At 39.5% G+C, this 144,179-nt stretch overlaps 3 protein-coding genes across 3 annotated transcripts; 2 read left to right on the top strand and 1 right to left on the bottom strand.

Annotated features, from left to right (window-relative positions):
- Positions 1 to 29,575: 29,575 nt before the first annotated feature.
- On the top strand, positions 29,576 to 50,375 carry NME8 (NME/NM23 family member 8). Its single transcript, XM_067292441.1, has 16 exons — positions 29,576 to 29,602; positions 30,383 to 30,419; positions 30,509 to 30,566; positions 31,924 to 32,030; positions 33,165 to 33,236; positions 34,365 to 34,481; positions 36,907 to 36,973; positions 38,926 to 39,002; positions 39,882 to 39,974; positions 42,504 to 42,661; positions 43,988 to 44,166; positions 46,284 to 46,428; positions 47,138 to 47,245; positions 48,250 to 48,401; positions 49,372 to 49,516; positions 50,153 to 50,375. Exons 2-16 carry the CDS (start codon positions 30,387 to 30,389, stop codon positions 50,373 to 50,375), a joined length of 1,734 nt encoding a protein of 577 aa, XP_067148542.1. The 5' UTR covers positions 29,576 to 29,602; positions 30,383 to 30,386.
- Positions 50,376 to 57,895: 7,520 nt separating this feature from the next.
- Positions 57,896 to 68,038, bottom strand: SFRP4 (secreted frizzled related protein 4). Its single transcript, XM_067292443.1, has 6 exons — positions 67,597 to 68,038; positions 67,389 to 67,469; positions 67,233 to 67,298; positions 63,771 to 63,969; positions 60,523 to 60,586; positions 57,896 to 58,084 (listed from the first exon to the last, which is right to left on the bottom strand). Exons 1-6 carry the CDS (start codon positions 68,036 to 68,038, stop codon positions 57,896 to 57,898), a joined length of 1,041 nt encoding a protein of 346 aa, XP_067148544.1.
- A 759-nt stretch (positions 68,039 to 68,797) lies between these two features.
- Positions 68,798 to 105,109, top strand: EPDR1 (ependymin related 1). The gene is made up of 4 exons (XM_067292179.1): positions 68,798 to 68,966; positions 70,086 to 70,353; positions 99,223 to 99,431; positions 102,440 to 105,109. The coding sequence occupies exons 1-4, from the start codon at positions 68,798 to 68,800 to the stop codon at positions 102,628 to 102,630; spliced, it is 837 nt and encodes a 278-aa protein (XP_067148280.1). The 3' UTR covers positions 102,631 to 105,109.
- The last annotated feature ends 39,070 nt before the right edge of the window (positions 105,110 to 144,179 follow it).

Below are 144,179 nucleotides of genomic sequence, written 5' to 3'. Positions count from 1 at the left end.
ATGATATTCCCAGCCTGCAGAGGCTCTCCCACTCCATGTAGATATATATGATCATTTATGGAAAACCACATAGGAGCACCAGTGTACATGTGGAAACATAAAACCTGGCGAACCTGGCTTGTGAAGCACTGGACTTGCATAATGCAGAAGGGGAGAAAACTGGTTTCCAGCTGAAGTCATTTTTCTCTCTGCCAAGGAAAGATGTGATGGTGCTTTTCAGTGCTCTGCCTTAAAGCTAACAAGAAAGCAGCCGACTGCTTTTAGGTCCTGGCAAGCAAAGAGGAAGGTGATGAAGACTGCAGACAAAGGAAGGCTACAGGAGACAGACTAGGAGGCATTTGCTTTACACGCCAATTCATAATTTCTCTTGAACACTTGGGAAGGCTGAGTTATGTTACATAATCGCTGCATACTACACAGTGTATGTTCTAATACTCAGTGATGGCAAATTACATAATCTACTGAACAACAGAAAAATACAGAAGCCACTACAGTAATGTAGAGCCTCTACACATAATTAAATAATAGCATAAAAATACATGCTGTGTTCATGTCATACTCTGTTTGGTAGAAGCATCTTGGACTATTAACTCCAGTGACACCTTCTCTGTCAGTACCCCACTAACCTTTACTCAAAGATGGGATAAGCAGTCCTTCAGCCATATTTTTTTTAAACAAAAACCTCTTCTCATAGAGATTACTCCTCTTTCATCTTCATATCCTCTCTATGTGGAAACCCCCACCTGAATTTTTCAATATGAAAGCCAGGCAGTTTTATATAGAAAGGTCTACTCACTGAAGAAAAAAGCTTCCTTTGCCCAAAACTAGAAAAGGAACTGGAAGTAAAGGGGAATCTTCACATAAAATTGTTATGTTCTCTTCCCAACCAAAATATCTTTCTCTTCCCAGCTCTGCACCTTTCTGATAACTTTTCTGTGTATTTATAGGCTCTCTCAATGAATGCAAACGGAAATAGCAGGAAGCGAGTTTAAGGGCAGCCACCTCACTGAGATAACTGCATTTTCTACAAGCCATGTAAGATAAGTGGAATGAACTCAACCCTCTGATTCAAATGAGACAATCTTTGTGCCAAAACATGGGCTTTTTATTGAAATCTCTGAATGGCGTTGATGATGGCTTCCTCTGACAACACCATCTGTAAAAATATAAAGATCATTTACCAAATAATCTCACAATAGTGGTGCCTGCATGTTAAACATCAGAGCGAGATTAGAAACATTTAGAGGAAATGAAGAAACTCTGAAAAGTCTGCAAGAATGAGAAAACCAAGAAAATTGAAAAAGAATGTTAGGTTTTATAAAAGAGAAATAGCTCATTTATGAAACTCAGGGCATTACAAGTCAAGACAAAAAAAATGCAAGTGAAAATGAGAAGAGAAAAAAGCACATAAATCACTATGATTTGCCAATTTGCTATTAAAATGACAAAGAAGTTAAGAGAGTCCAAGAGAAAACAATTAAGCAAAGGCAAAAAAATGGAAGAAGCAGCCCCAAAAGCTATCTCTAAAATAAGGAAACCAAATTTGATGAGTCAAAGTAACCAACCATTACTGGTTGATAGTAAACAGAAGTGACTGAAATAAACAGGGACACAGAGTAATAGAAAGGATGAAAAGCTAGGAAAAAATGACAGGCATTTTCAGGAGAGTCTTAGTAGACCTAAACCAAGGATTACACTTGCAGAAGTGGAATTGCTCTCTGAAGTCACCCCAAATCAGAATATCTCTATTATTAAGTATAACAATGTCCAATTCCACTAGTTTTCTTCTAGAATTATTCTTTCGCTACTGCTCACCGAACTTGAAAAGGAATTCAGTTAAAAAGAATTCCTGTTCTATCATTATCAGACAGAATAAAATCTGTTTAATCAGATCCTGTCTGATCAGACAGCATAATGACCTAATAAGAAAGCAATCCATCCTCTACACTTATTTCTACAACAGCTTGTGCTTCAAATAATAGCTCCTGCGTAAAAGCTCTCAGTTCCCCTTCCGTTCACCCACCCTGCATAGGCCAGTGGGAGAATGATCAAAGCACCTTGCCTTACTATTCTGCTAACGGATAAAAGTCTCTCAGCCACTCAATTGCCTCCTCATGCCGATGTTTTCCTGAGCTGCTGTCATCAGAGAATGCTGCAGTTGTGCCAGTCAGCTCACCAACACAGTGATATAATGCTTTTTCACGTCCTTTAAGCAGCGTCATGAAGGCACTCCCGTCCAAGTGGGGTCACTTTATAACAGAGCCCCATGAAAATGAGCACAAGCTGCTGTACAGTGTAGCAATGTGCTTGGAATACCTCTGCCTGAGGGACTGCAGCATAGGAACAAAGTGAGGAACCAGAGCAGGGTAAAGCCCTTAGATAACAACCGAGCCAAACAGAAGTCACCTAAAATGCACAGGTTTCATCAGGCACCAGAGCATAGAGCCAAGGTCCTTGGACTTTAGAAACATTATGCAAGATACGTCAAAAACTGCAAGAGAGATGTGACAATGAACACAGTACTTTATGGCTATGCCTGCTCTGGGAGGCTGGCTCATGCCTGAGACTGTGCTTGCTTCGTAACTCATTGATCCTCCACACAATCAGGCTACAGGCTCAGTGCCCTCAATGCCTTCCTGGGGCTGTGAGAAAAGAGCCAGCATGTAGCTGGGTAAACTAGAGCTTGATGCTTTCTGCTGAATTTATAAGATAGAACAGAGTCCCACCTATAAAATTTGCACAGAACTGCAATTCAGCAATTCTTGATAATCAACTCTTCCTCCTCCTGCAAATCCACAATAGAATATAAATCACTCTTTGCTGCTACGAGCAAAGCCTGACCTTTGTTTTCTGGTAAGTAATGTCCCTGCAGTAAGAGGATTTCACAAGGGGCCGCCAGCTGGCCAGTGGAACGTAGCTGAGCACTTGTTCCTGGAAAGGAGGGCAGCGGAAGTATAAGTTTTCAAGCAGCTAGCAGAACTAACACAACTAACTGAGAGAGTTAAATGAGAAAGATAGTAGACAATCAGAAAAATAATTACATGAGTGCATTAAAAAAATTGTAGTAAGATTTCAAGCAGTCAAAATATGCCCTTAATCCATCTATTAAACTGAGAAACCTCTTCTACACAGATTTAGAAGAGGGTCTGGTAGAACATCTCAAACAGAGCTAACAGTGATCCCAGGACTCAGTTTTTCAAGCATTAAACAATCAGGTCAGTCACTCTGGGGATTGTCTTTTGAAACCTGTACTAGATTTCAGAGGAAAGAACTTGTTAACCTGTGTGAACTGATGGGTGATTGTGCCACACCGCAATAACACAAGAACATCCTGTCACTCTCTGATTCATTATTCTTAAACAGAGTCTTGTTATGCTATTACATGACCTCAGATAAACAGGTGGGCAGCATGGAAATGCACATAAAAAACAACCTTCAGGCATCTCTGTGGAACTAAAGGTGCAGAGTTCTTTACAGGATTAGCATCACCTGTCCCCATCCATCAGCGCTGTAGAGAACTTGCCCTCTTCTCTTGCTAAACTCTCGTGTCATGTATCAGCATAAGAGTAGCAGTATGATTCTAAATGATACTGAGGAAGACTGATACTGTTAGCCACAGATGTTACTGCTGTATGTGCAATACTAGCATCACATTCTGTTTTTCCCTGTGTCCCAGTACTGCCTTAGTATTTACCAAAACCTGGGCAGGTTTAGCTGCATGATCATTCTGTTCCAGCAATGCGAAGAAGGGACTTATCATGATCAATGTCTCATTTCCCTCCCCAATGCTAAGAGGTCTTTTTCCTTTCCATCAAAATATTGGGAGCCAAAAGAAGTCCTGTACATGTGAAGCTGGTGGGTCTTAGCAAGGAATGACCTAAGTCTTGAAAGAATTAAGGCAGAAGATGCCAATGAGTCACTTCGGTAGCACCTGTTCAGAAGTGGAGAGGTTCTCCCTGTGGTGTTCAAACACACGTACTTCTCCCTACTGATTGTTCTGGGAAGTTAGACATTTTGCAAGACTGTTTTGCTACATGTCTAAAATACAGATGCAAGCTGAGTGGATTGGATCTCATGGCCCAATGCCAGCTACATCAGGAAGGAAGCAATCAGCAGGAAGTGTACCTGGCAAGTGTGCTGGGTCAATAATGAGTAAACAGCACAAAGTATTAACAGGGCTTATTCCACTGACTCCCAAGAAACTACTCTAGAGTTTATTGGTCATCACAAAATACCAGTTTCCTCTGTGGAGAAATGAACATTTCAGTACTTTCTGAAAGCTACAGAGATATCAAATACCTAGTGGCAGATTCCTGCTGGGAACTAAACCCCAGAGTTTCCCACAGCAACCACATCAATCTTTAACTTTAAACTATTTTAGTGCTTTCACACAAAGTTTCCAGCAGACTATGGGATGACCTGTAGCAGTGAGTGTTGATTACTTTACTTGTTACAGGGAAAGCAGTGCTGCTGTTCAGGATGTATGGAACTGCTGCTCATCCCATGCAGCACTCCTGAACATCCCAGACCAGTGCAGATTACATGAGCAGACCACTTCAACAACCACTTCCAAGAGCACTTACAAAATTTTTTAAAAAAAGAGTTTCAGGGCTGTCTGTAGGTGGGCCTCTTGCTTTGGACAGATAAAAAATAGATAAAGCTACAGTTTAAGACTAAGAAACACTCTTGACTTTTCCCTACTCTTGAAAAATAAAGTGAGACTTGCAGAAGAAACACGCAGACTGATAGTGTTTCACGTTGTAATCTCTTTCTTGATGTGCCAATCAAAACAGGACTTAGATCAGCCCTGGGTGATTGTGTATTGAAACAACAGGTCGTGGTGATTGCAAGGTTTGATCACACTTGTCCTTTCCTTTAAAAATTAGCTAGGTTGAGCATAACCATTTTAACTACTGGTAACCGAGCAACATAACTGCTTCTTTTGACATGACTTTTGTTTTATCAGTTAACTTTTCCTGTAATGTCACATGAAAAAAATCTTCAGCTTTGCCACTCTAAGGAACATGCCTAGCTTTATTGTGCAGAATGTTGTATGTGCATAATAAATAGCTGTGACAGCATGAAGAGCACCCCATTATGAAGCTTTCATAACAATGCAATTATTACCTCAAGACATTCAGACACATTTTCCAATAACCACTTTATATCTTTGATATCATAATCAGTTATGCTAGATGACTCAAAATTTACCACCATTAGAAGCTTCTTTGTCATAATTCTTTTCAAATCTGTTTAATAGAATTGTGATACTTGGTGTTATTGTGACTTTTTTTGTTGTTTTTGGTGCCATGAAAGATTCAAGGGGGATTACTCATCAGCACTGTCTTTCCTTCCTTTTTCAGTGTTCTGAGATGTGTCTGCCCACTTGCCACCTCCTCAGAAAGCCTCTTTCATCTGTGTTTCCTCCCCTGCAGTAGCCTAGGCACTGTGTGGCATTCTTGAACTTATTTGGATAGTTTCTGTGTTTCCTATGTTTTAGTCCGTCTTAAATGCCCAGGTCTGTCAGGTTCCTCACCATGAGCTGAGCTGGCCTCTGAACAGATTGCCTATTGCTGCCCCTCACAGCCAGTTGTGTACTTTCTCAGACAAACAAACCACTAAAAAAACAAGAATTGAGAGTGCCTTATATATTAGTGGAGCTACTGTAAACCAGTTATGTCAGGTAATCTATTACTGGAAAAGCTCACACTGAAAAATGGAATGGTAGTACGTAATATTTAACACAGTGTTAAGAAATAAAAATTACAAAAGGTTAAAAAATATTTTTCTGTTTGGTTGTAATGAATCACTTTGTGGTTGGTGCTATCTCTCCTTGTCTTTCCACTGCTCAAACTTCCCGTTTGTCATACAGTCACTCAGAGTTCATCGCAGCTAACTGTGGCCACCCAGAATTTAGGGGTATAGTTTAAGCTAGTCATCTAAAAGAGACACATACCTTCAGCAGGCAATCCAACCCATTCTAAAATAGGTCTTTAAGATAAATAGAATGAATTACCATCTGAAGGCACCAGTCTATCTTTGCCAGCTACTGAGGGAGTTCAGACAACTGCCTTATACTGGATGCCTAACTTCTGGAACGCAGCATGAGGAAAATGCAAGTATAGCAGTACAAGGGAATCGACTCCCCCCACCCCCACTCAATCTCCTACCACCGTTAGCTCTAACAACTAAACTGTTATGCCCTTAAAAGCAATAGTCCTTACCTCTGACACTCCCAGATCAAACATACAAGCTTTCTGCACTTCCCATTACACATATTATCATCAAGTGGCTAACTGACCTCATTTCCAGTCTTAATGATTTAATTTTCACAACCTCATTAGATCTTTACGTTCTTTTGGGAATACTTGCAGTGAGTGAGCTATACTGGGCAGTAAAATGTTGATAAACATGTCAGGAACAATCTGAGTTACTAAAGATCACTGAAAGGAGCTATGCAAAATTTGTAATCAATATCAATCAAGTAACAGTGAAGCTGGTGGAGAGATGTAATTTAGTCTCAGGTTCTCCTACATTAATCACTAATCACAGCATACCACAAGTTGCTTAGCAGAGGCAGAGTATGCTTGAAACTAGTCTGCTAGTGACATCACTACATTTAAAAATAAAAACAAACATGAAACTCAAAGGAAATTAGAATCTCAGAAATGACTTGTAAATAATTCATCTGCTTCACATTTTATTTTCACCTGAAGAACTTATTCCATCCCTGTATCACCTCTCCTTCAAAAAGATGAGCTAATCAGCTAGAAAAGCACACTGCAGTCTCATGTATGTATCAGTCTTTCTAAGTACTGTTCTTTTCTGCAGTCTTCCTCACAGAAAGGTAGTCTTCCTTTCATGATTTTAAATTAACAAATGATGCATTTAGAGTAATACTTTGCACTATACATAATCTTCTCCTTTATGTACTTGTGTTTTCACTTGGGACTGAGTACTAAGCTGATCATGCATAAGACGTACATAAATATCCACTAACTAGGTTCTCCTCCTCCACTTTTCAGTTTGGCTGTGATAGATGATGTTTAAGTGCATCAGTGCTGACATTTATCTTATTAAAGCCCTGAGAACCAAATCAGTGTTATGCAATATTATCATTCTTTACATTTTTCCCTTCTGGCTGAACAGACAACATGATTGATGACAGAAAGCCTGCTTATGCAGAATTTAGTTATTAGTAAAGGAACATTTCTGAGAATCATGAATAAAGAATTAAATGAAAACCAGAACCTTTGGTTAAAAAAAGGTTATAGATGAATTTTCTTTAAAAAACATACAAACTCCTTTTTTCAGATATGACTTATTCTTCGCCTTGAAACACAATTTCAGAAAACAAGAAGTAGATGTCCATGCACTAAAACTAACCAGCTTGAAATCCAAAGAAGCAGCATGGTTTCTAGAACATTAAAGATGTCAAAAGATGATAAAAATACAATCCAAACTCAGAACACAAAGAGAAACAAGGAGGGAGAAAAGCAAAACATAATATGCACACAGAATTTAAAAAAGAATGGCAGAGAGGGAGAATAAGTGTTTTCCCCACAAAAAAGATTCTGCCACTCTGTGGCAACATTTTAAGCAACATTTGAAATTAAGCTGCTTCTGTGACAGTGCTTCAGAAAGAGGAAGTGTGGGAAATACATGGGTTTACCTAGCAGCAGTATTTTATTAATTTATTTTTATAGTTATTTTTGAAATTACTGTGTTCTTATCTGAAAAATAAGTATATCTGTTTCCTAGTATACAGAGAAAAGCAATTATGACTTTCTGTAAGTCTTACTATTAAGAGAAATAATGTATACAGGAGAGAAGATACACTTTCAACCCTAAGTGTCTTTCTTTTAAAGGATAATTTTAACTTTCACAGAATCACAGAATAGTTGGGGCTTGAGATAATTTGGTCCAATCCTCCTGCTCAAGCAGGGTCAGCTGGAGCAGGCTGCCCAGGACCATTTCCAGTCAGGTTTTGAATATCTCCACGGATGGAGAAGCCACAGCCTCTCTGGGCAGTCTGTTCCATGTTCAATCAATCATCCTCACAGTGAAGAAGTGTTTTCTTGTGTTCAGATGGACCTTCCTGTGTTTCAGTTTGTGTCCAGTGCCTCTTGTCCTGTCGCTGGGCACCAGTGAGAAGAGTCTGGCTCCATCTTCACACTGCTGAGAAGAGTTGGGTTCCAACCTCTTTATAACCTACCTTCAGATATTTATACATATTGATATGATCCCCCCTCAGTCTTCTCTTCTCCAGGCTGAACAGTTCCAGCTGTCTCAGCCTTTCCTCATGTGAGAGATGCTCCAGACCCTTAATCATCTTTGCCAGACTTGCTCCAGCAGGTCCATATCTTTCTTGTACCGGGGAGCCCAGCATTGGACCAAGCATTTCAGATGTGGCCTCACCAGTGCTGATTAGAGGGGTAAGATCACCTTTCTCAACCTGCTGGCAATGCTCTTCCTGATGCAGCGTATGATACTTTTGGCCTACTTTTCCACAGGGGCACACTGCTGGCCCATGTTCAACTTCTTGTCCACGAGGACCTCCAGGTCCTTCTCTGCAAAGCTGCTCTCCAGCTTGTTGGTCCCCAGCCTGTACTGGTGCATAGACTTATTCCTGCCCAGGTGTGGGACTTCTTTGTGCTTCCCTTGTTGAATTTCATGAGATTCCCCTCTCCCCATTTCTCCAGCCTGCCAAGGTTCCTCTGAATGGCAGCACAACCATCTAGTGTATCAGTCACTTCTCCCAATTTGGTGTTATCAGCAATCTTCCTGAGGGTTCATTCATTCTCGTCATCCAGGTCGTTAACAAAGATGTTGAACAGTATTGGCCCCAGTATCAACCCCTGGGGGACAGCACTAGTGGCTGGCCTCCAGCTGGACCATACCGCTGATCACAACCTTCTGAGCCCAGCAGCTCAGCCAGTTTTCAGTCCACCTCTCTGACCACTTATCTAGTCCATACTTTGCCAACTTGCCTATGAGGATGTTATGGGAGATGATGTTGAAAGCCTTACTAAAGTCAAGGTAAATAACATCTGCTGTTCTCGCCTCATCCATCAAGCCAGTCATCTCATCATAGAAGGCTGTCAGGTTGATTAGGTGTGATTTCCCCTTCATAAATCCATGCTGACTACTCCCGGTAACGTTCTGGTCCTTCATGTGTCTGGAAATGGTACCCAGGATTAGTTGCTCCCTCACGTTCTCAGGGATGGAGGTGAGGCTGACTGGCCTGTAGTTGTCTGGATCGTCTTTCTTGCCCTTCTTGAAGATAGGGGTGGCATTTGCTTTCTGCCAGTCCTCAGGCACCTCTCCCAGTCACCGTGACCTTTCAAAGATAATCAAGAGTGGCCTCACAATGACATCAGCCAGCTCCCTCAGCATTCATGGGTGCATCCTATCAAGTCCCTTCTTGGTTCCTATCTTGCCATAGAAGGGAGCAATTTCCTTGAAGTATGTATCAAAATACCACTACATTACCATGTATGACCTACAAGTTTATGCAAAATTCCATTGCAAGTTCCTAGAACTTCTGCCTGTGAGGAAGCACTGTCTGATATTCTCTTTCAACGCAACTAATGCCATCTGCTGGTTTACTGCTTCCAGTACAGGGTTCTGTACTGTATTCACTACTGTGGAATAAGCTCAGAAAATCCCACTCAAGTCAACAACAAATTCTGCAGTTAAGTTTACGATAAAACTGAAGCTCCAAAGAAACATGCTCTAACTTATAATTTAATTTTAAAATGCTGGTAATAGACAGCTTGTCAATAAAGATCTATACCACAGAGTAGTGACAAACTGCAAGTAGATTACAGTTTTACCTGCTTGGTAAACAGGTAAAAGTTCCCAGGTCCCAGGTCCCAAACAGGTCCCAGACTACCATTCTAACCAGTCGTTTAATGTTGTGTTAAATGTGTTAGTGCACATGTTGTATGAAAAGACTGTTGTATGAAAATGCCAGTATGACAAATGAAAGCATCACAGAACACAGAAATCCAAGAGGAAGTTCCATTAAGGAGGTTATTTCAAAGAGTACATTAATTACACACCAAGTAATAAAGGTTTTTAACAAGATGTCTGAAGTGTAAGATGGAGCAGGAGAATCTACCTAAACGGTATAAACTAAAAAAAAAGTATCTTGTTTCCTTTTTTCAGTTTGTTTTTATTTTAAGGACAAAACATCTCTAAAGAAAGAATCTGAGTGACTGCAGGAAGGGAGAAGCACTGATAACTGCTCTGCTGCTCAGCTGATGATCTGATACCACATATCTATCACTTCAGAACAGTATGAGAAAGTAAGTGTGAAGTTTTAGAACCAACTCATTACTGTTCTGTCAGCTGTCACCATTTCTACACTCCACTCCTCCACCATTCATATTTCTCTTCAGGATCCAGTTCTGCTGAGGTACTGACACAATTTACAAGCAGCTCAGGATAGACTGTATCCTTTTTTAGAAACTTCTGAAATGATTCATAACCACAAGACTTCGGTATTAACCACATCATGTTACTTCCTGATCTTACTGTTTCCTGTTTTTTAAAAAACAAAACAGAGTACGAATATTATTCAGGATGAGCTGGGGCAGCAAAGAGTGAAATATTTCCTTTTCTCTTGTGATTTTACATATATTGTACTTTTATTTAGAAATTCTCAGCACTCAGACTGAGTAAAAAGTAGAAATGTCCATCATCTTCCTCCCTTTGGAAGAAGAATTTGCAATGCCGGAGTACTCAATGCCGGGAAGGATGCACCAGGCCATAAGTCACCCTTTTAATGAGATAGCAGTGGAAACCCTCACAGGTGACTTGCTGTTTCTGTCACGTGTTGAGATGTTGATGGGAGTTCTACATTAATTCATTTTCACATAGTTGGCAACAGTGAAGCCTGGGCCACCGCTCCAGGTCAGGCAGTAGTCAGCAATTTCAGGTGCCCAATTTGAGTGCAGTTTCTGGGACTACAGTCTTCAGAACCAAGGGGACATATTTAGGGCAAAGCTGTCTCTATCTTAAACCAGAGAGGCTTTTCAATATAATATTGTATTTAACAACACACCATGTTTCACATACCATCAGGCAAACTTTTCTGCTTGCACAGTAGGATTTTTTGGGTGCACCACTTTATTGTTAAATCTGAGAGTTTTATGCAAGGACATGTGCACAGCATGAGCGTAGAGATGAAGCCTCACAGCATGACCAACAGATGATCATACAGAATTAAGATAAACAATCACCAGTTAAAAACACCAATATATGGAAATGTCTGAATTCAGTCAAGTATTAGTCAACATAAACCATACTGGGTAAAGCACTAATTCTTGCTACACAGAGAGTGAAGGTAGTGGAACTGAAGAATGTGTCTTTTAACTGATAAATCAACAGGAGTAAATTTGTCTTTCTGCCCTTCTGTAGTTTTCTGCTATATTTCTTTACCGAGAACGTATTATCTTCTTCGTATATGTTTTCCATGGTGGAAAAGTCTTATCTTCTATGATAATGTCACAGGGAGGCCAATGCTGGACACACACACAGAGTGTGAAAGATGATCATCCTTGGCTGAATCTTCAAGAGATCTCTAACTCAAAGGTTTATTTTTTTCTTTTTTCCTCCAGATTTCTGGTTAACAAGTCAATCTTGCTACTTTTGAGCTAGCACAGTGTCCTAACAAAAATCACGTTGAGAAGCAGGTTATGGCACAGTAATAGATGTCTGTTGTACTCCATTACAGCTGAGAACTAACTCCAGGAGTTGCAAAAGCACCACGTAACAGCCTTCAGACCACCCTCAGTGAGTAAAATCTCAGATTGGCTCGAAACTATTTTGAGGAGCTCAAGCAGGTCTGGATATATATCAGAGACAGAAACTGTTATTATTCAAAGGATGAGACTATCCTGTAAAAATGTCAGGCAACAAATCTCTAGGTGCAAAAACTTTCTTGCTGTGGTTGACAAAAACCTTTCATTAGCACATCATCTGCTTAATCAGTTTGATGCTTGTGTAACACTTTTGGGACTTCTGGATGACACTTCAGCAGTGAGGAAAAAAGGTGTTTCCAAGGCATGCCTGGGCTGTGTGATGAAAAGATGAAGATGGTTTTAATGGTGATAAATCTGAACTTTGTGATGAGCTTGCTATTATACTAACAAGAGTCCTCCCCATAAAGCTGTCCTCAAAGGACACCTTTACACATTTATGACAGACCTATCATTCACACATTATGCAGCTGATCTGTTGCATAGTACTCCAGGTATCTCTAACAATTCCGGCAACTGTTGTGGCAGTGGATAATCAAAACATATCTACCTTTCTTCTAAGATATCACAGGCTTATTTAGTTGGTTTAGCTACTTCGTCTGTTGAAAATGACATTGATGAAAATCTCAGTTATCCAAAAATGATTGATGGATTCAGTTCAGAGGAAACTTGCAAGTGACACTAAATATAATGCATCTAACAGCATTTTGAATTATTCCATTTCATTTATATAATAGAGTGCTCAAGGAAATTACTTCTGACATACAATATGCAGATATTGTTCATAACTTGAATACATGTTTTCCAGGGTAGTTGTTCTTTAGAGTATTTGCATATTGATCCAACATTATGAAATTTCAAATGATTTCTATTCAAGATTTGTTGGCATCAATTTATCTTTTTTGTATGAAAGAGGCAACATTGCAGTGGTTATTTTTCATAGAATCACGGAATCACAGAACAGTTGAGGTTGGAAGGGACCTTTAAAGATTATCTCATCCAACCCCCCTGCTCAAGCAGGGTCAGATAGATCACATTGCCCAGGACCCTATCCAGATGGCTTTTGAATATCTCCAAGGATGGAGACTCCACAATGTCTCTGGGTAACCTGATTGAGTGCTCAGTCACCCTCACAGTAAAAAAACTTTTTCTCAGACAGAACTTTCTGTGCCCAGTGCCTCTTGTCCTATCACTGGGCACCACTGAGAAGAGTCTGGCTCCATCTTCTTTACACCCTCCCATCAGATATTTATACACATTGATAAGCTCTCCCCTCAGTCTTCTCTTCTCCAGGCTGAACAGTCACAGCTCTCTCAGCCTCTCCTCAGGTGAGAGATGCTCCAGTCCCTTATCACCTTTGTGGCCCTTCACTGGACTTGCTCCAGTAGCTCCACATTTCTTTTGTACCGGGGAGCCCAGAACTGGACTGAGCATTTCAGATGTGGCTTCGCCAGTGCTGATTAGAGGGGTAAGATCTTCTCCCTCAACCTGCTGGCAACGCTCTTCCTAATGCAGCCCAGGATACCATTGGCCTTTTGTGACACAAGGTAGTTTCTAGAGGATGCACTCCATTTTCACCCCTTGCACCAATTTAAAAATTGAATTGAAAAAAGTTTTGCCATTTCTTTACAAGAAAAAAAAATCTTCCGTGCCAATAGCTTTCATTTATTTTGAGATTTGTGGACTCATCTAGCATTTAACACAACTGCTTATAGGAACACTAAGCATTAGTTATCTAAGAAGGCCTGGTCCTGAATATTATTCATGCTAAAGGTCTACATGCACATTTATCATTCATGCAAGAGTAAGATACATATTAGTAAGGTACTTATGGGACAGTACCCCATATTTTCATAATTTTGGGTCATAGTTAAATTGGCTTTCTTGTTTTGCAGTGAGAATGTTATTTCAAATAAATCAGTGAGTGTTTTTCAAGCTCTTATTTCAGATTCTCTTCCTTCTTCCCCCTTTAAATTCTTTGAAATTGCCTTTTATATTTATATAAATATGTATATATATATATAGCACCTCTAGAGTCAGAAACAACTGACTGACATGAAAGCACAGAACAAATAGTTACCACAGCATCCTGCTTCCAGATTAAATTGGGTAAAGACTGCTCTCTCAATTTATCAAACCGGGAATTTTATTGTTTGTGATGTTCAATTCTAGATATTTTTAGAGGCAAACATATTATCCACAATAAAATTATGAAAATAAAAGTATACAGCAAGTTTACCTCGGGAATGTCTCAAAAGACTGTTTAACAATTGCATGAATTGGCTGTGTACCAAGTTTTCCACATTTCCTGCCTAGTGTGTCAGCTTTTACCTTAATTTTTGCATTTGAAAACTCCAAAAAATGTTCCCATTTGGAAAAAAATCCACAATGGGATTTTTGTTTAAAAAAGTAAGAAAATTAATGAAACAAAAGTTTACTTTTATGCAATTTTGAAAAACAAATACCTAAGCCAAGACATGTAGTAAATTACAAACTAAAAATATAATGGAACCTTGACAGTCTTCAGTTTATAAACCACGTACTTTTTAAAAACTTATCATAACAAACAAACCATGTATAACAAATTGTCCCAATCGATTTAAGATGATGGAAAGCAGACCTCAAGAAAAAAAAGAGCAGTCTGTCCTCTGCACACTCATTCTTTTGTGGTTCAAATGGGGTATAAATTACGTCCTTTGGATTTTTTTGAACAGCCAGATGGATCATTAGACTCTTTTTCAAGACATTTCATTGATGCTGTAAGCTTCCACTGAACCTAAAGGAAGTTAGTTCCTAAAGCAAGCAGGAACATATCAGCAAATCTACAGATGGTACACACTAACAGATTTTTACACAATACTGCAAAAACCTGCCCAAAGTTCTTATCTTTGGCACAGAAGAACAGACAATTAATAAGTGCTAATTCACAACAAATTACTAATTAATAATTAACAGTTACAAAACCAATGAACAATTATTTAGAAAGAATTTCAGTTCTCGTGACATGCTGAGGAAGTCAAAAGTCCGATATACTGCTTCAAATTTGTACAGAAATGGTGTTTTCTGCTGTGCAGGATGAATGGGTAAGTTGCTCTGCTGCAGTTGCTAAGGTTTCTGTTGAATGATGGCGCTCTAAAGATACATTTCTTGCATACTGGTGAATCAGACAGTAAGTGACTGATCTGGAGGTACCTCCTGTTTCTGATCATGGAAGAAAGCGAAAAACTGACATTTCCCCAAGTGCTACATTTATTTTGTGCATTCTGTCATATCTGTCTTTCAGGAACTAACCTTTTTCCCTGAAAAGGATTCAAGGAATAACATAGAATTTTTTGATATCATGTCAAAATCAACCAACTGAAAGAAAAAAAAAAGATGAAATTCCTGGTTACCAAATGAAAAAGAGACCCAGAAAAGTTAAAAAAAATGATGCAAAGAATTCTAAACAAGCAACAGTGTTCCAGGAATGATTTTTCTTTCAGTCACTGAAATCATTTGCATGTTTAAATTTAGCTGCTTAATAAACTTTCTGGCCTTTTGAAATTGAATGTGGGTTAATATGACTCGTACAGTGAGTTTTGTGACTACTCCACTGGCTAGAAGGTAAGAAAATAATCTCACTGATCCACAGTAAGTGGCTTATTCTTCTCATGCCAGATGAAGTTTCCAATATCTTGCAGATCATTCTGTTATGTGCATTTGTGTCATGTGGTAATGCATTTGTTAAGTAAATTTCAGTTTAATGAGAATTTTTTTGGACTGATGAGATAAACCATCTTGCTTTTGGATTGACAGAAGTGAATTCTGCATAAAATGCAAACTCAGCTATTCCTGCCAGTAATTCCACAGGGTCACTATTAAAAACAAAAGTTTCCTGGATGCAGCAAGAAATATCAGCAAAAAAGATTCAAAAACTGAATTCAGAGATTATACACAAATTCAAAAATTTCAGTTCATGTTCACATATCATGTTCAAAATGCTCGAGAGCTCTTTGACAAGGAAAGCTGGAACCAAAACAAGCATCTTCTCCCTCGCTTCCAAATTCAAAATCTCCTTTCATAACATGTAAGAAAAGTCATTAAACAGTTCTTACCCTTGCTCCCTGCCCCTGGCCTACATACTGTGCAAAACTGGACTCTCCTGCCTTGTGGCAGGTGCCTTATTCAATTGCTCTTTTTTTTTTCTTTTCCCTCCCGCTTAGCTGACACTTCTTTTCCCGGTTATGCTTAAAGCAGTCTTTCCCCCCTCTCAAGGCTGTACTTCTTCAATGATCATTAACTGACCGTCAATTAATGGTTTATAGTTCTGGGGCCTCTGTTTTCAACCTGTGTCAATATTTTCAAGGCTTTTGCTCTTATTCCAAGCTCAAACTGTACATCATAACAAGGAACATTTGGTACCTAACTCTGGTTCACACAGCAAATTTTCATAATACTTTGATAACAAGCCTAATAGACCTGGACTGAAGCCTTGTGCAGCTAGCATAAGGCAGACTAACACCTGTTCCTAGTGATAGTAGTAGTATTTTTTACTGGGCCACTGGGTACAAAAATGCTTATAGGTTATTACCGATTATACTACATTAGTGTGCCTATATCTGAGTTCAAAACAAGATACTAATTAAATCCTGCTTAGGATGCTTCTACTTTTATGGGCGCAACAGGCCACTGCTTTGGCAGACTTTTTATATATAGCTCTTGCCTATGCGTAGACCTTTATCTGTCCCTCCTCTACCTGTGAACCTTTCTTCAGTGCTGCACATGAGAAATGGGCATTCACTAGGCAACCACTCCTTTCTCTGCAAATGAAGTCAGGCTGTATTCCTTACATTGCTACATCCCAGTCTATTTATGCCTTTTTGTTTGTGTCATCAAGGACGTGGTCTGGTGTAGGTGGCAGAGTATGGCAAAGATCTGGAAGCCTCACATGCAAAGGAAGAAAGGACAGGCTATGAAAGTTACTGCCTCTGGGGTAGTCATGGGCCTGGACTAAACAAGGGGATGAAATTACTACAAAGTTGTAGGTGGTGAGGGAAAAAGGCTGCTGCAATGTTTATTTTACTCAAGGGTGTCACATAAATCCAAAGTTTAGGCCTGTCAGCATTGCTTGTTGCATCCAGGAGAGTGCCAGAGGGACAGATGGCCTCTGTCTTTAAACCTTCTCAGGATTCAGTCTCCCTCTTGCCCATGAGGAAAATTAAGCCCCAATTTTCCCTTACCAGAGGAAGCCTTTGGGCCATATTCTGTTGCTGAGCTGGATGGTCTGGGAAGGATGTCAGCCCATGGGAGAATGGCCCCTCACCTGGGTTGCTCTTGTGGGTTGGCATGATGCCACTGGAGAATAGTGGCACACAGCCCATAATGGGACTGGAGACTGCATAATTGGACCCCCACCCCCAGTCCAGGCCATAGGGGCTTGACAGAAGCCTCAGACCTGAAGACTTGCTGCAGATCAGCACAGTGCATCTATGTATGCCAAGCTGCACTGGACTGACAGTTTCAATCCTGTGCCCTCATGAATGCCACCTTCGTCTTCTTCAGTGTGTTGAGAAAGCAGGTCATGGTACCTAGAACCCTATTCCTATGTTCCCTGAGGGGTCCCAGTCAGAGCTGAATTCCCCTCTCACTCTTGATTCAAATCCTCCTTGGCTAGGAGAAAGGCAGTCAATCATACAGGCCCACATTGTTCTTCAAGCCAAGGTCAAAAAAGAAAGGACTGCTTCACAAACCCCAGGTCTGGGTGCTTTATGGCATGTATGGCCAGCAGAAGCTAGAACATGGACTGAGGCCTACCAAGACACTGCCAGAACACGATGTCAAAGTGAGCCTGGCCACATCCATACTAGTAAGGGTGGTCCCTAGCACTCCCAATTTTCAAATCCTGCCCCGGAGTTACTTAGGGAAAGTGCTGGTTGAAGGGGATAACACACATTCCTGAGACCATTCATAGAATTTACTGATGATTCTAAGAGTTCACTGGTTGTGACCACAAGGTGGGCAAGAGAGGGTCGGATACCAGCGGAGAGAGACACTCAGGGTTCATAAGGGGTTAAACAGGATAGATTTAATAAAGAACTTACACTACAGACTGCGCAGGGAGCTGTGGGAACTGCAAGGAGGGGTCACCGATGGGATGCTGCTGGAGGTACAGGTCAGAGGCGCGGGTTGGACACATGGACGGGACTCAGCTTGTTGTTCCTAAGGGTCCCTTAAACCTACTAGAACCGTTTCCTTATCTCAGCTGTGCTAACCTTGAGAAACTACTGTCCAGGAAGCAGCTAGACGTTGTTGACAAAACGGAATATGCATGCCTGGCCCTGATGGGAATTTTTGGTCACTGTGTAGTTTCACACGCTGGGCCTGCTACCACGTACTCTGCCAGTCCCTGACTCCTCACCAGATTTTCCGCAGGTGTTCTCACCACACTGGTTTACTAGGTGAGCCCAGTGCTAGGCAATGTCTCTGCACATGGTTGTATTGACTAGTATAAATACAACCAAAATGTGACAATACAGAATTAACGCTGAACAGACATTTCAAGGAAAACAAGAAAATCTAAAAGCTTTGTCTTTGCTTGGACTACCTCTCTGTGTGTTTTTACTCTGTACTGCTGTAATTTGTTGCTATGACAGGGTTTTACTGCCAGTATTCCTTCACATATATGGCAAAAACTTCTTAAAACTAGTATGGAACATTTCAGTTTAACTACATGGCATAGTCACGGGGAAACCTTCAACAAAGAGAAATGTCCATAATTCAGAATCTTCTTTAGGCAGTTTTTAAGATCAAATATTCTCTCTTGAGCAACCTTCTGGGATTAAGAAGTGTTGAACTTATCAGATCAATGCCACCACTCCTCTCTGATGTGGATCAAACAAGACAAAGCTGAAAATGAATGATGTGATAGGACACTAAGCCTGGAGCCGAAGTTAAATGTCATTACTATTTTGGGATATAAAATACAAAGTTTATATTTAAACATGGAAATTATAAATGAGTCTGATAGAGAAAAAAAAAAGTTTTGCATCCAGAAAATGTGTTACTTAAAATACTAGGTATATTGATGCCTCTATTATGCTGTACGTACCACTTGACTTTCATTAAAAAGAAAAAGCTATCATAATTTTTATATAAGAGACAAATACACCTCTGCCATCTGCAACTAAAGTACCCATCTGCAGCTAAAATACCCATCTGCTTCTTTGTGTATTCCAGATGCTGAAACTAAGGGCAAAGTGGCAGAAATGGAATTAGCAGAAGACTCATGTGGAAAAGTCATTGAATTTGAAGTGTTAAACTTGAGTTAATGAAAACTTTAAAAAATAGCTATGAGATGTATTAACTGAATAGATGGAAATTATAATTGAGAACACTGAACAAAATTTAGGTGAAAAAGGTATGCATTTTTAGAGCACAGATCAGATTTTAAAACTCATTTTATACTTTTATGTACTAAAAGCTGAAGGAAAGAATTAGATTTGTAGTTGCTTGTATGAAAGGAATAGATCTGTTCTATTTAACATGTTGTTATAAACATGTTGTTACAAAATACTGAATTTAAACACACATACACAGAATAACACTACTATATTGGTTTACAGAGCAAAAAGATGAAACTACTATGTCATCTTCCAATACCTGGAAGATCATTTACTTATTTTTAATAGGATTACCATTTTTATAGCCTGTTTCATCACTTACATAAAGTTATAAACTCTCTCATATAAGAATCAAACAGCTGCCTGCAGCATGATACAGATTTTGTATACACAGTGATATACAAAAAATGTATCACTTCAGCAAAGCTCCAGCTCTCTTCAATACCACTGTGATAGCCTTCTAGAATGCCTATGCAGGAGAGGGAATAATTCACAAGAAATTATGAGCAAAACTCTCCCAGACAGATATGATAAGCTTATCATTGCATTATTATCAGCAGATCAATAACATATGGACTCTAGAACTAAGTGTTGAAAGAGAAAAGGTTAAACATTCAGTTGGGCTCAGATTGATATTCATCAGTTTTGATCTTGAAGTCTATTGAAATTGAAATTTGATCAGTGAGGATAACTCAGGAAGACTTGGGAACAACAGCTGACCTTTTAAAAAAAAAAAAGAAAATGAAAAAGCAGAGTGGGCAACAGAAACTAAAATGTTTAAAACAAAAAAATCAGGAAGCAATTAAAATAAGCACTCCTCAGTCTGTCTGAAATATCATGAATCTCCAGTTCTCCAGCGGATATCTAGTTATTCTATTTCACCATTGGACCATCTTACACCAGGGAATATTTTTTTAAGAAAAAAATGTTAGGACATGATACCATCTGCACTAAGAACACCATATGGGATGGCAGAGCTGTTAGCAATCTTTAAACAAGGAATTACTCCGTACATTTCCATGTACTGTGTTTGCAGAGGATCTATATGTGCTTTCTATCTGCCTCTGTGTTCAAGACCAGTATTGGGGAACTGTTTGGTGTTTGTTACCCCTCAAACCTCTGTGGTAAGTCCATGAGGCTGGGACGTTCATTTGCACTTGGGCTGCATATAATAGCGATCCTTGCAATCAGGAGCACCTCATACACACATGAAGTGTATGCACACGCTATGTGCCGAGATGACTTCAACAAAGCTCCAGCCTCTTTGATGCCACTGTGATGGCCTTCTAGTATGTCTGTGCAGAAAGATCTGCACTGAGAATTGCCACCTGTGGGCCCTGACACCAGCCAGAGCGCCAGAAGGAAACAATGACAACAGAGGCAAACCTGATTTTGAGATGACTCAGAGGTGATTTCTAATACTTTACCTCTAGCACATGTTGAGTGTTAGCAGAGGGTATTTTGGAAGCCCTGGGAGGAATCCAAGCTACAGCTTAGAAACAAACAGAATGAGTCATCCAGCCAAGGGCTTGCACCGTATCACCTGTTTTTCCTAGATCCTTCCTCTGTGGATAAAAATACAGCTCTAGCCACATAAAAGCTTACTGTTCCTGCTAAAAAGTGACTACTACCTTTTCCATGAGCCATCTCCCTCCAAAGGGCCACCCCATGTAATACATGCTAACTACATGATGAATCAGATTTCCTTTTCCTATCTACAGGAATCTTTGATGGGAGCGACCAGTCGTGGTTTATCTCATACTTCTGTCAGATACCGGGGAAGCACATGGCATATCCTCAGCAAAAAGTAACATGGCCTATGCCAGGTAAAAGGTTGATTACCACAGATCTGTGCAGTACTTTTATTTGCAGATACATGTGGCATACAAGCCAGAACTTGGCATCCATTAAACAAGTCGAACCAGCATAAAGCAGTAACTGCCTTGGACGATAGTGACATCTGAAACAGGATCTAACATTTAAAATGTTTTTGGGTATTACGCTGGCATTCACCATTTCTAACCAGCAGCTTTCTAAGGGCTGGAGTATGTTTTTGGAAGCCATGGTTGGCTAAATGTTATGAAGACAGCAGTCATTGTATCAGGTCCTGTAACCTGTCCCAAATAATTTTATTATCTCCCAACAGATGTGCAGCAAATTGTTTAGACACAGATAGTCTTTTTGCATGAATTGGAATAGAATCAGAAAAAGGCAATAAAGAGAATAGCTCAGTGTAAACTTTTTTCTAAGTAAGTTTGAATGGGTACAGCTTGGAAAAGTTTCAACTTCTTTGACATGTTCTTTAGACCCAGAGTGAATTAATGTGGTTTTGTTTAAAATTATCCTTCTTAATGTGATCTGTCCAACTCTCTTTGCTTTGTATGTTCTTCCCATTTAAAAACTACAACTGTCTTACTCTTTAATGACCACATAGTGCCAATTAACAGAATTTTAAAAAACAAACAAAAAAACCCAAACAAACTCTTACAACAGTGAATCTTGCTCCAACTACTCGACTATTTTATCCATTTCGGCCATAGAAAGATGCCTCTATTAGTCTCTGGAAAAGTTTTTAGTAGTGATTTTACTATGCTGTTTAACTTCCATTCCCCTCTTAACAAGGAACAGTATTTCCTAAGCTACAAAATTTTCCACCCAGTCCAGTCATGCAGACAATATCTCCATGACTAGGAAGAAACAGCATTTTCTGCTTGGGCTACATCACAATTCAAGTGTTGGTATAGATCTCCATAATATTTTCAGCTCTGGTAAACCTTTCCTCAAGTATATTTTTGTGCTCACCTTCATGTATCAAGATGTGATTGTTTGACTCCATATTTTTCCTCCCCTGCTGGGATTTACTACAAAGAATGTGCTAAAGTTTTCCACATAAATCTGTACAAGTCGCCTTCACTGATGAGGACTGCCCAGTCAAAAGAGGAATGCATGACAAGTTTCTACTAACTGAAACTCCCTTGAATATAAATAGGTCTGAGTTTAATCTGGCCATGTTAACTATTCTTTAAATCAGGATCTGAAAATTTTTAGATTAGACAGATTAGGAACCACCTCTAGTACTGTTGCCAGTTTGCCTTTATTTAAAATACTTATTTGAACCTTGCTTATAATCTGATCTTTGTTGCCTGGTCACACAGGGTTTGTTCTTCAATATAAAGGAAGCTACTTTGAGTCATCTTATCTTCTCTTACCTAAACTTTCCAGATCCATTTCCAAAGATAAGTCCATCCCTCTTTTAGTAGAATACTAACCAGGGCATATGAATAAGAGGGCAAACTACATATGGATCTAGTGGATCAGTGTATTTGAAACAACCAAAAAGCAAATTACTAGTCTGTTTTCAGCTGGCCTAGATATGATCCAGATCAGCTACCTGTTTCTTTGAGGAAGACTAATTTGGTATGACAAAAAGTGCATACAAACCTAATGTAAGTGGTATAGTGACCTGTGACAAATTAAGAACTTTTGAGACAGTTTTGTTTATAGCCTGGTTCAACAGAAAAAGAGGTATGGCTTAAAGAAAATAATCATTTTGTCATCTATTTCATATCTGTTTTCATAGGCGAAAGGGTGGCTGGTTTACTCCCTTAATTTAGCTACACAAGCCTTATCAATGACCAACAACACTCAACTGTCACCATATTAGCTACCAATGCTCATACTATGCATTCATCAAGTGCCTGAGATTTCTGTGAAATAGAAAAGGGTCTTAGTGTCACAAAGACAAAGGAAAGTGACCTCCTTCCCTTCCTGTATAACAGCACATTTAATAAATATATCTTTTCAAATTGTTTCCTTGGCATGCACAGTGAAACAATTACAGGAAACAAGACCCTTGCTTCAATATGTCCACCTCTCTTCCAGGCCTGCCTCCTACCTACATAAAAATACATGGCTTCTTTCTAATTTTTTTAACAGATTACAGAGATCCAGTTCTTAAAATTATGCTTCTGTAAACTGACAAAATGGCTAGGCAAGCTGAATAGACTACGAAGTGGCTAGCTAAGTGTGTTCCAATATGAAAGTATTGCAGTGCCTCATTACAGCACAAAATGTGAAAGAGGAGATTTAATTTACTTGAAAGCATCTCCCAGCCCTGAAAAACTAAAAATTCCTTCTAGAAGTACTTAATTATATCACCAGCTTGGTAAGGCGAGAAGAAATACGGATAAAATAGTGCAAGAGATTTTGGAGGATCAAGGGGATTTTTGGAGTACAGAGAAGAGGAAAAGAGACTAGTAAGGAAAACAAAGAGCAAGGAAATGGACTGAGCAAAAAGAGATCAGGAAGCGTGTTTGTTCTGAGTATATGCTCATACTCCTGGCCACTGGGCTCCACCTCCTGTTTCACCAACGTCACCTACAGACATAATGCATATTGCAGCCACTGGACAGGTCTGGCATTAGGCAACACACAAAGCTGTGAGTGACTTGTAAAGGACAGTTGCATCCTGATCCATAGTAAAAAACTAATCTGGACAAAACATTTTAGCAAAGACAGCGGAGCTGTGCAACCAGCTCATGTTCATTCCCACGTCCCATTTGGCTAGTAGGTGCTATGCTTATAGATACAAGCTTAGAGTTCACTTTGCTCTTTCCTAGGATGGCAACTATCCAAGATGCTAACTAACATAACTGAATTAACAGCTTGCTTTCCGAGAATGAATTGGGGCTGTCACTGGTAGGTACATCCCCTTCTGGGGGTCATATGGTCTCTAACCTTGAGAGCACGCATGCTGATATGTCACAATAAGTCCTCATATAAATTTTCTTAATTGTCCAATTATTTTATATTGTCTCATTGTTTATCAATATTGTTGTCTACCACACAGAACTACTGCACCAGAAATAGCCTGCGCAAGGGAGATCTGCACTTGCAGCAGCATCAGGTTCTTCAGTTTTGCGACTTTTTCCTGAACCCTTCCCTGTCACAACAGCCATTTTTGTTTTCCAGAAATGGACGTGTCCATCATTTCACATAGTTTCTTTCTTTATTCCACAACAATACCACAAATATGTGCTCAGAAAGCTTTTGCACTGCTGTCAGATGTATGGTCTGCATACGGCTGACATACTTTGTATGTATGAGTAAAAAGCTTTCAGGATACACGACCTGATATGCTGGCAGACTAAGAGAAATTTTGCACAGGAGCTAGGAAGGTCAGAAGTTCTCCCATCGTGAGAAATCCTAGAACAATTTCAGGTGGAGAACCAGGAGGAACATCAGGACTCATCCAGGAAATCTAGCACCCAAAAGACACTGACTAAGTTGCACTGCCAGCATGCTTGCTACCTATAAAGCTACAGAAGAGATCACAAGAGATTATACAATGCAAATATGTGATTAAGGCCTCCAATCTGTTTACTAACAGGTAGTCATCACAGCTACCTAGATATTGCACATGAGCATGTACTAGGACAGATAAAAAGGTTTACTTGAAAGGGAAGCCTATCTCTAGCTTTGCCTCAAAGGTTACCAGTCTCAGCAATGTTTACAACTGGTTTTCATTACTTTGTAAAAGAATGTCAGTCACCTGAAAGTAAGTCGCTGCAGCCATTAACACTGCATGACAAAGAGCAGACCTGAAATCAATGGTATGCACAAAATGGAATAAAAGAGTTCCAGAGTTACTCAGAAGAATTATGCAGTCATTCATCATGAACCCATTTTGGTTTATTCCTTGCATAATTTCAGTGCTTTTTGATTCAGAAAAAAGACAATAAACTCCTAACCCCTATTTTCTGAAGATTTTTATAGTAACTATCCAAAACTACGGTCTGGATAAGCTTTCGAAGTATGTCATCATTAAGAACTTTACCAAACCATAAGCTCTGAAAAGGCATCTCTTTATTAAAACTGCAAATCTGCACTTTTGGTGGGACAAGTATAATAGTGCTTGTTGTGGAATAGCACTATATAAGCTGAGCAAGCTGCATGAAACTGCATAAATTGGCAGTTCAAAAACTTTCTTCTGTCAGAGTGTTTTGTTTGGGGGGAAAAAAAAATCACACACAAATCAGTTACAGCTGCCAACCAAGGTCTTGCTTTGGTGTCTAAGTAGATACAATGTTTCAGGCCAGGGATCAACAGAAGAAACAGTCATTGACTATTACTCCTAAAATAAGCATGCACTAATATGACATGATCCAGTGTATAGGAAATGAAATGTTAAAGATAAAACCATGGAGAAAGTATTTTTTCCTGTTCAAGTCCCATGCTATTTGATCCCCTTCACCTCAAAAATCATGTATGCACCTCTAACCAGCAATTATTACATAGTAACATATAGACACAATTCCTCATTAAAATGAGGAAGAATAGAAAAAAGTACAGCATGAGACCCAAGAAGAAGAGCTTTATACTAGATTCAGCCACAGATTAGCAAACAGATGGCATAGCCATTATCTTCATTTACTACTTGCTTCTAAATTTTGCAAATATACTGATGGGGATGGACGCAGCACAGAGTGACCTCTTCTTCTGAGGTAAATGTTCAAAAATATCAAATCAGTGAATGTGGTCCCTTTACATTATATATCCTGTGATATCCAAAGCACACACATATCCATTCTAGCAGAGTGGTTAAAGAACAGGCTGCATCAGCCTTTCAACATTTGGTACATGAGTATTACTGCATTCTAGCATTTCTCTTCAAGACTAAAATATAAAAAAAAATATATAAAAAGTGGGTGTTCATGAAGAAAGCAGTCTGGAGAAAGAAGCTGGCAGTTCATGAAGGAAACCCAAAAACCATAGCCTATGTATAGGCGCTTAATCTTCCACATAGAGAATGGGTCAAAAGTCTCAGCTTTCATACTTTACAGTCTAATTTTGTAAGCTTATTATGGTTTTGAAAGCTGTTTTCCCAGTTCATGCAGCAAAAGAAAGATTATTTAAGGGAACTCCCCCAAGCAGGCCAATGGATGGTTTGCAGTAGTTCCAGCACTGGAACTTTTCAGTAAGAAAACCTAAGTGGTGAAAGGCAATGATTTAGTGTTGGTTATAGAAATGTATTATTTCTGACTTGAATATGAAATCTGTCTTGTTACCTAATTTGATCTAATCCAAGCTTTTAGGGCAGAGACAATCTTGCAAGTGAAAAATTCTGCAGCTCTACTGATATGTTGCCATTTCACATTACTGCAGAGTGGACAATTCAGCTTGGGATAACTAAACTAAGAACATCTTCACTCTTTAAGAGATTTAATCCTATTTTTTTCTTAATATGACTTTCAGGAAAAAAAATGAAGTCTTCAGTAAGGGTTTCTGCAAGTCATGCTTTGGTGACTACTCCTGGAAGGTTTAAGAAAAGTGACAAGTCAGTCATTAAAAACAGATTTTCTTAAGATGCTACAAATACACATAACAGCAGTAAGTGTAGCTCAGAACAGAGATTCAGAAGTAAACTGGAATCACTACTGAGTTTAAAAATCAGGAAGAACATGCACATGTGAAGAATGAATAGTTCAGAGGTACCTGTATTTGATTTGTGACTATTATTAAACCCATACCTCCAAAAAGAAACTCTCACTAACAGGGCTACCTTGTTCAAGAGATTGAGTTATGAAAATAGTCACAACATACTCTAGAACAACACTATTTTCTGTTCATATATAAATGAACTTAGGCTTTATCTTCCATGCATTTTTAGGGCTGTTGAAATATAAGTTTACATTTGAAAAGTGATACTCTATTCTGAACCAGTAGATACATCTGCATTCATAGCTTTGATCAGCATAAACAGTCACCATTACACGGTTTTCAAGGGGAAGCAGGATCACATCAACTTCTAAGAACAACTCCCTACTTCAGCCCACATTGTTTCACAACTTGCAAGTAGCACAGTGAAGGTAGAGCGCCAGCCAGGCCTCCAAACAAATTTTTCTAATATTTTAAAGGCTAAGATTAGATTTTATCTAAAGATAAGATTTTTCCCAGCATTGTGGGTCACATTCAGTTACTGAATAACTTCAAGGAAAATTATCTACAACCCCAGATGTTATTACATGCCTTGACACAGGCTTTAAGGGCTGTTTTCTCTTGGCTAAGAAGTGAATGAAGTGCAACGTGTAATCTTCAGTGTTACACAGCAGGCACTGTAATACTGACTCCCCTAACACTTCAAAAAGGCCTAAGGCTCCTGCAGCACTCCAGTAACTGAGCCTTGCAACATGGACCAGAAAGAGCCCTCCAAAGCATTTCAGCAGCAGCAAGGACCCTGCTTGAGACACATCAAGAAAGGCATTTCCCATGGGGAAAGGAGCAGAGGAGAAACAATGCCCAAAATTGTACTGGTTCCTCACGCTTTCAAAGCCAGCTTCCCCTTCCCCATCCTGCTCGCCTGGAGCTCAGCACCAGTCAAGCCCCCCAGTGATACACAAACCTGAGAAGACTGAAAGAGAAAAGGGGGGGAGGGGAGATGCTTGAAGACAAAAGAGCAAAGATAACCCTTTTCTACAGCCACAGCACAGCGAGGGAAGACAGAGACACCACCACACCCATGAGAAGACCACCCCACCCCACCGCCCATGCGCCTGATATTGCCTGGCCGAGCCCCGCCCCCGGCGGAGAGCGCGCGAACGCCACTGACGGGTCGGCGCCCTGAGGCGGGGGGCGGGGCTAACGGCTCTGGAACGCTGCCGCCCGCGGCGGTTAGGGCCGTTAGGAGGCCGTTGGCGGCGCGACAGGTGAGCGGCCGCGCAGCTGCCCGCGCGTCCTGTGCCGGTCCCAGGCTCGCGGCTGGGCTGGGCGCTGCGGGTGGGCGAGGTGTGCATATGGGCGGGGTGCCCACCTCTTCCTGGGGTGGGCCTGCAGGGGCGTGCGATGAAGACGCAGGCACCTGCTTACTTCGTACCAGGGTGTGCTGGTGCCTGGGGGTTGTGTTTCGAAGCACTGGGTGAACGAACACCTAAGCATTGTGGTTATGTGAACCCGGGCAGCATGCTGTCCCCGGGGCGGCATGTGTCCATGTATTTGCTCACATGTCCGTATCTGTGAGGGTGTGTGCATGGGGGCTTCTGTGGAAGAGTGTGTCTGTATGCACCCGGGTGTTTTCATGGAGTGGGTTTGCACCAGTTGGTATGTACCTGTTTAGTAGGTGCATGTGCTTACATGCTTGGATGAATATATTTATGAAAGCACATGAGTCTTTGCATTTACTTGTGTAAGCATGCAGGTGTGCATGTGTGTGCAAGTTGAAGTGTTGTGTACATGGATGAGTATTTTCTACTTGTAATTTTCTGGTATTTTATGCCATTTCATAGAATCTAAGGATAGGGTGCAGATAGTCTATCTGTCAGAGTGCTGACCATGAGGTGCATGAATCCATTGCTATACACAAGAGCTTATGTACAGAGAACTATGTATGGGTTTGTATGTATGTATGCACAGATGCATATCAAAATTGCACAAGTGTATGATTGTTTGGATATTTTCATGTTTATATGTGTACAAAAGATTGTATTAAAATATTGAATGTGTATATGCAAAGATTATGCATATTTGAATGTCAGTTTGACTGTGTATCTCAATGTGCATCCATGTCTTTTCATATGCAAATTTGTCAGTGAAAGCAATTTTGGTTATAATATGTGTTGTAAGTGGTGTAGTGCTTGCACATCGTTGATGGAGCGTGGATAACAAATTGCTTTGTATCAAGGGTAGAGAGCATGCTGCCTGTATCACTGATAAAGGGGAAAATGTGCTTGTCTACATGTTTTATCAGTATAGTACTGATTGTATTACTGTGAAAACGTTATGTGAACAATTTGTGAAAAGGTATAGATGTGTCAAATGTATTTTCACATGTCTGTCTCACTCAGCTGTTGTGCCAGATTAACATGTAATTTGTGTATTTGAGTATAGTAGCATGTGTCTATTCTATAGTATTTTCATTTGCCATCTGAGAATGTATGACTGCACGTTTTTAGTTGGGGTGTATGCATGTATGCCAGTTGGGAAGTATAGCCCCTTGTGGCATATGTGGTATATATTTTGTAGATCCGGTCTTGCAGTGGAGAGACTCTTATGATTGCTCAGTGATGGTAGCTAACAACAAAAGAAATGTTCTGTTGCGAATACTTCCTATTAATATGGCATATCTTGATGTCAGTCAGATGTCAGTTTCCTATAGTTTGGATAGTAAGCAGCATATCCCCAGAGATTTTAAAGGATTAAATTTATTGCCATATACAAATGACTGTGTCTCATCACCTGGTTTAAATGATTTGAAGAAAGCCTGTATTTTACTCCTTAATAATATTTTTAATAATATATTCTTTTACTCCTTAATAATATTTTCAGATGAAAAGTGAAATGAGCATCAGGGCAAAAGTTCTCACATTGGCCCCTATGCCTCACCCTTTGATCTGAAGGGAGCAACTCCAGGGGGAATGACCGGATAGTTCAACCTCTAGACATATATGCTGCGTGACTTGTCAGGTAACAATGCCAATGGAGCTGATGCTCACGTTTCCTTTTCCCCATGAGAAAGACTACCATTTTCTTAACTAGGAACTTTAGAAACCTCCATTTATGCGGCTGATCCAATGATACATTTATTCTTCAACCAAGCTTCATTTGGAAGCTGAAGTCAACTTCATCCTAGTATATAATTTAATTGGCCCAGTTCCTAGCTTAATATCTATTAAAAAACAAGCCAAAAAAGGTGAAGGACCTGTTTTCTTAATGACAGAATGATGAATACACCAGAATTTGATAGTTTGGGAGATTAGTTGTGGGACATTGGTAAGTCATTGGTTTGCATATATCCCAAAGACAGAGAATCTGATTTGGTGTCATTTTGAGTTGAAGTTCTTTTATCATTACTTTTGAAATGCATCACTGTCACAGCAGCTGTCTTCCCATCCAAGATCCTTATAGCCATTCTTGACAGAGCAATATAAGTCTGAACAAGGCTTGAGGGCAAAAGATTCTGATGACCTTAATAGATTAAGGAGCTGAATTTTATTCTGCTTCCTGTGGTATATTGGTTCTGTAAAGAATTTGTATAGTACTCCACAAAATTCTGATGTGAAATGGGTGTTAGCTGCCATTTTTACAGTGGCTTCAGTGGAACTAATTTTTAAGGGAATTAGAAGACAGTACTGTGTTGAAAAAATACCGTGTATAAGTCAGTTCTGCATGTCACAGATATGCATCATTCTCCTTTTAAAAACTATAACTATACTTCATATTTTGTTGTGTTTCATATAATCATAGGGAAATGGCAGGCAAGAAGAAAGAAATCCAGCTTCAGGTATAAATCTTAACATCTTAAAAGGCAAAAAATTCTATTCATCTCTAGAATTGTTCAAGTAATTAAAATGTCAACCCATTTTCTTTCAGGTCACGGTAACCAATCAAAGCCAATGGGATGAAATGTTGCTGGCAAAAGGTGTATTAGGTATTAGCTATTATTATTTTCTTGTTAATCTCAAATGGTGACATGTACTGTATGCATTATTTTAAGTTTTATTGTTGTGATCATCTCTTCCGACTAAGATGCTTTTCACTGTTGTAATCTGGTAAATAAGCAACCAGTGCTGTGGCTCTTCTGTGAGTGAAAAATTGTAAAAACCTGCATAAAACCTATGCACTGAATTAGGAATACGCTCTGCAAACCTAATCTGCTTCAGTGACAAGCTTGGTGTGAGAAGTCAAGGGAGTAATGAGTGGCACAGTCTCCTCATCAGGCCTGTTGGCTCCTGTCTCTAGGTATAGTCAACTGAGGATAGTGGTCACAACAGTGTGAATACAGCTATGGTGTGTGAAGGCTTGGACACTTTTGAATGAACATCTTTTATGTGTTGGCAAAACTTGGGATTTTTTTGTGGAACCACTCCACAGTCTCTACACCACACTTGTAGCTGCATCTGTGATTACTATTATTTGTAAATCATATATCATATAACCTATGATAGATCTCATCATACTTCTATGATAAATACTACTGCAATATTACCTGTTAAATAATGTTATATTAATATGTTTATAAATGTATATATTGTGTTTGGAGATAAAACATGTCTTATTATCTGTGATAAATACATACTTGTCACAAATCATATTATCTAGTATTTTATCCACTTTTATATGCTGATGTTTAGAAAATACCATTCCAGTATGGTATTCTGTATGGGAGGGAATAGGCCATTTCTGTGAAAGTTGTTCCCTAAAATCTTATGCAGACTGGATTAATACTATACAGATATGCTTAGCAGTTATCAATCACCATTCTTGAAAGTGCATGTTCTACAGCGTGTATTTCCTCCACAGTTTTCAGTTCACTGAGGCATTCTCGTTTATGCCATTAGCAACATCTCCAGTGTCTCCTGGGAATGGTATTTGGGTAAAGGGAACAAATGTGTAATGGGATCATATGTGCAGAGGAGCAGTAATAGGAAAGAAATGTTCTGCATGGCCTCAGGGAGATAAAAAACCTGTAAAATAAAGATGTAGAGAAGAATGAAAACCAAGAGTGGGAACAGAAAAAGAAAAACAATAGAAAGGAAAAGGAATGTAGTAGAGAAATGTAGTTGTTTGGCTTCATCATCTCAAATAGTATTGTGAAGTAGGTTACTGATGCTGAAAGTAATTGAAATAAAAGAGAAAACCATGATGTATTCATTGTCTCAAAGAGGATTGAAAGATGCATGGTAATGCCTTCCCAGGACTATTCCTTATATATTCCACTCATATATGTGTTTCATTTTAAAAGTTCCACGTCAGCTGTGTCTAATTACAAAATACTGTATTTTAAGTAATAGATGTACATCAAGCTTGGTGTGGTCCTTGCAAAGCTGTGGTAAATTTATTCAGAAAACTGAAGAATGAGTTTAGTGAAGATGATCTGTTGCATTTTGCAGTGGTAAGGATGAAAATTCTGTATGAAACTTCAATTATATTTTATTTCAAATGTATCCTTTTATCCATCTGCAATACGGAGCTCTCATTTTACTGTCCTTATAGCAGTTAGGTCATTATAATTTTGGCTTGCTTGCCTCTTCTTCTGCATATCTCCTTATGAGACTTCATTTAGAGGGAGATTAGAAATAGTAATAAATATGGAAGGAACTATAATATAAAGGGAGGTAATATCCCGTCAATTTCATATTCCTTGATGAGAATTGCAGAAACTCTTGAAAACCAGGCTATATATTTCTTTAATATTAAGGCTGTACATTATTGATTATCACATTTAAAATTCTTACATCCCTGAAAACTATTGTTATAATTTTTCTCCAAATGTTTCCTTGTATTTCATTTTTAAAGGAGCAAAAATTAATTGAAAAATAAATGATTTCAAAATTATAATAATAAAAATGTTCCACTACACTAGAAGGATAAAATAGGAGGTGTATATCGTATTTAAAGTAGATTCTTTTGTTTCACAGACTAAGTTCCTCTACACTAGAAGGATTAAATTGGAGGTATATATTGTATTTAAAGTAGATAAATTTGTTTCACAGACTCAGTTCCTCCCAGATGTTGATCAAGCTTATTCTTCCTCATTTTATTGAAAAATTTCCATTGTTTGATCAAACATTCTTGAACTTGTGCAGAATGTATATATATCAAATATATAGAAAAGCAACCAGTTGTATTCAGAGGTGATCTCAATGCTTTCATAGAATTGACCATATATTACAAAGAGCTTTATACAGTGGATCATTTCTTTTGACGAGGCTACATGGATTACTTCCTCCTTTATTTATAATCAGACATTTTTATCATTACCTACATGGAAAAACAGGATAATGTATTTGTAATGTGATTAACTTCTGTAAAAGGAAGGGAGGCCAATCCTGCATTACAAAACCAGTTCTTCCTTAACCACCAGCAAGTGCCATAAGGACTGCTAACTGTATGTAAGAATATGTTTTGAGTATGTTAGACTACAGTGTATAAGACTGTAGTTTTCTGTTTGGCAAAATTTTTTTATACATACATACATACATATACACACCTATATAGGTAAATAATTTTCTTCATCTGACTACAGGCAGAGGCTGACAGCATTGCGACTCTGCAACCAATTAGGAATAAATGTGAACCTGTGTTTCTCTTTTGTGTTGTAAGTATATCAAATCACTTGCTATTAATGTATTGTGTATTTTTGCATTAATTTTTCAATAGATTAAAAAAAATATGAAGCTATGTAAGTTGTATCTTTAAATTTTACAGTACATAGGATTGTACATCAGACATTGTTTAGCTGTGGCTGTTGTTTTCCACAATCTGTGGTTCTCCAACACATTTTTATTGTGGCTGCATGTACAGCCACAGCAGATTTGTGGTAGCCACAGTTCTGGTAGTTAGTGAGAAATCAGAGTAAGTTTTTTCAATGTTGCCTCACATAAGGTTCCAAGTGCCTACAGGCGGCTACTCTGAAATCATTATTTTGTGTACACTTTCCTTCAGGGAAAAAGAGTTTACATTTCCTGCCACTTCAGTTTTTCTAAGATAAGCAAATAAAATTGCATTTTTCACACCTCAACAATTGTAATAATAAATCACATATTTATTATATCTCACTGATGGTTACAGAAAGATTATGTTTTTAGGACTCTATTTTAGAACACTCTTATCTTTGTAAGCATTGTTCTTTCTTCAACTTGGAAGTGGTGGATTCCAGGAATTAGAGGCCAAGAACAAAGATGCTTTAAGGAGACTTTCAGGTTTGAATATGAATGCTGCAAAGTGATATTAATAGTATCTTTGATCACCAGTAGTTAGCTTCACTATGGTACTCCTGTATGTGGTAGAGCAGGCACTGAAGCATAGTGCAGACGGTAGTGAAAGAAAGAACGGAGAAAGGAAGGACCAGAACCATGAGACAAGGAGATCAGTGATGGTGTGGCAATTTCATCTGGTAGTGTTCTGAACTGAAAAGATGGCAAACTCCATGTTACAGAAATTAAGGGCTGGTAAATTCCATATTTGTATTTACTTCTGACTGCACTCTTAATGTTGAGGCTAGAAATAGACATAAAAATTAGGTAGAAAAGGAAGAAAGGAAATAAAAGCAAGAAAGGTTCGTTCTGAACCAGCAGAGGCAGTGGTAGCTTTGATTTTAACATTAGTGGGCAGAGGAAGTGATTCTATTAGTGGAAAAATTGCAAAATAGCATATTCTAAAACTCAAATAAATGTGTAAACTAAATGAGCAGAGGTTACTGAGAGTGTTATTTTCTCTTCTACAGAATGGAAAAATAATTGCAATAATGAGAGGTGCAAATGATCCTCTTATAAGTAAGAAGATAACAGAACTAGTAGAAGAAGAGAGGAAAATTTTGACTGGAGAGAAGGAACGTCCTGAGGTATTCACAAAATAGATATTTAAATATATATAAGTATTTTTATTACATGTTTTTTTTTCTCACCTGTGATAGTGTTTTCTGTAATGTAATGTTTATTTTTTTTGTAGTTGTTTTCTTCACAGTAAAGTGAAATATATGAGGATATTTTATAGAAATTTCCATTAAATGATGCTTTATGTTGATTGTTTCAGAAACTTGAAAAATTTACAGATTAGTCTATTAATGCAAGAAATGGAGGGATGGTTTGCTAACAAAATGTCACTAACAATAAACCCATTTTAGTCATTATCTTTTTATCTTTTAGCACTGAATATTTTTTCATGTATATTTTAGTAAGAATTCACTGTAAAAAAAACAAACAAATGGAGACATGCAAAATAGTCATGCCTCATTGCTTGTTTTGGTTGAAATGGAGATCAAAGAACTCCACTTTAATTATAAAGGCAATTTTTAACAAACTGCAGCTCAATTAAGGATAACCAGGCTAGCTCAAGGTCTCTCTTAGAACTGCTGGCTTTCCTGCATAGCAAATGTATTATTACATTAAGTTAAAACTGTTGTAAAGATCTGGGAGCTGAGTTTGGTGACTTGAGACAAGTGGGTTTTTTTCACAATATTGGCATCAATCCTGTTTGTTACATTTAATGTCAAAAAATTGAGTGGGCTTTGTAATGGTGAGTTGCTAGCTTCATTATTTTTATAGTCTATGTTTGTCAGAGAAATAGAAGTACTTACAATGTAGAGTATCTTTAATGTGATGTGGGAGTTTTTCATATTGTGCACATAAAAAATGACTTTTTCATTTTTTGTACATAATTGTTAATGGAAATGATGACAAACCCAGATACGTATTGACTACTAATGACAATACCTTTGCATTTCGAATGTTAGAAAATGATCAAATGCATTAGGTTTACTCTTTTTCCCCTGCATGACTGAATGACTTCTTCTTAATTTAGTATTCTATACCTGTGCAATTTCTTCAACTACAGTCTGTATCTTTTGCAAACCGCTAATCACACCATCACAGTTGTCTATTTCTTTTGAGTTATTGAAGTGTGAGTGACCGTAATTTCTTCCAGAATAATATTTCTTTCAGTAAAGATGTCTTGGAATGTGATACAACCTCATAGGATCTGCTTCCCTTCTTTGTGACTAGTGCTGTTTTTTGAAATACTTAATATGAAGTTTAGTCTTATTCTAAGTTTCCAGTGATTTCTAGCCTTACACTGCTTCAGTGCACTCTTGATCCAGTAACATGAGTTCCTCTCTTCGCTATGAAATGACCTCCAGAATTGTCTATGACACAGAAGAAAGTAACCTTTGTCTTATACACCTACCCCAGACCATATATTTTTGTTCCTAAAAAAGGAAAAGCACTAAAGTATCCAATAAAAATAATGGGTTTTTATGCCAGTGAGTTTTTTCCATATTGTTTTTCTCTGAATTCCATATCATCAACAGATCAGTAGCTAAATATCTACAGCTGAGGAGGAAACTTGAGAGAAATAAATAGTAGATATTCCTAAGTCATGTCTGTATTACATATGATTTATGATATGTAGAATGAGAAATAGAATAAACTTATTAAATGCTTTCAAGTTTCCTAAGTACTGGGGTAGTAAGTGTATTTTAGATTGTCACATTTTCGTGACAGATACTCAAATTTGTGGTAAGTCTACATACTTACATACTATATGTGTACATACACACATTGAGAAGGAAAAGGGAAAAAGAAAAATTACCTAAAATTATTTTTAAGTCCTTTTGCAGACTTAATATCTCACTAGAAGAGTCTTGAATTGGTTTTATTGTAAGGTAGATAAGATTAAGTTTATAAGGGTAATCAGTCTTTTTTTCTTACTATGCTGTATGTTTCTGTCTAGAGTGGTAAGGCTTTGGCCACCATTTTAAAAGCAAGTGGCCAAAACATAGGGCAAAGATTTATATTTATGTGTTTAAAATTACTGTCTTTTGGAAAGTACCACATAGATCCCATTCAGTGTAACTTCCATCTCTCATTTCTGAAAATCATGTTCTTTATTTTCTTTTTAAATAGCTGTGGGAATCAAAACTAAGAAGCGAAGTATGACAAAATGGGAAAATTCTGTAGAGCAGTTTTAAAATGTAGCATTTTTGATGTCTCGACAAATGCATTATTTCCATAAAATCTGCAAAAACTTAGAAGCAGGAGTAGCAGGCATCTTAAATGTGTGGGTAGATATTTTCTTTCTTACCAAGCTCAAATTGTGTGGAGGTTTTCAGAAGAGGGGCAGAAAAAAGGGGGAGAAAATTCCTTTTCCAGTATTACTCAGTAGGCCTGTAGTGGAATTAGTACTATATCAGAAGTACTCTCTGCCTCTATATTAACTTCATAGTGGTGGTATACTTACTGGTATTCTTACTATATTTGCAATTACCTTAGGTAGAAGAACTTGTTTTCCTAGAAGAGAAATCATCAGAAGATGCTATTAAGGAGACTGTACTTGAGGGTAAATATATCTGATTTATTTTAATAATGTTAACAGAAAGGAAAAAAACAAATGTCTTTTTAGTTATTTGATTAAGAATTGTTCATGTCCAGTTCCAATACACATTCCTTTGATTCAGTTAATAACATGACAGATTAAGGGAATCAAACTGAGGGGAAGTTTTTTTCTGTAAGGAACTAGGATACTGGACTGTCATTAGTGTTTTCAACACCCTTTGGGGACCTTCAGAATTCAGGTATTCTTACAACTCTCCTGCTATGTTCCAGGGAATTTTCCTGTGTACTACACAGCCCCTGTTTTAGCTGTGTACTTTTGTTGAAGTGATGCTTGTTAGCCTTTGGATGTTCTGCAGAAAAAACAAGATGCTGGGCAAGCTGTGAGGATTAAAGGTATAAATCTATGAAGGAATGGCATACCTTCTACATCAGGTTATTTTTAATTAACTTTATCAGCAGACAAGATTTAAGAACTAAAGAGCAGGCCTACATAAAAGCATAAATTCACAGTGGTGGGAGAAAGTTCCAAAAAGATTGAAAAATATACACCCTTCTGCTTGTGAGGCTGGCTTCTATGATTTATTTCAGGCTTTGTATGAACTGGGACCTACATCTTTTCTATTTTTGTTATCTGTGGCTACTGAGGCTTTCCGAAGTTTTTGCTTCATAAATGCGTAGAATGCCATTTTGCAAGGTTGAGATGGAATAAACTCTCCTCTTCTTTACCTTCTCTTTTTTTCCTGTGCTAAGACACTAGATGACTGTCAGGGATTAAGTCATCTCCTCTTTCCTTCCTCTTCATGTTTTCTTTATTGTGTAGTTCAAGTGTTATGTTCCTGACTTCAGCTTTAATCTATTTTTTTCTTATACACCCTTTGAGACCTAGTAATACAATGTGATAAATCCTTCAGCAATTGTGCGCAGGCTTCTCTCAAAACTACAAAATCTAAATGCGCTACAAAATCACAAAATCATGGAGCAAAGTTTTCATCTTGAGTGACCTCTGCATACATCCTGCTAGATTAGGGAATCCTTAAGAAACCATAATGCACTAACACTTTATAGTGATATATTCCTTACCACATTCAGGTGCCTTTGAATGTTGTCTATTATTGGAAAACGGGAATGTTGTCTATTATTGGAAAACGGGTAGTAGTCTTGTGTTTACATTAGAGCTATTATTAAGTGTTTCTTTAGTGTCTGAGATCTGATTGAATTACATTCTAACACTTAACTGTAAACCTCAGATTCTGTAGAGAAAGACATATATTGGTTAATTTTTCTCTAACCACTTTCTACCATTTTGCAGAGGTGTATACATTACAGATACTGTAATAGTATGTCTATGACTGGGAACAGTTTTTAACTGTTGTTTTAAAAGTTGTTTTAATCTTATTTTAAATGTTAGACTGTGTTAGCAAGTGTGTGTTACTTCAAAAATTATTTCTTGTAAATGATTTCAGGATCCACAAAACTATGGAAGAAAAGATATATTTACTATTACAAGAAATGTCTGCTTTACTGGAAATCTCTAATATTCATACAGAATTTCACTTGGTGATTTTTCCTTAAAAATATTAATTCCTTTCACATTTCCAGTCCTGTACAAAGAGGGCTTCCTAGAGAAAGCATCATCTTAAATTGTAACTTTTCTACCACACCTGCCTGCATGTGAACCATTTCTCCACTGTATGACCCAAAACACCAGTGGTTCACCAGGGACATAGATTCCAGGGATGACCAAGGAGTGTTCTGCTCTCCAAGACATGCTTTAAGTGCTTGAGTCACTTATTTTTTGGAACCACTGTTTGGCCATCTCAGTATTAAAATGGAGAAGTATTTAGAGAAACCCACTTATAAGTAACAGAACATTTAGTTGTGTACTTATTTCAATATTGTGTACATATTTCAATAAATATGTTCAACAACACAACTTTTTTTTTCTTTTTCCAGCAGAAGGAGTCAGATATTCTGTTGCAATTATAAAACCTGATGCTGTCTTAGAGGGACATGTAGAAGAAATTAAACAGAAGGTGACAAAACTTGATTCTTTCATCCTGTTTAGTTAAGTGGCAGAGTAGTTACATGGAAAGTGAAATAGATCCTAATTTAAACAGACTTTATAACAAGACCTGTAAATGCTTCTCTCCTAAGCATGACAAAAGTAAGTAGGTTTTGACCTGAAATAATGTGGTATTCAGGTTGACACTATTTCTTTAATATTTTATGTCACTGGGTGAGGTGTGACATTGATTTGTACTGTGGAGATTCCTGACATATGAAATTTACAGACAGAAAACTCTCTTTTTCTCATCATACTGTAGTGGAGATAAGAACTAGAAACTCCTCATCAGGCAGGGCAAAGACAGGGCCAACTAACAGCTGCTCAGCTCCATTAAAATTGCTTTCAAACATTGCCTGTTTTTTTCACCTTTATTGAACCTCCTTTTCTTCTGGCCAAGATGGAGTAATTGCAGAAACAAGCTACATAACACTCGGATTTCTTTTCTGCACAGGTCACTGACCTTGTCGTAATGCTTTTTTAAATTGGCATAGTTTTATCTTGATATATAGCGTTATGAGATCTTTTTCTGTATCAGGAATAGTGAGAAATTTCTATAACTTAAATGAGCATTACTGTAGTATTATATTCTGGATGTAGAGATGATTTCCCTTTCACTGTTTAATGGCTTAAACAAACACTGAATCCCTCTATGCACTGAGATTGTTATTAGTGCATAGTCTCTGATGGCACTTTACTCGCACACATAAATTACCTGCTCCATCTACAAACATACGTTAAATCATCTGCATGTGCACGCATACAAACATCAATCTTTAGATTTATGGTAATGTGTGATTTTGTATATATCATTTTCAAATGCCACTGAATAATAACTGAACAATTGCAGATTACAGATGCAGGCTTTAGCATTGCAGCAACAGAAGAAAAACTGCTAACTGAAGAGCAAATCAGAGTATTCTATGCTCAGAATATAGAACAGGTAGAAACAAACAAAAATAGAAACAGATAAAAAAACACAGTTTGGCTATAGGTCTTTCTAAATCTCTGGCTCATAAATTTTTAATATGTTGAAGAACTGAATTAATAGAGCTTCTGTACATAGGAAAAAATATTCTCTTATTTTTCTTCCTTACCAACTCTTACAAATCCTATACAGGTATGGGGTGGTAGCATTCTAATGTTCCCATTAAATGCTAAGAGATTTTTATTAGTTCTTTCTGTTATCAGAGTGTCTATGACCCTTAGTCGTGGCCCTAAACAGACTCAGTTAGCTGCTGAAATCTAGAACAAAAATAAAATCTATGTCATCCATTTGACAGTATGTATCTATTTGACATGTACTGTTCTGGCCAGGACATGGGTGAAAGTATATTTTTCTTCTCTCTACTCTCTTCTCTTTTTTTTCCTTCCCTCTCCCCCATCCTGCTTTTATCACTGAGTAGTACTGGGGAGGAAGAGAGATGAGAAAGCTTCTTCAATTAAGCTTATTTTTCTAGAAGTATCCTGTGTTAGAGGAACATAGATTGCTAAGGACAAACAAAGTTCAAAGAAACAATGAAATTGTACTGGTCACCATTAAGTGTCAGTGGTCTAGTAAACTGGCACCCTCATACTGTCAAGTGTTTTGGAGGTGTGATACCTAAAGTGAACTCCACAGAAAGATCTGAAGCAGAAAAATGAATCCTCTTAGAAGATACAAATATATTCTCCTGTTTAAGATCTGCATACTGTAGCTAGAGGCTGGAATTACATGCAGAGAATTTGATATTAGTAGGAGGACCAATGGAACGGTGCAAGGAAAGGGGTGACAATGAAAACAAGAAGCTGGGGAAATGTTCCCGTGGCATTCCAAGTGAGAATGAGACATGACTGTACTTACTGAAGCCAGAGAAAAAAAAAAGTGATAGTAATTGTCAGATGGTGGCACTATGATACAGGAAGGAAGTAATGGAGAGATCTTGTGGGGAATCATGAAGAGGTTGGTTTTGGCAACCTTGAATCTGAAGATACTTCATTCATAAGGAACTGCCAAAGACAAAGCTGAGATTGTAGTTTGGACACACAGAGACAATTCTGAAATGGAGGTAAATCTGTAAGTCATCTTCACAGGAATGGCAGCCAAATCTGAGATTAGTTAGGTGTAGAGGGAGAAGTGGGAGGAACAAAGGGAAATAGCGTGCAATGTTTGATATACTGCAGCACTAGCTCTGCTGCAGTAAATCCTAGCCAATATTAGGATAAGGAGGATAGGAAAACTACTATGAAATATGAAAAGCAGTTCAGAGGGGCCTGTGGATGTTGAGAAGCCAGCTATTTGTCGTTCTCTAAGTGTAATTCTAAGCTGAAACATAATTATGTTTAAGTTGCACTTGTAGTGCTTCGTATAGAATATGGATGTCTGTGCTCAGTGAGCAAAATTCTTCCTAATTTAATACCACACAAACCTGTTGAAGGTCCTGAGGCTACCTATTACAACAGAACAGAATCTCAAGGAAGCCAATACAACTGAAAGTGGAAATAGTTTGTTTTTAACAGTGAAGTTATCTATTTCTGTCTAAACAGGCATCTATTTCTTCTAAAGTGCGCAAGTATGTTTTTTTAAGCCACAACAGTTTAGATACTCACTTTATGCATTGTACTAAATGTTTTCTGCTTGCATTCATTCAATTTCTTTTGAATGTCTTCATCATGTGAAACGGGTTAGGTGGATGCATAGGTATGAAGTAAAATGAAAGAGAAAAGCAATGAAATGAAAGCAATGCATGTGAATATTTTATCCTCATATTATTAAAGGAAAAATACATCATATACAATCAGATGGCAGTGGCTGATAAAGAAAATATTTAGTCATATAGTTAAGAGGAGCGAAGATCTTTGAGGAAATTTGCAATGCTGAAGAAAAAGGTAACATACAAGGAAAAAAAGATTAAAAGCTAACTACAGTCAAGTTATCATTATTCCAATGAAAATATCCATTCATAGGGTTGAAGGCTGAAACTGAAGGAGTGAAAAGAACATAGCAAAGAAAATGAAGGAAGTGCCTACAAATATCTTGCAAATATCTAAATGTTCTATATTTGCAGCCAGCTACATGATATTTACTTTCAAAAATTACGCATGGAACTGTTTTACAGTTTGTTAAATCACACTATATATGCTAGTCTAAGCATTGCATTTGATCTCAGCTAGTTTCCAGATCATTCCTTTACTCATTATTTGTACTTTAACCTGGCGGAACACGCTTCATGAATGTAGTTCTATGACTCCATTTATCTCAATTAATTGCATTTGAAACATTTTATAATGCTGTTGTGTCAAAGGACTGATCAAAAGATCTTCTAAACAATCACATCAATTATGAATTTAAGCAATTTCACAAGGTTGTGTGATGTTTGTAAATTCCATTATAGAACAGGAGTTATGAGTTTCTTAGCAATGGATGGTCTCATTTCTGATGATAAAGTCAATTCTTGCAGTTCACAGCAGGAAAAAAAATTATGTTTTTTAGCCTGATTTTGATTATTTTGTTCAATTCATGATGAGTGGACCATGCCACATTTTGGTAATCTCTAAAAAAGAATCAACCGATGCTATTCCTCACTGGAAGGAGCTAAGTGAATCAAGTGAAAATGAGCCTGATGAGCTGGAGTCTAAAAAGCCAGATAGGTAACTAATAACTAATATGACATTGTTATATGTGATTCAGTTACAGTATTCAGAACTAAACCAGATACAAAGCCAATGTTGCCAGACTTAACAGAGTCCAGGGAACAGGCAGAGTTCTGCACCTGGTCTTTCACAGAACCATCATTAAAGATGCAATCTCAGTACCTGAGGGAACATAAAAACTCTGATTCCTCAGTAAAGATAACAAGCAAAGGGCACTGATCTCTTACTGTTTCTGAAGTGGCCTTGAATGGATTGTCAGCCTGATGGGAACAGTGGTATACTTCAGAGCTGATATAGCCCGTGCAATTCCACTTCACACTAATTCCACTTCCACTAACTCACTAAGACAAAGTGACTGCCTACACTACCTGCAGAGAGTCGAACTCTTGTCCATGTTTGCTCCTGTGCATACTGGGAGATTGTAGGTGTGGTCCAAATGTGGCTGGGGGACATCTGAAGCATGCAGTGCTCCCTAGAACCACTATGTAAAAGCCAGCAAACAAGTGGGGGATTGACCAGACCACTAGCTTTATTTTGCCAAGATACATAAACACCAAATCTTTACAGTGTTTTTATAACCATGGTATCATGAAATGCCTGTTTTTGTATTATGCCAAGGATTTAATTGAGATTTTTAAAGAGAGTATTAGTTGTATACAACACACCAGACAATAAAGGGAGTGCTCCCAAAAATATGAATGTTGGATTGAGTTGTATATTTAGGCCAGAAATTTACTGAAAGCAACATGAATTTAAATACTTTGTTCCAAAGAGAATGTGTCATAATAATTTATACTTTTATTGATGCCTGCTGTATCCCTTCTGCTTAAATTTAATGTGACCCAGGAATATTATATTTGCCTTAAGTGGCTAAGAGTGGCTTTATTTACATAGCTAAATAAACCTGAGAATTACAAACATATCAAAATGGAAAGAATCTCTGCTAAAGAGAATGCTGTAGTACTGTCATTTTCAGGATCATGCTTTATATGAATGAAGCACAATCCTTTTACTGAACTTTCATTATACACTGTACGCTTGTCAGTAATAATTCTGTCTAATGAAACATGGATTATTTTGAAGAAGCTAGACGGGAATTAAAAATGCTGTATAGCTGAGATTTCTCTTGCGTAGAACTAACTTGTGAGAAGATAAATAATTCTTGTCTCAGTAATATTACTTTAATAGTGAATCTGAATTCAGTAAAAACAAACTAGTTTGGTATTCTATTTTTAGGTTTCACTAAACTTTAAGAAAGTATATTTTCAATGATTCAACTGTTAACACAGTGACTTAAATACTGGATTACTTGGTGTCTTGTAGGCTGGATGACATCTTGGAAACTGAGGGTCTGTTAAATATATGTGATGTGCAAGACAATATAGAAGATGCCAGCAGGCAACTTGCCTTCTTTTTCCCAAATTTTGGTAAACAGAAAACAGGCCAAAATGTTGAAAGAACTTTGGCCTTAATTAGACCTTTACTCTTAAAGGAAAGACGACGTAAGTGTTAATAACTACATTTTCCATCTAAAGTATATAAAAAGCCTCATATTTTTCATTTTAAAAATTCTGACACTACTAATGAAAAGTTGTTGTTATATTGTCTGCCCAGCATCAAGTTGACAGTAATCTTTGTCAGTAAAAAAAAAAAATTATGTAGTTAATCTGATATATTTAGAATTTAAATGTCAACACTATTTTGCTCCTTTGGTTGATTCTTCAAAAATGTCTTTGGATTGTTGTCAGAGTGGAAGACAGACCCGGAGTAACGATGAGTCTCAATGTGAGTATGATCGTTCTCCCTTTATTCAAGTTCTTACAGAGTATATATAGACAGGCAATAAGCATGTGCTAGCGATAGCTATATGATTGGTTTACAGCCTTTGTTCACACGCCTAAAGCGGATATACGATTGGTGCAGGATTGCTGTCCACGTGGAGAGGTCTGTCAACTTGTTTACCTCCTTGTAGCTTCTTTCTTTTGTGCTGTTCAAGGACAGCTCGCATAGCTGTGGAATCCTCCCTCCATCGTGAAGACAGGATTGCTCACTTCTAAGAGATCATGCCCCTTTTCACTTAACCATTCTTCCACAGATTGTGTATTTGGATGGAATATTTATAGAAAACCTCTCAGAGAAGCTAACATTTGCAAAGTGTACTAAATGGGATCATATTTCCTACTATAATGAAGTAGCTGATACTATCCTTGAATGGCAGGTCCAAGACAGATCAATGATAAGCATGATTTGTCCCAGAATATTTTATGCTGCATAAGGCAGTTCTGCACAAGGATAGGTGTATACAGACTAGGTTTTTACAAGTCAAATCAGAAATAATCTAGTCCCATATAGTGTGAAGCTCTACCCAAGCTAGTTTCCTTTGCTTCTCTGGCAAATATTTGCATTTCTTCCTGGATTCTGGCTAGCTCCTTTATTTCTAGTTTAATAATCTCTGTGCTGACGATAGTGTGCAGTATAATCTATACATAGAGGTCAGGAAGACTACAGTTTTGACCTTTCTTTGTCTATTTCTTTTTTTTAGCTGATATCTAGTTATGTACCTTGCTTAGGAGAACAGTTTTGCAGTGTATATGTTGAAATGTATATGTGGGGAATTATTCTGTCATTTCGACTTGTGCCAAATACTGCTTATTTACATATACAGTCTTGTAAGACTTAGTCAAATGAATATCCACCTATTCAAAATCCTCAGCCCTTCTTCTGATGATTAAAACGCATATTACATTTCTCAATCAGATAGTGATACTGAGCTTTCTCAAGTGAGAGGAAGAAAAGGGATGCTTGGCAATACCTGTTTCTTAAGAGTATTGAAATAATAGATGCAGACCTGTACTCCCACTTTTCTGGTCTTTTATGGATTCTTTTTATGACAATAGGTGGAACTCGGTAGAGGATGTTCTCCATTTGTAGCTTCATTGATCAGTTACATAATATTGACAGTTGCATTACTATCATCAAGCTCAGCTGGGACTTTGAGTAGTACCCATTACAGTTGATAGGATTTCAAAAAGGAATCATCACAGTTATAAATAACTTAGGTGCATATTTTCAGGTACCTTCTTCTGGAAGTTAGGTATGTCCTTCAGATGTGGATAACTTTTCATGCTCTAGCATTGAACAGTTATTCTGCTTTTGGTTACATCATCTGGCTTACTTCAATCACATTATGCCAAGCAGCACAGATATTTACAGGAAATAGTTGCTCATTTCAGCCTTCTGCCATCTATATAGTTTGGTGTATGAGCACCTCCACTCTATGTCTCCCATAAGATTTATTTCCCACACGCTGGGTAGCTCCAGCACTGATAAACAGTCTAATTTTCCTTTTTGTTAGAACGAGTGACATCATCCAAAGCTGATACATGTGCTATTTTAGCTATTACTTCCTTCCATCTGTTCTTAAGAAAGCATCAGCTTTCTGAGCATCCAGGCAACTACTGAAGTGTTCTAGCAGTTGCTTTGAGTTAGTTTTCTGTTCTTCGGTTAACCAATTAATTCAAAATTAATTTAACATTACAGTTGGAAAGTAAATGTCATTTCTTCAGAAATGTGAAAATTAATGAATGGCAATTCAGCATTGTTTCAATATTTGAAACAGATTCTATTCTGCAAAGAATAATGGATGCTGGCTTCAAAATAGCAATGCAGAAAGAAATAGTCCTGTCGGAAGAACAAGCACGTCAATTTTACAAGGAGCATGAAAATGAAGACTACTTCCCAGTACTTCTAGAGCAAATGACCAGGTATGTTGATTGAAAAATGAGAACATGGAACTATAAATGGAAATAGGTTTTTCACAATAAATAAGTAACCTGAGGAATATACAGCTACAAGGCACAATTGAATCTGAGAGTTTAGCAGAACTCAAAACAAGATCACCACTGCAGACGAGATAGTTCCCAAGTATAGTAAATAAATAAACCAGATTTTAAAAAATCATTAGGTACTCCATACCTCTGTATATAGGATGTTGAAGTCAGTAGCCAGTTCCACTGATTTGAGTGAAAACAGTTGAGCTCTGCTCTGATAGGCTGGATTTAGCTTGTCTGCAGGAGGGTTCTGTGGTTCTTAGCCAGGCTGTGTGCTGAGTTTCTTTGGAGCTGAAGAAAAATCCGTGTTTGGATATTGTCTTCATATGAAGTCAAGACATAGCTGAGACAAATACAAAAACTGAGAAGCCGAGCAGCATTCTTAAGTCTAATAATAAAGACTAATTCTATGACATTCTTGCTGTTGTGGTAACATTCAGTAACTTTGAAAATTAAATTCACTTTTAAGCCATATAATATTGTATCAGACTTTAGCTGTTTAAGTGGGGATTGGCTTCAAAATCCTCCTTTACTAGGGCTTGTTTTCCTGGACTGCACAGAATTTAATCTAATTCCTATTACAAATCACAGTGAGTTTAAGATTTGTTCTGATATTTCTAATGCCAGTTTTCCCATTTTACAGTGGTCCAACTCTTGCACTTGCTCTAACACGAGAAAATGCTATAGAACTCTGGAGAGAGTTGCTAGGCCCAAAGACTACTGAGGAGGCTAAGAAGAAAAATCCAACCAGGTAATACCAAAAATAATGAATGTGAGTTCATGGTGAATGAACTAGCATTCATAACTTAAAGTTTATTTTCACCTTCTTCAACTCAATGAATTCCACATTGCTGCTTGTGTAACTATAGTGCCATCATCTGGAAACAGATATATATTTCTGCAACTTCTTAAGCTTTTCTTGGATTAAATATTGTATTACACACAGGAACTATAGCATATTTTGAGAAATAACATCTAATAAACAAAATGAAAAGTTGAGTTTAAAAAAACAAGTTTGGGAGGCATTAAAGAGAAGGAAGATTGCTAAATTATAAAGAAATCTTTGACTGCTAGAAGCACATACAACAGGAAGAATCCATCTGTATTATTTTATAATCCTGCTCTGCCAGCCACTTATGGAAGCAGGTTATTTGGCTATTAAATTGAACCTTTGTGACCTGGCACAGATCAGATGGCAGTTTTTAGGCTTTATGATCTGCAGAAGTCCTGCTACTCATTTTCTGCATGCAAAAAGTATTGGTAAAATCTCATTCTTATTGATTATCTGTTAGCTTGAAATAGCACCACTGTTTATTAGAACAGATGCCTATGGCCTCTTAGTTTAGTGAAAAATCTTCACTAGTAGAGTATTTTATTTATGATTAAGTTTCTTCTACATATTTTATAAATGAACAAGTTAGTTACCTGCTTATAGTATTGTTCTAAGAAACTGCTGTGGCATCATCTTATCTGTTGTTGATAGACATACTATTTTGTTAAGCAAGAACTGGTGTTGTCTTGGAGACATAACAAGACGACAATTGGGAGGGAAGGTGTTCATATTTCAGGTTGTTAATTAAAAAGGTAACTGCTTTTCCTGTAGACAGTGAAGGCTTCTTACTCCTACAGAAAGATAATTGAGCTCTTAAATCCCCAAATCAGCATTAATTTATATTCACTCGATTAAGGCTAGTCACAGTTAAAGCTCAAAATGGCTATTTCATTAAATAATTTTGCTGTTTTAATGATTGTTAGTTTACGTGCAGAGTATGCATTTGACAGCACACCGCTTGATCAGCTGCATGGTAGTTCTTCACCTGATGATGCTCAGAAGGAATTACAGTTCTTCTTCCCTCAGGAGCACACTTTGGCATTAATTAAACCTGCTGCTGTTAAGGAACATAAAGGTAAATAATCCAGAAAGTATGGGCTATGCCTGCTGACCTAATTTCTACAAAATATTAGCAATGTACAGTTTGCAGTAAATCATGTCAGCTGCATTCATCTTCCTAAACGCTTTTTCCATGCAGAGAAATGCTTTTATGGGACTTGCATAATTCATATAGATGTCTGAAATGTGACATTTCTGATACCCATTTCCATTACTAAATTAGCCATAGTTCTTCTTTCACCAAAAAAAAAGTGAATGTTCTTAGCTAAGTTAAGCTATTTAAAAGCCAGGTACTTTTCCAAACTAGTCATCTAGCATCTTTCTAATTTAAAGGAGAGAGAGGCCTTCCAGAGTCATCCCACTGATTGCAGACAGCTATCTTTATTGATTCAGAAGGGACCATTACTAAATTAGATGTATTCCCATCCTTGGTTTAACTCACTGTCAGACAAAGAGAAAGAGGAGGAAAGGTCAAAGAAAAGAACACTACACAAAATTTGGAGTCTTTCCTTAAGATTTTTGCTGCCTCTGTTTTTAATTCTCTACCCAGAGCCTCCTGGCATTCTTCTTTATGTGCTAACAAATTCAGTAGTCTTTCTGATGTTAATTCATCATTGGCTTTTGAGAGTCTTTCTTCCCCTCTTATAACAATCCAGATTGATTTACCAGGCCAGCTGGTGTTTATATTCCATGTGTGAGAAGTGGTGATGAACACTACTGATATAATTGATAACAATTCAGATTTGTCACCTGCATAGAAATGGATTAGTCCAATGACAATGGTTAACTGTATATCTTGGAGGAATGCTGAAGTGTTCATCATATTGTCCACGATTGTTTGATATTGTAAGTAGAATTCTAATGGTCAATAGTGAATTTGCCAAAAAGCAGATATAGTATTTTCTGAAACTTTTTACATTTTTTGTATCTAAAATAGAGTAACTATTTAAATCAAGAAAGAATGAGTTTTCTTGTTTTTCCCCTAGATGATATTATGCAAAAAGTTAAAGATGCTGGATTTACTATCTCAAAGATTAAAGAAGCAGCTTTAACTCGTGAAATGGCTACACAGTTTTATAAAGATCATGAAGGAAAACCCTTTTTTGAACCGTTAGTGACTTGTATGACCACGTAAGTGTCTAGTTACACAGTACCGAGGTATGCAAGTGTACATCATAACTTCGTACAGAGTAAGCAAACATGCTACACCCAAAGTAGGCTAAAGATTTTATATTGTCACTCTTTCAGGCAAGGCTAGTGGCTTCTTCAAATTAGTATGATTATCTTTGAGGTTGGAATGCCCCTCCTTTAGAAGGAAGATTTACAATTCTTTCCAAACTTACAGATAGTGACTATTATTTTGGATTTGTTCCTCAACAAACAAAAAAAGTCCATCATTGCTAATGGAATCCCTGGCCTTCCCACATAGAGGAATTATTTTCCTCGTAGTATGTGTAGTATAGCTGTTGATAAAACAGCATTTCTGTTGCCTTGCTTCAGAAATTAATGGGTGAGAGTCTTTGTAGGAAAATAGAAAAAGTCAGAATAAGTGATCATCATAATCTTTTTGGCTTTCATATACAAATATTAGTAGATTTATATTGTCTTAAAACACTCTGGAAATACATATTAAAGTTTAAAAAGTATAACTAAATTCAGATATCATAATGCACATGTGTTTACCATAACCCTTCACAGCACCCCCGAAGCCAAAGGTAAATCTGCATCTCAGAATTGTGGAAGAACTTTCATGTCTTGATTTTACAGGGGCCCATCGGTGATAATGATTTTAACAAAGGAAAATGCTGTGGAAGAATGGAGGCAATTAATGGGTCCAACAGATCCAGAAATAGCAAAAGTGACCTCTCCTGAATCAATTCAAGCTCAGTTTGCACAAGATATTTTGTCCAATGCTGTTCATGGATCATCTAATAAGGAGCATGCACTGAGGAGTATTGAGTGTGTATTTGGAGAGATTGATATAGATTAAAAATAACTTGTAATCTCTGAAAAATAATATTCAAGTTATAAGATAAATTTGTCTATCCAATCTGCTATATTTAAGACTATATATACACATTTTCCTTCATGCTCCATCCATTTTTGTTATCAGATGATCCTCATGTAGCAAAGCATATCAGTGTAACAACTGATATATCTGCTAGAAGTTTATTGTCAGTAATGATTGCTATACATACACGATACATGTTTTTTTTTTTTTCTTTTAACATCTTACAAGCTTATATCTTTCCAATAGTTCCAAAAGTCTGAGGCATTTTGTAGTATAAATATGTGAAAAACAGAGTCAAGGAAGAAAGGTCATTGAAGCACTATTAATGACACATCCACTGTGATGTGGATACAGTCCTCGAGTTCAGGCAGTCTATAGAGGAAAGATGCTGGAAGACAGTGGAGGTTATTACAACACTGACAGGGAGCAGCTTCACAAGGCAGAATAAGCAAGGAGCTGAGGGTGACCCCAGCACAGGCCATGACCTCACCAGCGGGGACACAGTCTCACAGCACCTGAGCAGGGTGAGCAGAACCAGGTGCTGGTAACAGGGTCCATCAACAGCCCCAGACCAAGCAATGAGCCAGGTCCAGGGTCCATCCAGAGGGATTCAGTCAGAAACAACAGGCAATAGAGACAAACATTCCTACAACATAGCTCAAACAAGGATTAAGGCCAGGTCTGAGCTTAAATGGGGCTCCAGGGCCCATGGGAACAGAGTGGGTGTGGGGGTTGCAGGTGAGGCTGCCCAGGGCTATTAAGGCTTATTGGTGCCCTCAGGGTCTTGATGAACATTTTCGTTGTTTGTTTATCCTTTCCCTAAACATCTTCCAATGGTCACTGTCACAAATAGGGTAGTAAACAAGAGGGTTCTTTCCAGTCCAGTCAGTCAATCCAGATATATCACATGAAGCAAAATATAAAGTCAGCTCTTATATATAGCTGTTCTTGAAATATATATCCTTGCCAAACTGGTGAATTTGTATCCTGTCTCAGTCTAGTTTGGCTGGCTTTCATGAAGAACACAGCTGTGCTTCTGTAGCTGATAAATTCTCATTTCTACTGTCCGAATCTGTTGAAGGTTGAGATACTAAAGAATGGCATACAATTAAAGGAGTTTACACCGCAGCATGATTAGAAGTATGAAGGCCAGAAAGAATGGTCTTCACACTTTTCTTACGGTTCCTATTGTATTTAATGTGACCAGCTATTTTAAAGAGCTTCCTGAAAAATATTTCTGTTGTGATGGGACATTTGTTATTATAGGCATTCCTCTAGCAAAAATTGGACTGAACATTCTACTGGTGGCACATTTTCACCTACAGCTGCTTTACTGCAATAAACTGTACTTGAGGCTAGCTTGTAGGAAGTTTTGATTAGTGCAGAATTTATATGTCACCTCAGTGAGCTGATTTCTGAGAAGCATAGTTTGGAATTGCTTTATGTTCTTTGGCTTGTCTTTTACTTCAAAAACCAATTAAAACAGTTCTTCCTGGCATTATTTCAGCACTCTGGGTCTTTTGGGTGCTGGCATGCAGTGCTTTAAATCAGGAGGCAGTCTCGGAAAAGGCCTGAATTCGGCAACTTAGATTCATCAGTTTGGTTCACTTCCCAGGATCTTTGCTAGGGTTACTGATTTCTCTACCATGGAGCAAATATTAATGTTGAAGATTTTTGACAGGGTCAGAAATGCTGAAATGGCAGAATATGTCTATGCCTTAATAAGTGTTCAAGAAGCTTCTGATGGAAGTTCACAACCAAATAGTAAATATTTGATAGCTATCATACACAGTCTTTGAATACTGTGGAATATTTACTGCACCAGTCTTAGATATTTCAGTCAGCTCTTCTAGTTGTGCCTGGTTAACTGTGATATAATTTTTCATACTCAGTTATTATTCATTTAACCATGATTCTTTATACTCCATTACATCACTCAGATCCTTTCAATTCAGAGGTACCTAAGCTGTCATGAAAATTAAAATTCAGCATTTGTTCTGTTAGGTTTTAACTGTTAGCTATTGAAGGATTGCATTATTTGGGTTCATATATACATATGTATCACTCATGATCCCTGTTCTGTGCTTGGTTAAAATGATTCAGTCGATTATATTGAAACATTATACATAGATCTGTGACAGTTTTTCTTCATGTTGCCTGAATATGCAAACCTCAATTGGAATGTGGGAACATGTAATTTATTAATGCTTATTTGTTTCTCCTAAATATCTTCTTGATCTCAATGTCTCTTGGCAGCTTTGAAAAGAAGTAATTTGAAACCAATAAAAATAACTGTCTTAGGCAGCTGGTGGAGAGATTCAGATGCATGAAGGCTGTGTCTCTTCCAGATACAAACTTTGTAGGAATATCAAAACATCAAACATTCAAAAACATGGCAATTGAAATACTGTCAATGTTTTAACAGATTACTTGGTCACTTTAACAGTTTAACTCAACATTTAGGTATTGTCCACATAATCTATGCTGCCATCCAATAGTCTTTAAATTTCATATTACTGTGAACTTGACATGGTCAAGGTTTGAGCAGTTGTGATCAGATGAGCAGATACTTGCTTTTGTAGAGTCAGGAGGAATGTGTTCCAACATAAACTCCAGCAATTGAGAGTCTCACAGATGAAAATCTTCTTGCAATTACATTTATACAGCTCCTTTGCCTACAAATCTTATAGGTAGTCTATCTATGTCTTTTTATCTTGTATCTAAATGTCAGACTGAAAGAGAATGTGACCTTTATGACCATTTATCTAGAAGATATCTTGTGGTTCTGTGTCGAATTTGATGGTGCAGAGATGTGACTAAAATTCTTCCAATACTAACAAAAGATAACATAATTATTCCTCTGATTTTTGTCCCAAAAGGAGATAAACAGAACCACAGAGTGTGTTTATTTCTATAACAGACCACATATTTCCTTGTTTAGGAACTTTAATGAAATCATAATCTGATATTAAGACTGTATTAAAGATCTCTTTCAGGTTAGAATGATAAACAAGCTGGTTCTAAATCTCAAAATACTGTATAAGAAGAATTAATATGTCTAATTGTAGTATTTGTACTGCATTACTATGTAATAAAATAAGGGAACTGGGGAGATTTTTCCCACTAAGAAGATGAAATCAATCAGCCTGTGGTTGTGTACTGCTGCATTGGTTTTTCTTGCTCTGACTGGTGGATGAAGTACGCTGGTGGGTCAAACCTTACAAGTATCAATTCACTTTATCCACAATTCATTGTGCGTAAATGATCGACTTTCTGATTATCCTGCTCAGAGAATAAATACTGATGTGCTCTGAGTATCTAAAAAGAAAATTTTCATCATATTGTAACCAGAAAGAATCAAAATATCGAGATTGTTTTTCTATTTTGGGGACCTCTTGATCGCTCTGATATATCCATTTACATTCTGTCCATAGCAGAGACTGTTGACATGTTTAAGGTACATTTAGGTTTTGGTCTTAGTATTCTCATCCAGAAAAAAAAAAGAGCATGTCCTCCGTCCCAAAAGCTTTTCTTCGTGGTTATTGCCATACTGTTTTATCCACAAGCCTTTTGGCAGTCATGACTGGAGCCAGTCTGATACTGATAGAAAGATTACCTGGAACCCTCTGAATTTACGGCCTATCTAATAAGAAATTTCAAAATCCTGTTTGACCTTCCAATGAATCTGACATTTAATTTCAGAGATGTTATAGGAAATATAGTGTTAGCAGTTGAAATTAGTATCTCCACAGAGCCTTGACTAGGTCTAATTAAAAGTTATGTATCTTTACAGAAATTACATCTTCATTTGTAGGCCATTGCAAGTTATTGGTTTCACTATAAACAGAAACATAATTTCTAATATTTGTTGACTGGTATTGATGGATTTATATTTATCTACAAAATTATTCAGAGCTGATAAGGTTGACCAGAAAAATCTGGTTGAGGAAATTTTCAGATTTGTATTTACATTCAACTACTAAGCAAAACCAAAAAGTGTATGTCAGTTGTGCATAATTGGAGTAAATATTTTTTCAGGTTTCATTGATTTGGAATCCAGGTTACAATGGTGGATAAAATAATTTAAGAGCTGTTTGAGTATTTTGGACTGGAAAAATCTTCTTTTTGTTTGTACAGGAAGTATTTCTCAGTTATACGCAATGACTGGACAAAAGTAACAAAATTACAGTGCTGAATTGAATTAAACTGACCGGGTCATTCAGGTCCTGTTGCAGGGAGGTTTATGGGGGTTTTATGTGGTTCATAAAAGAGTTCTGATTTGCATTTCCAGTGACCTGCTAAAATGGTGCCAATTATTCACAATTAGAGTGAATATTTTTTCAGGTTTCATTCTTTTGGAATTGAGGTTAGAACATTCAGTGAAAATATTCAATGGCAGCTCTTACTAAACTGGGTACATGTGTGTGGGAGGTAGTAAGAGACTCGCTGGAAACATCTGTTCAATATTCCAGACCATTTTTATTTTATATAAAGAAATGCCAGGCCCCCCAGTACGAAGGCAGCTGTACCACTAAGAAGAAAACATTTGACGCTTTCAATTTTGGCCTGTTAATTTTTCAGCTGTGAAAAGGTACAAAAATTATTTTTGTCCATCAACAGGTTGTTTGTCCACTCTGATAAACCCAGGATTCACGGCTCCAGTCCTGGCGTGCGTTAACATGGCAGTTACTGCCATCTCTGGGCTTGGCCACGGACATGCACAAGGAGAGGTAAGTCTGACTTTTTGCCCCATGCAGAGGATTGGAAGTGGTGGGTGAGTCCTGTGGGGAGGCAGAGGGATACACTCATCTGCTGGAACAGCCCTGGCTGCTCCAACAGCTGTTTCTCACCTTCACAAGGGAAGGGCAGCAGGCTGGAGGGCTACCTTCTGGATCTGGATTCATCTGGTAGTTGATGCTGCAGTTAGTTAATAACTATGAGAGACTTTCCAGATGGAGTGAATTATATTAGTAGCAAATTGCATTTACTCATGGCTTCATAAAAAATAGAAAAATAGAAAAAATAAAATTGGGAAAATGCACTATCTTACTAGTTCATTCCCCCTGTCTGCATGTTTGTTCTTTATATTATGGTATCCCTTGCTGTTTGTTGTATTGCCTTTCCTTCTTCAGTGTTTTTACCATATCAAAATGAAAGCTAGCATAAAACATACAGAAAAACGTCAAGGAATCAGTAAACACTGCATCAAAGTTTATTCCAATATAATGGAATGGTGAGTGAAATGATAACTTACAGAAGGAATGGTGAAAATTCTCTGTAGCAAATAATTTTTGCATTTTTTTCTTTAATATAAAAAATGACTGAAAAAAGGTTGATTTTAACAGTTGTAAAATAATATGTAATGCTGCTATGAAGTCTAACTAGCTGGTCCAGTGGGTTCAGTCAATGAACACCACACTTGACTATGTTCACAATCAAACTTGTTAAAGTGAAATATCACAACTTCAGTATTTGTTATTTCAACATGACAATGACAGGACTGTTGTTCATTTTTTAATAGTTATCCTTATATATATTCATTAGGGCATTTTAAATTGGGATCAATAGGAAAAAAAAGCCTAAGAACTCCTGATACACAGTAAAAAAAAATTTTAGGAGCTTTCCAATCATACTGATCTTTTAGTTCACGCTTACTTAAGTCAGCATTTTCAAATTTACCTAATTCAGTCACCTACACTGAAATTCTGGCTCCCTTAATTTCAGTTTCGGTTTTGCCATTTTATTCTATAGTATTAAAATTTCACCTGTGAAGTGAATCTGTATTTAGACACACAAATATGTAGTCTGGTTTTTTTAGGCATGTTAAACGCACACAATTCCCATTAAGATCAATGGATGCTATATGCCCGTCATTCCTGGCACCTGGATTGAACTTTGAACCTAATTCTGCAGGTTTTCCAAAGAGAATTAGCGAAAAAGGCCTACATTCTGATGTTGACCTCTGCTTGTTTTAGCGAACACTTCAAATCTCAACCGATAGTCTTGTAGTTTTGCTTATAACTGCTTTATATGGTATTTTTCAAATTTTCTGAAATACCTCTGCCCCTTTGTTTTAACCATTCTGCTTTGTAATTTATGCTTGCTACTTGTGTTAGCATATTACCAAGTCTATTACCTGTATTACCAAAACCACTACAGCAAATTCTGCCTTCCAGTTCATGCATGCAAATTTCATTGGAATTCTTGTAATAACACAGATTACAACTCATCATGTCAATATATTAATGTGTTAACCTACACAGAACTCTACCTTCTGATATAGACACTCTCTATTTTAGAAATACTTATATTTTATAAATATCAGGAATGCCAAATCTATTCCTTTTGGGGTTGCTGCAGAAGTTCTTGAAGGTCTTTAGGATGGTTATCATGAGCTCATAAAACATAAATGAAGGTGATTTCCTTATGTGCTAACAGAAACTAGACTGTGCTAGCCATACTGGACATACTGGGCAGGAACAGCATAAATGCCATCTTGGAGTTACACCAATTGGATTTGTATCATCTCTGCTATTTTAATACTTCACACAGCAAAAAAGTCAGTAAAACTTACTCTTAGCCCCAAAATAGTAGCATTTGCTTTGTCTGTGACCTGTTGCAGGGCCAATGTTACTTTCACATTAGGAAAACTGCAGATAGCCAGTTGTTTTTGAGAGATTTATGAATAGGGACAAGCAATCTTATTTATTTATTTATTTGGCAACTGAGCAAGATTTAGAAATAGTGTCCAACGATAAAAAATGGTTAAAGATCCAAATGAACACTGAGCCACATGAAGCCCTATCTTCATTTTAATACTGTACAGTAGCTATCTTTTATGTTTAGAGTAATGCTTTTCATTTTCACAACAAAGCTATCTTACAGCAAACATGTAAATGCTACTTTAAAGAATTCTACAATTCTGCTTCACTTTAATCTGTTCTCTTAAAAAATACTGTTTTTTCAATTAGAAGTTTAAATATGTTTGAAGTTATAACAACAGAAGCCAGTCTGAAGTACAATAAAAAAAAGTCTGCTTTCAATGCATTTTCGTACACAAACTCACAAGTTCAAATAGTAACACGGTAAGCATATTTCTGGCACACACACAAAAAAAACAGTAATCACATAATGCATACCCAGATGCTTATTGGTAAAGTATGCTTTTGAATGCTCTGAACAAGGGCTGTGATTCCTAATAGCAGATAGATTCAGTTCCAGCAGCTGCAGTAGTTACTGCCTTAACCTTCTAGCTAGAATTGAGCCCTAAAGTAAAGCTCAATCAGCTTGAATATGCCTACCACAAATCAGTGCAAACCTACACTCTGTGGCTTGAAAGGAAAAGAAAGCCTTTAAAAGTAAAGTGCAGAAACAATGTCTATGTAGAAACTGCAGTGAGTTTTTAAATTGATGAGTTCTAGATTAATAAAACATGCCAATCAAGCCAGCTTGTGACCCTTATCATGCAAGAAAAGTCTTTCCTTTCAGAAGTGTAATGTTCATACTTTTTGGGGGGTTATTTCTTTCTGGCCATTTCTCATTTTAATGGCCTTTTTGGGGCCACTGACCAACGGGTTGGTGTTCTTTGTTGATCGTTTTGGTGCCCCACTGCGACCACTGCGTCCTGCATTCTGGTTCTTACTGTGGGCTGTTCGCTGCTTTTGCTCTTGCAGTCTCTGTTCCCATCTCTGCAGAAATTGGCAGAAAACAAACAGACTGAGTTAGGGAAAGACATTACCATTAAATAATTGAGTCTTAATCAAAGATAGCCCAAACCATACTAGTGCTGCTCTCACTGGTTTCATGTTCTGTCCTGGAAGCCATTTATCTCAGTATTTTATTGCTGTCTGCAGTGGGAACCTGCCACATGTTCTTGGGTGGGGGAATTTCCACAACACCAGTTGATAAGAATGGCAACTCATCTCCATGGTCTTTATCCTGCAGAGGGAACCATGTGTACACATCTCGCGCTTTTTCAGAAATTCTGGGAAGTTGGCATCATGCCACCAAAAAGCAGACAGTCCTTTCACAGTATGTATTTAAATGCACAGCTACAAGGGAAGATGGTGTTTACTTTCTGGTTCTGCTTTTCCCTGAGGTGCAGAGGACAGGGCGTAAAACGGTTTATGTTACAGACAGACCAGGGAGATGGCCACCAAAATCACAGAGTACTTAGAGTTGCAATGGGACAGTTGTGAATAATGCATATGCAGCTCTATTTAGCAGCATCCCTGAGAAATTTTGTGAAGCAATTAGCTCAACCAGCCCTTCAAAGAGAATAGCTGCCAGATTTCCAAACCCAGAGCAGTGGTTAGAAAACAGGATTTTAGAGTGAGGTTAAGTGTTTGGGTGGTCTAAAATATGGAGAGATTCAAAACACTGCAGCACAGACTGCACTCTTACACCTCTAGGAACAGAAAGACTCATTTTAAGGAAAACAAGCTAGACAGTTGAAGCTGGAAGGGGTCTCACTGTTCCCCTCTATTAATGAAATTTCTCTTCTGAAAATCCTGAAGAGAAGGTCTTTGCCCATTGATCAGAGCAAGGGAAATGCTCTACAGTTTTGCTGTTTAGTATCTCTGCACTGACCCTGTTGCTATTCAGAGTTGCAGTCTGGCTACAGAAGAGATCAGCCATGTTGTGGTTATGTTAACAGATGTCTTCTGTGGTCCACAGCTAGCTCAAAATACTCATTTTAAGTGGTAACTCAAGATAAAAGTTGGATGCAAGTCTTCAGAGATGAATGATGGGCATTAAAATGAAACCACTGCAATACCTAGCTCCATACTAGTTACATTCATTAAGTCAGGGTCATTATAAGCATCTTTTTAAAACAAAGACTCTCAGCAAGCATTTTGGTGTGTCCCACTCAAACATGTATAAATGAGGATTTAACATATGAAACTATTAATATGAGAGACATGACATGTGCTTTGAGAAGCAGTTTGTTTTGCAGTCATGTATCTATTCTGACAGTCTAAAAATGAATGTCTAAACAGGTTTTAAAACACAATTAGAAATGACCAAGTAGTGCGAGGAGGCCATTAAAACACACTGTGTGCCAATAACAGGTCATTAAGTTGACAGCTAAGGCCTTTCAAGTGTCTCAGTCAATGTCAATACACACATAAATCCCACCTGGTGTCACCTGCAACTGCAATCTGGTTTGGGTTTTTTTTTATGTTTAAAACATTTTTTTCACACACAGGCTTTATTTGAGTAAATGCGGAGAAAATGGAATGATGAAATTATCAAATACAATTCAAGGAATTGGTCTGTAATCTAAAAGCTTCTGCTGACAGAAACATTGCCTTTTTTCCTTTCTATCAATTGCCAATTGGCCCAAAATTGAAATAATTAAAATAAATTTCTCTAATGCTTTGAAAGCGTCCTTTCTGAATTACAGATGTAGTTTTCTTTCATCTCTAAAAGTGCAAGGAAGAATCAGACATTTTCTTCATCCACCCTTTTCTTGCATTACAATGGAAACAGGAGCAGAGGAGCAGAAAATGATTCTAAGTGCTATCCTGAAGCCCCAAGAAGTCAGGCCATCTGCTGCTCCTGCCTCCTCTGTCTTTATACTATCAACTTTTCACTCAGCTGTCCCCTGAAATCAGTGAGGGGATGCCCAATAGCTTTAGTGAGTCTTTAGTGAGAGTCAGCTGGTGAGGAGTCTGTTTCTCAAGCCTACAGTCTTCAATGCAGCAAAGTCCATTTACCCAGTGCAGTGGATTTTAACTAGACTTACCTAACGTGCACTATATGCTCATCTGCATATCACTTAGCAGTTATTTGAAAGAAATTCCCAGATTTGTTATTGTAATAAGGCAGAGTTTACCATCCAACACATCACCCAACCATCATACTTAGGAACAGTTTGCAGATAAAATAGAAATAAAATTTTAGAGACCCTAACATGCAAGACTAAAATTTTCACATTTTCACTTACATTTATATGTAGTGATGTACAGAAAAATAGCCTGACTTTTGGAGGTATTCAAATGTCAAAGTGAAAATAATACCCAGAGATGTTCAGTGTATCTGAAATTCAAGCAATTTATTCAATGCTGAAACAGAACATAGGTGCTTAACTTTTTATTAAGAACATCAGCACTCTTGTATTTACCTTAAATCTTTTGTTTAGTTGATCCTTCCATTTTTCAACTAGACATCCATCAAGAAGCATCAACCTGAAAATTAAGAAATAAATGTGAGTTACAGATAATTCTAGTTTTGAGTCCTGAGATGTCATTCCAGGTGATTTAACATAGGTTGAAGCTGAAATGAGCCAGCAGATACTGGCACTGGCAGTTTTTGCATATGGACAGCTCAGCAGAAGGATGGGACATTTCTTCCCCATAAAAGCATTTCTAAATGCTTATACTTCTGAAATTAAATTCTAAGCTCTGTAAAAAGTTTCCAAAAGAAAAATCAGTTAGATCAAAATCACGTCAATATTTCAGACTTTCGGGAAAAAAAAATCGCAACATTTCCCTTCAGATTTTACAATGAAAACAGTGCTGAGAAAACATTCAGAGCTCTTTGTCCTCACTCTGCAGGAGAAAATTCTCCTGTCCTGATCACTGGTAATGAAAATTTAGGTTGTATAACATGTCCTATGAAACTCTTTACATTTCTTTATTATGTTTTTTTTAAATTATGTCGTGTGTGTGTGTGTGTGTGTGTGTGTGTAAAACTACTCTGAATATTATGGAAAAAATAAAATATGTTGCCCTAAACGAGGAGAGCAGTTAAATTTAATGCATTTTACTTCTGAATTGAAAAAAGGTAAGTTTCATATGCACCAGTAAAATACAGCTCAGCTGATGAGTGGTAACCTGTTATCTGATCATTTGCAGCCATCTACATTACTACCTACAAATGTATTATGAAGATATTTGAAGTGAATATTTTAGAGTGAATTTAGAAAATGCATGGATGCTGATATTTGTTTACCAATGAAATTTGGCTAGCTCCTATATGAGAATACTAGTCTAGGTGTTATGAAATGAATGAAACAAGTGTAACTATTATATAATCTATGCCTTAAAAAGCTTCTATTATATTCTATTCTGTTTATTCTAAAACACTCTGATGTCACGTTTTCTAGGTCCTAACCTAGAAACCAATATTTTTATAGCACAGGGATGCTGGAATTTCTATATCTCCTCTTACTGCTGACTAGTTCCACAGGGGGTATTTTGTAAGACAGTGGGCCTTAATATGTCCCAGTATCATTTCCCTAGTTTTGGAAGGCTTTAATTAAGACATCAGTATTGCCTGAAGAAATCAAAGCATCATGATATGTGTACACAATTTCATATAGCACTTAGTTGGCAGGTGGGCTTTACACAGCATAGCAGGGCCTGACTCTCCAGTATTCCTGAACAATGTTGTCATTCAAACCAGTTCAAAGAGAGTATGAAATGCTGGCATCCATATCCAGTAGCACTATTATCCACTTTGCCCAAATATAAAATGACAACATTGAGTGCAAGCCCTGGAGAATCAGACCAACATGACACACATCTCTTCTTTCCAAGGAGAGATTATAGAATAAACATACAGGAATGAAGTTAAGGCCACATCATTATGAATGAAACCACAACATGGTGTATATCTGATGCATCTTCTGTTCAGGACAAATTACTGAGTGAAACCTTAATCCTACTGAAGGACAATGGGTGTTTTGCCATCAACTTCAGTTAAGCCAGAGCTTCCACCCGTTTTGTCTCTGACATTTTAAGAAGCCACTGTAACTCAAAATCTTCCGTTTACATACCACTGAGTTCAACAGGAAACACATATAATAGTTTGTTTTTTTTTCAAATCCATTTTAGTACACTATATGAAATTAAAAACCTCAGTGACCTTTAAAAACCATCACAAAATATTTGGCGATTGGTGTGTTTTTCCATAGTAATTGAGAAGCGAATTGCAATCTTTCACTTTTGAAATCCCCTTCCCCTGATAACCTCCTGAGGGGCAAGTACAACAAAGTTCTGCAGCTCAGTGCTCCTGGATAGCAATCTCAGTCATGGTCCTTCTGTGTCACTCAGTGCATGTATCCCTAAAATGGGTAACACAATTAAAGGGCTTTAAATTAATCTTTGTGAAATACTTCCAGATCTGGAGGGTGCTGTGTGACAATAGTGTAGTATGTCTTTTAGCTCGCAAAAAGTTATGTTAATAAGGTATTCAGATGGTAGCTTTTAGAAGCACCTATAAAATGCTTTTAAAATATCAACGTTAAAATGATTTAAAATATGGACATGGCCCATCGAGTTCTGTATGTAGATATTCTACAATCCTTACAACTGCATATGTTCAATTAACAGTCATACTGCTGTATGAAAAAACAGTTTGCATGTTTTATGAACAACCTTACTTCTGACCCACAGCACAGACTTACATGTACCTATCATACATAACCTGTCTTGTTGGTGTCTGTTGCTACTGGTGCATTTGGGGTGCTGATGGGGATGGGATGTTGACTTATGCCTCAAGAACCCGGAAGGAAAATTACACTTGTGATTCACCATTCCCTCTCTTCCCCCAGACCAGCATGCTGGATTTTCTTCCATGCCTGGGGCTGGGCTGACTGCCATTTTAAAGGTCTGGTAAAGTTAGGGGTTTTTTTGTTTTGTTTTGTTTTGTTTTTAAATCATACAGCAAAACTGGCATGCTGCTCTGCAAGTATTTACTTTTCATCAGCTATCCAGGAACCAAAGCTCCCATGGCTGCAGCTTTGGCTGGTCCTGGTACAGCGGTAGGATCAGAAACATCTCACTGATGGCATCAATCCGAATTACGGATGGGCCGAATGAGAAGGGCTGACTACATCTCCTGCAGCTCTGTGGACTCCCTCATCTCCTTTCCCCACCTCTAGGTTTGGTGAGGCAGAAATCTGCCTTCCTTTGAGCTGCTGCATGGCCCGGCGGGAATGAAAGAAGCCCTGACTTCACAGCCACTGTCAGCCTTGTAGTACGTGAAGCACTTCGTACCTGTGGAAAACAGCCCTAGAAAAACACTCTCAAACAGCTGGAGATGCCTGAACTGCCGCACAACATGTTAAGCAATATGCTGTCAGCTCCTAATGACACCAGGGTTTACGCTCCATGTGAGAGCCAGGTTTTGTAAATACCACATCATGGGTCAGAGCTGAGGTTGATTTTTAAGTGCAAAAATGAATTGTAAAGGTAATTGAAACATGGAGGTCTGTGTGTGGGTTATCTTAAGCAAAACAATCAGTGTAATATTAACTATAGACTCACAAAATATACTCACGAACAGAAAGGGAGCTTTGCCTCTTTCTCTTCTATTACAGCTAGCTATAAGGCTAATGCTTTTCTGAACCACATAGCAAGTGCTCACCTTGAACGCCATTCGTAACACATGATAAGCACATCCTGCTTTGGCTGAAGAGGTGGACACTGGCAGGAGGAATTTGTAAGAAGAGGCACTTGAGACAGAGGAATAGGCATCGAAGACTTAAGTATGTCTTTTACTTCAACCACCGTTGTTATCTCGTTGCAGTTCCCTCTTTCTATGCTTCTTACTTTAGCATGAATGACTGCAATTAGAAAAACAGGCATAAGAACACCACATTGTATTAGAAACTTAAACACATCTTAAAAATAAATAAAATGTCTTAAATTGGAAGCTGTCATTTTGGTTGTGAATCTAGAACTATTTCTTCATGTGTGGGCATGTACAGTGGCTTAGAATAACAAAGGCATGATCCTGATTTGGTTTTCAGTAGGACTGTTGACAAGCGTGAAATTAAACACGTGCTTAAAGCTTTGCCAGATCAGGCTGAATGATCTAGCCTGGAACTGCGCACACAAATAGTTCCTTTGACTCAGACTTGAACAACCCCTCACATAAATCAGAGTCATTCTGTAGCTACATGTTGCTATTTCGAATTAAGTAATGAGTAATTTACCTCACAGACAGTTTACATGAATGCAGTCTTTTCAATAATAAAATAATTTCACTGTAATGTACATCCAGGAACTAAAGTCTCCCGTTAAATGTAAAAAAGAAAGGAAGATTTGAAACAAGTAGTTAGAGACTAAGAGACTTGGGATTTTCATGATGGTTTATACCTTTTTCTTTTGCCTTTTTTGAGAGAAGCTACTTATTGGATTATGTTTCAGTAGTAAAGATTCCCAAATAAAATAAGTTCTGAAAAGTGTTCTTCTGATTCTGAATATAAAGCATTCACATTTTTATCTTTTACTGAGGAAGACTTTATGCCTACAGGATTGCAAGACGGTGAAGTTCTACAAATTGCTCTGAGGATGGTACCTGATCAGTTTTGTACCTGAGAAGCCTGGAGGTATCTATTACTGTACTATTTTACACATTTTTTCGTTCTTAAGTCCCTGTGCTAAGTACCAAATCAGAGAAATGAAGCAAGGTTTTTACATGAAGGACTTTGTCTCTAGGAAATATCAGAATTAGAAGGGTCCTATTATCAAACTATCAAGAAATTCTTCAGAGAAATTAGCAGTGTATATGCCTCAGCTCCAAAAGCCGGATTCTATATCTCTACGTGCACAAAGTCCTGTCAATAGTGCCAGGAACTTTGAGTGAGAAAGGAATGATTGATTAGGCCCCAATCAAAGTTTTCTTTTTATGGAGTTCAACATGAAGATTTAATAGCAAGTGGAGGAAAGCCACAGTTACAGAGGTTTTGAAGGAAATAGCAAAATACAGATGTCCTTTTTCTCTTCCTTACTATATATGTTAAATGCAACCCCAGTTGACATAGAACGTGGTGTGATCACCTGGCAGTAACATTGCCCCTTGCAGTCTCCAAGTCAAAGGCAGTCAAATGCATCTTAAAACATTTGGAATAAATTTCAAATGTAGAGGAAAACAGGAGAGCAGCAATTCTAATGCAGTCTGGGTTTTATGTGCTAACCTTTTCAAGACATAAATAACAGCTACAAAATGCATTGGGAAGTTCAGTTTTAGAGACTCACAACCCTTTTTTTAAGTGTGATTGAAACCAAATAGTACTTCAGCTCCTAAACAACAGAGAAACTTTTGAAAATATTTACCCATCATATTTGCATGAATTTTAGTTGGAATATGCTTTTCAACAATCAATGCAGATGTTAACCTAGTACTGTAAGCATGAAAGATATCTGTTGCAATGAACAATTTATGAAAACATTATAAAATTATAGCTATGATTATAGTTATGCTTATACCTACAGCCAGGTAATCAGCAATGATTCTCTTGTTTTTACCAACTAAAAAAGAGTTCTAAGCAGCCAGAAAAACAATTTGACTGTCTGTATTATTTTAAAGGATGTCAGAAAAATTTGAGTTTTATTTATAACTTGTTCTCCCTTGTCCCACCTCCCAATCATTTTCCATATGAACATGTCTATTTATTTTAGAGGAGGCTGAATAAAAAATCTACTTCTCAAAAATAAAATCTTGATTTTACAAACGCAGTGAAATTAAATTGTTGAAGCTTTTCTAAATCTGAGATCCCCACCTGCAGTTTTTATTCAGGCAACACTCCTACTGAACTCACTGGAATCAAAACTTTGGCTAAAACCTGTATTTCAGAATAGTCATTTTACATCACTTCTTTTTCATATATTTCAGACAAGTGTGGAAGTTCATTGTTCCACCTGAACTATCACTCTTGGTGTACTGAGAAAGATTAAGGAATTACATACAAATATATCATATAAATGCACCAAAATGCCATGACAAAATTAGCTTTCTAAGTTAGATGTTCTGTTTGATCATTCCCACCAAACTGGCTGTGATTTTTTTTTTTGTACTAACAAAGGCTGAAGCAAATAACTACAAACATACTTTCATTTGAGATCAGACAAATAGGAATTTAAATGTCTATTGTGACAGGATATAATATCCCTATTGTATAAGAAATGAATACATCCCTTGAAGAAACAAATTTTCTCTGAAAAAAAGCCCTTAAACTGCACTACACCATGATACTACATGTTAAATTCATAGTTAATAGAGATTTTCTATTGACAGTACAGAAGTTTAATCCAGTATTTATCTTACTTCGCTTTCTTTCTGACTCCTGACGTCGGAAATCCCAGGGGTCAGGATGTGTGTGCATGGGGGGGGGGGGAGCGGGACGAATACTTACTTGCATTGCCAATATGTCATACAACATATCATAAAACTATTGGCCAACTCCTCGGCTGGCTGGTGTAAATTGTCATTGAATTCAGTTAATCTATGACAATTCACCAGCTGAGGCTCTGGCTAGTAAGTAAAAGAATATAACAATTTGTAAGTAATAAAGTTACTTTTCAAGTATTTTATTAGGTTGCTTCAACTTCATTCACAGTCACCCGTTTTATTTAGGTGAGAGCTGCAAAATGCATGTGATAAGTAAATCCTGGTTTATTCCACCTGCTGAAGGAAAGCGGGAGCCAGCTAACATGTGGTCACGCTCCCATTGAATCCAATCGCATTCATCAGGTGTGACCTTTACACTAGCAAGCAACATTTCTGCTGAGCAACCTGTGGTCGTGGTGCATTTTACTGACCTTTTCCCGTTTTTATCAGAAAAGCACTGTCATCCGCACAGTAACTATTACTGCCTGCAGGAGATGGGCACTAGCGGTCAGTTTTGGAAGAGGAAGATTAAATGTATGAGGCTTTGGAAGCCTGAGGTGCAGCAGTGTCCTCCGGCTGGACAGGGGCTGAGATCTGGTGCAGGGCGCGCGGCACACTGAGGAGCCGCCTCACCTGCAGGTGAGGGTGGTGTGGGGCATGGAGCGGGGCTTGGGCAGGAAGGGGAAAACGAAATCATGTCCTTCGTTAACTTACTGTAGCTGTAGTTCTTGGTCAAATAGGTCGACAGCGTGGGCTTTGTCTTTTTGCACCTGCATCGCTCTTAGAAGGAAGGGAAGAGGAGATGGTTAGGAGGTGTCGGCGAGGGGCACGCCCGCCCGGGGAGTCACGAGAGGGGCACCCGAGGCTCACCCTGGTTTCGGCTCTTGCATTCGGGCTCGGGGGGCCTCTCCGGCACCACGGCACCTTGCGTGAAATCCGTCCACTTCACATCTACAAACAGAGGCGCCGCGGGAGGCACCGGTAGCGCCGGGAAAGGCCCGCGGGGGGCGCCGCCGCCCGCCCGCCCGCCCGCCCCGACGGCGCCCCCCGCCGCGGCCCCGGCCCCGGCCCCTCTCACCCTCCGGCAGGTCGGTGACGATGGCCTCGGGGGAGATGCAGACGCCGCGGTCGTAGACGGGCAGGTCGTCGCAGGCGAGGCTCTCGGGCCAGCTGTGGTTGTAGCGGCGCATGATGGGCTCGCAGCCGTCGCGGGCGCGCTGGCACACCGACTTGCAGGGCTTGATGGGGTCGTAGAGGAACTCCAGCGTGCAGATGGGGGCGTACATGGCGCAGAGGAAGAAGGGGAGGACCGGGCTGCAGCCGGTGCCCACCAGCTCCTCGTACTGCTCGATGGCGAGCACGGCGTTTTCCTGGGTGCTGTGGTGCAGGTGGTTGGGCATGCGGGTGATGTTCCAGGGCATGGGCCGGCACATGGGGATGCGCACCGCCTCGCACGGCGCGCCCTGCGCCCGCGGGCTCACACGCAGCCACAGGGACACGGCCACCAAGGCGCGCAGCATCCTCCTCCTCCGCGTCCCGCCCGCCTCCGCCTCCTCCGCCGCCCGGCGGGGGCTGCCCCGCGGGCCGCCGCTGCGGAGCGGCGCGGAGCGGCGCGGAGCCGCCGCGGGTCCGGCCGGCGGAACGGGCGGGGCTGCGCGGAGCGGAGCGGAGCGGGGCGGGGCGGCTCGGCTCGGCTCGGCTTGCTGGCTCCCGGCGCCGAGCCCCAAGTCGCGGGAGGCTCGCAGACAGCCATGGAAATTGCGGGACCGCATTTATACCGGTGGCACGAGTGACGTGGGGGCTGATCTTGCTCCCTTGGCAGCATCATCCGTCGGGAGGGTGTGTGCGTGCGTGTGTGTGTTTGTGTTGTGCTGTGCTGTGCAGGCACGCTGACATCACCTCCACTTCATTTAATCCCCCGGCGGCATCACTACGTTCCTCGCCGTGTCTCCAGCTCCATTTCAGTTTTGATGTGTGCAATAAATTCCTTGAGGTGGAAGGAGGGTGGAGGTGGGGGGGAGGGGGGGGGACAAAGCAAAGCAAAACAAAACCAAACGCGTCTGCCTCGGATCTGACCGCTCAGACGCAAGGGAGGGAGGGCGGGAGCCGCGGGCGGAAAGTCCTTCGACTTTAGAGCTGAACTTGAAGCTCTTCTCCTGCATTTTCAAAAGCGACACAGAGCAGAAACTTTTTGCGAGCTTTTGAGAAAGCCGGTGGTTGCTCCTGTCGCCTGTAGGGGGTTACAGAGTTACCTCCGTGAGCTCGGCACGTACAGAAAAATGCGTGAGACGGGCCGGCGGGGAAGGGCGCTTTTGCCCGTTTTGTGCAGCAGCGGCCGGCGCAACCCCATCGGGGGGGCCAGGGCCGGGGCCGTGCACGGCTGGGCGCCGGAGGCTGCTCTGCAGGCAGGTGGCCTCACGCCCTGCTCCCCCCCACCCCCCCAGCCGTGTCTGCAAACGGATCGGAGAAGGAATTTTGGGTTTTTCCCAGGCTCTCTTTCCTCGGTGCCCCCCAGCCACACGCACCGGACTGGAAAGACCTGGCGGTGGGCCTTTCCTCCCTGGGGCACTAATACTGCACCCCAGCCTTTTCAGGCACCCTCTGAGGAAACACGACTAACTCCTTGCCAGGTTGTTGCAGTGGCCTGGAGAAGCCCCTACCTGGCTCAAAGCTAGCAGCTCCCAGCCTGCCCGAGCCAGGTGCTGCAGGTCTGCCAGCGCAGCCCCTCACTGAGCCGCTGGGGCTCAGGCTGGGGTGCTGCAGAGCTGGGGTATCCGTGTGAGGAGCTTTCCCCCCTCCTCTGGGTGCTCGGGAAGCTCATCCAGAGCAGCCAGGAAACCATGGCCAAGAAAACAACAGGGACAACGGGAGATGAAGGGATGTATGTGCTTGGTGACACTGTCAGCCCACAGGAAGCAGGTGGGAGCAAGAGTAAATTTCTCCCTCAACAGTAACACTAAAGCAGTTTCACCCTGCCGGTCCTTCCCATTGCTGTCCCCTCTGTCCCAAAACCCACCCAGAGCGCCCTGAGACACCCAAGGCTTGGGCCTCGCAGGTGTCCCACTGGTGTCACCCCCTGCAGACCAGGGGGCACGGCTGGGCCAAGCAAACCCTGCTGGCTGTGCCGGATGGCAGCAGGGCACGCAGAGGGGACCACGCACCCGCAACCCCTCTCTGCAGAGGGACAGCAACCTCCGCAGCCCTGCTGGGAGCGGGGCAAGAGGGCCATCTCTCCCCAGGGACTCCTGGACCAACACGGCCGGGTTTCCCATTATGGTTTAAGAAGGAGCAGAATATGCTTAAATCCCCTCCTGCAGTGTTGGCACTGCAGTGCACCCCGAGATGCCCGCACTGAACATCAGCCCGGAGTTTAACACACTCCCCCGCAGCGTGCATGACTCGGCACGACAGAGCCCTATAGGGCCACCCTAGCTGCAATGGGCAGCGGGGGGGAGGGAAAGAAAGGGAAAGAAAAATCCCCGGGTAAATAGGTGATGCGGGTTTGGAGGCGGGCCGCCCCCCCCCCCCGGCACGGCCACCGCGGCCCGCCTGCGCGGCGCTGCGCAGGGCGGCAGTGCGCGGCGCGAAGCATGGCGCGGGCGGCGGGCGGCCTGCGGCGGCTGCTGCTGGGGCTGGTGCTGGGCGGCCTCCTGCTGCGCGGCGGCGGCGGGGCGGCGGCGGCACTGCCGTGCCAGGCGCCGCGGCAGTGGGAAGGGCGCACCGTGTACTACGAGCACGGCACGGGCCGCAACAGGCGGGCGGCGGTGTCCTACGACGGCCCCAACCAGCGCCTCCGCATCCTGGAGGAGAGGAAGGCGCTCATCCCCTGCAAGAAGTAGGTGCCCGGCGGGCGGCGGGGCCGGGCCGGCGCAGGCCGGGCCGGGGCGTGCTGCGTGATGGCGGCGGGGGCACGGGCGGGGCGCTGTGGCGCAGCGCGGGGCTGCCCGCGGCGTGGCCTCGCCCTGCGGGGCGCGGGGCGGCAGTTAACGGCCCGCACGGCGGGACGCCGCTGCCCGGGGCGGGGGGGGGGTCGCGAGGCGCGACCGTTGGGAGCGGGGGGTGGGGGGGGAGGGGAGATCGCGCGGGACCTGGCGGCCGTTGGGGTTTCGTGCGGGCTGAGGGGGCTGCGGGGCACTGGGTGAGGAGGCGGCTCCGGGGGAGGGGGGGCACAGGGAGAAGTTTATTACTGGCAGCGTGTACCTTTCACCTTCAGCCATACTCCTCGCTCCCAGCCGAGTGTCTTTCTAAAATGGGATGGAAACAGCGTCCAAAAATATAATACCGCATGCGAAGTGTAACTTGAAGAGATCACGTTCAAGTGTCACAGAAGGGCTTTCAGCCCAGTGATTTGTTAACAGGCTTGATTGCTATTTTACAAGCTCTCTGGCTGCTGTTTTCCATCCCTACAAGCGCTAAGTCAGTGCCTGGTATCGCCAGCCTCCCTCACCTGTAGCACAGTGTGTTCATTCACATTGCAGAGGCTGCCCAGCTCCCGGACGACAGCACTGCTCTTAATTTATTTGCTGTGTGTCTGCTGAGTCAGTAACTAACCCAGCAAAATCGCTGCTTCACTGGGCATTTCTTGATTTGGTGAAAAGTAAGTGCAGAAAAAAAGCTGACTGAAAAAGGACCTCTTCTCAGTCCACAAAGCTCAGGCTCTGACAGGCTAGTCAGAAGAAATGATTACTCCGGTGAGGCCTTCCTGAGTGAAACATTTTGAGGTACCAAATAACTCAGACAGCATGTCAAGACGTACCAGCCAGTGTGAGGACAGCTAGTCTGCCAGCACCTTCATCTCCCCCACCCCAAAATTGTACAAGTAGAAGTGCTTCAGTGCTGGGGATGTGTAAACCGAGATGAAGACCACCCTGCAAATACAATCATCCAAACTAAATGTTCTCTGCCATTAAAAGATCAATATTTCTTTTTGCTCCTTGCTTTTTTTCCTGCCACTAATCGATTTCTTACCAATATCCCCTAGTCATTGTTTTTGTCTTTCCAAGTATATGCTTTTCCTCAGTTCTTTCTCTGAAAGACTGATTGTCAAAAGTCTTGTTTGTGTCCTATTTTAAAGGTTGCTGTTCCCTCCGTGTGAGTTTTTCTTTATAGGTATTTTAGGTAGGATGCATATGAAGAATGTTAAAGGCAGCATACAGTTGTTTGTTAATGGTTTGCTAACATACAGGCCTGACACTGTCTGTGCTATTACTTCCCTTCTTTTAAAAGTCCTACATTAACTGTCATTATTAGACAAGCATAAACTGCACTAGAAGATCTAATTAAGTCTTTTCTAACAGCTAAGTTGTACTGAGGTCATTTCTTTAAGCTTCTTTCTATTTTATTTGAAGACTATTTTAAGATTGAATAATTATTTTACATTTTTCACTCTGGGCCAGATTTTGGCTTTTGCCAAGATCTGTTCTTTTTACATTTTTGATAAATATTGGCTCTGGACTCATTTTCGTCTGGGCTGATAGTGCTACAAAGAGGCACAGTGCAGACAGGTGCAGCTGGAGCGTCTCTGTATTAGCTTTGCCTGTATGAGTTTTTTTGTTGTAGACAATCTCTGACCTTTAGGATCCCCACTGTTTCCAGACTGACCATATTTTTTGCCATCCAAAACTGGAGGGTGGTTTCGTTATGAGCGCAGCTAGTGTCTGCTAAGGGTGTGACCCGACTTCCATTGAAGTCAATGGAAAGACTCCCATTGACTTCAATGTGTGTTGGATCAGGTCTGAAGTTGTGATCACAGCTTCATTTCACTTTGGACATAGTGAGTCATAAACTGAAGACTCCAGAACTTAGAGGCTAGGGGATTTATCCTGCCTTTGAAAAAAAAGTCTCTCTCCCACTCTGCTTTGATATTGGCAAGAAAAGGATAATTACGCCAAGGCAGAGACTACAAAAGCAACAAGAAAAATAGTGCTATCCTGGTCTCCAAGGAAATTTCAGTATAAATTCTCATAAACAGACACATTTTCCTCCTATCAGATGTAACCTAGCAGCAATCAGGGTTGGCCAAATCCAAATTTTTATACAAAGCATTTTCTGAATCTTACAAATGTGGACCTTAATCATATACAGTCCTGTTTAAGTTAGTTGACTGAGGTTAATCAGGGACACAAAGATCTGCCTGTGTGGAATGGCTTGCAGGCTGGTAACCACAGGAAAACCTAAAACTTTCAGTTTTCATAGTAGGTATATGTTTCAAATTCATGTAATTTTCTGTGTGGCATTTGCGTGTCTACATCAACCCAGTGTTTTAAGTAAACTCCTGAAAAGTAACCATAAAGTGAATAGCCCATCACTGCTTCATTAATATCACTTCTTTACTCATCCATGATTGCATGGTCACCTGAGATCCAGTTACTGTGTTGGTAAAAGCTGCCCCTCCCCATCGTGCCAGCTATAATGCTCTGACTGACCATTGCGACCCACACCTTGCTCATTGTGGAACAAAATACAGCAGGCTCGTTAGAGCAGTCATTGACCGTTGTTTCAGTCAGCTTGCTCTGTTTGTATTTCTGTGGGTAGCATCATAGCCGGCTTGTACTCCTGCTTAGAACATAAAAACTCCCAATTGTGGTCTTAGGCTGGGATTTTTAGAAGAGAACCTATTCCAGTTGGATTCAGTACTAAGTCTTTTACAGCTCCAGTCTTAGCCACACTCTGCATCTCTGTATTCATCTTCCACTTTGTCCAGTCTACCTTGCCCCTCTGCTTTTTTCCCCTTTAAGATCAAAATTTAGAGGATAGACACAGAAGGAAGGGACATCCTTCTCTTTTGTTTTTGTGTAGCACTCATCTGATACCATGAAAAAAAAGAAAACAAATAAGGATTTTTATTGAGTAGATTTTGCCGTTTCCTGTTTGGAAGAGGTCATGCCAGTCAGATTATTACATGACATGAAATGAGAGCACTTGAAATTATTCCCTAAAGTTCTTAAGGCAGAGCTAGACTTTGTGTCACATTACCTTTAAACACAGGAAGTAATTTTTTTTTAATACTTTACTGCCTTCTGCATGGAATTACTTCCTCAGATGCCCTCTGTATATTAATAATTTCTTGCTCCTGTTCAACCTTTTGTTCAACAAAACACTTCACAAAGTAGGCAAGTATCATCATCACAATTGTACTGTTGGGGAGCATTTGTTTTGTTTTAAGGTATGTCTTGCTATAGATTCAAATTTGAAGATCACATCACTGCAGACTGATGGGACATCCTGGCACTGCAGAAGTCAAAACCAAAAATGCCATTGGCTGCATTGTGGCCGGTTTCATTCTTCTAGAAATTTTGCACGTGTCCTCAAAGAATCACAGAATAGTTGGGGCTGGAAGGGACCTCTGGAAATTATTGGATCCAACCCCCCCTGCTCAAGGAAGGTCACCTAGAGCAGGTTGCTCAGGACCATGGAAACTCCACAACCTCTCTGGGCAACCTGATCCAGTGCTCAGTCACCCTCACGGTAAAAAAAACTGTTTTCCTATGTTCAGGCGGACCTTCCTGTGTTTCAGTTTGTGCCCAGTGCCTCTTGTCCTGTCACTAGGCACCACTGGGAAGAGTCTGGCCCCATCCTCTCGACACCCTCCCGTCAGGTATTTATACACACTGATAAGATCCCCCTGAACCTTTTTTTCTCCAGGTGAAACAGACCCAGCTTTCTCAGCCTCTCCTCATATGAGATGCCCTTTACTGGACTTGCTCCAGCAGGTCCATGTCTTTCATGTAGTGGGAGGCCAGCCCTGGACCCAAGCAGTCCAGATGTGGCCCCATCAGAGCTGAGTAGAGAGAAAGGATCACCTCCCTCAACCTGCTGGCAATGCTCTTCCTGATGCAGCGTATGATACTTTTGGCCTACTTTTCCACAGGGGCACACTGCTGGCCCATGTTCAACTTCTTGTCCACGAGGACCTCCAGGTCCTTCTCTGCAAAGCTGCTCTCCAGCTTGTTGGTCCCCAGCCTGTACTGGTGCATAGACTTATTCCTGCCCAGGTGTGGGACTTCTTTGTGCTTCCCTTGTTGAATTTCATGAGATTCCCCTCTCCCCATTTCTCCAGCCTGCCAAGGTTCCTCTGAATGGCAGCACAACCATCTAGTGTATCAGTCACTTCTCCCAATTTGGTGTTATCAGCAATCTTCCTGAGGGTTCATTCATTCTCGTCATCCAGGTCGTTAACAAAGATGTTGAACAGTATTGGCCCCAGTATCAACCCCTGGGGGACAGCACTAGTGGCTGGCCTCCAGCTGGACCATACCGCTGATCACAACCTTCTGAGCCCAGCAGCTCAGCCAGTTTTCAGTCCACCTCTCTGACCACTTATCTAGTCCATACTTTGCCAACTTGCCTATGAGGATGTTATGGGAGATGATGTTGAAAGCCTTACTAAAGTCAAGGTAAATAACATCTGCTGTTCTCGCCTCATCCATCAAGCCAGTCATCTCATCATAGAAGGCTGTCAGGTTGATTAGGTGTGATTTCCCCTTCATAAATCCATGCTGACTACTCCCGGTAACGTTCTGGTCCTTCATGTGTCTGGAAATGGTACCCAGGATTAGTTGCTCCCTCACGTTCTCAGGGATGGAGGTGAGGCTGACTGGCCTGTAGTTGCCTGGATCGTCTTTCTTGCCCTTCTTGAAGATAGGGGTGGCATTTGCTTTCTGCCAGTCCTCAGGCACCTCTCCCAGTCACCGTGACCTTTCAAAGATAATCGAGAGTGGCCTCACAACGACATTGGCCAACTCCCTCAGCACTTGCGGCTGCATCCCATCAGGCCCCATGGACTTGTTTATGGCCAGATTGTTTAAGTGTTCCCTAACCTCATCCTCCTCTACTGAGGGTAAGTCTTCCTTGCTCCAGACTTCCCCTCTGCTCTCAGGGGCTTGGGATTCTTGAGGGCCAGTCATAGCAGTAAAGATTGAGGCAAAGAAGGCATTCAGTACCTTGGCCTTTTCTGTATCCTTTGTCACCAGGTCCTCGACTGAACAGAAGCACTATATGGTCAGGTGCAAATATAACTGCATTCACCTGGAGAAGAGGTGATCACTTTTCAGAATAAACAGTGTGGGCACGTGCGTCTGACTTATCTCAAGCTGCTTCTTAGTCTTTTTAGGATGTGTGATTGTAGAGGAAAAACAGTGGTGTCTGACCTATTAAAATCATATAATCCATCCGTCCTGTGGTCATTATGATGACTCAACAGGCTAAGTATTGAGCTACATTGAGCGACTGCAAATTTGTTTCCCAGACTTGGTTTTGGGAGTGGTTTCTGCTTTTTAACATTTAGGGGAATCAACTATGGTCATGGGTAAAATTTTCAAAATTGTCTAAGTGACTCGGGAACCCAAAGCCCATTTTTTAAGATTATGTAGAGTATGCAGACTTCTGAGACCCTTAATTTGCAGTGAAACTTAGAATTGAATTTTCAGCAGTTTCTCTAAATCTAACATGAGCTCTTGGGATCCAAAATGCAAAGGCTGTTGCATGTATAAGTTGCTTTTGAAAATAAGAACTAATGGAAGGTATTCAGAACTCCTGACTTTACATTCATCCCATAGGTGTCTTAATTCCCTGAGGTGTCTACTGCTGATAACAAGAGTGAATCTGGAGAAGAGGGCACTGGAAAAGTACTGAGATGGATGCAGGGTAGCAGGTAGATGCTAGATGCTCATCTGAAGCATACAGCAGTTGTTCTAGGGAGTTGTATGTCTTTGGGATAAGAAGGATGGGCTGTACAAGCCTTAACATTCACATTCCTGTCTTACGCTGATTTACAAGCAAGACTGTCCCTCAGTGATGCTCCCTGCCAAGGTGGCCTGTTCCTTGGAGAAAAGTATTGTGTGAGGAGCAAGCTGTGGTCTGCAAAGGCTGCGTAGGGGATGGCCTTACCTTGTCTTTTGTTTCTGTTTGCTCCTCTCTATGAGAGGCAGCAGCCATTTTCTTCTTGGTCCTGTGGGAAGTCGGACAGGCTATACAGTTCAGGGAGGCAGTGAGGCTAATTGCATTCGTTGTGACAGGTGGGCTGGGTGGAAGGAGATGAGCACACAGTTCAGAGAAGGATGTTGAGAACTACTCTCTAGACATTGAGGAGACAGTATAAGAAAACAAGTGGGCTGTGTCAGAGGAAGCCAGGAACCCCTGGCTTTGCAATGCTTCTGCTGTTTTTTGTTTCATGCTTTTGATAACTTCTTTGGACTGTAACATCTTTGTCAGAATTGTAAAAACAAAACAAAAAAGAAGGCTCACTGAGTATGAATAAAGCAGGTCCATTGGTTCAGGCAATTGTGTTTACTATAGTGTTCTCAAAACCCTTTTTTATGCTATGTATTCTGGAGCCATTTCCTGCACTACTGAAACACACCACCCACCCAAACTTCAAGATATAAGGTGGGCTTTTAATTTTGGAAGAGCAGGATCCCAAATCCTTTAAAGCTGGCAAGAAAATGTAGATAAGCAGAGTCCAGTGATCCCAAACTGATAACTTGCCAGGATGCTTGTCAGTGTGTTTAGTAACTACTGTCCAATATTCAGTGGGACCATTACTGTAAAATCATTTATAAATATTTTTGACAGGATGTTCTTAAAAAAACAGTGTTCCTCATCATGAGGTTTTGCTTTTTTAAAAAGCACTGTTAAATGATAGCCATTGGCATCATACTGTTATTGATATTAGTGGATATTGGCATAAGCCTTTAATCCTTCTGAACCCTGTAAAGTTAGGAGAATACATCCACCCTCTTATCATATATTCTGTGTCTGTTTAAACTCTTTGAGATAATGTGTGTTTGCAGTGCCTAGCATGTTGAAACTTAGGGCTTTTGTACTATCAGAAATTACAGTAAATACTTAAAGCAAAACCAAGACTTAACTGAAGGTATAATATGTCTAAATTCTGTAACTAAAACCAGAAGGCTTCACAACATAAGTCGCTGTCATTTTAATTCAGAGATTTGTGTGTGTGTGGTGTGTGTGTGTGTGTAAAGAGTTAGAGTGGAGATGAACAGATAGATAGATTCTAGTTCTTAATTTGTTCTGTGTTTGCAGACAGCCCACAGACAGTTGATGGTGAGTTGACTGCACAGCTAAACAAACATGATGAAAGAAATCTTTATGTTCATGATCTTAATTTGGGCTCCATTCAGCTTGAGGCTTGATGTAATTCAGATGGCACAACTGGCAATATCACACCTATTCTCACAGGACCAAATGCCGTATGTCTGAAAAAGTATCTTCTATGACGGAGAGACCATAATCTTCTAATTTGGGCTGATGTTGTACTGTTGTGAGCTGAGAAAATGCTGGCTGTGTATTGCTTTCAGAGAAATCAGAGGGATAAAAACATCCAAAAGACATTTTACCAGTTCATAGATAGTTCCTCAGATAGTATAATCTGTTTAAACTGAGGATCCAGGTCTCCTTAATTTAAAAGAGCCAGAAATGTATAGCACTGTAGAAATTAGTACATTAAAAGCAATTTCAGGTATTCAAAAGAGAGCATGTACTGCAGTGCCTTCAAAAATGTCAAGTCACATATGTGAGAACTTGTCTGTGTGCAATTAGCGTACACAGTACTACTCTCTATTATCTCTCCTGAATTCGTTCTTGCCTTAGGAAATTTGGATTCTCATTAATGTATCTGGAGGCCCTCCATTTCTTCCCAGGTCAATGTGGTTCATCTCACTTACAGTATGACATGAAAGGGTGGTTTAGGGCATAATCTCTTCCTAATGATGTGTATCCATCAGTTTTCTTTTGTGGCTGTAGCTGTTTCTAAGCTGAGCGATAGGTGTACGCCCCAGCTCCTCTCCTTGTAGGATGAGGGAATATGCTCCAGTATTGTCCAAACAGCTGGGAAACAGCTGTGACATGTTCCCAGGAGTGGGATTTAGGACATACTGCTGCATCCTGGAATTTGGAGAGAGCCATAAGACCAGAGGACACACCAAATTTTTCAGTCCCATGGTTTATCTTCCATAGGCAGTTGAACCATATTTTCCTTACAATGCCAAAAATAGAAGGGTTTTGAATATGACAGCAGCCTATGTTACAGTTGAAAGCATACTGAAAGGCTGAAGAGTTTCGGTTAACGAGCAGAAGATTTTTTAATTATTTTTTGCTTACTTTTGTATCTCAGGACTGCAAAATTAGTGAAGTCAATTGTCTCTGGCACAAGGATTTCATCCTAGGACTTTATTAGATGCACATTTGTAACATATGTGGGAGGTATATACAAGAAATACATTTTTCCGTTTCCAATTCAAACTCAGCCTCAATTCCTGAGGTTGGTCCATGCTACCAAAAATGAGACCGTTGTTCAGTCTCTAGCCTTATTGATGACAGCACTGGTATAATTGTGTTGTGGACAGCTTTCAATATTGTCTCATTCGAGTGGAGTTGGAAGATGTGGTGATAAAACCTGTGCCTCTCTGCATCTGGTCCGCACCCGGCTTCTACCAACACTTCCAGAGATGCATTTTGGTAGGCGATTGCCAGTTAGAGGAGAGGAAGTGTTCAGAGAAGGAGGCATGATGTTTTAAGTAGAAGAACATAAGAACAGAAGACTCTTTTTTTCCTTCTCTCTGCATTTCACTTTGCAGTCCGTTTATTCACTAATGTAGCTATTTTTGTGCTATTGCTTTTAATTGATTAGTATTGCCATTGATTTATTTATGTGATGAGAGAATTCATATAAAAATTGTTATAAGCTCTTGGGGTGGAAATATGTGCAGTTGGGGAATTATTTCATATTTCAGAGTATGGTCTTGTGTTTTTTTCTATCAGAGGTGATCCTGCTTTGAAAGTTTTCTTCTCCAGCTGGAGATACTTTTTTACAAATCAACAGGTTGAGACAAATCATTTTTTACAAATCAACTATGTGAGACAGACTTTCAACAGGAGGAAATTATCATAGACAACTGAAGTCAGTGAAACAATAGCAATTTATGCCTTTGTCTGTATTCCAGGTCATTAGCTGCTGCAAAATTGCAAAGTATGTTTCAAATATCTTCCCGTCCTGTCCATTTTGCTATGAACTGACAGCTAAACTTTACAGAATTTGACCTTTCAATCCAGAAAAGTACAGTGGCATAGCAAATAATACTGAGTTATCCAAAATAAGCATAAATACACTTATCTTTCACATAATGTGGGGGTAAGAAGACTGTGTACCACAGTCCAAGTATAGGGAAGAGGTAAGAGTAGGGCTAAGAGGTGCGTAAATGAATGTTTTCGATTAGAAAGTGGTGCAGTTTTAGAAATGGACTGTTGATATTTCAGGGAGGACCATAAAAAATAGTCTAGAAGCTTTGGACTTGAACTATAAAGCTCAGGGCCTGATAATGATAATTCTTATTTTTACATTGAGAACTGGAATTTCTTCTGAAGCCAAGTTTTTAAGCATCAGATCTGTACAAGGACTGGAGGAGCGAATCCTTTCCCAAGCGTGTTGCTCTAGGGCTGCTTTCTGGAGAAATGGACTTGTGGCTATCCAGCCTGTGCAGTTTGAGCTATGGATCTGTGTAGCTGCAGCAGCAGAAGTCCAATTCCTGACCCTCGTGTTGGCTCACTTCATCCCTATCTTCAGATGACCTTCAGGTTGATCTTCCTTGTAGATTTGCAAGGAATTGTGCGCTCTGCAACTTGCTGAGTTACATCACTGAAGATGCTTTTACCAGTTGCTCTTGTTAACTTGAAGGAAAAATTATTTCCTTTTTCAGAGTGTTTTTAAAGCATGGTATAGTGTCTGGCAGGCTGGGGAGGGGGTGATGTCTGAATGGAGCATGGCCACATTGTGCAATGTTTTGGCTCTTTTAGAATAAGGATCATTATGCCTGCATGACACAGCATAACCTGAAAGTAGCGCTGGCCAGCAAAACTCCTCCTCATCTCTGCCAAACAGACCTGTTTATTTCAGCTGTTTTCATTTACCATCTCACTTTTAGGACCAAAAGGAAGATGTGTGGATGTTGAGAACAGATCTTAAATTCCATTGGAAAGCTGCATGCCCTCCCCAGGCTCCAGAAAACTGCTTTTTGCAATTTGCAGTTTAATAGTCACTCTCTGATACCTGAGAGTGACAGGTCAAGGGCAGAATTTTCTGCCAAGAGTTTATTCCCATGCATGAAAGTACCAGAAAGCCCAACAAGTGAGACAGTCCTTGTGTTGAGTAGTGTATTATTTCTAAATTTGGTACCTTTTATACTTTTATACCCAGGAGTAAATTAGGGGTTTTCAGCAGCAGCATAATTGTCCTTGTCCACAAAAACTAATTTATGACAGGTGGTAGTAAGAAAGAAAGAAAGAAAGAAGGAACGAAAGAAAGAAAGAACCACTGTTTCAGATACTTGAACTTGGTTTTGTCTTTTATAAATATAGATCCTTTAGAAGCATTTATTTGAGAATCATTTTAATCAGCTTAGCTATTAAATGTATAGTGTCTCTAATGATATCAAATCATTCTTTTGAAAGGTGTAATACATGTGTATACATTTGGCTTTGTGGCCACCGTGGTCATTCTAAGACATTTCCCCCTGTACCACAATAATTGAATGAGGTAATGGTAATTTTTGAAATTCTTGCTTTCCTTCTGAGAAGAATTTTATTAGCAACATTCTTACAGTCAGCAGGGCTGCTTCGATAACTTAGCAATATCTATATTTTTGCTTTTTTGGTTTTTATTTTCTGATTTTAATGAGATTCAGAATTTCTGTCCTTGCTTAGAATGCATCAGAACATGAAGGCAGAAGATGCATGCTTTTTGTACAGTATTCATACTGTGGTCATTACAATTTTTCAGCCTTTAGCTAGTAAGATTTCACATGTCTCAGGAGCTACTTAGCTGTTCATTCCATGAAAACCTGTTTTATCCCTTACATTCCTTATGAAATAAAATTTACCCCATTCATTCCAGCATGATCTGGACTGTATTTTGTGGGCAAAATCCAGCCCGGAGGGAATTTCCATCCAGGCTTCTGCCTTTTCCAGCTGAGTAGCTCCCTGCTGCTTTGATGTCTGGCACTTAGATCCTGAGCTGCTGCCACTGTGTCCATGTTGGAGGAGCAGAAGGGACTGGACACATAGGTGGGAAATTACCCCAGACAACACTGTGGATCAGGGTCAGTGCTGTGCACTGCCATATTGGAAGAGTAATGCAAAGGAAAGCACCAGTAAGATGTGCAGCTACCACACTGCATGTGTATAGTTTATTTCTTTTGCATATAAAAATCTCGGAGTTGAATGATCTTGGGACATAATTAATTTAATGTCTGTCAGAAAAAATTGGAAGATTTTTACAGTCAAGAAGATCTGCATTATTAGATAGCATTGGTATAGTCAGATACCAATTATTCTAAATCTGGACCTCTATCTGGATTTTTTTGTAAATAAAAAATAATCTGTTTAAAAACTTGCTACAGATACCTGTGGAACTGCATAACTGTCTGAATTCAACCTGTAAGTCCCCAAAGAGCCACCTAAAAGGTACAAGATACAAAAGAGCAAAAGGTTTCTATAGTTATGGAGGAGTAGTAAAAGTCTTGATTACTGTTGTCTTTTGAATCTTACAAAGCTATAACCCAGTGAAACGGTTCTGCTCTAGCTCCTTCCTACATTATAAATAAAAGCAATCATCTCTTCAGTGCATTTGAAATAGTATTTTAATATGAAATATTCAAGCAGTGGTTTATTCTTAAATTCAGTAGATTTGTTTGTCCTTCTGAAATGGAAGGTAGCATTGCATACTTACTGGATACTTTATTTTCTACATGTGCTATGTGTCCAGAGGACAGTTCATACTGAACTGTGATATTGTGATTGAGAGTGAAACAATGTAGGAGACCAGAATTACCACATGTATTGCAACATCACATATTAAGGCTATTTATCATGAACCTTATTTCTTTACTCCATTTAAGAAATAATATTATAATAAGGCCCTGCATATTTACCTTTTGGAGAGCAAAATGATTTCACAAATGATTTATTCCAACAATGGCTTCATAAATAACGCATTCCAAAAATGGCTTCACTGACCCTGCTTGATTGGCTTCTTGTACAGTAATGTGCTCTTCAGAATCTGCCCCTTTATAGCTAATGCCTAATATTATTTCATATTTTTGAGTGTATGTTCAAAGCACACTGTCAGCTGCTTTACTGGAGTTAGCACTTAAGCAGTAATGTTCTGTGATGTCTGTAATTAATATCCCAGGTTGTCTATTGGAAGCAAAGTGTTTTCTAATACTTTTTTTTCCCAAAGAACTAAGGGTTTTTTTTAAGGTTTTAATGGGGGAAGAAAAAAACCTCCAAAACACTACCACAAAGTGGTACTATTTCCCTAGTAGGCTAAAGAGCAAAAGTTTCTGCTTTTGTCCTAATGTGTTCTTATTCTGAGCTTGTGACTAATTACAGAGGAAAACAGTGCAAGATAGCAATTAAAGCCCCAGGTTACAAGACTTTCCACTCAGGTTTCAGTCTTTAATGTTGCCCTTCCATTTCTCTGTCAGTTCTGGTACTTTCATCCTTTAGTAAAACAAAACCTGTTGTCCTCCTGTCCCTTCTTTGTGGAGTTCAGGGAGCGGTTGCTTCTTCATCTGAAAATCAGGTGGCTTAAACAGATAAAAGACTCATAGAGTTAATAAAAATGTGGCACTTCAGCATTTGTCATTTATTTTGAAGAATTTTGGTGAAATCCTGTGCAGGAAGGCTGGTATGAGGCCTGTATAATGCATATAGGCCAATGTGGCCCTCACAGTAGTGCTTAGATAGCAATGGGGTATCCGCCTTGCTCTTAGCTTCTGATTAACTGGGAATTTCTCTTTAAGTAGTCTGTCTGCATGGATACCTGTTGTTTGCATGGATACCTGTTGTTTCAGAAATGGGTGTTTTTGAGGAGGAGTGGCTGGATTTTCACTTAAGTTTTCAGAGAGCAATGCTAGAAATACTCATATAGGGTGCAGAGTTGATCTAATGAATGCAGCAAAGAAACATCCGATTTTTCATTCTTTCAGTATCTCCTAATACCATTTGCAATTGTGGTTTTTATCATATTCAGATACTTTTCTTGCCAGGAAACTTATGATTCTGCCATATTTTTAGGCAGCCAACACTGGAAAATTTACTCATTCTGTGCCGTTATGATAATTCTCAGAGGATTTTTATTATTTGGAAAACACATTTCCATACAGGATGAGGAATTCTTACTACAATTAGTTCCCAAATTAATGTATCACTATTTAATTAGATCCAGATTTGTTGGCCTACATCTGCTATACAAGAAACATATTTCTGTTTTCTTATCTGTGATGGCCTCTGGGGACTTGGAAACCTCCTGGTATTGCTTAAAATACCTGTGCCCAGAAACTCACTGGGATTTGCAAAGTCAGACTGTTTTGTTATCCTACCTGTCTCAGAAAAGAACAAATAGGACAAATTCGGACAATGTGCTTGATAAAGTATTAAGGTGTGGTGTCTTCTGTACTTTTTATAGAGCAAAAAAGGATTAGGGGAGAGTAAAAGGAGATAAGGTTATGTACCGTGAGTGTGGAGACACCCTTTGCATTTTGTTTATTCACCTTATTATTGAACAGTGAAAATGTAAGGGACTATCTAACTACCTCAGTGTAGCAGAAGATGAAGGACTTGCTATTTTTTTTGCTTAGTTTTTGAGCTGCCTCTCTCCAGAACCAAATGTAACCATGTATATATTGAGTCTCAATACATTTATATGTATTCTTTGTTTATTGACATACTTGTTTTAATTTTTGGTTTGTTGCATTACTATTTTAAGTCTGTAAATCATGAATGTGAAGTAATCTAGTCTTTTGAAGTAGAAAGCAGGTGGCCAATCAGACATGGAGGCAGAACTGGGTACAATTCAGATACATTCAAGGTACCGAATCTGTCACATAGGTCCTGTTAACATAGTTGGGCCAAGTCAAATTGACATAGAGGCACAAGTTGCTGTTTGAGGTGCTGCCAAATGTAGGTGCTACAACTGCTTACTTGGATCCCAGTAAAGGGATTCATAGCAAGCCAAACGAAATCTCTGTTTTGTTGTTTTTTGGAAGGCTAACATGCATCTGAAACACAGTTTGGTTCTCTGAATTTTCTTCCACTGAAAGAATGGAAAAACTCACAAAGCTTGTATTATGTCTCTGCAAGATATGTATTGTAAGTGAAATGCTTATATACTGTAGCAATAGTAACTCTAAACATTGTGCAATGTCCTTTGAATTTTTTTTTGCCATGCAAGTCTTCTTTAAATCTCTAGTATTTTCTTGCATGTAGGCTTAATTCACTATCTGTTGTTTTTAATTGCTACCCCCATTTAGAACTGATCTGGTCTTTGTAATCCCCCAGAAGTATTTGGATGCAGTTTTGGGCTGTAAAAAATCCATACATAATTCTTTATTTTCGGAAATTTCACTCAAAATTTTATAGAAAGGTGGATAACATGTAATCATTACAGCACGTGTAATGTGTACAGCATATTTGCTAACAAATTAGGGTAGTGTATGAAGAAGCACCGAATATTAACAAAAAAATCCTTTTAAACCTCTATTAGCCCGAACTGTTCATGCTAAAGCAGCATATGTAGAAATTTAACTTTGTTACAGCTGATCATAACTGTCTCCCAGAGACTAATGCATACATTCTGCCTGTGTGATATACATGATAGTTTAGAGGGATAGGGGCAGGCAGTAACAACATTGGGCTCAATTTGCATGGAAAAACTTCTCCATATTCTGTTTATCTGGTTAGCTAAATAAAAAGCAGACTGCCTCTGCTGAAGGCTGAGTAGTGCTGTTGAAAGGGGCTTACCCGTTTCTTTGGGAACGCTGTCTGGAGGGAGATCTACGGTGGCCCTGCAATGCATCCATGGTCAGTGAATGTCATACCCAAAATGTGGCAGCGTTAATAAGCAGTTTGCTGGAGCAGATGGGCCGTATTGTCTTAACCAAAATAATATAAAATGGCCTTAGCTTGCCACTCTATAAAGTTTTTAAAATAGGGAGAATCTCCAGGATTAAAAAAGCGATGTATCATGCAGGTCTGTTCCTAGGACTGGCACAAGGACTTGGACATATCTGCACACAGATGCTTTCTGTCCGAAGTGATGAGTAGCAGCCAAATCTCCATCTCACCCACAGTGAGAATTTCCTCTCTGATTTTTGCTCTTTAATTCGTCAAGGCCTTAACAGCTCCCTCCCTGAGAAATCTCTTTCCTGTTCCCTGAATGAGTACAACTGCAGGATTAGCACAATACAGAGAACATGGAAGAACAAGTCCCCTAAGAGATACAGCAGTCCGGAAAACAAATAGATAAATGAAAACGCTACAAGGATTTTCCGTAAGTGAATTCTTTTTTTTGAGTTTCCACGCACTCTGAGTTCTAAGATCTTGTCCAGTTAGCTGTAGCAAGTTACTACATAAAAAAGGCCCCAAAGAGGGGTTTTTTAATGACAAAAAGATGTGTCAAATAATTTAAATGCTTGTAGTTAAGGGTAGAAAGAAATTACTTTGCCTAAAAAACAATCCCAGAACGCTATAAATAAGAGAACAAGAAATATCATGAAACACAGAAAATTCAAAGCCAGCTTGAACTTCTGGAAAACACATTTTTGGGAGCTGAGATGCGTAGAATGTGTTATGTTTGCCTTCCAGCATCTCCCAGAATTACCCCTTTGAGATAAATGGACAACTGTGTTAGGTATTTCAGATAGATTTTAAACACTTTTCAGCTTCTCTTTTTCTTCTAAATGTAACAGATAGTAAACACCTGATCTAATGTGTAAAAATCAGTGAAACTGATTTCTGGCTGCTTTCACGGGGCTTTGGCTTAGATTAATGTTTAATTTTGGAGAAGGAGTTATACGGCCAGATTTATCTCTAATTACATAGTTGCTAGATGGAAATAGTAAACAGTGGCAGTTACATGAAGATATGCGTTATGATATGGAAAGATCAATTGTCTCTTTGACAGCCAGGGAACACATCAGAGGTTGGAAGGAAAATCTGAGGGACAGAAAAGTGGTTCATGCTGATGCATTTCTCTGGAGAGAGAATTCAGGAGTTTCTTATGTATTTGAATAGAAAACTCCTAAAGAACCGTAACAGATTTTCAAGCATTAGTGTGTGCAAAGAGATGGGATGTATCATAAATGACAAATCTTTAGAAGTCTTGAAGGCATAAGCTGGAAACATGAAGATCCACAAAGCAGAGAGAGTGCTTTTCCAGTTTAACAGTAACTTAAAGAAATCCTAGTTAGAGACAAGACAAACCATTGGCAAAAAATTTAAAAGCATCTGGTGGTTTTGGGCATCTCAATTTTGGGATGGTCACACTTCAACACATTGAATTTTAGAAAATCCTGAATACTGTCCCTGTGAAAATTAGGCCTTTTCGGGTATCTGGATGCTGGACATCCAAAATATGGAGTGTTCAAACTGGTCAGTTTTGAAAATCTTTCCCATTAAATGTGTAAAACAACACCAGTTTGTAATACCAGAAGACATTACATTATGGAGACATTAGACACTGTCTAAATTATAAATAATTCTGAAGTCACTTGTCCATCTCAAAATGAGTTATTTTAATGATAGTATTTGTTGTAGTTATAGGAACGGTGAAGAGAAATAATTTTTGCATGCATAAACGTCCTCAGTTCATATTAATTAAGAAAAGCTCAAAGAAAACTGTGGCCCTCTTTGCCAGATTATGCATGACACCAGGCACTGTTGTGTCAGGAAAACACCCCCAAATTAGGTAGCCTTACCTGTTTGCTAAAGACTTCAGTTTGTATTGGTGTCAGATGCTAAATGGTAAACCTATTTCTGTCACATTTTAATCAGCCTGGGTAGTCTAAACATGTTCAATAGGTCTAGTGACCTTTTCCGGAGTAGTGGAAAACTTTCAACAGTGCCAGTGCAGTATATTTATACCAATATTATTTACAGGTCTTGTTCTCTTAGCTACTCTTTCTTAGAACTGTCCTTGAATGATAAATAAATATGTCAGTTAGGTTTTTCAGTCACACCTAGTTTTTAATACAATTAAAATAAATGTAACTTTTCTTAAAAATAGAAAGGTATTTTAGCTGAATTTATGTTTTCGGGAACAGCTGTTTCTGTGGTGGACTGACAGATAATCTATGAAATAATTCTGTATCAAATACACTTATGAGTTACCCTAATGCAAGAACTCAGTATTTTGAAGAGGAAAGTTTTGAAATTCATGTTAATCTATTAAATACTTAGGTATTTGCAGTCCAGTTGATTTTTAACTGTGTCCTGAGGTCTGTCAGTACTAAAGAATATATAGGTAAGTGATCATTTTCAGTGATGATATTAATTAATGGTATTGACATGGTTGAAATTTAAAGTGCTGACCTACAGATAGAAGTAAAATGAAACAGAAAGGCACCTGAAAGAAAAATAATTGTCTCTGATAATGTGAGATATACTCAGCTGTCAGCTCCTCCCATACCAGAATAGGAGCAAAGCTCCCAAACATGGGCCGTTTCAGAGGAAGCTCTGGAGCTGATAGCAGTGTTTAATGCAGGAATCAATAGAAAACACTTTCTAGTTACATGTATGTGCTAGAAAGTGGAGAGGTTTAGAGGCAGCCTTCTCACAGATGTCTATTTTGCCTGACTACTTGGATCATTAAAGGTTATGATGCACACGTTAAACTGACCTCACAGGTGACCAGTGCAACAATTTCATTGCAACACCATTCACAGCATTATTTTTAAAAGCAGTTGGCTCTGTTCTTCCCTTCAGATGTATCCTCTGTGGATCCTCACTTCTGTCATTTCCCTTCCCTTGTTCTTAAACGTCACTTCCTTAAGATGTTACTTTAAGGAGAATGGAATGAGATTGGTGGAACAAAAAAAACCAAGGCCTATTTCATTCTATCTTACCTGTCTGCCTCTTACACTAAAAGACTGTAGTCAGTGGTTCTCTGTTTGTGTCCTGTGCTGCATTGTGGATACTGCTTACAGAGTAGTCCTGCAAGCAAAATGCATGGGTGACTGCTGGAAGACCCCCACCAAAGGGAGAGTGGTTGTGAGTACCTGGACAGTTGTACATAATGAAAAGCTCAATAACTCAAGAGAAGACAAGAAAACATTTTTGCGAAGGGTAGTTACAACGAATAGTTTGGCCTTTTAATCATTCCCTCTGAATGCCTCTCACTGCTGGCATGTGTCACTTGAATCATACCTCCCCGATCTGTATTCAGACTGTATTTTTCCAGGTCTTTTAACCCATTCAGGCACTGAAAATAATGAGGTAGTGTAATTAAGGTTAGTTGTAAAAGAAAACAGAGTTGAGAGAGAATATCCCTCAAATCCCCAGTCTTCCCATGCAAAATAAGAAGATGGTGACAATGTGGCTCAGCCCGCTGGTGAGACTCCTCCTAGAGGGTGCACAGTTCCCAGCATTGCTTTTGGGAGTTCTCAGAAAAGAATTCACCAAGGGTTGTTTGGCAGGTAGCAGCGTTGAGGATCCAACTCAGTCATAGAATTGATAATATCAGGACTAATTCATTAAGCTTGTCTGTTACCAGAAGAGATTAAATACTGTAGAATCACGTACGCATAAGGCTGGGAAGGTCTCCGAGTGACCATATAACCCATTCCTTCATCCTGAAGAAGCATAACTTGGGATGTCTCTGACCCATGCTTTTCTAACTTGTTCTTGTAAAAGCTGGAATGAAGACGACTCTGTGGAAACCTGTTCTTGCAACCCTCACACACAGATTTTTTCAGATTATCTCACTTAAACCCTCCTTGCTGAAGATGATGCTGTTTTCTTCCAATCTTGCATTCAGTGAACATGGAGAACAATTGGTGTTCTTTTCTAACTTTTTTATGTACTGGAAAGCTTATCATGTCCTACCTTAGTCTTCTTTCTAGACTAAACATACCCAGTTTCTTCATAGGTCATATTTTTTAAACATCACAGCATTCTTGCTGTTCTTTGGACTCTATCCAGTCTGTTTATCTGTTCCCTGAAGTGGGTATCCAAAACCAGAAACAACATTACCACTGCGACCTCATCAGTGCTAAGCAGAAAGGAATAAATTGCCTTCCATGTTTTGCATCTGATGCTGTTGTTAATACATGTGAGAATGAGCTTGGCTTTTTTGGCAACAGGTTCATACTGTGGATTCCTCTTCAGTCTTTTATCTAAGGGATTCCCAGATGTTTTTGTTCAGAACTGTTGCCCAGGCAGTTATTCCAGTTTTTATATTTGTGTATTTGTACAATACTTTTCCTTCGTATTAATTTGCACTTGTCGAGGCTGAATATACACTTTTTGATTTGGGGGTGTACTTTGCAGTTGATCAAGATCATCTGGATAAATCTGATCTTTTTTTCTGAAGTGCTTGTGACCCTTTCAAGTTGAGTTTCATTAGTGAGGTACAGTCTTTATCAAAAAAGTAGTAAAGACTAAAACCAGGCCCAGGATAGACCTCTCTTTTTGGAGTCTCCATTTTTAATGGCTTAACAGAATGACAGTGAAAGTTTTTGCTTCCCACACCAAAGCTTTTGGGGGATTTGAACTTGCTTTCTAATAGTATGGGAAGGAACAGTCAAAATCTGGTACCACCTATTTCTGTCTAAAGTGTACTACAGTCACCTAATAGCTTTTCCTAAACTGGAACTAGTGACTTACCCAAGGTCAGTGAGCTGGTTGATGGTGAGCCAGAAAAACAGCCCAGTATTTCTGAGGCAAAGGAAACTTTCTTCAGGAGTGCTATCATCTACTTATAAGTACTTTATGTGGACTTGCTTATTGAGATGGAGGAAGAAGAATGGCTCAAGGCAAGGCACTGGTCAGCAAACACAGGAGGGCTAAGCAACAGTATCATCCTGGGGACAAGACCTGTGCACACTAGAAGGCACTGGACGTGCACTTTTTGGGGAGAGGTAGTTGTTTGAAGGAATCTAAAAGGCAAGCATCTGCTAGACCTTGTTGAAGTTAGTCCTGTCTGTTGTACTCCCAGAGAAAGACAAATTGTACTTCAGGCTAGATGTATGTAAACTGTCAGTTGCTTTAAAAACTCTATTAAAACTTAGTTTCTTCCTATGCACTTAGCTATATTTTGTTTTTTAAAAGCCTCCACAGTCATCACCTTTTCCACCACTTCCCAAAGAGAAGAGCAAGGGTCCAAAATTCAGTTTTTTTTAATGCAGGGTAAATAAGCATGACCAATAGAATGGGCACTGTATCTCACATCCTAACGTAGAAATGGGAAGAAGTCAAAGAGTTTCCCTGCAAGAGGAATTTAGGCTGGGATGTGACCCCCCCAGCTGGGACAGCACTGAGTGCTGTGAAAAGGGACAAGGAATAGGGTAGGCTAGGGTGGACATCTCCAAAGCTGTCATTTCATAACATTTTATTTGGTTTGTTGTGTATAGTAGAGCAAATGAAATGCTTGATTTCATATACATGTTTCACTGAGAACTGTAATTCTGTGCTTTTAACTTCCTAATCATGAGGTGAGCCCTGAAATGGATCATACTGTGATACCCTCCTGCACGCAGAGAGCAGAGTGTCACTCCATGGCTGTAAATCTGTTCCTGTTTAAGGCACATGGTCCTACTCTGTCTGACGTAAAGATAGAATTGTACAATACAGAATTGTAGCCTTACCTTTCTAAATTCTTGTTCTTTACTTTACCACATCTCAATGGATATGTGTTCAAAGAACAATGGAACAATTAACATTTGTCCCTAATGATGTTTTCTCTCACACAGACATTCCCTTCATTCCCATAATTCTTTTATTTTGCACACTTTCAATCAATTCCACCTGGGCATTTAATATATGAATTTTTTGTATTTGATTTTAGTCACTAATTTATGCACTGAGCAAGCAACATTTTTGATTTATAGCTGCTGAAGGAAAAAGAGAAAGACCTGCACAAAGAATTCTGGATGAAATGAAAAAGTTATTTTTACTTTGGAGGTGAGGAGGGAGAGTGAAGTGCAGTGCCAGAATTTCAGATTGCATTTATTTCCAGTGAAGTGAATCTCCATCTTACACAAAGTTTATTTAAAAATAAGCTATACTCCGATCTTTGGATAAAGATGTTAGGAAGTTAAAGTGTACTTAACTTTCAAACTGTGTTGTCTGATTATCCTAAATGGCCTGTCTTCCAATCTTCCTTGAAAATAGACCTAGTGTTTTTTATTTTTATTTTTTATATTGGACAGATATCTGAAAGACCTGAATCATCCTTTTAAAGGAAATAATTGCAAATGGAAGGTGTAAATCATTACATCTTGAGAAGTAAACTGGTACAGGTGAATGTCCTCCCAGTTTTTTCCAGGGAATGTTCCACCATGGAAGCAAAATTTATTCTATCAGAATGAGCACCTATTCCCTATCTATTTTAGAGGGCAATCTGTTCCTCAGACTTCTTTATTACTACTTTTTATAAAGGAGTTTATACTGAAGATTTACTAACTGTCGAAATATATGGGTAATGGGATTTACAGTCTGAGTGAAGAGCAACATAGGTCTATTGCATTTGATATAATGTTTATGGTATGTTTATGGTATCTAAAGATCCTTCTCTGTTTACATACTGAAGTTAAGATACATAGGAAGCTGCAGTGCACAGTACTAGCTTAAAAATTGGTGTTTATTGTTTTTTATTTTGTTATTCCAAACTAAACTTACTGGAAAAGGGAGATTGTTTTAGCTTAGTTATTTGTGAATATGGACCTCATTCTGTTATGCCTCTCTTGTGTGTAAAATAGGTATTATCATACTGGGGCAGAGCTAAGATGCAATCGAATATCCTGTCTCTGAGCCTGATTCAGAGAGAGGTGTGAAAACTGCTGATAAATCTGACAAATAGTGGTAAAACTAAAAATAGGAAAACAGGTATGACTTCTAATTTTTTTTTCTTTTTTGGAATTACACTAATTATTGTAACTATGATTTTTCTGGCTATATCTATATGTTAAATGTATCTATCTGTCCATATCTTCCATTCCCTTTCTTTTGAGCTATGCCATTGTCTACTTAGGGCTCCAAGTCAAGAATATTCCCTATTATTTAAGGAAACACAGAAATGCTCTCTTTTAAGCACAGTGCATCTTTTAGTCCCTTGCAAACACAACTCCCTTAAACACAATGCCTTATTGTTTTCCTGAATTTCAACTTAAATTACAGTGCATTGTACTCACGGGTAAAACTTGATGGATCAGGCTGTTTATTATGGAATCTCAAATAGCCAAAAAGGGACAGCAAGGGAAACAACATTGTTGCTGGAGAACTTAATTTCCCATAGTATTTTCCAAAGTAGCTAATCTGATTTATGGAAAAAAAATAAAAGAATAAGATGTTGCATAATTTTTAATGAGTTTTGTAATTAAAGTCACAGAAATATGTAATCCTCTAATTATTGTAGCTTTGACTTTTCAGCTTTTAATTCCTTTCCTATACTTAAGATTTTCCTTCTACAAGAATGTCATAATTGACAGAATTTAAACTGCCTAATTCTCTCTACTTCAGAAACTGATAGTATTCTCAAAGTTCCTTCTATACCTTGCTAATTAGATATCTGATACAGAGGGCTTAGTCTCTTGGAAATAAAAAAGGTCTTTACAATCTGTGAATGACTTAAGTCAGTCTAAAAAATACTGCTTTTACACAATATCAGATTACATGTGCTGTCACATGTATTTGCACAATACTATATTTGTACAATATACCATAGTCTAGCATCACTGCCAAACATGTGAGATCAAATATGGTAAATTACTGTTGTTGTTGAGGTCTGATACGCCAGAAGAAAAACACAAGTCTGAAATTACCGAAACTTCATGGGAAAGAGGAAAGGAGTTCCCAGAAATATATCGACAAGCGAATGCTTCTCAGTTATGAAATGAACTAGCCAGAGCTTTCCAAAAACAGATGAATGTTCTTGACCTGAATAGTGTTTATCAACTGTCTGAATGTCTGCTCAGCAGCTTTTGTCTCTTGAAATTTTTCTTACTCCGAAGAGTTGAGAAGATGAGATTTTGTAGTCATCCTTCTAATAAGGGTTCCAGTTGCCCCAGTGCATCTTATTTGAATAACAAATCTGTAAAAGGTAGTGATATTATTATGAAAGTTTTGTGGCATATGTTATCAAAAGGCTATAACTCAAGAATTACAGATTTGGATGTAGCTGTCAATGCACATCAGAACAGAGGATTTGTTTGGGATATTTTTAGTGGAATTTCTTCTAGTTAGAAGAGTCTCTTTCATGGTGTCTAAAAATGCCTTTTTGCAAGTAGAACCAGGAAAGAATTAAATAATACCACAAAGACAGACATAGATGCTTCAAGCTTTCAGTTGATCTCAAAAGGGAAAGCAACGTTAACTTTGGAATAATTTCAGCAATCTCTACTTAATGTCTTAAATATCAAATGCTGTTCCCAGCTGAGCAATACAATAGCTCTAATACAAATAATGCGTAAAATTTTGCTTTCATCTTTCAGTTACTTTATAATAATTATTAGGTAATGTAAGTCCTGACTAATGCAAGTGGGAGTTTTAGGGATACAATAGCTGCAGCTGGGAAAAGTGAGTCAACAGGTTAAAGTCCTGGACACGTAAAACCCCATATGCCTTTGCAAGAAAGGAAAGTCTGTTTTACAAGAACCTGTTGTTCCATTGCTTTTTGGGGCAGCAGTTGTGTTTTTGTTCTTTGTTAATACAATGCTTAGCACAACTGGTTCTTGATCCCAGATTAGGGGCTCTTTAGTATTATAGCAATCAAAAAAATAAATAACCAGAATGGAATTTTAAGGCTTCAGTACTGTAAGTTACTGGTCCAGAGCCACCGAGTGAAATGATGTAGAGCAGACTTAGAACACAAGGAATTTCTTTTACCTATTCTTAGCCTCAGACCATTATTTTGTGTTTCTCTAGCAAATGACCTTGGCTGGTATGCTTCGATACATCATGCAAGTTTTGGCATGGTACCGCCAGCACCTCTGCTCCTCTGAGTCACTACAAAGGCAATTAGACAAGCAACTCCTTCTTTTAAGTCTGACAATGCAAGGAAGCCGACAGAAGTGCAGAAGTAAATCCTGAGACAGTGATGCTGATGTTTTAGGTGACATGCTGGCTAGCACGCTTCAGAACTGACAATTAGGAAGTGCCTCAGCTTGGGGTACTTTTCAGCAGGACTCAGTGCAGAGGTATCTTAAACAGAGCTGGTAGCATGGGCTGGAGTCTAATGACTTATGTACTGACAAATATTAAAAATTAAAAATTGCACTCATAACATGTGGAACAATAATCCATTAAAAAGACAAGTCCTTAGATCAGTTTATCATCAGCTTCATTCATTTTGGGGAGTCCAGTAGTGTGCCTCTATATTATCTAGGCTGTCTTCTGGAAGGCACCTCTGTCTAACAATCTCCCTGAATTTCAGGAGGAATCTCAGTGGTAGGATGGTATTTGGATGCACACCTACTCCTCGCAGCATTTCCACATTGTAAATGCTTCAACTTGTGAGTGTGTGGGCATGGTATTCTGTCCCAGCATTGAATTCCTTAGGTCAGGAGTACAGCAGAGAGAGCGCAGCATGTATCCCACCCGTCTGACATGATTACTTCCAGTAAAGTCAAATGGAATTATTTGCGCAGGATAAGATCCAGTGTCAAGAAATTCTTTAACATATAGAAGCAAAAAATGTGTATGTCTTTATGTGTTGGAATTTATCCATTTTCAGACACAGACAAAAGGAGTATTAAGGAACCATGAGAGAGTCCCTCTAAGGGTGTAGTGATAAGCATTTGTGGGGTAGCATAGGAGAGGATGGGACAGGGTAGGGAAGGAAGGGAGATAATCTCAGTCAGGCAAATAGTGTAAGTCATCCAAGTAACTTCTCCAAATCTGTTTGAAGTTGCCCTGGGAAGGGCTTGGGGCTTTCTCAAAGTTACAGTTTAAGGAATGAAATTATTAAAAAAATAATATTAGGGGTGGGCAAAGTCTACAACTATGCTGCTTTTGAAAAAACAAACTAATTAAAAATCATTTCCTTTTCTGTTTCTTTGCCAAGACCTATTTTCAGGACTCTGTGCTTCCCCTCAAGCAGCCAATGAAATCGCAGGCACCTAAAGCAAATAGAGGCAGTATACTTAGGACTTGGCCAGTAAAAAAAAGAGGAAATGATTTTTAAATATTTTGTTTTAAAATATACTAAATTGTCATTTTTATATCCATGCACATTCTGTTATTAATTTTGGCTGGTAAGTAGTTCTCCTTGTAAAATGGCAACTTAACCATTCACCTTTCATATTCAATGAAACTCAGGTCCTGTGTAATCTTCTGTCAGTGTGCTTACTATTTCCAAAACACACACAGGAGCAATTCTGTTTAAAATTTAGATATGAGGTACATCTGAACTGAGTAATGACAGTATAAATCATGTTCCCTTTCTAACCCAGTACTGTCATGCATAGTGAATAGAGCCACACTTTGCAAGTATCCCTGTTGGTACAACTGCGTGTATTCTGTTCTCTGTAGCTTTCGTCTTGTGTGGTGTCGCCATAGATGCTAAGTTTGTTCCAGTAGTGCATCACATTGTATGATTGGTATATGTTTAACATCTGTTCTTTCTACCTCTCTCCTGTGGGGAAAGTGTAGGTGGTGGAACATTTTGTTTTGTAGAATATTTGCTAGTGAGATGTTTGGTAACGGCTTTCATTTGTTTGGATCCTTCTAATTCTTGTTTTCATTGTTATTGTTTTATAATGCAAGCATTACTATCTGCATTGAAGAAGGCAAAGTCAAGAAAGTAGGCTTATCTGGATTCTGGCCCTACTTCTGCAAGTATACACGTCAACTCTTGATGCCACAGTGCCTGATTATGTGCTGCAAGTTAAATATATGCATTTGTCTGATTGAAGTCTGAACTACTGTTTCACTTTACTAAAGGTGGCACACATTCCTCATGCAGTGATGCCAATACATGGGTTAGAAAACTTAGAACAAAAGATATTTATTCCATGAAATAATTTATAAAAGAAAGGATAAGGAAAAAGAAAAAATGAAAAAGTGATTGCTAGAAATACAGTTTCTCTAGGAAATGAGTTTTAAGTAAGGATTTAAAGTGAAAAAGAGAAATTAAATTATTCAAATTTATTTCCAGTAATTTTTAATGTTTAATTAATATGTTGCTGTTTTGTTCTTTCACAAAATGACCGGATTATCATCAAAATATCTCAAACACATTGTTAAACTCATCTGTAAGGCATTCCCCACCCCACTTTTATGGGAGCTGCTGGGCAGCCAGCTGAACAGTAGTTGAGTCCTTAGAGCCTGGTTGGAAACATGTAAATAAGTGTATGTTAGCATTCTTGTGAATATCTTCTCTGGACTCAGTGTGAAGTAAAAGATACATCTGTGCTTATTTGATCACAGGCTTGGGTTTTTACAAGGAGCCAGGTAGTTTTTCGGTAGCTTATCACAACTGTGGGGACATTGCCTTTGACTAAGAAAATGGCAGGTGAGCTTAGGTCCGTAACAGTTTCCTCCCGCACCTATCGCAGAAGTAGGAATCTTTTTAGGATATGGGCAGGGGAACGATTTACCACAGGGAAGCTAATACATAAACTTGCCGCTTGTCCGCCTCTGTCTGTGTAAGTTTTGTTAACGTGTGAGAAGGGTCCGGTGGTTTCCATCCTCATTGAAAGTGAGGTAAGCTACTTCACATGTTGTGCAAGGTGGTATGTGAGAGGTATGCCCAAGCTTATCTCATGTCAGCTTCCTTGTCTGCCTATGTTCTTAGTCACCTTTCAGTTTGGCTAATGCTATTTAACCTGCCTACATTTCCACACACAGCTGGATAAATGATCCTTCATTTCCTCTCAGGAAATGATGGAAATGTTGCCCGGTTGCTTTTAACCATGGTTATATACTTCTTTATTGGGACCTTTAAATGGCTTTGTGTCAGGGGTGGGTGAAGTGATTCCTATCTAACATGGTTGCATAGCGCAACAGTTAAATTTGTAAATTGTTTTGATGTCAACCCTATGTTATGTAAACTTTACATCCCCCCAGAAAGATGTCAAAAGAATGTGAAGACTGCAAAGAGAAACATTCAGGAGTTGGGAAATACCAGAATGAAGGTGTCTGTTGCTTTTGTGCATAATCTCTTTAATTACGTGAATTGCACCCAGTTTTCCACCAGATTCCTGTCTTGATCAAGGCACAGGATAAATACTGCTTTGGGCTAGCAGCAGGGCTGTGAAGTGAAAGAAGCTGTTGTCTGAAGGACACCCAAGCCCTTTTTTGCAGGAAATGGAGGCAGCATCATGAATGAGGCAGGGAATTACAAACAGAAAGAGATGCTGGTTTAGGTGAGGAAGTTGAATGCTGCTCCAGGGCAGCATTAAATCCATCCTTTCTTTTCTCTAGAGTCACTACATGATAGTCAACTGTAGCCAAATACTTGAGCTGAGATATTGTTAGGAAGCCTCTGAGTGCACAGTTTTGAGGGGTTTACAGTGTGGCTTCTGGCTGCCCTTCATAAAAGGTGCAGAGCACTCATGAGGATGCTTTGAATTGTGCTTTGAACAACTCATCATGTGATAAGTAATGCTACATATCCTGGAAAGTCAGGTTTCAGGTGTTTCTGGGTGCATATTCAAAATCAGGTGACACTTCTGATAATTTTTATTGAAGTTTCTGTGTGTTTCTGTTCCCCAGTTTTAAAGTGAGGATCATATGGCCTCCTTTTTATAGGTGTGGAGGCAAGGTCACAGTGTTTGTGATATACCCAACTACTGTAACTAACAGATGAAAATGCCCATGAAGAGATTTATCATTTCTCCTCAAAGTAGGGTTTGATTACATGATGATAAGTGAATCCTACACTACATACAGAAGATCTTTTTTAAAATCTTTATTAGCTAACCATTCTGTTGCTCTCACTTTGTGGCCCCTCGGACTCGCCAATCCTCACACCTTCCCTTATCTCTTCCTTATTTTTTTGCTCCTCTGCTTTCTCCTTTCACTACTCCCATGGGCATGGTGGCTTCCAGAGGGAAGACTTGCCTGTACTGAGCCTCTCAGTTCTGCATTTGGGATCCCATATTGCCCCCTTCGCCTGGCATGTCCCACTGAGCTACTTGGGTTTCTGAAGAGGAGCATCTGGGAGGGTGGCAGATACTACATCTAACTGGCACAGAGAAAGGCTCTACCACATTCATGGAGAACAGACTGTATTCAGCCTATGCAAACAGATTTTTAAAAAGGCTTATAACTTAGTCAAATTTGGGCAACTTTTAATAAAAACTTCTCCCATGCCAAATTTCAAGGCCTTTCTCCAAAACATGGAGGCACTAGAACTTTTTAATGAAACAGTTATTAAAAAACAAAACAAAACTGGGAAAAATAACACGTTTTCCTCTCAGTTGTTCTCAGAAAAGTTGTCCTGTTGTTCTCAGAAATGGCTGAACCAGTTCAGCCTGATCTATTTATTTTGGAAAGTGTCAGCTGAGACAAACTTTCAGCATGGGAAATTTCAGCCCAACTGGTTAGCCTTTCTCAAAGTTTGGCAAAGTTATAAGCAAGCGAAAACAGTCTTATATTGAGGAGGCAATGGCAAGCTTACCTATCAGCAGTGCTTTTTTTTTTTTTTTTGTAGAAAAAGACTATGAATATTAACTGCCTGTTCTTAATGTTTCAGATTCTTTGAGTATATATTGCTCTATAAAGATGCAGTGATGTTTCAGATTGAACAAATTACAAAGCTTTGCTCAAAGATTCCTCTGACCGAGCCATGGGATCCATATGATATCCCTGCCAATTCAACTTATGAAGATCAGTACTACATCGGGGGACCTGGAGATGAAATTATGGTACAGGAATGGTCTGACAGAAAACCAGCCAGGAAATGTATGTGCATACTTTTATTTCATCTTAGTAAGAGTAATCATTGTCTCTGCTACCCAGGGACAAATAAAATTGTTCATGTTTCACCCCAGACTTCCATATTTCCATAAAGTTTGCTGGAAGACATAATAAATATCCCCCATACACAGCATATAATTTTGTTATCAATGCATTTTATTAAGAAGATATATCCAAGGGACTTATCTGTATTCTACTCTGTATCATACAGATTTTGGCATAGAACTCCATCATTTTACATCTGAATTCAGCAGCCTGAATCCAAAATTTATCTAGAGAAAAATCAGTAATATAAATAGGGACACACTCAACACAGGGACACAACTAGCATGTATCATATTTCTGTTAAAGGCATTATAGAAACAAAGCAGGCATCAGTATTTATCTACACACTGTTATCAAATGTTATCACAAAATACATTCAATATGCAGCAGTTCTGCAGCAGGGGCATCTTCAATATGCACCTAAGTTTTGTTATCCACAATGCTATTAAGAAACATCTGTTCTCAAAGCTTAGTTCTGCACTTGGCAGCTGAACACCTGCATCATAAAAGAAAGTAGGCTGAATTTTCCAAGGTGCAGTATGTTAAGTTTTGGATGCATAGCAGTTTATTAGCACGTTGACTTCTATTTTGTCTATGGTTTAGTGATGACCAAGACAACTATAAAAATAATTCTTAAAATCCCATGAAATTTATGGCATTATGCAGCTAATGCAATACTTACGGTTATACCCACCTAATATATAGGCTGGTTATGAACCTGAGCATTTAGTCAGGGGAAAAAATAATTCTTTTTTGAACAAAAAGAAAGAAAATGAGGGATAAGATCATTAGAGCTCTGTAACTAGGTCGATGTATCCTCTGGTATTCTACAAGAGGCAAATTATCCCTCACTCCAAGAATCTTGTTTTTCAGATCCAATATTTTTGGAACTTTTATGGAACTTAATATCCAGATACCTTCAGTTAATGATGTGTGATTTTTATTCTATAGTATTTTGTATTTCCAGTACTTTTTTTGTATGATCATTCTGCAAAATAATATCTGAAACTTGCCTACCCATTCACTTTTCAGCTAGTATTGATTTGGATTCCAGAAATTATAATTCTGTTAATATTATGAAGGTTTCAGTGGAGATACAGAATACCTTGGTATCATTATATTTTGCCTATAGGGTGTACTGGAGAGGTACGTTTAAATATTGCTCAGCTTGCAAGAACTTTTATAAATACTGTATGTGCATTTCATATTACAGCTTACCTACTTCCAATAATGTGATTATGGCACAGCATATGACACAGTACTGAAATGACAGAAAATAAGTATGTTTGATTGCTGTTTGGGTGACAGAAAATAAGCCTCATAGGAACTGGGAAAATTTCAAACAGGAGTCACTGGAAAGATCTGATCTGTGATGACAGCAGGTAGTTTTGTATTCTAACCTAATGAAAGTTTCTTCTATCAGGAGATCTGAAATACATGAAAAAATTAGGTGAAGAGATGTATAATGAAAGGGATAAAGAAAGATCACTGAAGAGGTGCAGGGGAGAAATAAAAGAGATTAAAAGTGAGGTTTTAAAAGTGAAGGGTGGACAAGGGCAACCACCTCAATGGTATTGACTGCAGAAATAGAACAGTGGTGAAAGTAGGGGTGATGGCAGAGGACAAGAGGGAAGAGAGTGAGAGAGAAAACCTTGAGTTAAATATGTTGCAGAGTTAAACTGGAGTTAAAGAAAAGGGGCAGAACTTCTGTATCACATACATGGAGGAGCTGAGCATTGAGTGGAGTCCTGAAATAATTAATGGACCAGAAGAAATATTTGAGAGGAAGTAGAATTTCAAAAATGAACATTATAGTGATAATATGTATAGATGGCAGCAAACAGGAGGAATGAGTTAAGAAAAGAGATAGAGGCACTGGAGTTGTATTTGGGAATGTTTCTTCTTTTCCAAGAAAAACAGTTTGAAACAGTAAGCTGGAAAAATTATGAAAAAAATTCATGTTTATTTGAATTAAGAATTTGGTAAGTATCATCAGTGTAAGAGTGGTATTTAAGGTCTCAGATGACTGAAAGCTGTGAGGGTAAAATGTGATGGATGTCTACAGTGGAGAGTTCTGGTGCAGAAGGAGCCCCCACCACAGCAGAGGACAAGCGATTTATCCGGTAGGTGAGTGCAGAACTGTGCACAGGAAGGAATCAGATGTCCTACATTAGTTGTGGAGACTGAGCGTTTTAGAGTGTCAAAGACCGTTGAGGCCCAACAATGTCAAATGGACCAAAAGTTTTCAGCAACCACACCTTTCAGCTTGTCAAGAACAGAGAGTAAGGTGAAATGTCCACATGCTACCTAAGCTGAAGGCACAAAAATTTGCTTTCTGTGAAAACAGCTCCCTGAGCATTACCTTGGTTTACTGCTGAAGTGAATGAATGCTGACATGAAAGGTGAGAGAAATCAGACTTGTGTGGAACAACTAAATTTGGGACCAAGCATAAGTGATGTTCCTTCAAAACAGGTACATTTGAAAGGTGACATACTGATGCCATGGTGGTACCATGATTCTAAACATGCATGACACCAAGATGCTCAGGTTTAAGATCATCATGGTGTCCATGATACTACTTTTGTGGCCTTTCTTGGTGTTGCCATGCATCCTCTAATAGGGAATGCTGTCCTGGTAAGCAGACGACATAGGAACATGAAGCTAATTAACTACTACTGGCCCTTAAGATAGCAAAAATCAGCCTATTTTATTGTGAGTGCCATAGGATTTTCCAAAATTTCTCCAGGATCTTCTATTAAATTGCTTTTGTTTTCAATTCTCCATGAAGACTTTCAGAAAGATAGGCCTCTGTTTAGAAATATGGGAAGTCGCAACTTATAGGCTTTGCCTGAGGATGGGGGAATTGGAAGGCCATTGTCTTGTCACAACTCTGTTGTGACACAGTCATCCTTTCATCTAAAATAGTCAAACTTCTGCTTTATTACAGTGGAATCTTGGGTTGGTGTTTACACAGTCAAAGACTGTTACCCAGTACAGGAGACCTACATGAAGAACTACAGCGTGACAACCTCCACTCGCTTTTTTGATCTACAGCTGGGTATTGCTGACCCCTCGGTGTTTACCCCACCCAGCACCTGCCAGACAGCCCAGCTGAGAAAGATGAAAGATGAATGCTGAATATGGACACTGGCTGCCCCAGGCTAATAAATAATAGCTAGGAGGATGATTATTAATAGTCAACTGCTGACATCTAACCTGATTTTTCAAGCTGATTGTTGCGCTTTTGGGAATTGTAAGTTTTCCCTTGAAGGAGAACATAAACATTTAACTGAGTAAGATATGTAACAGAAAAGATCTTTCTCATCACATTAGTTTGTTCAGTGATGCACTTGCAGTATTATATTGTAACTGTGAAGATAATATTTATAGATACTATTTATATTAGCTATGGGTGATTTCCTTTTTGTAAAGATTCCATTATTTATTTTTCCAAGAATACAAAACATAAGCAGCCTGTTATGGTGGTAATATGATGAAGAAAAAGCTAGATTTTGTTGTTATCATTATTTTTGGAGAGATGAGGGGAAGGGAAATATGTCCTCGGTAAGACCTAATCCCCAACCAGAAAATAGCCTGTTTTAAAAAAGTACATCAATCGTATGGAAATTCCTTCTCTTGTTTTTTTTTTGTTTGTTTGTTTGTTTGTTTGTTTTGCTTACTGCTCTTCAGAAAGCCGATAGTACAGTGCTTTGGTTGATTTGTTCATTTCTGCTAGGAAACGGGAGTAGCTCTTCATATAACACTAGCTGACATGCAAAAATACATTTTTTTTTTCCTGATGGAGAATGGTGTGAAAGGAAGGGAAGGAGGGAGAAAGACACCCCCAAAAAACTAAGCCTAAGTTTTCTTGCATTTATTACACCTTTGGTGAAGTATTCCAGCGGGGTTGATGAGACATTTTTTTGATTTTATTTTACTTTAGCACTCACTTTTCAAGGCAATACTAGGTTTAACCTATGCAAAGAGATTATGAGGTACTGCACTCTAAGTTGCTTTAATATATTGCACCTGTTTTCAGAAGTCTTTCCTTTTTCAAACACCTTTATAATTCCAGGTAGAAGTAAAAATCACCTGTTCTTAGTACCTCATTAATAAAGGCTGTATCAGCATTCAGACAGTGCCTTGCAATGCAGGTGGAGTGAAAGACAACTGTGTGAGGGGCAGGGGCAAGGTGGGAGGAAAAAACAGTGGGAAAAAGAGGTGTTTTGGAGTGGGAAAAAGAGGTGTTTTAGATGCCTTCTGTATGACTGCAAGGCACTGCAATCTAAGCAGAAAGGATGATCTTGCTTTCTTTTGCACCCACTCCATTGATGCCTGCTATGTTTGCTGTTCAGTCAGTGTTTCAAACCTTATTTTCTCCACCTCCTTTTTTCGTGGGCAGAATGAATGTTTCCTTAAAGGAACTAAACAACCCCCCCCCCCCCAAAAAAAAAAAAGTGCAGGAAGCACACATCTTTGCTTTAGAAATTTCAAACCAAATCTGCACGTACCTTCAGGCCCTTGAGAGTGTAGAATGGTGACGGGTTTTGCACTTTCACCAAATCAAATTAATTGGCTTATTCTGTAAGTCTACACATGCATTTAATTAATTATTTGCAAATATGTTTAGAGACTGATTCTTATCCTTTTACATGTTTTGGTAGTAGTTTTCTCCAGAAGTTGTCTGGCTGAGAACAGTGCAACATGGGGGAGTTCGGTGTGGTTTTGGGCACAGCTGTCAAGTTCTGTTGCTTTTCCAGTGACTGTTGGGCTCTTCCCCACAGATAGATTTATTTTTTAGTACAACTTCTAGTGAGGAGAATTGATCCAATTTTACAATGATAGGAAGTCTTACATAAATAGGATACATAACTTACTGGCCAATAGTACCATATCTAACAAAAACCAAAGGCTTGCACCATCTGTGGAAGACAGTGGAGCTGGGCAGGCTTTTCATGGTCTGTATCGTCTTAGCTTTTTGTACTTAAGCAAGTGATACAGTGGGTATTTTCCTTTCATGGTTGTAGTCAGAATGGCATTTTAGTTAGCCTCATGCTTAATGAAAGCATGTGCACATACCTGCTGAAATTTAAGTAATTCATTAAAAATATTCCATCAGACATGACCATTTCACTGAAACGTGCTAGCGGAAAAATAGAGGGGGTTTCCTCAAATTTAGAATGCATTTAGTCTGTACTCGCCTTCTGTATTTTTGTGACAACCTAAAAGCTAACTGCATATTGTTCTCATTAGGGCAATGATTAACATGCATTTCTTAATATCTGTTTCTTGTTGGAATCTGGAAAATATAATAAATCTGGCTAGCAAACATGGAGCTATGGTACCATATTGTTTGGGATGACTTTGTTGTGGTAGAGCAGATAGCTGTATAATCAGAGTGCATGTATTAAGTTTTGCTGACAATGATATCATTTCTAGCAATAAAATTAAATGTTCCTTTTAATATGAACTTGCAAGAGTCTGTAACACAGAAGTGTTTTAAAAATGTTGCAGTGACATCCAGGGCAATTTTATATGGCTAAATATGTACCTTTAAAACAATGCTGTTGTCTTTGTATTTACGTTCTGCAAATTCAATAAAGAGAGTTGTCAAAGAAAGGGCAAACAACAAACTTTTTGGTATTTTGTCCATTGCTTAAATTAGCCATGAGCCAAACATGAAGCAGAAAAAGCATATGCCTAGTTTGTTATCATTTGCTGCAGTTTGTTATCGTGTACTGCAAAAGACATTTTGGCTTTATGCTGCTATACCAATGACTTAAGAAGAATGAGCATAAAAGGACTTTAAAATAGGCATAAATTGTGCTGTCATGGTAAAGTAAAAGGGGGCTTTCGTATGTCCGATGGTCTGGAGAATTTCTTTATCACAATTATCTGGGTGGAAAATTAATCACAAATTGGTTTTTATAGGAGATACATTATATTCTACTAGGTAACAGTGACAGAACCTCAGAGTTGAATACCCTGTGAGACAAAGCTGTTTTTGTGAGATTTCCAGTGCTTCCTGGTTTTAGCTGGGCCAGAAATAGTGCAAACAGACTTTCCTGCCATATTTTTGTATTTCTGCTTGGAGGCTTAGCTGAAAGCAGGATGTGTAGAAACACAACATTGTTTTATTTAAAGTTAACCAAACATTTCTGAACCTCAAAACAGGTTTAGTTTGAGTTTGGGGAGGAGATCTGGACATTTGGTTCAGTTCCTAATTTAAGTTTGCTTAACTGTAGTATTAGGGCCAAATTTTGCTGCCTCAAGCCATGCTGAACACCATGAAAGTGCTTCCATTTACCAGGGCATACCAAGGGGCTCTGTCACAGAGAATGTAGGAAGAAATACTGTAACCCATAGTCAAGGTGACCTTTAGTGAAGAAGTCTCTAAACAATACAGTATTCATAGTCTGGGACATACTAACAAAATTAGTGTCTTTGCCACCTTGACATTCATTTCATTCTAGCGGTCACCCTTACTTCTTGTAAAGTTGCAGCTGTTTTCCCAGCACTGTCCTTCCTAAGGTCAGTGGGTCGTAGAGTCCACTTCCAAAATGGCATTTAAAACTCTCACTTCCATTCATTTCAATGGAAATTCGGCACCTACATACCTCATGGGTCTGATCTGGACCTGACCTCTGTAATTTTGCCAGCAGTCTTAATTTGAAGTGCAAGCAGGGCTGGCCAAACAAAATGTGACCAACGCACTCTGATCTACTTGTAGATGACCAATGATAAGATGACAGAAAGGGGCACAGAAAAATAATCTGCAAGTTGGCTGCTACCTAAGATGAATAAAGATTTCAAAAAAGCACCCAGATACGACTCAGAAAGACAGAGATCCTCAGTGTAAAGACACTGAGGTCTCTCTCAGCTATCTTTCTGTGATAGTGCATGTCCAGCATGTACTCAGGCATGTACACATTTAATCTTCACATCTGCGCTTAGGCATATGAACAAATGAACTCAGTTTTGAAGACTCTTAATACCTTTGAGCCTTTACTGCTTTGTAATAGGGGAGGGAAAAAATGCTTATGATCCAATGGAGCGTTCCCTGTGAGTTACCAAGGAGGCCCTCCCTGCCCCTCTTCCCACAAAAAAACCTCTTCTGTGTTTAATTCTCCCTCCTGAAATAAAAATTTCAGGAAAATTCACCGTCAGAAATGTCACCATTTTTTGATATAGTCCCCTAATATTCTTAGTAACCCATGGTTTCATTTGAAAGCCATCATTCCTATGAAAGCAGTGATAGATATTTAGGATAAGAATGATAAGCTGTTGTGAAAGGAGTGATGCACTTCACTCGTAAGAGGGAAGCAGCACTACATTTATTGCAGTAAGACAGCGACTTAACAAAGTTCAGTCATGAATAAGAACAATTTAACGAGGTTCGACTGGCAAGGTTCACTCAGTTATTTACTGCATGAAGGACAGGGTCAGATGCATGTGCAACAGAGACCCTCCCGTTGAGTCACGAGGTTCAGACTGGACCCCCTTGCTTTCTAAACTCCTTCGGAGAGGAGCCTAGGTACGGCTGGATCCAGTCCTAGTCTCAGACTTGGTCAATGGTTTATGTCTAAGGGGTTATGTGCACAGTTAGTCAGAGATATAACTCAGCAAAGTTTCATAAAGTTCGCAAAAGTTCAGCATGCTATTAATCACTTACCGAGGATCTGCCGTGGGTAAGGAATCTCTCAACCTCAAGGAGTAACCTTGAGAAGCGTCCCTGCTCAAGGGGAGGTTCTGCAGTGCAGCCCGCTGCCGTGCAGGAGAGCTCAATGGGCCCTGGGCTGCCCCCTATTTATGGGGGGGAGATGATTGACTCATAGTCATATTTGCATACTAGACGGGCCTTAGTTGGCACATGCTCAACCAGCCCCTACATACGTGCTGTTTACAGGGAGGTCAGGTTGAGGGGGAGAGAGCACATCAGTGGGGGGGGAAAGGAGCACACCGTCACAGCTGTCACTATGAAACTGGTTTCATTGGTTTTAGTACATCCTGATTTAACGTACTCCAGGATAAAGATTCATGTGGTTTGATGTGGGCATTTCAGAATAAAGACTGAAACTGCATATGGAATGAAATAATGCACATGCTTATAGTATGATATTCTGTTTGAAGTAAGGACATATAGCAGAGTGGTGCATACTTTTCAAGAATGAGCGAGCACCAGGTTACCTGGCTATGTAGCTACAGGAATATAAGCTTTTCAGAAGTGGTGCTGCCTGCTGTCTTTGAGAGGATGCTGAGCACTTCAGATCATAGAAAAATTTTTATTCTCACCATCTCTGTTCCATAAGAACTGTCTTTAGACCCATTCCTTTCCTAGTTTGCAAAGTGGGAAAAATAATTCCTACTTTTCACCTGCCTTTGCCTTACTGATTATAAAATCTTTAAGCCAACATCATCGCCTCACACAGCAGGGCCTGAGGAGGCCTCTAGGCATTGCTGTAGTTTAACTAACAATGTCATGGACAGTTCCCAGTGTCTCCCTTCCAACGTATAATAACATTGTGAGTGTGTGTTATACACGTGGTTGAACGGGCTTAACCTTTGTGGGCCTGCGTGCTCGCTGAGTACATTTGATTGTTAATCATGACCTCAACACCCGGCCGTCACTGTTAATTGAGCTCAGCTCAGGCTTCAGTGAAGCCAGGCAAACGTGGCTTGCTAGAGAAAGAAAAGGAAATCCCACTGGGCTCACACCGGGTGGGTTTTTCCCAGCTTGCCCAGCTCTAATAGAGTTTTGACGTTCTTAAAACAGCAGCAGTTCATTTGTCAGCTCTACATTACAGACAGTAGCATGCTAAAGGAGAGGGTCAAGTTCCTCCCCCTGCACTAAAATTACCCTTCGTGCTGGGTCAGGAATTCAGTATCGATTTTGGTCAAGAAAGTGTGCCTACTGCAGACATGCTGGTCCAGTTGGCAGGGGTTTACGTCCACAGTGCCCGCAGCTAGCAGAGGCCACGCAGGCCACTGTGTTGGTCCACTCTGCAGTGCCCACCCTGGGCAGACACACCAGCCGAGGGAGCGCAGGGAAGGAGGTGCTCTCAGCCAACCTCCACAACTGCCTAGAGTGAAGTTTATGAAAATGTCTGAGGGCCGCCAGATAATCCTTCTCAGCCCATCTGTTTTGTCCTCTGTCCATCCAGCATCCATCCAAGGACAAACAAGCTGACAGCAGTGCCTGGGCTCCCCCCAAGCACAGGGCCTGCAGATCTTCATGACAAGGCCACCTAGGTCAGGCTGTTCCTGGCCTTGTCCAATCAAGCTTGGATATCTCTGAGGATGAAGATTTCACAACCTCTCTGGGCACTCCATTGATTCCCTGCCTCCATTATGAATTTTTTTCCCAGTAACATTGCAATTTCCTGCGTTCCAGCTAGTTCCCTTGTCTCTGCACCTCCCAGAAGAGTCTGGCTCTGTCTTTCTCTGTACTCTCCCATTGAGTAGCTGAAGACAGTTATAAGGTCCCTCTGGGGCCACCTCTTCTCCGGGTTGAACAAACCCAGGTCCCTCAGCCTCTCCTTGCACATGGTGTGCTCCAGCCCCCAACCAGCTGGGCTGAACTCACTCCAGTATGTCCATGTCCCTCTTGCACTGGGGAGCCCCAAACTGGGCACAGCCCCCCAGATGCGGTCTCCCCAGTGTCCCACAATCATCTCCTTAGACCTGCTGGCTACGCTTTTGCTAATGCAGCCTAACATCCATCATTTAGCTGGTTTTGAATCCATTTCCAATATTGTTGCCTCACCTGGTTATTTTCTTCTTTAAACGAGAACTGTCTGTTAGTTTAATGGGGTGATTTGTCACAGGGATGCTGAGCTTGCTTGTTTTACTGTCACCACTGGTACTGGCCAGTGGCCCTTGTTTATTGCTGCAATATTTCATACTAAGTGACTGTCAGGCCAGGCTTGTAGTGATAGACATTCTTGACGCTGGTAGCAGCTTGCACTAATAAGAGCATGTGTGGCAAAAATACTTAGTAATGATGAATGATGGCAAAGAGCCTGTCACTGATGACCAAAGTGACTACCAAGTACTGTGATAACATTAAGCTCTGGGGGAAGGGGCCAATGGGATTTTGAGAGACTGCATATGAGGATAGGAGCCTCTTTTTCCTTCTATACCCCTCTCCCTTGCCCCTGTGTAGTTTTCGGAGCTCCCTTGGGCTGCAGAAGGGCCTCTCCTGGAGGGCTTTCATACCATGGCACACTACTCAAATGTATTTAAATCCAGCACCGCTGTGCCTCACGCTTTGCCACAAGGAAATGCTACAACCCCTTTCCAAGGGACTTTACAGGCAGCCTCCATCCAGCGTGGCATTGCATGTGCTGATGTGTGCTGCTGCTAGTCTCAGCAGGAAGGGCAGCCATTCCTGTGAGTTCTGCCCTCTCCCTCCCCCATACACACCTACGTGTCCCACCGCCTGTACCCCTTTTCAGCGCCTGGTGCCGAGCGTGGCAGGCGCGTCCCGTGGGACCCCAGGGCTCCCCAGCTGGGCAGGAAGAGCAGCCGTGAAGCATTTAATAGGAGTTATACATTGCCAATGGGCTGGCCAAGGCACCAGACTGTGCCCATTAAAGTTAATTGGATTTATGCTGGCACAACAAAGGGACAATGTACTCCCAGCTTCTAGAAAACATCTGCCCACAAGACAGCTGATGCAGACAAATATTTCAACACTTTTTTTTTGTGTGTTGAAACTTTTAAAACTCTGTAGTTAAATTATGAACAACACATTTGTAGGCCTTTACTTGCAACTGTGAGAGAAGTGGTTAGAAATAAAGCTGTTCTAACTATACAAAAATAGGCAGCAGCAATTGTATAGCACTTAAGCCATATTAAAATACTATCTTGTGTTACTTGAATGGAAACCTGTGCATGTCACCATAAACCTCTCTTGAGCAGTCATTTCATAAATAGAGAGAAAAACAGACATTTTCTCCCAGCTACAGAATTCTACAAAACTGATGCAAAACTCAGTTATTAGCAGAAAATGTTGACTTTGGGGTTAAAGAAATATTTTGTAAAAAGTTCCAAAGACTTGTAGTGAAAGAAACACTGTATCTATGTAGATAAATCTACAGTTTTAAGCTAAAGCTTTTCAGCCTTAGAACTTTCAAATTTCAAATGGAAAATGGAAAATTTACAAGGAAATAGGTGTTTTTAAAACTGTTTGGATGAGAATTAAAAATATAATTTTTTATCAGAGAAAACTTGGATGGAAAAAAACTTGATTTTGAACACAGCAAGGCTAGAAATAACCAGTAATTTCATAGGAGATCTCAAAGTGAAGCCCACATGGCTCCTTGCACACAGGAAGAAGTGATCACTTCAGTGCCTGCCTGCCACGGGTCCCTCCCAGGACTGCAAATGGAGCCAACATTTTGTTTTCTGTCCACAAATGCTGTTTAGCTTTACACTTGCAACAGATGAGGCAACTCCTACAAGAAATGAGAGGTGCTAATTTTGAAATATTGTTTAGCTTTATGTTGCTATTACACATCTTAGTCCTAGTTAGCTGCAGGCCACCAGATGCCATTGCAAAGCAGGTCAGTGGTGATGAGATATTGCTAATATGACTATATTTTTACCCCAAATGAATCTTTGTCCCATTGAATAAAATGTATGTTTATTTGCTGATCAATTCTCTGATTTACAGATGGATTTTCTCAGGAGAACAAATTTGCATCAGTAACAGTTGACCCTAAGAAGATTTTTAAATCATGGACGTAGTAAATACAACTTGTCAGATGGACTAAACACTGAGTAAGTAGTCTCAACTGGTATTCAGCTTTGAGAGAGGCTGCTTCTAGTGTGGACTTGAAGATGGGCTCTTACGTGAAGATGGGCTCTTGCTTGAAGATTGCTAATTTGTCTAACCATACCAGTTGCTGAAATGAAAGATATTGCCTCTTCCTACAAAACCTTGTCCTGACAAAGTGATGGGGCTCTTTTACTTGTGCATATACTCAGTATTCTGCAGATTTCGAAAGAAAGATGGTATTTTATGCCAGCAGAGGATCTGCCTTAGATTTTTTTGTCAAAAGGGCTTGCTTGAACACAGAGCAGCCTATGAGCAACAGTCAGTGTCCCTATCATGGAAGAAATTTTCATCTAAACAGATGAGCAGATTCATTATTTCCCAGTTTTATACCTACTGAGACATACTAGACTGGAAATACCATTTAGGACTCTGTAAGGGTCATGTTCCATTTAGGAGAGAATGGGTAAAAGACAGCGATGAGAGAGTAAGGTGAAAAATGGAAGTGAGAATGGGCAAAAATAAAATATATTAAGACAGTGATAGCCCAGAAACCAACCAAACACTCCCCAAGTAAGAGAAAAAAAGAAAAGAAGACAGAGAACTGTCCTTGCCTGCCCCTTCTTAGTCTGTTTTATGGGTGACTTAAAGAAATGACATGGGGAGCCCACTCCAAATGCAAAGGTTCCTGAACAACAGCATTCCTTCTGAGGCAATACAAACCCCAAAAGGCTATTCCCAGTCTCACAAAGTATCTGCAGGTTTGGCTCACACCACTGCTGCTCTCTATGCACCGGCTTGCCCCTGTGGGCCCGGGGCGAAGTCCTTCCAAGCAGGGCGTTCAAGGGGCTTGCAGAGAGATGGTGGCTTTGGGCAGGCTCTGCACCAAGGCGCATTTGACCTTTCGGCTCGCTTCAAGGAAGTGCCAAACATTTGCACCTCCCACTGAAGTAGATAGATTGAGCGTGAAATCATATCTAGCCAGTGGAAATTAGCAGTCATCGTTTATGACCCTATTCTTTTCTTTCCAAGAAAAGTTTTCTTAACTGAGCTGCTGAATTTGGACATTAAATGCGCCCAACTCCCTTCCATTTAATTTCCACCTTATGCTAGCTTGCACTGCCAAAATGATATTGCCCTTAGAATTATTTTTTCCAACAGTTTCACTCTTACAGATGTGGATGAAAAGGACAGATGGTCCCAATGGGAAACATTATGAGAAATAATCAAAGGGAGTAGTCCAGAAAGAAACAAGGCATGATATGTTCCCTTACACCTGCTGCCTTTCCCATCATATGAGCCACTGGCGCTGGAATTGCAAAACAGGCAAATGAAAAAGCTAAGCCACAGGAAGCAAAGCACTACTGCACTTCAAAGATTGGTGCTAATATTGTGTATATTATAACAGCGCTTGCATGATGTCAAACATGTTGTTCGCAAATGAAACCACCCTCTCTGGAGGTTCTTTTTTAAGAGCAGAAGGAAACACTGGATAATGCCTCCACAGCAAGTTGTATTCCAGCCAGCCAAAAACACCAAGCGTGGCTGGCCAAAGACAATACATTTTTAAAGCTTCCTTCTTTATTTCTACAGCAGCTGCTAGAAACATGGCTGTCAAAGGGCTTTAGAGGAGGAAGACATATGTGGTGTGTGTTTGGTCAGGTGTTGCGAGTGGTACAATCAACTCTGGGCCACCTGTACCCAAGGGTGTGTATAGAAGTGTTGCTTTCAAGTGCTGTAAACAGCACTCACTTCATACTGAAAAGCGTCACCATAAAATGCCCTGCTAAGTAATAGGAGTTCGTATAAAAACATTTGGGATGAGATATAAAACCAAGATCTGGCCATTGATAGCCATAGTTAAAAAAAAGGAAGAAAAAGAAAAAAGAAAAGCCAATGGATTGTTAAAGAAAGAAGAAAGGCAAATAATACCTGCACTTCCAAAAAATTTTCCTTCTACATTGGCTATAAGATACGACCTTTCTTTTTTATGTAGCAGTCACTGCATTTATCTAGGAATTTGTTACTTCCAGTCTGGATTGTTGCTAGATACAGCACAGCATGGGAATGCAATCAGTACAGTATAACTAATTTTTTTAGGATGTGCTATTTCAGCATTCATTTGCCTTGTGGAGCTCTTTGCAAAGAGGAAAGCATGGTCTTAAAGTGCACTGGCTACCAGTTCATTTTCAAGCATAACTCAAAACTTAGGTCTTAGCTTAAAAATTCCATATAGTTTGAATCCTTGCTACTTAAAGACTGTCTATTTCCTAAAAGCCCTCTGGCCAGGGGACAGTCAAAGGAATTTGTCTTTAGCCTCATTCTGCCTGCTGCTCTATCAGATCCATGTGTGTTGGACACATTCAAAGGCCTGTGTGTTCACAGTGAGCTTGTATCAAAATTTTGAGATTCGTTAATCTGAATAGAAATAGCCTGGCAGCTTCCTGCAGTAATTGAACCAGCTTTGCAAACTGATTTATTAGCAAGCTGGAAGATTCTTTTTGATAGCATCTTATATTAATTAAAAAAAAAATTAGTTCCTTTATAGCTGAATAGCCTCATCAGTAATTACATCACACTGACATTCACAGGTAGTTTCATGCGGCATGTAAAGAGCAAAATCTTCAGTCCTTCTTTTCAGCTATCTCACAGTTTGGTAGATACTCTTAAACAGGGGCAGTTGTGTTTTAGATTGGGGTGGCTACCCAGCCAACTAACTTGTTATCATTAGCAGCATTATCAACAACAGCCTTCCTCTAAACTAAATACCCGCAGAACTCATTTAAAAACCCAGCAAACTTTAGTCATACTCCTGGATAGCAAACCACATCCTATAGACAACACTGCCACTGACTGTGTTACATTGTCCTACCAGTGTTTCATCTCTAATAGCTTTTGACCATGTCTGGGCTGATTTGGTACTCCTTAAATTAAGCTTCCAAAATGGAAAGTCAGTTAATGCCAACTATGCTTACTTTCTTTCCTACGAGGCAGGCATCCGTTTTTACAGTGACTAGACTGACACCACCAGCTTCATGTTCACAACCCACCCACGCAGACCACTGCTCACCCAGTGCTCAGCACCAGCTGAAGCTCTGACAGAAGAGATACCCCCTTCATCAATAACCCATACACAAAGAACTGCAAAGTGGAAACAGGTAAAACAAAGTCAAGGGCAGCGCCATGAGTTTCTGCTGAAGTTTGGAAACATCAGAGTAGGCAAATATTTCTGGAAATACGAGCTGAGCACAGTGTGACTGTGAGCCACAAATATTATACAGGCAAATGTATCCTTATAATGTCAGGCAAGGTATTTCCATAGATAAGGTATGCATTGTGCAAGGCACTGGTGAGAATTCACCTGTAAGTGGACAGTTCTTATTACTCAGGTTCAAGAAGGATGAATTCAGTCTGCAATGAAGGCAAGCAAAAGCTAATCAGATGATTAGGGAAATGGAGGGCCTATATCGGGAAAGAAGACTCAAAGGAGCAAGATGAAAGCTGAGAGGGCTACAGTCACTTTCCATAAAGATATCAACAATTAAGGTCTAGAAGGAAAAGAACTATTTTACTGCAAAGAAAGCTATAGCGAAAGTGCACAAAATAATTTATTTCTTCCACATTACTTACAAAAAAAAGGCCTCACAATAAATGGTATAGTGATAAATGTCACTTGGGGCATGTGAATGGGGAGGAAATCACATAGGCTCTCCAAGTCTCTGCAAAAGTTCATGTAGAGGAAACAGAACCCCCTCTTTCACCTCTGGCATTGCCACAACCAAATAAAAGTATGGTATAAATGCCTGTATTTACAGGCTGAATGTACATATGAATTTTGGCACAAACCTACAAAATGACAGGAGCAGTACCTTACTTAATGTTTCAGGAGCTGATTTAAGTTACTTGTTGCTAAAAATACAAAATCCTATAGGACTAAGGTGTTTGCCAGGATTTTATATAAGATCTGCGCGTCTTCCCACAAAATGAGGTAGACAAATAATTCTCAAGAAGGGTAAAGTCACAAATGAGCTATGAAAGTTTTGCCACATGGCTGAAACGTGTTTTGCATCCCGTATAAACATGGCCAATTGGCGTGTTTAAGAAAGGAGTTGCGCAGCTTGGTTTCAATCGGAAAAGGTGATGTCACGGTGATAGCAGCAACGGGCTATTTTTACAGTTTGGAAGAGCTGTAGTTTACCTCATTGCGCTTTGGGCATGGATCCAACTGTTCTAGGTTTGAAAATTACCAACCTTTCAACCACACTGGTGTAACCTCCGTTCACTTGTTTTTAAAACCCTGTGTTATTTCCATTGCAGTCTATTGGCACCGTCCATCCCAACCTATGGCTCTGGTTATACTTTCACTTTCCTCCATGCTGCAGCTGCTGAAATAATCCCCACCACCAGAAAGGGGTTCATTTTAAGCCAGATCAATTCCCTGGTCCTCCTCACTGTGTGGCTTTGCGAACATTAATTCTGGCGTAGAGGAGAGGTTGGCCAACAGGGGTGGTCTTTTGGCTGCAGCTTTGGTTTCTGCCATGGCCTGAGAGAAGAGAAACAGCAATTAGTATGTGTTCAGGAGCTGGCATTACCCTTCCTCCAAGCCAGAATGATGTAGGACACATTTATGGGCAGTGAAGCATGTCAACCAGCACAATCCATGTAGAAATTAATAACCTAGTCTCATTTACTATTCATTTATTTGTCTTCCCATACTGAAAATAATCTGAAATATACAGATATTAAAACTATTTCAAAGCAAGGTATGAAAGAAAGGGATTAGGCCTGTTCTCCAGAACAAAGTAAGACTCAAGTCTTTATTTCATTCATGGTATGAATCTACATCCATTCCTGGTATGAATTCCCAGCAATTGGTAGCCTTCCTACAGTGACAAATCTATTGCAGGTACTGGAAGATAATTCAGGCTTCGTTTCATATGCATCTACCTTCTTGTTTAAGATAAAAAAGGTGAAACTGTGGCCACATCCTACTCAAATTTACTGAAGTTTCTTGAAATTAAACTTACTTTCATCTATACCTAATGGCTTTCTCCCCCAGCACGGCTGTTCTTTAAGTTGCTTTGCCACAGGGGACATGCAGGCGCGAGAGTGGTTTTTGAGGAGGACTGGCCAAGCAGTGCGACAGAGCTGGGGTGCCAATCCAAGGTCTTTGCTGCAGCCCAGCACAAAGTAGCAGCTCCCTTGGGCTGACTGACAGCTGGCCACAAGGTCAGAACCAGATGAATTATAATCTTGCAATTTTTCAAGCAAAAAGCATGGTTGTCATTCACAATGTAATACCTTTTGCATCCTAAGTGACATATAACATTGCACATAGTCTTCTCAAGGACTAAAAGAAAAAATAATTTAGAAACTAAAAAGAAAAAATAATTATAACCTGGGCATGGGAAGGACTTTTTTTTTGAACGCCAAAATATAAATTTGGGTGAAAAAAATCATTATCAAAACAGAAGGAGAGAAAATAACATTCTTCAAACTTTAAATTAGTTCCAGAGAGAGCCTTCTTTGTGCATTGGTCAGTTATCTGCTTTCCTATTTCTGGCAAGGGTTAATATTTTAGAGTTAATTTTTGTTTTGACAATATTAACTACATATTTTCAGGATTGTTGCATTGTCTGCGGGTTGACCCAGTGTCTGTCTCTGATTTGGAGAAGACTGGGTTGAGCTGGTATCCTTTCTCTCGGCTCCAGGCAGTCCCGTTGTTTGGGTTATTCTATATGGCAGATTTCAGTAAGGAATTGTGGTCGAAATAAAGTACATCCTATGAAGGAATGATGTTTACAGACCGGCATGTTCATTCTCTGCAGTGCCTGGGTGAAGGACATTCACCAGGAAGATAAACAGCCAGTAATTCCTGATATTGGAAGAATCTCTACAGACTATCTGGCCTGGAGTTTTTAACAGCTGTTCTGGATGCTGACTGTGCCATTAACTCCTTGTCAAAAGGGACATGTAAAACAGCTAGAAATCTATATTCCCCATGCAGTCTCAATAGCATGCGGTTCTCCACAAGCTTTACAGGATTTGTGACTTTCTGTATCTTGTGACTTTAATTTGCCAGATTTCAAGTGATATTTTACAAGCTAAGCTGAGGATTGCATCAGCCTGCTCCTGGCAACACATGCTTATTGGGCTAATTCCTCCGAACCGTCTGCAGCGTATGCTGTAGGTTGGGTTAAACTGTATTGCAGCTGTTATACTGGCCATAGAAGCAAGCAGCAAGTATTTTAATACCAGCAAATGAGTGCTTATAATGTACTTGTGAAGTTAACAAATTGTGTCATCTCCTTCCTACCACTCAAAAATGGAAGCAGTAAGCTTAAGATATAAGATACCTGTTGAAAGAGCAAAGCTTATGTTCCCATCCACGGTGAGTAGAAATGAAGAGCTGCTCAGGTTGTTCAAAGAAGGATGGAAGAACTTTTCTGGGTAGCTTTTTTGGCTGTGATATGTGCTGAATAGTACACAGCTCAGAACAAGATGGAATTCAGAAACAGATTCGGAAAAAAAAACACTCCTGTTACCACTTGAAACCTTTCTGATATGTGGCCTTGAAAGTGCTTTTGGAGCCAAGTCCTTACTGAAAAACCCTTGGCATTTCAGGCAAATAACAGTCTCCTTGTTGTTTGATTCCTCATGAGTTCTGGAAAAGGCTAGGTATTCTTGTAAATAAATACATTTCTGTAAAAATGCACAGTTCCATCACTAGTTTGTCCTTCTCATTGGAGTAGCATACTTGGCTAAATGTTTGAGCTACAAAAAGGAAATCTGTGAATGCTTGCAAGAATACAGCTCTTTTTCGTTGGTTGTGATGGTAACATACTTCATAGCCTTCTATGAAGAACATCTGGAATACTGCATTACGCAATTTTTTTAGAAAACTAAAAGCCTAAACTTTATGCAAGTTTATGCAAGTATGTAGCCAAGGACAACTTAGACTTTCAAATCTTCCTCATACCAGACAGATCTTGGAAGATGAACTAGAGAGTCTGTTTTTGTATTTCATTGACCAAGAGTGAAAAGTTAGTCTCACCCATTGAGTAGCATAAGATAACAGGGATAAAATATTCAACTTCAGATCAGACTTTCAGCCCTATGTTTTCCTGGCAAGTACAACATCCCCCCCAGACAAGTTATCCTTGAAAATGCAATGCTCAGTAGCAGGAGTCTCAAGGGCTCTGTAATCTACAGATGGTTGTGAAGGAGAATTGTGAAAGGAAATATCAAGTATCTTCAGTTCAGGGTCCCATATGGCAGTGATCTAGGCTCCCTAATTGGTCATTGCTCATTGCGGTTGTTGATTTACCCCTGTGAAATAGCTTTCTGGAAGACTGGGAGGCTCCAAGATGAAAAACTGGCGTCTTAAATTGATGAAATTCTCAGAAGAGCATAGGCTTGTAGGTGCTACAGTTCCTAGTATTTTATTTTCAGCTATCTGCAGTAGCTGCAGAGTCCAGCTGCCACCCATTTAGGCTTAAGTTTATCATTTTCCTGTAAAAAAAACTTCCTTCTGTTCCCATGCTATGGCTGGCCTCTTTTCCAAGCTCTCTCATACTACTTTTTTCCCCCAGTCTCTTGATCTCACTGCTTCCATTTTATGAGTGATAGAAATAGGATGAGGTCGTTTGCTAGCTTACTCACAAGCATACTGTAAACCACTCATTTTAAGGTATTAAAATGCTTGATGCCTTTTCAGATGGCTGTTAGGACCACCTCACTCCTCAACCTTAACAGTTTATTGTACAAATAGGTATATTATGCATGTATATTATACAGTTATACACAATATATAAAGCATATTGTATATAGATGCAAAGTATGAAAGCACTAATCATTATTACTGTGGTTATTTACATAGGAACCTATCATTAAGAAGCCTCTTCATCTTACATAAAATGGTTATGACACCATGTTTGGAAGTTTCCATTACTGCTATGATCATTATATTAAGTTTCTCCAAGTCTATTCCTCTATCTTCCTTTTCATATAAAGTTTTGGTTCAGTCTAACGTTAAAAAAGTTTGACATCTGTTCATGCAACTCATTTCTATTTTCAAGATCCTTTGTAATGAATCCTGGAAAGGATATCAGCTAGAGTGTTGCATTGTATCACTGTATACACCCTTAAAATACATTTATTATAGAAGGCTTCTCATTTGAACTCCTGCTGCCCTGGTAGGGGTCTTCCTAAGTTAAACACTGCACCTCCAAAAGAGAAGTCTTTGCAGATGGTGTGAGATCATTCTCATTCTGTGTTTAGCTTTGGTGTTGTTTCCACAGGATCTAAAGATGGACTGAAGTTAAAAAGCAAGTGGAAGGCTAAATCACTAGGGAAATGGCAAAGAGTATTTTCATGAGATCTATAAATCTTCTTGAGACATTCTAAAATTACAGATAGCTGCCTTGCCTGGGTTTGATGCTAGCAGTCAAGAAACTAAACACTAGTTTTACGTTTTTAACTGTCTTAAAATGGGTTTATTTTTCAGTTGGAATGTGGATGACTCACAGTGATCAGGAGGCCCAAAAGACCGTTAGCCAGATCCTCACGCGGCGCAAACTGGTGTAAGTCCATTGCATCCAGGGGAGCTCCCTTGGCTGGCACCAAGCGAGGAGCTGATCCTTATCTATGATTTGCCATTTATAAAATCCAGGCAAATGGCTTCTCTGAATGAAAGGTACAAGCGAGCTGTGAGGCCAAATAAGATATTTCCCCATTATGTAGCCTGCAGTTTACCTCATTTTAGCTGACCTAAATGGTTGTGCATTGGTCAACTTCCTCTGAGACAAAACATAACGCCCTAAACGTTGTTGTTGTGTCAGTGCAATGGCTGGGGGACAAGTGACATGATGTCAGTGAAGTTACCTCATAATGTTGAGCACTGACATTGGTCCTTCTCTGGCATGATGAAAGCAGAATATTTTAGCATAACCGGTGGGTGGGAGAGCCCCTGAATTTACTGTCATTTCCTTGTCCTCCCGCAAGGCACAGCAGGCACCAGAGTTGTCCGCAGTTGCATAAACACATGCCATCAAAGGCTTGGGAGCCATGTACTGGTGTAGTGCACAGGCAGCAATTCTGCTCTTGTAATTAATGAACTCTTAGTGTGAGGTTGTCAGGGGCTCAGCTTCCTATAATGAAGACATGCCAGACCACTCAGTGGTGGCAGTCACTATGGTTCAAGTGAGAGGTCTAGCAGAAAATGAAAGTGGAAGCAAATAGCAGCATTTAGCAGCGCAGCCAATAAGCACTTTTCATTAGATCAAGACTAGTGAGCTTTTCAAGCTGGCATTCTGCAAAAATCTGATTTTCTTTACTTGTGCTCAGCTCTTTCTTTTGCCGTACTCATTAGCATCACTCATGGGAACTGGGATATTGCCTGGGTGTCCCATTTGGTGCTCAGACCCCATGGGTCTAACCTCCATGCGTGTGGAGAGTCACAAAAGAGTCCTGTCCCAAAGAAGGGAAAAAAATATGTTTGGCCTTACAAGTTGTAGTGCATGTACAGGCATGTATGTGAATCCAAGTGATCCCCTTTTATTGAAGTTTCCATACAATATAGTTTGTTGGATCTTCTCAACAGAGAATAATTTGTTCTCCTCAGAGGAAATGTTTTGAGATAATCTAAGCTCAGGCCATTGTGATATTTGTAAGGATATGAGGGGAAGACTTGGACCAGAATAGCAAAATTAAGCTACATGACTGAAACAGCCAGTGTGTGAAGATGTACTGGAACACCAGGACGTTGTGATACTGAATTATATGTCTGTTCAATGGGAGTGAATTTGAAACGAGGCCCAAACCCTAACCAGAGGAGTGGAAACGGGTACCTCCAAATTCAAGCCCAAAGGCTAACCCGAGGACCTAAAGGTGTCTTCAGAACAAGCTTTACCTTCCTGGGCAAGGATTGTCTATTTTTTGCTTTTGTAGACACCCAACATGCAATGTCTCAGTCTGAATCAGAGACTTAAAACACAGCCTATTTGCTCTCACTCAGTACTCAGCACCTGAATCTGCATGGGGCAAGCAGGAAATTTTCCCACCGTGATTCCCTGCCTTTATGAAAGATGTTGGCATACAGACATGTAATAGATTTCATGGAATGATTTGTTCAAACAAGAATTTCTCTGGCACAAACTCAGGACTCTTGCTCCTAACCCTTATTTCTTCATAGCCAGCACAGCTTTTGCCAGTTTTATACCCCCATTTCTAACATCTAAATTACTCCTAAGCCTTTATAATCTTCAGCTTTCCAGCATTTGTGTCTTGTTATTAGCTTTTACACTCAAGTTAGGTGTTAAGAAAACAAGTCTCCTTGCTATATGCCTTGAGTGGATTTATAGTGTTAGGAACTGTGCTTAACTTCTTGTGTTCTCACTTCTCTCCCTATATTTTGGATTTAGGTATAGAAAGAAACTTAAGATAGGAATTATTTCTATACTAATGAGAAAAAATGCACAACATATTAGACGGGCCTATGAAAGGGCAAAGCACTTGAAGGTAGCAGAAATACATAATTGATTAGAAATTCTTTTTACATTAAATATGGGAAGTAGCACATTCTTTAAAAGAGAACCTAAAGCACAATATTGCTTATTTCTGTTTTCTGGGAAAAACCTATGCAAACAGATAGGCATTTAGGTGAAAGACTTCTTGACTGATTTCGTCTCTCTCTCTAGTGAAACTAAACAAAATATTTTGGTTCAGCAGGAACTGTTAAGCTTAGTATCTGTGCAAATAAAGGCCATATATTTGGGTTTCTCAATTAAGAATCAGTCTGATATTTTCAAAGCTGCACGTGCAAACTGGGCGGTTTTGGCAGGGTTTATTTTACCCAACCATAGATACCAGCATGGGAAGCTCTACATCTGGCTGAGCAATCTCGGTTTCGCTTCAGAGGCAAGGAATAAAAAGAGGTAGTTTATGGAATAAGCTATATGACCTAGGTGAGGAGTCTACTTTAGGAGGAGACAAATCAGTCTCTCAAAATGCCTGTTTATAACCTTTATTGACTAAAAGTGAACCTGTTCATCTAGCTCCGACATGCGTAACATTATTGACACTTACCACGGGCCTCATGAATGTTGTCTCTGTCTTCCACTATTGTTAAAGGGAATTGGTTGTCCAAAGTTCCCAAATTTAGGCACCCAAGCTCAATTTTTTTTGTGTGAGTATTGTTGCCTCATACTGTGTACTTTAAGAAGAGCTGCTACCATTTTCTCCATTGGATAGTGATACAAATCTTACATGTGTAGTGATTCATTTTCTGTATTTTTTCCTTCATACTCCTTTATCATACAATAACTGATTTCTCAGGCTTTTTTTTTTGTTATCATTTGAACTGAAATTGAAACCTTTTAGTGTGCAGTCAATCTTTTGATTTACTCAAATAAAGGGCAAATACTCCTTCTACAGCTGAGGATAAAATGGGAACTTCAATGAGAAATGACTGTTTTCTTTTCCATCAAAACATAAGGAGTCATTTGTTAATCTCTGCAGTGTATTATTTTTAAGCAAGAAGGAAAAATAATTCTATTTGTTCAAATCACTTCATGAAATTAAATCCTGCCAACGTACAAATATGTGTCTTAAGGTTAGTATTAAGCCAACAATCTCTTAAAAAATAGCTAAACGAAGATGAACTTTCAAAATTATGTTTCTTTAATTCATGTTTAGGCACTTAATAAGATAATTTCAACTATAATTTCTTAAAAATTCATTTCTGAAAAAAAGAAGTATTTCAAATGCCAGCAAATTAACTTAGAACCTAACTCCTGACATTCATTTGAAAAAATTACAGTCAAGAATTTGATAACACTAAATGTAAGAAATACCATCCTATCTGTGGAGTATCTGTGCAGGTTCCTGAGAGATCCGACTTCAATGCTACAATATTCTATATATAAATATTGTTTTAGTTTTTTTTAGACCTTTTAAACTACATTTTTCATTTCTTAGAAATGTGTACATATGGGGTTGAGGATAAATAATTCTGAGACTTCTCCTTACAGATATAGACAATTAAAAAATCCTATTAAATTATACAATTCCTCAAATTATTCAACAGATGGTTTTGACTAGTGAAATATGTGTTGTGAATGGAACTTGCACTTCTTTGCCTGTGTTAAATAAGTCTTTACTTCACACTACAATACTATGTATTTAACTTACAGGAGGGGCTTACATTGAAAATAGCTGCAACACTAGGGAATGGAGAAAGATCAAATTTGAGTTGCCTTAAAACTGTTTCCAAAAAAAAAAAAAATCATCCTGGCATCTGTATTTTACACACTGTGCATTGACTCACTGAAGTAAAAGCCTTATGATAAAAGAAGGAAGGGAAAGGTTGGCCAGCTGAGGAAATGAGGAACAAAAAAAGAAGGAAATAGAAGAAAAAGAATGGGCTCCTGAAAGCTACACCTTATGCCCTGTGGATGCCAGTTTACGTTTTTCCTCTCCCTGGGATGTTCAGTTCTAGGGGTTCTTCCAAAGGCACATACCTCCCAGTGTTGCCAGACAGTTATTAAGCAATATATTGACTAACAAATATGAGTTACGTCTCTCTTGCCCAGAAACTTACTGCTAAGTAAAGGTGACTGAAGATTTCTCTGCATTATATAATAATGCTAGTTTGTTCTACTGCAAACACGATATATGCTGAAACCTAATGAAAGCCCTGGAAAGATTCCCATTCACTTCAGAGGGATTTGGATCTGGTCCTGAACTGAAAAAATAGGAAAGCTATTCCTCCTCCCTTCTCCTCTCCCCTTCCTAAAATAAATCATGCATGTGATTGTGCTGCCATGCAGGAGGATATATTTTGTGGTAACAGAATAACCGATAACAGATACGCATCCTTATGCCTCAGTGCTCTTATCGTGTGTATATGAAACACCAACACCCAGACCAAGTAAGACTTGCTTACTTAAAAGATTTAATTATTCCTATATGTATGGTGATTCACTGTCCCCTTGCATTGCCTAGTATCATCGTCCTGCTGACGTCTGTACCTGACAGCCCTGTTGTTTGGTTCGTCCTTTGCACTGTTTCTCCACCAACTTTTCCAGCTATTCTTACCATGCTCCAGGCACAGACGGGAGCCTCCAACACGGAGCTGCAGCACTAATGCTTTTGCAGCTGCCACTGAAGCGTGTGCAACCATGCAGTGGAGCATTTTGCTTCCTGGCGTTATGCCGGGGATCAGCTTCGAGCTTGCCCAGCCCAAGCCGCAGCAGCCCTCGTTAGCCCTGTCCTGACAGCAACGTGTCACGCTGATGTGCGTATAAGATACCATATGCAACTTGTCAGGAACAAGGTGAGTTCATGGAGGGTGTAACTGGAAAATGCCCGAGAGCCTCTTTTTTTCCATCGCTCAAGTGGGTGCAGTGTACAGGCTTGGTTATATAGACACTGTATGCAGGCAAAGCAATTTTTTTCCCTGGGTGCTTCAAGCCCTTTTTTGCTTCACTTGCACTACAGTAACTTGCCCCTGTCCGAGGGGAGGGCCTGGGGCCAAAGAGGCTTCCTGCATTGTGCTCCCACTGTCTCCTGGCTCGGGAAGTGCCAACATCTTGAATTGATTTCTTTGTAAACGGGGGTTGATTTTAAGCAGCATATTTTCCAAACTGATTTTTAAAATGGAAGTCTATTAAAAAAAAAACAAAAAACCTCCTGGCAGAGGAGAGAATTTTCTGCAGGGTCTTGAACGAGGGATGCTTGGGGCAGCCAAAGACATCAGTAACATCTGCCAGCCACCTCTGGGAAGCGGGAGCCTCATCAGAGGGCTGCTAGGAGGCTCCTCCATCAGCAGAGCCCTCAGCCGCAGACAGGGTCAGTAACCACAACCCAATCTGCTCCTCTTTCCACAGCAGTTGTCCTTTTCCACACAGTCAGGTACAGTATTTCTGGGACAATTCTGGGTTTTCATCACCAGTGGCAAGGGAGTGGGAGCAAAACTCTCCGGGAGTGCTATCCAAATAAAGCACTGTCACACATCGGGTTGGGGTAGAAAGGGCTTCTGCTAATTGTGGATGCAGAGTGAGGTTTCATCCATGGTTCCTCATCCTGCATCTTGGGGGCTATATGAAGAACAGTAAAAAGGCAGCCAAGATTTCCTCTCTTCTCTGCTGCCACCCACCCCTCACACCACCGCTTGTGGGGCTTCCTTGGCACGCAAGGGGTCAGCGTGACAAGGAGGAGGACTTGACCAGCCCCAGCTGCATCAGGCTTATTGGCTCACCTTACGTGGAAAATATTATATGAAGTGCCAAATACCATCATTCAGGTCGTTTTGCCAACCCTGAGCACCCAAACTTGAAGAGAAATGCTCCCATATATAACAAGAGTGGCTTAGAATAAATTTGTGTGAACCTGCCAGTTGATGTGCCATTACTTCTTTGCAACACACTGCAGCCTGATACTCCCACGTGCTAACAGAGGCAAGGGCTCCTGAAGGGAGTTCGCTTTCCCAAAAAAGTGCCTAGGGGAAGAGAGGACTGATTTGCTGTGCCCTCAGGGCTGGGAACCCGCTATTGCTGTCTGATACCAGACAGTCCCCACCAGTGAGGCTGCGTGACCGCAGTGGGCTTACAAGCACGGTAGGAATGAAACTGCTCCTCAGACATGGTGCCAAAACTCTTGGAAGACATTATGATTAAATATGTCTTCTTCTTAGGCACAGGCCCCTGAAGCCACCCTGCTTCACATTGCTCCAGGGATGGTGTTGCTGCGTGGCAGCCTCCCAGGGCAAGTGAATGGAGGAAGGAGGGACGATCTGGCTGGCAGGTGATGGCCTCTGCCAAGCCCCCTAGTTGCACCGCGCAGACTGGACGTCTTTTTCCAATGATCGCAATGGAAATTTAAGAATTTCTTTCCCCCCGCCGCTTGTGGAGTTAACACCTATTGAACTGTTCTGGAGGGTGAATCCAGATTCTTTTCATAGATTCAAGCATCCCTCACTTTGTGAAATTTTCCATCTTCTTCCCAGACAGGCTTCTTTGGCTCTAGACTAGCTTTCATGATGCTGGATGGAAATGCTTCACAGCAGCAGGATGTTTTATTGCTGCCTTTTATATTTTACCCAGACAGCATTCCTCTGTCCATGTGCCCATTGTCAATTATCGTAGATTTTCTTTGGTGCTTACATTACTTTTGTCTTCCTGAAGAGCCAATACCAAAGACTACTACTGACAGGTAGCTGATATTTAAGCAAGGAAGTGCTGTAGAGGCCTGGTCTCTGCACAGCAAGGTCCGGTTCCTGCCATATAGCAGAAGGACACTTGGCATCTGGCTCCCTCCAGCCGGGAGGAGATGCCATTAGCTGGCCATGCAGAGTGGGAGGACTTCTTCTGCCTCCTACCCATTGCTGGCAAACAAGCAGGCTTGCTCAAGCAGGGAGAAGCCCTTGCTCTCCATAGAGATCACCTCAGGGTGTGAATGCAATGCAATCAAGCCAAAAAAGAAAAAAAAAAAAGGAAAATTCAAACAGTTCTAAATGTCCATTCTGGTGTGTTTTGAAGCCTGTGATAGGGAACTGCATGGCCTGTCTTGAATGCTCTGGGTAGTTTTCAAAAACAATTTGCACAAAAGTTGTATCATCATTGTAAAAGGACTATTTTGTTTACAACAAATTGCTTATTGAATTCATACGTGTTTGTTAAGTGAAATATAACAAGCCCCTGATAAGCTGTTTTCCACAGAAAATTAAAAAAAACCAGAAATCCTCAAAGTCTAATAATTTTCCTATAAACAAATTTCAGGAGAAGGACCACTCTTATTAGAATTGACATGTTTTTGCAGAAGAAGTTGTTTATCTAGCTTTTGTGTTCTGCCTGAGGGCAGGAAATTCATAAGAGCTACTTGCCCACAGAGCATCTTGGTTATGGGTCAGCTTTCCAGCCCCAGTAAAGTTATGGCCCCACTCTTCCTCATCAGTCTCATGCCTGTCCAACACCTTAACCCCCTATATTTGGCAAAGCTAGACTGTAGCTAGTTTTTTCACCTCCACCCCTCCAACAGCTAAGTTAAAAAAAGTTGTCTGAAACATCATAACTATATTTTTCACCCTGTAAACTACATACTTCTCATTGTATATGGTGTTTTACACTCAGAGAGAGGTTTTGCCCAGGTCTGCCCACAAGCGTAATAGCCTCAATTTCATAGGGAGCAGGTGGATTTGGGGGTTGGGGAAGGGAAGTTTACAATAAACATTCACTGCATTGCAGCTTAGGTATTAGGCTTAGGCTCCCCCCCTCCCCCCCAAAAAAGAAAAAAGTTAATTGTGGTAACGAATGAAAAAAAGACTCAGAATGAGCTAGGACCCACATTTAATATTTAGACATTATACATGCAAATCAGATGGTATTATATCAAAATCTAGCCTGTTGCTTTGAGTGAGTGTGCACATGGGGGACTTTGAGAGGATTGCACTCAGTCCTTGGTTAAAACTTAAGAACCAAGAAGGGGGGGAAATGAGCCAAGTCAGCAGTTTTGCATTTAGAAAGGGGAAAAAAGTTTGTCATGTGAGGCAAACAGCAATTAGCTCAGCACTGGGCAGCAGAGAGGGCTTAGGCTTTGGTTGTGCAAGTGTTTCTAATGAAACAAGCCAGAGCAGGCAGTGTGTTTTGGTGCCTAGTTAATAGTTTCACAGCAGATGTTTTCATCAATTATTCAACTATGTCAGAACATCTATCGCCAGAATTGCCACTGAACTTGATCTAAATCCCCAGAAATCTGTTGGGAAACACTCTCATTGTTAGAGGTCTGCGCATCATTGCTTGGAGCTAGAGCAGACAGGAGCGCAGTTTTAAACTTAAATTTTTGCAGTTATAGGATGCAGATGTCCAGCCTTTCAGATTATTAATTCATTTTTTTTTCTGAAATACTAGGGATATGGTAGCCTCTAGCCCTGCAAAAGCAGTTTAAAATGTAATGCATTTTTAAATCTGAACACTATGGAGCTGTAGTGATTAGCAGGTACAGCAGTTTTGGCAGAAGAGAAAGCAGATTCTTCACTTAACCTACGCCAGCCTTTGCCTCCTAAAGCAGGCATGGCCCTGCTCAATGCAGGCATAAAACACTGTACAAATAAAAATTGCTGAGCAGGGAGATGAGGGCTGCAGTGTCCAGGCACCGGGGCTGTAGGGGTGTGAGTGGCAACGACAGCTCCCAAAAATGATAGTCACCACTTCTGCCTCTCATACTCCCTCCTAGCAGCGGCAGGATGAATAAGCCTGCTTTTCCACTGCTCCAAATTCAATATCTATTCTGCCTCCTCCATCTTTCCTGTTTCATGTGAATATTGCTTCAGCCTCAGCCAGGCATCAGTGTCTCATCCCAGTACTTGTAGAAGCAAAGTTTGTATTTATAGTGTAAAGCACAAAAATTACATAATGTGGCTTAGCTATTACTTCTGTTAATGCATTTCTTTCTTAAAACTCTGGGATTTTAACTGTGCAAATATGATTTTCACTAATGAAAGAGAAAAAACCTGTAAAACTGGCTGATTGCCATATGATACCAGTATCTATGAGACAAGTGAACATCAAAACAATCTTTTAGTTTTAGGTAGTCTTTTGTCTTCAAAGCACTTTATAGGTGATTGCTTGAGATGGAGCTAAGAATCTCAATCTCCATGTTAGGACATAAGACTGTATATTTTATGCACTTGAAAATATTGGGATCAGGCCTAGCAATGGGATCGTCCCAGGCGAGCAACTCAAGTTCGGCATGCAGAGGCTTGGAGCTAGCTGGTCCAACAAGCTAAACACAGGGTGCATTCAGGGGTCACCTGCTGGCATCCTAATCAGGGGGACTGCAGGAGCTCAGGGCAGACCCCAGGAAGGACTTAGCTCCCGCTGAGGATCAGTCGGGGCCTCTGCAAATTCTGTGTCCTCAAACATTGGGCCGTGTAGTCCCTAACAGAGGTGGTTGTCAATACTTGTCTGCAGTGGACTGTGTGTCACAGCACTGAAATGGGCTATTTAACACATTTCACTACTGCAGGTCAGACCGAACACGCAGCAGTTTGCACCCGCTCATCAGTTTCCTCTTTCTCTGCATATCCTGAATGGGAGCAGAAAAGGATTAAAAAGGCATAAGCACTTACACACTGTTTATCATTCAAAGCCCAAAGCAAATTCACTGGAAGGACTCCAGCTAGCTTCTACTGGCTTTGGATCAGCCTCTCAAGAAAAAGATGCAAACTTGGGTTTGCAATCTACTGTACCATCCCCTTGAATTAGTTTGGGAAGCTAACTTGTAATTTAGCACTTAAAACATTTTAACCATTGTTATTGAGAATTTTTAAACCTTAGCAGTATAAAAAGTCCTTACTCATGGACTCCTTCAGAAAGTCAGTTTTTTTCTTTGCATTTAGATCATCATTTTTCCAAGTGTGATCTTCTTTTCTAGGTGGTACTTCCCATTTAGAAAACCGATCATTTACATTTGAGTAACAAGTAGAGGACTAAAAAGCCTCAACTGATGTTCATATAGCCTTAAGTTAGCATGAGATTTAATGATTGTGGGAGTTTAGTTTATACTCACAATTTCAAAAGACTTACTGTCTTCCTTTCAAAGTATTTTCAGCATTAAGAAGTTAATCACTTGACTTATGAATGGCTTTATTTCTTTCTGTCTCACTACGATTACTTTTTTCCAGGGACAGAATGTATAAAGGCAGTAAGAGCTACTTTTGGAAAAAAGTCTGCAGAGAGAAAATATGGTAGAACATTTTTGAGGATTTTTAGAAATTTACACTTATTTAAGCTTATTTACACTTATTGTGATAACATTGTTACAGATACAGTGAATGTTTTCTCACAGGAACTTTCTCTTAAATGAAAATGAAAACCACCACACCATAAGCAATTGGAAGAGGAGTTAGCTTTTAGATCATTTTAGAATCTGCATTTTCCTAGATAGCAACAGCTTTCAGCTTCATGAAACTGAGTATCATCAAATTGCCACTAACTTAAAGATTTGAATTAAATCCTTTTGAAGATATCTAATTCCTCACTGCAGGTCACAAGAAGTGCATCCATGAGAGAGCTTTATGGAATATTTTCTATAACCTGAGGATCTGAATGAGTTTTCTGCTCTAAACTTCTATTTTGGCAGGTCTTTGGCAGGTCTGTGGTACAGATTATGCCTGTGGGTCACTTTCTGTCTGGGGCACCCCGAGAAATATCTAATTTTCAAGTGAATTTAGGAATGACAAACTGAAGGGAACCCCTATTTTGGTCCATCAGAGAATTAAGAGAGATCTTCAATAGACAAAATCCTCAGACATGGCATGGTGAGCCACATATATAGACAGGTTTATTTTACGAAATGAGCAGTTTATGGTCTCCTATTGTAGTATCTTTATTAGTGTAATATCCTTGAAACAACTCTCAACAGTGCCAGTTATATTTTTAGAAGTGTCACTAAAGAGCCAGGTCGTCTAAATTCAAATGACACTTTCAAAACATCACAAAACACAATGAGGTCATGAGAATCATGACCTCAGATCACGCAGAAAAATAACTTCAATTTACCTGACTTGTTTTCATTGCCATTTAGACTGAGCAGCAGCCTTTAGAACTGAAATTTCATCTTTCTGTAACAAATAAATACTCCAAATTTTGATGCAGACAGGAAGAAAGGTTTGTGGCTTAGACTGGCAAAGGAGATTTACTTCTTTAATGACTATAGCAGGTAGAGAAAAATAATGCTGAGAGGTTTGTACACAGGCATGAACTGCTCTACTTCTCAGTGCTGCTATACATTTTCTTCACTAAACTGAGGGCATTGTCTAAATCAGAGCTGCGAAAGCTGCCATTAGCTTTTTATTCAAATGTTCAGAAATGATGGATAAATTTTAAAAAAAGAAACATGATTCAGAGAGATATAAATCCAAAGAATATAGAGAACAGAGACTTGGAAGAAGCCAGGCAAATTTTAGTTTTAAACCTAAGCAGTTTCTCCAAACAAAACCTCAGTGACTGATGTAAATTCACATTCTGAATTCATAACCAATAATTTAATATAGAAGTATTTTGCTCTAGCTGAAGTGGAGTGTTCACCCACCTCTGAACTAAGTAAAGCACCTGGGTATATAATTAGGAAGACCAAGCATTCTCCTCAAATTTATTTTTCACTTCCTCCAACAACCTAAGAAGTTTTCAGACGCAAATTTCCATACTGTACAATACATGAGAATAAACTCTAGTCCTAACCTTTCAGGGACAAGGTAGTTCAGCCATCCCCAGGCCAGCAAAAAACTGAGATCTGCTCACCAGTACCTTAGGGCTCATGCATAGGCTTCCTCTGAACACATCTCCTTATATTTAAAATAAATACTGGGATTTCCTAAAGTGGGCTCAATCTCTTCAATACTGGAACCCAGTTTATTTATGAAGTTTTGCGCTGTGGCTGCAGATAGTAATTTACAGACTTGTATCAAAACCTTTGGGTTTTTAGCATCCATTGAAAAGACCTAGATGGCAAAAGTCCATACTGGACTGGAAGAATGATACTGATCCTTGCAGAAAGCTAAGTACTGTACATCTATAATAGCAGTAATAATAATAGCAGTACCACTGCTATATCATTAATATGTCATTTTGAAAGAAGGGGGAGGTGGTAAACCACCCTGACAACAGGCACTTTCTAATGACTCTGTGAAGGATTGCTTTGTCCTCTCATCTGCTGGCCAGTACTCTGGCCACGAAGGGCTAACAGTAAAGTGTTTCCCCCCAGCTCACTGGAGTTTCCTTCAAATACTGTACCTGTCAAGCAAATTAAATGCAGATTTAGTGACTGATAAAATAAAATCATTTTGCTGGTCCACTCTGGAGGGAAAAGTAGTTACAGGCCAGCTGACAGCAAAAGTTAGCTATAGCTGAATGTCCCTTCCTAAAACCAATTTTTTTCTTCCACATTGAAGATAGCATTTGCTGTAATGTTATCGTTGCCCCAGAAGGAATCCTAAACAGATATCAGACTGCATCCAGAGGAATAATTGGATGAGAACTAAAAAAACTATTATTTACCAACAAGCTTCCAACCCAAATCACAACAGAGACAAAGCCACCGCATTTCACAAGACCAGTCTGGAGGGAAATTCCTGAATGTCATTTAAATGGCCATTTATTTTTAAAATACGGGAACCTCTGATGGAATAAATGTTTCACCTCCACCTCTCTTATATTACTTGTGACATATTAAAATTTTGCCTTCCTTTATGGAGATTTAAGACTGTTCTTCACCCTTATGAGAGAGAAAATCCAGCAGGACCGTCATGGTGGTTGGCTAATGATAGGGTATCTTTATACATAGTGAAAAGACTTTGTTAAGAAAGTTTAGGGATAAAAGCTTCAAATATTAACCTTGCTGTCAGCTTCCAAAAGTAATTGTCCTTGGCAGAAACGTTTTTAAATTCCTTCCAAATAGCCCTTTGATAATACTTCAACTTTATTTTTACATACCCAATGAAAACAAATCAGTCAGTTGAACCCTGTTTTGTCACAAATTTAACAATCATATGAGGCCTTTTGTTGTAAAAAAAGCATTTGTTTTTTAATACAGAGACACTCAAAACTTCCTGGAAATAAATTTTAACATAGTGCAACCTTAAAGAATAATAATTAGTCGTGCACCACTGGCAAAGTTACCTTAAAAATTAAAAGAAAGACTTTATCTCAAAATAATATCTCAGTGTGCTCCAAGGTAATGAAACTACTCAAAAATATTCTCTCTCTTCTCTCCCATTTTTCTGAGGTTACAAAAGTCTTATGAACCTCTTTGAATTATTCCAGTCACTCAGTCTTGATTAACTGAAGACAGAAATTCAGATTCAAGATTTAAGAAATCCAAAGCATAAGTGGGCTGTCACAATATTTTTAATGTTTCCAGGGAGAAATGTGACTAACAGGCTGGCCTGCAGGAAAGCATTCAGGTACTGGTGGAACAAGCCAACTGTTAGTCTTGACAGAGAAATTAAATTTAAATTTAATTATAAAGAACATATCTTTCATGTAGAAGTATAAAATTCAAGGTGGGACTCAAATGACAGGTAGGATTTTAAGGAAATCTGGGCCATGGCCCTTCTCCTTAATCAGGAAAGCTACCTGTCAATATATATTAAAAATGGAAACAGTCTGGAAATATTTATTGAAGTAAATTTCTGCTCCTCACAAGAATGAAATGAAGAGCTAGAGCATTCTGCTTATCCTGGTACTCAGCTGAAATGAAATGACCCAGGGTAAGCATCACTGGTAAAGAATCATGAGTTAGAGGTTATAATTCAAAATATAAACCTAATTATAAAACCAGTGGAATTATTTTCTCACTCAATCTTTTCCTCTAGAAGTGCTAGAGGAATAGATGGATGGTTGGACAGGACTGAAGAAGGCTGCAAATCTCAGGCTGCTGTAGAGGAACTATTTTTTTCTGAATTTGACCTCAATTTTTCTTCAAAGACCATGTTTTAGTAAGGATATAATCTTTTACAGTTAGAATTCTGGAGTTTTTTACAGAGAATTTAAGCTAAGAGTGTTACATCTATAAGTAAGTGGTGCACAGACAAGATGGGGATCTCTCCTTTACACTTTTTAAAATAAAAATTACATTTGTAATTTTAAAATGTAATTTTGTTTGAGCTTTTGAATAAGAGTCTGTGATTGTTGTAAGCCAATGTCCTTTTCCCTCATTTTGAAGAAGTGGTGGAAGTCCAAGGCCAAATTTTAACCACCATTTGGTGTTCGTAAATCTTAAAGTAGTTTTTGAAATCGGTAGTTATATTCAGCCTCTGATGGTGAACTATGTTCATCTCTCTCCCACTCCTCAGTGGGGTGTATAAGCTCAAGCAGGATGTTCTCAGTGTCAGACTTTGAGATTGTAAATTTCGAAGCCAATTAAAAACAACAAAGACAAATATAAAGCTTTTAGGTAAGCATTTCATAAACATTTTTTTTTCTGCAGATGCTCCCTGACATTTTTTTAAAAAGAAATAATCTATTCCAGAAACTCTCTTTTTGTCCATTCACTAATAAATCAAAGTCAGCTAAAAAAATGAGTTCATAGCCTAAAGTTTGATGCAATAGGACTACTCTGTACCTTCAGAAAAGCCAGAAAGCCAAATGTCAGTGGATTTTTTTCCCTTGCTCCAAAAGAAAACTGTATCATCTATCAATGAATAGGAATCTAGCTCTGACCAGGACTGTAGACTACATGGCACAGGAAGAGACAGAGACAAAGATAAATGTGTTTCAACCCCGTTAAAGTCTTTATGAACAAAAAACAATATGACAAAACTCTGCTCAGCATTTAACTGACAAGCATTTTGGCTCCAAGCACACAAATGTGATATACTTCAGGAAGGTGCAATCTCCAGCAACTAAGTGAAACCTGAATCCTGTACTGCCTTCAGTTTTGGGAATAGCGTAAGATGTAAGCTTGTACAAAGTACATCGGAGTAATTCAGCCTGAAGTTAACAGAGGAGATATAAAAATATTCCTCCATACCAAAAACCCACAATCACCAGTAGCAATGATGACTATATGTGATAGACATGAATGTTAATTAACCCCTTAATCATTGCTTTTCCAGGTAATATCACTGTGGAGATTGTTTACTCAGCCTGAGTTACACGGCAAACTACTGATCACCTTTTGCAAAGTGAGAATTCTGGCAGCTAACATTCCCTCCGAAGGACTTTGCAAAATTGCTCAACCATCCACCGAATGCCTTCCAAAAGCCTTATTAGTCTGCACACGTGCAGTCTTAGTTTAGGCTTCAATTTATTACAATCAGTATGTGCAGGGCAAGCACTGCAGACGTGGAGATTTATTTGAAATCATGTCTTTTTTGTTATCTGGACTATCCATTAGCACTGTCCAGCATAGCTCACATTGTGATGAATACTTTAAAGTGAAATCTGGAAAACACATCCACACTTGCTTGCACATAAAAATATGTCTTCTGTTCCAAATCTTTTGCTGACTTGCTGTGACTATTGGCAAATGGCTAAAATTGATCTTGCTTCCTCATTTCCACAGCACAGGATCCCATGTGCTGTGTATTCAAAATATTTATGAAGGGAGATGGTGGCTGATACCTAAATCTGGAGGAAAATGCCTCTCTCAAATGATTTCATTTTGCAGAATAACCAGCAGTACATCCTACTGCAGTATAGAGGAGATTGTTTAGCAAGAAGTTTATTAACCTTGCTTCCCAGACAACTAGTTTTAGGTATAGGGCTAAAAGAAATCATGAGGACTATTGTAAAATGTTCTAATTCTGCATAGAGGTACCAAGCACATCTATCAAATGTGCTTCCAAGTATTCCCCTTACCATTTGCTCATCACATGTTTTGGAAAATGGCTCCAGAAGACAGAAGCCTGTTCATTAGCCAAAAACTTAAATGTTGTAACAGTTTTCTAGGGAGTTGTAGGCCAAGTCAAGATAGAAAGCTGAACCAGCTCAGAGGTTGAGGAATCTTGGAATCGCACAAGACAAAGAAAGACATATTGTGAGATTTGAAAAAAATGGCATTATATATGGAAGAGCTCCCATATTTTCTACTTTTTCAAATCCCAAAATGACATCAGATTTTTTTAGAAGTGGAGTTGTTTTCTAAACTTAAACAGCGAGTGCATTAAAATACAAGCCGAGGCAAGGGATGCTCGGGCATGGCATGCGGACCTCTCCCATGGCATGGCAGCTTTTTATGACAGCTGCCCGTTTCTAGGCAGTGTTGATGAGTCCAGATGTTCTTCAACATAAGGTCAAAATCCCTATGGGAACATCCATTATCTTGGCTAGACAGAGCTGATAAACAATACTGAGATCCTGGAAGTAAACGGTAAGATATAGACTCAGGATTACAGCTGTACTGCAGAGATCATGGGATACAGTAATAGATCCCAGCTCTTAGCGGAGGCTGGTGGTATTTGATAGCGGGTAGGAAAAACTGACACAGGCAATGCTGGAAGCCAATTTCCAGCCTTGAGTAAAGATCCTACTTCAACAGGCTCAAAACAGGGCAGGCAAAGCCCATCCCAAGGAGCCTCTGCTGACTCATAGGTGTTAGTGGTGTCAAACTTAACTGCAATCAAGGAAGAGCTGCAGACATGCAATGAATCATTCTTCCAGTTTTATTCTAGGCGAAAACTCTCCACTCCCCCAGCCATATTATTAAAGCATAAAGCATTTCAAAAACTGCTTCAAACCAACTTCAAGACAACAAAATGTTTCCTCCCTTGACCCTTCCTTTCCCAGTTGCTTAGAGAAACTAGTCTCTTTCTATCGTTCAGTATTACGTTAGGACTTCACCTTCTGATAGCTATTGAGAAGCACAGCATATACAAAAGAAGCACTGAAATTCTTCCTCAGATATATGCTCCTTTCTTTTAAACAGTTCATTTACATTGCTCAAGGGAGGGGGCTTGTTTTAACTGAGACTGTGACCAAGGGATTTGTTGTGTTACCTGTGTTATCTGATAGTGTTACCTCTATCTAAATAATTGGTAACAGACTATTTGCAGATGTTTTACACGTCAATATTAAACTGTGTTTTAGAATTCCTTTCATTGTCTAGAATGCGGTTGTTAAAAAGTCTGGAGTTTTGACCGAAAAAACAAAAGACCAGATTAAATGCAAGTATTTGGGCAGATAATTTCCTATTGAACTCAAAGGAGGTTTAGGAACCTAAACAAAATTTGGGACCTCAGAGACCTGGCCGAATTTGACTCCTCTTGGCTTCCCAGATCTACCATGGCAGATTAGATGAGTGACCTCTGCTTTAGCATCCCATCTGTAAAATGAAGATAATATTCTTTGCAAAGATTTTTTTTTCAGGTAAAAGAAAAAGAAGTCTTGTCTTTCATACATAAAGAGTTCCCCCCAAAAATGGTAGTGCAGCAAGTTCAAAAAGTTACATGAAATAGAAGTATGCCAAACATATCTGGAAGACTATACACATCTTTTTTTTTAATTTTTTGTTGATCTGACACTCAGACTATTCACAGTAAAACTTCAGACTGATGAAATCAATTTGCAATACAGCTTGATATTAAGAGAATAAAGTCAACAGCAATTGTCATGTAATACATGAAAGCGTTCTCAAGTTCCAAGCACTGAGTGAGGGTTGTCAAGGTGCTGCAGTTGACAGCAGCAGTGTAAGCTGGGACTAATGGAGAACCATAATTTCCACATCATCTCATATTTCTGATCACAGAAATTTGTGAAATAAGGTTTTCTTAAATTAGCAGCTGTAAACTCATTCAAACTCATTTCTGACACTACAAAGAATGCTTTTTTCTGCTTTCACTGCTCTAAAGAAAGCAGTGGAAAAAGAAAACATTTTCACGTTAAGGTCTAGGAGATACCATGAGTTATGGAGCTGAGGGACAGACTTGTCAGCCTCACCCTGTTAATCATCAAACAGATGGAAAATTTCAAGACTCGAATACAGAAGGTGCTGATCATTGAAAGAATGGCTATACAGAAAACAAAATCTTGCTTGATTTGTCTAAGTCTAACAAGTGAACGAGTTTTTCCATCATCTATGCATTTCTTTAACTTAAAAATAAAGCAGTCCCTTTTAAGAGACCTCTTAATTTCTTCCTACACTGGCTTACTAAACATCCAGATGTTACCACCTCAGTGGTTGATATTTGACCCCCTTCACTTACTGGTTTCCCACTTGACATTTCCTTTGACTCGTGTCCCATCTGGTTGCAATGAAAGCATTCCAGGGGCTTGTATGCCTTTTCAACCCATAACTCTTATTCAAAATCCTGCTTATGCAGCTCTCTAAAGCTGTTTGTTAGATCTTTAAAATCTTGACAACTTTAATATTACCTTTCCATGCAGGGTTTTGTTCACTGATTCTGCTGAGAATTAAATTAGCAGTAGGTAGCCACAGAGAAAATTTCTTTTATCTGTTCTATAGTGATTCACTGTGGTGTAATAGACTATCAAGATCCTGAGACAGTACAATTCTGTGGTCGATGTTCACCCTTCTGTGTTGCTGTATCTTAGTGCAACTTTTTGTTGAAGCTCAAGCTGGGTTCTGTCTGTTCAGGACTTGTCATAAGGCATTATAGAGGTTAAACTTCAGAGCTACTCCATGTAAAGCCTCGATAAGTAAATGTTTGTAGACAGTTTTCAGCAAAGTCACAATTCCAGTTCTCAGTGAAACACTTCATGTGTATCAAACCACCAAAACAGTATAAAAAACAACAAGAAGTATTTGTAGCTCGAGAGTAACTTTTAACCAAAAGCTATTAGAGAGTAAATCTAGTGTTATGCCTCATATCAACTCCCCTGAGTTTTTAGACACTTGCCTTTCATCCCAAGACATTACCAAATATTGTTTCACCAGAAGCACTGGCACTGTTACATGTTAGTGCATATGTGCTTTCGATCTTTGTTCAGAGACAGTGTCTCACTACATATTAAAAGACATCTCAGAAGGCATGTTATGGGGGCTCTTCAGAGTTCAAGCAAAAGGACCATGTCTCTGTCCTTTCATGCTGTGGGATGGCTCTGCCAAACAAAGCCTTCAGGGCCAGCAGCACTCTAGCCCTCAAAGTGACGCCAGGACTGGCTCTAGCCACACACTGTAATCCCTCATCAGGTGGCCACAGGATCCACAGGGCTGTTTCAGATCCTGTATTTTCCCCCATAACACTCTGACTGGCTGAGCTGTCAGGAGATGCCTGAGTGGGACCTTCAAGGGGCTCAAGCACATTGAAACCTTCCTATGTAGTGGCCATGCCTGATGACAATCTCTGAAATTATCTACAGACCTGATTTCTGGATAATTCTGGGCCCTTCTGAGGAAGCTTCCCTATTTTGCATGTGTCCTGTGACATAAAACACCCCAAACTAAACTCCAAATCTCCTCCTTACTGATTCTTTCCCTGTCTTAAGGGAGGGCAGCAATCTAAGATATGTAGGATAAATGCTTTCCTGGTTATTTTGCAATGGTGAGGGGAGACTAAACCAGACACTAACATAATAACTTCTGATTTCTGCCTTTGGATCGTAAGTATTAAACCTTTGGTTTTTGGCAAGAGTTTTCAGATGGTGTTGTACAGCCCCATCTCCCTACAGAGAAACTGCCCAAACATTTCCAGGCAGGCATAAAACAGTGCTGTGAAGCTTTAGTTTCTTCGAAGAGGTATGGGCTCATTTTTAAAATAGCTTTGAACCCTCATCCATTTCCAAAAGACCTCACTGTCTCCTCAGACAGTCTATCCCATGTGTTGCTTCTCTTGCTGCTAGGGGTGTCCTTGCTCTTGTTTAGCCCACAGTCATTTATCTTACTCTATGGATATAGAGAAAAGATTATTCCCTTCACCACTGCAGCAGCCTTTCATATTCTGAGAAAACTGAAGTCCCACTGAACCATCACTTCTCTAGGCTAAACATGAGTAAATTCAATCTTTCTTCATAGACTATATTTTCTATGTTTTTGCTCTTGCTCATTCTTCTTCTCTGGATTCTTTCCAAGCAGTTATGTCCTTCTTAATGTGCAGTACCCCCAGATAGATGCAGAACTCCAGCCGAGGCTATGTTGTAACTGAACTGTTAGATTTTTCCATTTATGTGTCTTATAGGTCTTCCTCTTGTTTATACAACCCAGTTTTTGCTTTTCTTGTAGCACTATAGCATTGTTGACTCATGTTCAGCTTGTAGTTCCTTTCCTACTGACATGTTGCGGAGCCAGTTGTTACTCCTCAGTGTCTGCGTACCTTGCACTTGTCCCTGTTGAAAAGTGTTTGGGTTTTTTTCCACAAGAGGTCTCCAGCGTGGCGAGATCACTTTGAATTCTAACCTTGTCCTTCTTCCCAGCTTGGCATCATCTACAAATTTAATATAATACTTTATTCTGTCATCAGGTCATTAATGAAATTGTTGCATAGTACCAGACTCAGATTAAACTGCTGTGAAACCCTACTCAATGCATCCCTCTGCTTTGACAGCAAAGATGACTGCTCTGAATATGATTTTCTAGAATCTTTTCTCCCATGGAATATTCATTTCATCTTGACCATGTTTCCCTCTCTTATTTATAAGTGTCGTATGAAACATGGTTAAGATATGAGACACCTACTGCTTTTGCTTTGTCCACAAAGCCTGTTACAGGAGGAAATTAAATTGGCTTGACAACTAAGAGGAGAGAAAGGTAGCTAACAGCTGTGGTGAGCAGTGCCCAGGGAGACAGCTATAGAAGAACTATCTGGATTGGTATTTTAGATCAGAAATAAATTGAATTCCTCACAGTAGGTAAAGCATCACTGAGCTTTAGCTCAATGGCTGCAGAAAGCTGGCTCTCAGTGGAAGGTCAGCAAGACATTAAGAAGGTTTTATTGACTTATTGCACAGAAATGAGGGGAGGTTATTGTGGTGCAACTTGAGGTGGGCCATGGCTGGCAATGAGAGAGGGGAGGGTAAGTGCTCTGGCAATCATATTTTTAACATTTACATTTGTATATTTTATATGTATGCATGAGCCAAAATGAAAGCACCAGATGTGTTTTAGATGCTGGCGGCTATTGTGGCACAAACAGGTCAAGAAAAAACAAACCCTAAACCCCAAAAATTCAAGACTTGTTTACTCAGTAGTAAATAAAGGCAGCACATCTGCTTTGGAAAGGTTTTCTTTCTTTTTTTTTGTAAAAAAACCCCCCAAAGAACCCAAGAGCATGATTCTTCTCTTCAAACGTTTTGTCATAATTGATGCTTAATTGGGCAAGGAGAATGTTCCCAGGGCTTCATTAACCACAAGTCAAATTAAAAAACAGAGTGGACTGAATTCTTTGTTATGTTCAAATACTCTATTTGAAGTGTTCTTTCCTCACTCATTCACATTAAAGGAGCCTGTTATAATGGATCTCCAGAATATGGAAAAATGAGCTTGTTTTACCCTATATGAATGAGCAGCTTTCTTAAACTCACCTTTTCTAGGGATCAGGGAGGCATTTCTTGGAACATCAGGGCCAGGCCCCTGCTATCGCAGTTAGTCCTTTTATTACTGCACTTCTCTTTTACAAACATGGATTGCTCCTCTAATAGCTAGACACCTACTTTCCAGCTTAAATTTATTCATGACTAGCTTATGTTTCTTTGCTTTATTTTGTCATAGAGCTCCTGCTCGGTTTGGGGGCTTATACTATTTGCTACTGTTCTTACCATGCCTCTCTTCTCTTGTTTCCACTTTGGCTCTACCAGGAACTGATATCCAGAGAAGTAAATCAATGGGGAAAGCCACAAGGGTTGTGCTGGGATCTTGCAAGTACTTGACATAACATTAACTGAGCAATGTCTGAGTCAGTGAAGTGAAGCATTCACCCTAGCACTGATTATCTTTCCCACCAGTGTCAGCCACTCAAGCTGTATCCCAGAAATTTATCCAGCTTGGTTAAAATTTCTGGGAAGGGAAGGTTTCCTCCTTTGTCTGTCCAAGTCCACAGCTCTAAGAGCGGAAAACAGAAGCAGAAATCACTTTTAGCAGATGGATGATAGAAGTTGTGTTTTTTTCTGGCTCTGTGAAATCTTTTATTCTCCCACACAGGATTCACATGTGGTATGCTACTATCATGACTATGGTGCGTTAGGACCCTTCTATAGTCTTCTCATCTTAAAAAATAACTTCTTAGGTCAATAGGGAGAATCCATAGCTTTCTGCTAGCCCTCCACAGGACATCCTTTCACTGGGCAACTAACTGGAACAATAATGTGAAATCAGGGGAAAGCATGACCCAAAGGTAGGGGAAATCTTTGAATGTTTCTCTCACAGCACATTGTGCTCTAACACTTGGTTCTATGGAGCCACCCAACTCAACTCCATGGGCTAAATCAAGCTGGCATGGCACCTGGTGCAGGACCTCAGGGCAGCCTCCCAGGATGCAGGGGGAGGTTACTGAGAAGAGGTTGCCATCCCTGGAGGTTTTCAAGACACAGCTGGTCTGAAATCAGCATTGACCCTTCTTTAAGCAGGAGGTTGGACTAGAGACCTCCCAAGGTCCCTTCTGACCTGAAGGACTCTACGACTCCATTCTGATTATCAGCACACAGAAGTCACAGATGGGTAATTTAATCCATGACAAGCTCACCGGCTAACATTTGCCATATGTATGAATTGCCAAACATCAGCAACTAACAAACTCTGCAAATGAGAATGGGAAATGAATGACCCAAAACTGGAAATACAGAAAGAAAGATGAGACAGCCATGGTTACTTTCGAGCAAGTACCAGGCATTGGAAAATTTAATCATGCTGAAGAACTATATAAAATAAGTTTGACTCTGCCTTCTGTTATACAAAATATGCCTTCAGAGTCTCCCACTGAGATTCTGGCAGGCATTGTTCCTGGACATCATCTATTGGAAAATGATTGATTCTTCTTTGACACAGCATCAGTGCATCTTTGGAATTTAAGTTTCCTTATGCTTGGCAAGGGCTTTCAATTATTAAGGAATGGAAACATCAGAATGCAAATGTTTAGTACTCAATTTTATGACTACATTGCTCAAGTGACAGATCCGTGCAAGATTAGAGACATGTTAACACTGGCTATTTTTAAGCCTGGAAAAGCAATTTTTTTTCTTGCAGTGCTATTGTTTTCTGCCAAATTACCTACTAGAATGTTTCTCACTTCCAGGACTTCTCCAAAAAGTTCTTTGCATTCACAACACTGCATGCAGGAATGTTCAAAAGATTATTAAATATCACAGAGAAACAAATAAAACAGACATTGTCATTGCTGATCTCACACACCATATGGTCAGGTCTCAACCTAAGCATTTAATTTAATCATTTTGACACAGTAGCATTTAAAAATATATCTTTCCAGTATTATTCCTTCATTGCATGTAGTATATTCTGTCTTTTAATAAGGAAGCTCACCTTAATAGGCAGCATATATAGTGGCCGTTGCTTAAGCATGTAGCATGCTACTAAATTACAATGTACTTCGCTACAAAACAATGCATTTGTAAAACTGCTCCACTTTGTTCTGCAAATCTCATACTAATGCCTCTTCGAAGCAGAATGAGGTTTCTCCTGTTCTGTATTTGCTTCATATATTCACCTGGGTAAATGCACGAGGCATAAATGTGTAATGAGGCTAGCCTGTTTCTCTCAAACAAAATATAAACAAGCAAACAAAAAGGTTCAGAAAATGTGTTCCTTCTCCAAATTAAATATCACTCCATTGCATGCCTTTGCTTTTCCCAGTAAAGATTGTAGGTTAAGTTACTTCAATTTCTTGTGTAGGGGGTATTTCAGTATTTGTTTCAAAGTTCTTACTTTGAAGGGAAAGACCTTTATATTTCCATTCTCTCTCAAACTTCAGTTGACAGGTCTCCATTACTGCTCTTCCTCTCCCAAAATCCATTTGCATCCCTCAGTCCCAGCTCAGCTAAGCAGCTTCCTTCAGCCAATGCTCAATTGCTCTGATGTGCCCTGCTAGGGCCTCATGTATAATGCAGTGGGAGGGCAGGGTCCTTCTTTGGGGAGGATCTGGCTGTACATGGTTGCAGGGACTGAAGGACATTTTCCATTTTGAAGTATGGCTAAGAAAGACCAATATTGCTGGCCCTTTCCTGGGTATAAGCCCAGGTGTGCCTCTCACAGTACCTTGGGGCTGTGGCTAAATCAGACTCTCAACCTTCACACATCAGCTGCTCTTCATCATGGTGGTGGAGAAAGGACTGAGCATGAAACCCAACAGCAGGCCAAGTGTTTGCAAACAAAGAGCAAGTATGAGTCTCACATGGATTAAAATTCACAAACAGTACTTTTGTAGGACTTTTGCAAGCTTGCTGAGACTTTTTTGAACATTTGATTCTTGAAAAACTTGACAACTTTGGAAAGGTGACATTCCACTAAAAGC

This window comes from Apteryx mantelli, chromosome 2 (genome assembly GCF_036417845.1).
Source record: "Apteryx mantelli isolate bAptMan1 chromosome 2, bAptMan1.hap1, whole genome shotgun sequence".
Classification (NCBI taxonomy): domain Eukaryota; kingdom Metazoa; phylum Chordata; class Aves; order Apterygiformes; family Apterygidae; genus Apteryx; species Apteryx mantelli.
The sequence above is the reverse complement of the archived record's forward strand: the minus strand, read 5'-3'. Positions and strand labels throughout refer to the sequence as shown.

Excerpts from the sequence above, each read along its gene's own strand:
- SFRP4 (XM_067292443.1), bottom strand. The coding sequence starts at position 68,038 with ATGCTGCGCGCCTTGGTGGCCGTGTCCCTGTGGCTGCGTGTGAGCCCG. Across the intron at positions 63,970-67,232 it reads GACCAAGAACTACAGCTACA|TCATTCATGCTAAAGTAAGA; the intron begins GTAAGTTAACGA and ends TTCTAATTGCAG. Across the intron at positions 58,085-60,522 it reads AACTAAACAAAAGATTTAAG|AGATGGGAACAGAGACTGCA; the intron begins GTAAATACAAGA and ends CAATTTCTGCAG.
- EPDR1 (XM_067292179.1), top strand. The coding sequence starts at position 68,798 with ATGCGTGAGACGGGCCGGCGGGGAAGGGCGCTTTTGCCCGTTTTGTGC. Across the intron at positions 68,967-70,085 it reads CCCCCCACCCCCCCAGCCGT|GGCGGCAGTGCGCGGCGCGA; the intron begins GTCTGCAAACGG and ends GGCGCTGCGCAG. Across the intron at positions 70,354-99,222 it reads GCGCTCATCCCCTGCAAGAA|ATTCTTTGAGTATATATTGC; the intron begins GTAGGTGCCCGG and ends TTAATGTTTCAG.
- NME8 (XM_067292441.1), top strand. The coding sequence starts at position 30,387 with ATGGCAGGCAAGAAGAAAGAAATCCAGCTTCAG. Across the intron at positions 34,482-36,906 it reads GAGAGAAGGAACGTCCTGAG|GTAGAAGAACTTGTTTTCCT; the intron begins GTATTCACAAAA and ends CAATTACCTTAG. Across the intron at positions 39,003-39,881 it reads TAGAAGAAATTAAACAGAAG|ATTACAGATGCAGGCTTTAG; the intron begins GTGACAAAACTT and ends GAACAATTGCAG.